The sequence below is a fragment of the Salvia splendens genome, chromosome 2 (genome assembly GCF_004379255.2).
Source record: "Salvia splendens isolate huo1 chromosome 2, SspV2, whole genome shotgun sequence".
NCBI lineage: Eukaryota > Viridiplantae > Streptophyta > Magnoliopsida > Lamiales > Lamiaceae > Salvia > Salvia splendens.
This window is the reverse complement of record NC_056033.1, coordinates 28,312,870-28,455,600: the sequence shown is the minus strand read 5'-3', so window position 1 is coordinate 28,455,600 and position 142,731 is coordinate 28,312,870. Positions and strand designations below refer to the sequence as shown.

The following is a 142,731-nucleotide window of genomic DNA, read 5'->3' as shown; positions in this document are numbered from 1 at the left end:
TTTGTAGAGAGATCAGTAGTAAAACTTTTGTAAATGGGATGAGTTTTAAAGTACCGCTGGATAGATAGAAGAATTGAAACGTAAGAGGGAAAAAAAAGTAGTGGGAGTAGTATTAGTAGATTCCACATAGTAAAATAGAAAGATTCAAGAATTTCTATTTTTAAAGGACAGCTTAAAATGAAAATAGTTTCTATTTTTAAGGGACGGTTGTAGTATCTAACTTTTCCTACTAACTTTCTATTACTTCCTATGTCCTACAATAGGAGTCATATTTGGTGTGGGCATGAATTTTAAGAAATGCAAAGAATAGTTGGTTGGAAAAGCTAGTAGAATATGGTGTCCACTTTTTTATATTCCCTTCGTTTCATCATAGTTGAGGCGAAACTTTTCGGCACGGAGTTTAAGAAAGGGATGTTGAGTGTGTTGAATAAATAGATAAAATAAGTAAGAGAGAAAAAGGTGGAGAGAATAAAGTAGAGAGAAAAAGGTAAGAGATAGTAAAGTAAGAAAGAGAAAATAATTACTATATATGGAAATGACTCAACTATGAAGAAACTTCCTGAAATGAAAAAACGACTCAACTATGAAGAAACGGAGGGAGTATTAGTTTTATACTCTCTTTGTCCCATAAAAATGTGTGTATTTTCCATTTTCGTCCGTCCCACAAAAATATGTGCATTCCATTTTTGGAAAGTTATATTATCAATTTAATAATGTAGCACTACTTTAACTACCATTCTCTATCTCTCTCTTACTTTACTATAGTTTTCTTCTCATCTCTCTTACTTTACTAAGTTTATCTTAATTCACCTGTCATATTCATTGCCTATATTTCTATGGGACAGAGGGAGTAATAACATATGAGTGAAGTGAGTTTGCGAAATATAAGACCTATTTAACATTTATGGTAAAAATGAAACGTGACTTTTATTGCGGGACGAACAGAAATGTCAAAATGTGACTCTTATTGGATATAGAGAAAATACATCTTAAAAACTCATATTAAGGTGTGATGTTAATAGCGGATGGAGAGAGTACTCGCTCCGATTCTTGGCTTGTATTCTTTTATGAGCTTATTGTACCTCATTTTTTCTATAACAAAATTTTGAACACGTGTATTTAAGTTGGTCTAATAGGAAGTGGTATTCCTTTCGTTCGTAAAATATTGTCCATATTTGACCCGGTACAGGTTTTAAGAAAATGAGCAGAAGAGTGAGTGAAAAAAGTTAGTGGATTGTATATATATTGGTTTTATAATAGAATGTAAGTGTAGTAAGTTAGTGGAAAGTGATGACCATTTACCAAAAATAGAAAAAGAAAAAGCAAAGTGGACAATATTTTGTGGACGGATCAAAATAGAAAAATTGAACAATATTTTACGGACGGAGGAAATAATATTTAAGCTAAAGATCTCATGTTCGAACCAACCGTGACAATAAACTTAAGAGCACCCACAACCGTGCTCTTGCCAACGAGCACGGTTGTGGGTCCGGTGCCACTATTTCTGCCTGCTCTTAGGCAAGAGCACAACACCCACAGTTGTGCTCTTCCGCAAGGACGAGCACAAGGGTCCCACCATTCTATTATTCAATTTAAATAAAAACATTTCCATAATATTAAAATTTATTAAAAAAATGAAATAATATTACGAATTACAAATAAAATAAAAAAACATAATTAAAATCCTAAAAAATAAAAATTACATAATTAAAATCCTAAAAATTAAAAATTACATAATTAAAGCTAAAAATATCCCCGTGGAAGACTATTCATCCAGCGGCACTACCCCCAATTGTTTTTGGAGGCCCAATGTCATGGCCTCGTGCAATCGAAGTTGCGAGGGGGTCATAGTTGACCTATCGGCCATATTGAGTTGGGCCAAAATCGCCCACAACGAGTTGGTGGGGGGTGGAGGTGGCGCATAGGGCACGGGAACGGGAACGGGAACGGGAGCGGGTTCGGGAGCATCGCCGGATGCAGTCGCGGCGCGACGGCGGTTGGCCGCCGCCTTCTTCCTTCCTTGCGGTCGGCGTTGGGAACCGCTCGGGCCGGCGTCGAGGCTACCCAAGTTAGCTCCGGCGAGTTGGCTAACCACGTCTTCGGAGCCGGCGTCGGATAGGGATACCGACCTTGACCGTTTGGAGGAGCTGCTAGAGGAGGATGTTACGCCTCCCCTATACTTCGGATGCGACCGCGTCTCCTGCCAAATGTTGAGGTACTTGAATGCCTTGTAGTTCATGGATTGGTAGGTCGACATGGCGGAACTGATGATGTCGACCTCGCTCCGGCCGCTCCCCGCCGACCGCTCTTCCTGGAGGTAATACCCCTGGAACTTTTGGATTTCTTCGTTGGCTCTGTAGATGGCGTTGCGCACCATACTCTCGTTGCGATCGATTGTTCCCTCCGGCCGATTTTCATTGTACCGACAACAAATGCACCACCAAAAGTGATATTCGGATTGGTTCGTGCCAACCTCCGGATCTTCGGAGATTGACAAGAACGCCTTGAACAATTGCTCCATCTCTGCCGGAGTGTACGGTGTGCGGACACCGCGAGTAGGAGGAGTCAGAGTTTGGGAGGGGGCGGTCGACCTCGCTCTAGGTTCGGGTGTCCACCCATATAGCCCTTCGGGGGCATCTTGGTCGTTGATCGGGTAAGGCCGGTAGCCACCTGGAACACCCGAACTTTGGGTTTGAGGAGGGGCCGAATATTCCGTTTCCGGACTAGGAAACGGTTGTGAACCGAACCAATTGGGGTTCCAACCGTGGGAGCCCGGAGGGTGATCGCCTTGGCCGGACATTATGTTGTATGAGTGGAAGAAAGATTGAGAATGGTGATAAAAGAATGTAGATGAGAATGGAAATGAGAGAATGTAGATGAGAATTGTGTAGTGTGGTGTGAATTTTTGGTGTGAAATTGGAGGTATTTATAGATGAAAATGTGTATTTTTGGTGGAAAAAAATTAAAACAAATTAAAAGTGGGTAGAAAACGGTAGAAAACGGATATATTTTTTTAGGGAAGTGGAAAATATTTTTTAATTTTTAATCGATTTTTTTAATTAAAAGCCGATTTTTTTATAAAAAAAATCAAATGCAACGGCTATGTCGTTGCCCAATCACGTCTGGCCACGTCACCTGCTCGCTGGCACGGACGTGCTCGATGCATTGAGCAGCGCCGTGCCAGCGGCGGACGACGTCTTCTGTACCGCTGGCACGGACAGACGGACGCCGTCCGTCCACTATTACATATGCTCAAAATAGTTTTGCATGTGGATATGTGACAATAATATTATTATTAATTTAATACATATGTAAAGGAGACATATCATATACATGGTGGATAAAGTATTAAATTATGATTCTCATAAAAAAGCAGTGATAATCATGATGATGGTCTCAAAGTAAAAGTTGAGGATAATGAAACTATGGCATAATAATTTGCAAACCGACATATGCTATTATTGCTCAGTCAACGTAGAGTCAAAGCTATGCATAAACTTCATCAGTTGATATCATTGCATGCAACTAGAAGATTTCCTACTCATAGAAACGAAATAAAACATACTACACACTTTCACTAGTTATAATGATGAAACAAAGGAGGAAAAATGCACTTATTACATTGAATTTGTGTCAATCTTAGACCGAAACATAGACAATTTCAAACATATGAACAAAGCATAATGATTGATAATACAACATTTTGGTTTGGTGTTATTATATTTCGGCTTCAAAAAAAAGGCTAATTAAAGAAGGACAATTATGCTATTTGCGGGAATCAAGAAAAAGAGATGCCTATGTCTTAAAAGCATTTGATTAGTGGGTTCACGGCTTCACGCTGTCTCTTTGTTTTATTTTTTCTTAAAATAATTTACTAAGATAGACTAGAGTATCATAAATTCATAATCATATGCGATTTAGAATATTATCTTTTGAATTATTTCGTCCACTACAATTGAAAATGGATCATATTTAGTCATTTTTAGACGGTGCAGTTTAAAATTAACCGTCAATAATTGTTCAGTCAATTTTGACTAAATTATAGATTTAGATTAGAATTTTTTATTTTTTTATAAAATAATTAAAAGCTATTATACTGAAAAATCAAATTAAATTAAATACAACATATTGTCTGTTGATTCGACGATTCTTCTTCTTTCTTGGTTCATCTTTTTTTTGAAGAACTCAAGTAGATCTGGGAGAAACCGGCTCCGGGAAGAGGACGCAGATACTGCAAATTTAGATACAAGCAGCGAGGAATGGTCGGATACACGCAGCCACGGCGAGTGGCGTCCATGAGCATCGCCGCTCGAGAAGCTAGGGCACGAAGTCGGCTACTCGATTCGATTTGAAGACCCAGCACATCGAAGAATAGGGCCTGAAATACATGAGGATGGATGGTTACTCCACCAATTCCGTCAACAGCTCTCGCCGGCTACAGTGTAATAATGGTGGATGATACGTCAATACAAACATTATTTTCAGTTTGCTCAAGGATGTTGCTCGACTTCATTATGTCTCCAATTTTTAGTTGATTGTGCAAAATCAAAATTAGGAATAATTAGTAGCAATTACCTCTAAAATTAATGCATTTACTATTAAGAATAATTCTAGCAATCAACGAAAAGTGAGAAAATGTTGAAATACAACGATAGAGAGAGAGGCAGATGTGGAAGAGACGCCATCGTCACTTTGCTTCAACAGCGCTAGTTCCAGGCGAAGAATAGAAAGTCGGGTCATTGAAGTACTAATCAGCGTCAGGTGTTGAGGTGCACTGATTTTCTAAGAATGGAGAAATTGCAGCAATATTAGAAATAATTTATGCGAGGCTTTTGGGAGAGAGGAAGGGAAGAAGGTGGTGTTGCAGCTGCCGGTCACGGCCATCTCTCTAACCTTTTTATTTTGCTTTTTTCTTAAAAAATCAAAAAATTTAATCTAAATCCCTAATCTGGTCAAAATTGACTAAACATCAGTTCACTGTTAATTTTTAACGTGCCGTCCAAAAAGGACTAAATCCGACCCATTTTTAATTGTGGTGAACGAAATAATTCAAAAAATATTGTTCTGGACCAAAATCGTAAAATTATCATATGTTTAGGACCATTTTTTACATTTACTCTATAGACTACTAATATAGATATTTTAAAATTAAATCAATAAAATGGAATCTTAACCCTAATAATCATCTCTAAAAACTGAGTAACATGTTTTTAAAATACAAACACCTTTCAAATATTTATAAAAATAAATTAAAATTATTAAAGTGTAGGTATGGACAACAATATATAGTAACACTAATAATCATCTCTTTAACTGTAGTTTTTGTTTTCAATTTTTTATTGTTTTTTATGAATCATTAATATTTTTATTTGCTCGATAGTAGTAGTATATATTAACAGTCAGTATAATATATTAATAACTCACAATTACAGTTAGTATAGATTAATGTATTTACAAAATTTATAGATACAATAGTACTAATACTTAGTAGTGGTATATTAATTGGTCTAATTGTTAGTAGATTTTATGATTAGTACATTTAAATATTTAATATGACAATATATTTATGTATAATCCTACATAGAATCATGTTGTCGTAGGACTTTCAAGTATAATTTTTTTTTAAATCTACTATTTGTTTTATAAAAGCTACAAACATTGCACTTAAACATATCGGTTAATTTCATTGTTCATAGTCTCGTAACTTGTTATAAACTGCGGTCCCTACAAATTTACGAAAATGTAATTACTCTATAAATTTATGAGCAATTGATTTGTAAATTTATGAGCAATTAATAGAAGTTTTGATTTGATCATCGTTATGTATGTACATGTATCAACGATGAGTAAGTGTCATCATGATAGTTTTATGCTACTTTGTAGAAATAATAAAATAGTGTGATAACAACATTTAAATATATTGAGTGCATTTAGCGGGAAAAAAGAGAAAATTAGATTTTTTATTTTCTCAAAGTAAATTATAAGCTTTATTAACGGTGTACTATAATGGTAATGGATAACTTTGTGCCCCTTGTGAGCCCAACTAATAAGCCCAATTATCTTGAGAATTAGAAAATAAGCCCATAATTTATGTGCTTGTTTTATGGAGTACTGCTTTGTTATCTGAAGTTGCATTAGTGGAAATATATAAAAATATAAATTTTTATAATGGACTTTTATAGAAGTTGCTATTTTGAAGTGGCGAAAGTATTTCAGCTATAATACTCCCTCCTTCGTGAATTGGACTCCCGTTTTTCTATTTTAGTCCGTCCGTGAATAGAGTCTCGGTTCACTTTTACCATAAATGGTAATAGGGTCTTATATTCCACTAACTCATTTCACTCACATTTCATTTAAAACTAACATATATAAGTGGAATTCATATTTCACTAGCTTTTTTCTACTCACTTTTTTACTATATCTTAAAACACGTACTGCCGAAAAATGAGACTCCTACTTATAGATGGAGAGAGTATATTGCAATCAAATGGGAGTTTAGGTATTCATATTGGGCACACCTATGAGGCCAGCCCGACTTCTTTGACATAAAGCCTATCTCTGTGGTTTTATTTTATACTAGTGTCACCCCGTGCGATGCACGGCTCAATATATTTCTTTCAAATTGTCGTATATAATATCAAATTATTATGCATCATAAATATGAAATGAAAATTCATATATTATTAATAATCTATAAATATTAATTTAAATCTTTTAAATATAAAGACAAAACCGACAAACATACATAAACAGCAGTATAATTAAGAAAAGAGTAAAGACCAAAATTGGTTTTAACGGTCAACGTTTTTTTATCCTGATTTTGACCAAATTAAACCGTTAAGTATGATTACTAACGCCCTAATTATATCAAGAGGTGGTTGGATTCCACATTTTGACGAAGATAAATTTCCTAACATATGCAAATGGGGCGATGAATTAAGGAGTTAATTAATCATAATTAACGGTGTAATTTGATCAAAATCAGGATTAAAAACGTTGACCATTAAAATTTGCCTAAAAAATTAGTTTTGTAAATATTGTGATCCGAGTTAAAATGTTTGGGATGCGAAAATTCAAAAGACAATGTTTAGGACCAAAATCGTAAAATGAACAATTTAATTGAGAAACATTATGACCAAGAAATTAAACCATTTTAGTTGACCAACCTCATCTAAATAATGATCTCCAAGGTAAGTTATCCTATCTTGCTTCACATATTCACCTCATACAATTAGTTACCTATACAAACTTGGAAAAAAATATCTGATGCTTATATTATGCAATCATTATCGATTTTTAATAATCAAACATACCAAACTTCTCAAGTCTGTATAAATTCTTGGATTCAAATAATGTTTAGGAATATAACATTGATCTTCCCCTTAACATCGAAAATAAAGACTTAGTCCTCACTTGTTCATATTTATGCATTTACTGAAATTTCTGTAAAAGTAAAACTAATTTTTCTTAAGTCATACGGATTAATAGCCTCAAATCTCCAAACTCTCACCATATGATTAATGTTTACTTTTCCAAACCAAGAGGTTGTGGATTCCTATTGATGTGTGGAATTATTACTTTATGAAGCTTCCTCAAGGCAAAAAATTTTTACATACGCATATATGCAATTTTGTTTAAAACAATTATTAAAGATAGTACTAGTGAGACACTTCCTAGTCGAGCTTCATTTCATTGCAATATAGTGACCCTATACTATAAAAACCTAAACCCTGAAACCTAAATTCTAAACCCTTAACTTTAAAATATACTCATCATGACCAACAAATGAACCCAATATCAATAAAAATCTCCATCCGTCCCAGTTCAATTTTACTTTGTTGATCACTTATTCTATTTTGGGGGTTTTAGATCTGTATTCAATACCTTAGACTGAGTAGGCCTACTTGATAATCCTTACTGGTAGTAGAGGTTTTTTTTACCGGAAGCTTGACTGTAAATTGTAACTGAAGAATTGTCTTAAATAAATTGACCATCATTAATTTTAATGTTTAAAATCCCCAACTTTGTAGCATATGAAATGTAAAATAATTAAGATATTGTTTATCAAAAACTATAATTTAAGATTGCACTGGTGAGACACTTCCTAGTCGAGCTTCATTTCATTGCAATATAGTGACCCTATACTATAAAAACCTAAACCCTGAAACCTAAATTCTAAACCTATATTGTCCAGAGCCTTTGTCCTAGCGGCAAAGAGCTTAGACATTATTGTATGAGGTGCCAAGTTCGAGCCCTCTTGACATCAGTTGTAATTTCCTCCTTTCTATAGTATAGGAGTTTATTTGTAATTTCCTCCTTCGTATAGGAGTTAATTTTTTTAAAAAAAAACTTTAATATATTCTCGTCCAGAGCCTTTGTCCTAGCGGCAAGGAGCTTAGACATTATTGCATGAGGTACCAAGTTCGAACCCTCTTGACATCAGTTGTAACTTCCTCCTACCTATAGTATAAAAATTTATTTGTAATTTCCTTCTTTATGTAGGAGTTAATTTAAAAAAAAAACTTTAATATATACTCATCATGACCAATAAATGAACCAAATATCAATAAAAATCTCCTTCCGGCACAGTTCAAATTTACCTTGTTGATCACTTATTCTATTTTGGGGGTTTTAGATCTATATTCAATACCTTAGACTGAGTCGGCCTACTTGATAATCCTTACTGGTAGTAGAGTTTTTTACCTGAAGCTTGGATGTAAATTTGTAAATGAAGAATTGTCTTAAATAAATTGACCATCATCAATTTTAATGTTTAAGATTTGATATGCCAATAGCATCTATGTTATTTTCCTTTAAAACCTTTTTATTTTTTTCCAATTTTTATTAAAGAATTCATAATGTTAAAAAGTAAGCATCATGCAGATTATATTTTTCTAATGTCCATTTATTAAAGAAATACACTTTTAACTTAGTCGATTCAATTATGGACAAAAGTTATAAAAATGCAATGTTTTGACTTGGATTTTTTTTTCTTTTCTTTTTTTCATATCTTGATTATAGTGTATAGTATTTATTAAAAAAATAGAAGTATTTTAATACTTACAAAAAAGGAAAATTAGAAATAGAAAATATAAAAATTGGAGAATGAAATAATGCTATTTTGAAGAAAACAGTTATCCATCACAAGCCAATACTAACAAAAATAATTTAATTTTAATTAATTCATAAAAAAATAAAAATACAAAAACTATATACTGTGTTGTTAAAACCTCAACCAATACTTTTAATAAGTGTTCCAAAATTATTGCTCTTTATAACTAAAATTTATCAGTACCCGTTAGTTTATTTTTAGTTGAGTGAAATATTATTTCAAAAATTGCTTATTTAATACACATTGTATAACATTTTATTATTTTTAGCTTTTTGTCAATCATTCTTGAACTTGCAAACAATTCAAGTTTATAAATAATTTTTAATTATATAGTAATAGATTTTTATATTATTTAAAATACACAATTATATAGTAATAGATTCTTATAAGGATAGATAAAAGAAAAAGTATGATAAATTAAAAACAACTATTATATTCCATTTGAGTTAAAATAAGGATAATTTAATTAAAAACAATAGATTTGGGTTAATTATGATTTCATATTACGATTTACAACTATTATATTCCATGTAGGTATTTTGTCAATGTAATTAATAAATTGTACAGTATTAGTATATTAAAATTAAAAATTCTCCATCTTACATGTGTTAAATACCGAATATTTTCTTTAATACTGGAATATTTGCACTTAAAAATTTATGGATTATATGGATTGTGGAATGCAGCAGCTCTAGAATTCACCATAATATATATAAAAAAATGCATTTCGTTTTCTTTTTCTCTAATGGGTTTACTTCATTTATTATTAAATCATAGTATTTATTTGACGCCATAAATAACCATGAAAATTCTAAAAGAAATTGAACAATAAATTGCCAATCAATCAACAATTACCCATTAAATAGACTAATTTATCTAAATTTCAAACTACAAATTAAATGATAGTTAATCTCATCAATCTCATAAATTAATTAAGATTAATCTCATTAATTGTCAATCAATCAAATATTAACAGCCACCAAATCTGAATCATTTATTTATTCAATGGCTCGAAATATAGTACATAGAGATATATGTAAACGACATTGAAAAATCGCTACCAAATCTGAATCGTTTAATATGTACTTTTTAAATAAATACATAAAAATTTAAATATTAAAAAGGAAGAAAAATATGGTAAAAAAGTGTATCGTAAATCGTAATTATCAAGGTGGCTCATATTAAAGGCCCACTTTAATCTAGTAAAGTTTAAATAAACATAGTGTTACTAATATTTACTGTAATGCGCTGATTATTATTCTTCATTCCCCTTTTACACCGCCCTCTTCACTCATTCATGGAAGATGAGCGTTGCTTCTCACCATACAATCGTGTGCTTTTTTCGTTGTTGATTTTCAATGGAGATTTTTCGGTTAGTAAGTAGTTATTTGGATGTTGTCAGGGGCGCCTCCATCCTCTTCATGCTTCATCTTCTGGTAAGCACTCCATCTTCTTCAGAGTAGCGTTGATATTCATTGTTCTCCAACGACGCTTTATAGAATATATACTGTCAACTCGTCAGGAATTTTGGGGAGATAGCGGAGGTGGCTCGGAGAATGAAAAATAAGTATATACATGCCCGTTTATATATGATTGGGTGGTGTTATGAATGAATTTAATTAAAAGACTCCTTGTTTCAAATTCTCAACTCTTTATTTTCATATTTATTGTTATAATTGAAAACGGCTGAATTGAATAAATGACTTTAAATTAATAGACAAGTATAATTGCTCTCATTTTTTATTTCATATTATTACATTCAATGACTTTGAACATTTTATAATCATGTACACTAAATTCTTCAATATTCATCACATTCAATTAAAATTGTGAAATCGTCGATTGAAATGTATAAATAATCATATTGAACACTCAATTTTAAAATATTCATCACATTCAATTAAAGATGTTAAACTCGCAGTTGAAATGTATAAATCCATAAACAATAATCAGTTTAATTAAATAAATTTTTTAATAGTGTAACTGCCAAGGCTAAAATTATTTTAAAGCTTCATGGCCTGCAGCTACAAAATTTGGAAGGCAACGTCTATATTATAGTAGGTTTTATTCTTAAATGGCAAGATTATGACATCAGAAATTATAGCTTTAAGCTTAAATGCTTATTCCATAAATACCCCTAAAACTCTAATTGTTATTCCATAAATACCCCAAAACTCCCCCTTTATATATGTATAGATTGTTATTGAAATAGCTTCATAAATTTATTGAGAATTGCTGATTTTTTTATAGAACTGTAAATTTAGTCCTATATTTTGCCATTTGCATATTTTATGTTTTCATACTTTAAAAATACCCTCACATGTATTTGAATTTCGATGTAATATAATTGGGATTATTTTTGCAATTTTTAGACTTTTTTGGGTCTAAAATGTTCTTCAACTCCGAAAGATATTTTTGTTAAAATTCCTCTAGTTTTTATCTTCTCGTGTTGCCAGATGACACATAGCATGCAAAATTATAAACGTTACAATACAATATACATAAGTAGGCGTTGTAGATGATTTTTGCATATTGCATTTTAAATATATGCGGATTGCATAATAGATTTTTTAGTTTATCATTGTAGTCATATATTGTGTAATTTGCATTATAGATACAGACAATTTGCATTTATAGACAGTTTATTTTGCATTGTAGACAAAATTATCTATAATGCAAAAACAGAATAGACTTTAAACATTTTATTAAATAATTAAGAAAATTTAAGATAAAATAATTGTATTAAAAAAATGAATTAGAAATAGAAAATATAAAAAGTTAAAAATTAACCTTAAGATGAAATAAAATAAATAGTACTTTATTCGTCCCAACTTAGTTGTGACAAAACTTTTCTGCTCAATACAACTATACCCCAATAAAAATTATTCTCTTTGAGCATCTCCAATGGCGGCGTCAGCGTAGGCACGCCTATTTTTCGCGGACGCCGGTGCTGACGCCGAACCATTGCAGTCGGCGTCAGCGAAAGCGTCAAAATCGGCGTGCCTACGCCGATTCTTAGTATGATGCCGATTCTCACGGCGCCATTGTAGGCACCGAATCGGCGTCAGAATTTTATTTTTTTAAAATTTTTTTTCGAAACACTATATATACGCGCTTTGGACGTCATTTTCATTCGCACCACTTGTATTAACGAGTACTCTCTCTATCTTAATTTCTGTACAAGATCAACAACGAGAAATGAATAATGCCGGTGGTGGTGGTAGTGGTGGGGATGCTGATGAGTACGAGCGTATGATGAACGAAGAGCTAGATGCCTATACGAACGGTGAGGTTGATCGATGGTTGGAGAGTTATATGCAGTTGGCGGTACCTCGCCCACGACCAGTTGTCCACCGTCGACAAGTGGTTGATCGCGATCATGTAGCTGCACATCAGCGCATGTTCACAGATTACTTCGCAGAGGAGCCGCGTTTTAACGCCAACCATTTCAGGCGTCGTTTTAGGATGAGGCGGGACGTGTTTATGCGTATTGTTAACGCTTTGGAGCATCGATATCTGTATTTCCGCTTCAGACACGATGCGGTTGGCAGACCCGGTCACACCCCTATTCAAAAGTGCGCTGCGGCAATCAGACAGTTGGCCTACGGGACTTCGGCAGACATGTGGGACGAATACCTCCACATCGGTGAGACGACTGCCATTGAATGTATGAAGTATTTCTGTCAGGGCGTGATTGAAGTATTCGGTGATCAGTATCTCCGAAAGCCTACCCCTGAAGATTGCCGGGATCTGCTGCGGATGGACGGGGATCAGCATGGGTTCCCGGGAATGTTAGGCAGCATAGATTGTATGCATTGGGAGTGGAAGAACTGTCCCGCTGCCTGGAAGAGGTTCTACACGACCGGCTACAAGGGAAAGAATCCCACGATGATCCTCGAGGCCGTAGCTGATTACCGGCTGTGGATTTGGCATGCGTACTTTGGTTTAGCCGGTTCGAACAACGACCTAAACGTCCTCAACTCGTCGCCCCTTTTCAACGAGCAGTGCCAGGGCGTCGGTCCGGCCATCAGTTTTGTCGCCAACGACAACCAGCATGATATGGGCTACTACTTGGCGGATGGGATATACCCTAGGTGGCCAGTCTTTGTGAAGACGATCCGCTGCGCATCAGATGCGAAGAAGGCCTACTTTGCGACGAGGCAGGAGTCGGCGCGAAAGGACGTGGAACGCTCATTTGGTGTGCTTCAGGCTCGATGGGCTGCAGTTAAAGGACCAACGCGTTTGTGGCATGTCGATTGCATTGCTGATATAATGTACGCCTGTATTATCATGCACAACATGATTGTCGAAGATGAAGGTGTACAACTGACTAATTGGGCCAACGACGATAATGAAGCAGGTCCAAGCCACGGCGTCGCCGCCGCCAACGTACGAGGTGGGGTACCTCACGATGAAGAAGCCCTCCTCCAAGCACATGCCGACATGCGTCAAACGGATGCTCATATTCGACACCAAAAGGATTTAATTGAAGAGTTGTGGGCGCGGAGGATTGCAAGGCGTTAGTTTTATTTTAAATTATGTAATTTTTTAAAATGTACTTTTAAATTTTTATACTTTTTTTTAAAAATTAATGTACTTTTTTTTATATTATTGTACTTTTTAAAATTTTAATAGTATTATTCAATTTTTCCGTATTTGTCTCATAAATTAAATTCTGTATGTTGCTATGTCTGTAAATTAAATTATATAATTGTTATTAGTGATGTGGATAGGCTATGGGAGAGCTATTGCATGTCCAGTTGCATGTCCAGATGATGTGGCAGGAGGATTTTAGTGCAGATGATGTGGCAGTGGGAAGGCTATGAGAGGGCTATTGCATGTCCAGAACCATTGGAGATGCTATTATACTCACTCATTCTTTCTCTTTCGTACTTTATTATCTATTATACTTTATTCTCTCGTCACTTTAACTTAACATCAATTTTTCAGATCTCGTATTAAAAAGAAATGCATCAACAAATTTAAAATGAAAGAGGATCAAAATTTAGAGTTGTTCGCTTCTATATTTAAAATTTTAAAACTAGATGTACAAATAGCAAAATATGAGGATAAAATAATAATTATTTCTATATATTATAATCAGGAAAAAAGAATTTGTCTATTTTAAGTGACAAATTTAGTTTTTTAGATATTTCGATATATTTTCTAAAATAAACTATTACTAGTATCATCTTATTTTATTTTTTTTCACCTAATTTATAAAATAAAAATACATAAAAATTTAATGTCAAGAAATGTCAAGTATGCCAAAAACGCGGATTGCATCATAGGTGTGTGAAATGGGACCCACATTTCAAACGCCCGAGTCATGCAGCGCGACACGTGGCTTGACTGTGTGACAACTGCACGAGGCATATGATATCATATGATAGAACCCGCGTATTGGATTTGCTGCCGAAACTATAGAAAAATAATTCTTTTCTTTCTTTATGAGCTTTACCTTCCCAAATCTCTATATTATTATAAAAATTATATTATGGTTGTGATCTAAAGTGAAAACAATCTTTTTCTACTTCCCCATCATTATCACTCGGTTTATGATAATGGAAATAATTAAGTGGCTAGGTTCTCGACCACCTTAAATTGGAACTTAAGCTGTCATTTACGTAATTTTTTATTGGCAATAAAAAAATTGCACTTGTTATAAGTATTTGGTTGCGAGTTAATTTTAGGAAATACAGGCAAGTACTATATTTGGATTCATTGCAGGAAAAAAGGCGATTCCGTCGCCTTGGCGGCCTCCACACTCCGGCCCGACATTATATGAGAAGGTTCAATCAGGATACGCAGTAGCCCGTTAAGGGGGAGGCCTTAACCCACTAACTGCCAGAAGCTCATCTTCCAAGGCCTCACACTTGTGCCTGAGAGATGGAAGCAACTACACGACAGCAGTGGGATTCGAACCCAGGCTCATTTTAGCAAGATCTGCCCCTCCGTTGCCAACTGCGCTACGCCCCTGCGGGCACAATATTTGGACTCATGGTATGTTTTTAGGTACCGACTACCTTAGGTCATGTCTCCGATCCATATTTCATATTTCTTTTCTAGGATAACTGAAGCATTTCATTTAGGCGCGAAATTTAAAAAATTAGTAATATTTAAAAAGTTAAAATAGAGAGAGTAAAGTATGAGAGAGAAAAAAGTATAGAAGTAATAAAAGAATAAAATAGTGGAGAATAAATTAAGAAAGAGAAGTTTTTGCTAAAAAATGAAATGAATCACCTATATTGAGACACCTCAAAAAGAAATATAACTCGGTTATCTTGTGAAGGAGGGAGTAGTATTTAGTTGTTAAAGGAATATGGTGCTTAAAGAAAGAGAGAAAAAAGTAGAAAAAAATAAAAGAGAAATAGAGTATTATTTTTTAATTATAAAAAGAAATATCTCATTTATAATAAGACAGTCTAAAAAGTCAAAACTATATAGATTTTTTTTATAATAGTATGATTTGAGGTTTAGCTATGCACTTAGGTTTAGGCTTTTATCTATTATAAATTTTAAGATGTCGAGGTTCTAAAAACGTATAATAATTTGAATGTGAAACGAAATAAATAATTATATACGTGTTTGTAATGGAAGAATAACGGTCGGGATTTAAGCACAAAACTATTTAATTAATTGTTATTTTAATACTATCTGATATTTGTAGGTGTGAAGGTTGCTTAGAAAATCATAGGCCAAAACAGTCAACGAATAAGACAACGAAATGCACCCAAGATATATGTTGTTCGAAGGATGCCTATATCCACAAGAGAAGAAAAGAACTTTATTGAGTTATTCGATGTACAAGATTTACACACAAGCTACCCTAACATCACTCTAGGATAATCAATCGGGGTAAAAATGTAACACTATCATTTTGTGCACATAATCAACTTTGGAATTTGTTATACATATCCTTAAGAGTTAACATCTCTAGCTCTTATGTACCTCCGATCATCCTCTATCCCATAGAAATAGGCTATTCAAAGATGACACGAGTTTTAAAGCATTATTAGTAAAATAAGAGAAAATAAGAATAAGTAGTAAAAATAATGTAATAGATGGTGAAACCCATAAATGATAAAAGTAATAGAGAAGGAAATTCAGTCTATTTCTATGGACGGATACAGGTGATCTGCTCATACCACTTCTTTTGTAACTGATTTTAACCGCTTCCAACGACTCTTGAAGGAACAATAACGACATCGAGCTTCAATGTAGCAAATCTGGCTTGGCTGAAGCATATATTAAGGTCGATGTATGTACTTCATTTATGGAAAGTGTGATGCTTTGTAAGATATATATCACTATTACTCTCACATTTTTTTTGACAAACGCCTTCCTGGCGGAGGGTTAGGCGAACCCCTGAACCTGTTCATTGATGTGAAAAAGTCGCCTTACAAGATATCAACCCGAAAGTGGCAACAAGGAAACAAGGTACAATACAACGCCCGAAAGTGGCGTGAAAGCAAAAACAGTGCTTTGAGAGTGGCTCGGTGGCCAACCTTCACCAGAGGGTCACCCATCCACTCTCAAATGGGTCTTACCAGAAATCTTTACTAAGGAATGAGGGGTATTCAAGGTCAGCTATTCCATGATGTTTGGAAACGGAAGTTGGGCATTCTCCGGGCGTCCAATTCGACGAGGGCCTTCAGCCGAGATGGGGTTGATCGGTGATCAAATTTGTGCATATCAGTAGCATCTACACCCCTGGCTGCCAAGAAGTCTGCAGCTTTATTACCCTCTCGGGCGATATAGGAAACTTTCACGTTGAGTTGTTTGATTTTGTTCCTAACTACTCCCATGTTGTGTCGGATCGAGGCTGGACCAAATTCCTCTACCGCGAGCATTCAAACAATTGCTTCTGCATCCGTTTCAACCCAGATGCGCTCCCCGATCTTTGCTGCCTCGGAGATGCCTAAATTAATCGGCAGCAACTCGGTTTCCAGACTTGAAGATGCTTGTAAAGGGGTATAAAAGCCAGCCACCAGTCTGCTTTCTGGATCACGGATAAGGCCACCTCCTCTAGCTTTGTTGTTGGATGGGTTAAAGGCGCCATCAGTGTTTACCTTGATCCATCCTCTCTGAGGAGGAGTCCATTCGACTTTAGTGATGATTGTCCTCTTTTTCCTGGTCCAGGGCCTAGTCATCAGCGGGTTCTAGGGCCGAGTTCCTTTCCAATGTTCTGCGGTGATCGTTCTTAAGTTAACAAGTTTATCAAGGTGAAGGTTGATTCGGTAGATCACAGTCCTTGCCTTGAAAGGTGTCTCTCGGAAAACTGCGCTATTCCTTTCCAGCCAGATGAACCACATGATAAGGCATGGGATGATGGATCTGATGTGCAGGTTTGAGTGGCTATGGTTTTCTCTCTGCCATCGGCGAAGCCATCGTGAGATGGATATCTCTTCGTTTGGGACCTCGGTAACTTCCTCAAACCAAGGATCATAATATTTCCAGACTTCTTTTGCAATCTCACTTTGAATGAAAAGGTGCTTCACCGATTCAGTATCCGGAGACTTGCAGCAGCGGCACTTAGATGCCATATGGATCATTCTCCATTGGAGTTTTGTGTCCACCGGAATTCGGTTCACTATCAGTCTCCAGAGGAAGACCGCCATAGAAGGCGTTATGGCCTTGCACCAGAAGTGATCATATATACGGTCAACTGGCTGGTGTATTCGAGTCAGCTGCTAAGCCGAGCCCGTCGAGAAGTTCCCGTTACCTGTGAGTTCCCATCTGCAGGTATCTGCCATGGAGCTGTGAAAAGGCACTTTGACAATCTTATCTACTAGGTTAGAGGGGCTTCTCCATTGTTTCAGGTAGGATCTGAGTTTGGGTTCATCCCATTTGTTTTCCAAGATGAATTGTCGAACTAACATGTTGTTTTGTGGGGGACTTAGGCTACAGAGATTTCTGATCGGGAGATTGTCGAGCCATATGTCGTCCCAGAAGCTAATTTTCCCTTCTCCAAGTGACCATTTCATGAATTGATGTATGTTCTATCCCGCCTTGTAGATGCGTCGCCAAATGGGGCTATGTCGACGGTTGGGGGAGACCTCTATAGGGGAGGAGCGTGAGCAGTACTTACTATACATGTATTGTGCCCACAAGGATTTTCCTTCTCAAAATCTCCACCAAAGTTTGGAGCTAAAGGCTTGGACTGTATCTTGGAATCTTCGAATGCCGAGGCCTCCTTCCGAATATGGTCGACAACAGACAATCCATTTTATCCAATGGGATTTCCTTGAGTCATTTGAAGACCCCAGAAGAACCGGGCTAGGAGTTGTTCCATGCAGTGTAGGGCTGCTTTAGTAGGCTTTAGTACCTGGAAGATATGAAGGGGAATAGTTTCCAGCATGCTTTTGATGAGCAAAAGTCTCCCCCTGAAGGACAGATATTTATGAGATCACGAGAGGATACAGTTCGCGATCTTATCCCGGATGAACCAGAATAATTCGTTCTTCTTGACTCCTTTGTATAGAGGAACTCCTAGGTAGAGGAAAGGTATGGATCCGCGTACGAATCCCCTAACTCGTTGTATGGAGGCCTCCCATTCGGAGTGTTTTTCATGGATGAAGAAGTTGCTCTTGTTGGCGTTAATTTTCTATCCCGAGGCCTCTTCATAGTGGCCGAGAGTTTGAAGTAGCCTCAATTGTGCAGCCTCGTTTGCTTGTGTGAAAATGAGGATGTCATCTGCGTACGAGAGATGTGAAATTTGAAGGCAATTACGGAGGGTGCTGTACCTCATCTCCTTATCGCCGGGTATCTGCTTATCCAGTAAGCGGGACAGATAGTCAGCTGCTAGCGCAAACAGACTTGGTGACAGGGGTCCCCTTGCCGGAGTCCTCGAGATGATTGAAAGACACCTCTCGGGCTACCGTTTATTAGAATAGAGAACCAGCAACAACTGATGCTACGTTCAATGAGGCTTACCCATCTATTCGAGAAGCCCATTTGTCTTAGAGTTTTGAGCAAGAACGACCATTGTACCCGGTCATATGCTTTTGCCATGTCCAATTTGAGAACGACGTTTGGCGAGGGCTTGTTTCTATGTAGCTCGTTGACTAATTCTTGTGCGAGGAGGACGTTATCACTGATGAGCCGCACTTTCACAAAACCGCTCTGGCTTGGGGAGATGACCTCCGGGAGCAGGGGTGCAATTCTGGACGCCAAGATTTTGGATATTATTGTATTTGTCACGTTGCACAGGCTGATCGGTCTAAAGTCTGTCCACCTTTCTGGATTTTCCTTCTTCGGGATGAGTATGATCATAGTGGCAGTGAAGCTCCTTGGCATGTATGCCCCATGGAAGAAATCACTCACAGCCTCGTGTACATCCGCTCCGACAATGTTCCAGCAGTGTTGGAAGAAGAGAGAGGTGAATCCATCTGGCCCCGGTGTGCTATAAGCATCAATGCCCCAAATTTGGTTTCATTGATATATGGGCAAGAGCAAAGTTTGTTCATGTCTGTTTTAGGGGGAAGCCTTCCAAGAATGTTGAGATCTGGTTCCTGTGGCAGAGGTCCCTCCGAGGATAGCAGGTTTTGGAAGAAGGAGGTAGCCGAGTCTCTAATGGCTCCCTCGTCACTGATTTCATGAGAGCCATCTTTGATAGCATAGATGCGATTTTTGGCTCGTTTTTGTTTAACCCAGCCGTGGAAGAACTTAGTGTTTCATTCACCTTCCGACGCCCATGTAATTGTTGCATTTTGCCTCCAAAAATCTTCCTCCATTTTCACTTGAAGTATGTACTCTGCCGAACTTTTATTTTTTAGAGCTCGGTTGGAAGGTGAGGGGTCTGCATCGAAGGCCGTTTGATCCCTAACTGCATTTTGTTCTGTTCTCCGAAGATTATTATGAATGTTTCCAAACACCTCTTTATTCCACTTTTTCAGCATTCCTTTTAGCCTCGTGAGTTTAAGTTGGAGATTCCGCATCCCTCGGAAGCCGGTGTCTGAATCCCATGCCTTCGCAACTTCCACCCCGAACATCGGGTGTCGGCACCACATATTTTGAAACCTGAAAGGAGGACGGGTGGGCTGCGCCCAAACATTGCATCTAATTAAGAGAGGGCCATGATCAGAAGATACCCGAGGAAGATGCGTGACTCGAGTGATCTCATAAGCGGTAGACCAGCCTTCCCCAATGAGGACCCTATCCAGTCTCTCCCTGAGGTCTCCTCTGGCCCCTGAGAATTCTGGACTGTCAAAACCCGGGTCCAACAGTTGGCAGTCTTCAATGACCTCCACAAAGTCCAGCATTTCTCTGTATCGGTTGTTTGAGCTTCCGTTTCTCTCTGTTTCTAATCTCAGGGTGTTGAAATCTCCCCCTATTAGCCATGGTTTCCCGTCCATTTCCCCGGCGATTTCTCTGAGTTTGTTCCAGAGAGGATATCTGCCTCTTCGAGAGCATTTGCCGTAAACCACCGATACAAAGATAGGAGATTTAGTGACCTGGGAAGTGATGCGGACATGAAGAAGCTGCTCCAAATCATCCACCATGTCTACCCGGTGATCTGGGTACGAGAAAATCCAAATTTGTCCATTGATGTTTGATCCTCTGTATACCAGTCCCAACCTATTAGAGAAAAATTCAGGTTGGGGAGAGATTAAAGGTTCAATAATTGCCACAAAATGAAGATTGTAAGTCGTGATCAGATGATTGAGGACACTTTGGGTGCCTGCATTTCCTAGGCCCCTAGCATTCCAAATCATGAGGGAGCTTGACATCAGAATTGTTGTTGTGCTTCTGAGGCTATGAGCTTCAGTTTTTTCTGTTGGTTGGCCTCATTTTCTTCCCGGGGGTTATTCCCCGCAAGGCTTTTGTCTCTCTCCGGTTGGTCGTTTGAACAACCTATGTATATATCCCCGGGATCCATTTCCTCTGACATTATTTCTGCATCCATGACCTCCTCAAAGGATTCAGTATCGAAGCTGCCATCCGGGAGTTGCCGATAGTACTTTGGTTTCACCGGTATCTGTTTTGGCATCCTCAACTAATTCTCGGAGCAGGGGCTTTGGTCTTTGGGATCTTCGATCATCGGGTTGTCTATCCGCCTGGGGGAGAGGGAGCGCGGTCTCTCTTGGTTGTTTGCCTTGCCAACATCCTGGGGAGGTGATTGAGATTTTCTTCTCCAATTGCGGTTCCCTCTATTCCTTGTTACTAGTTGGAAGCCTTCATCATCTTCACCATGTAAGAACTCTGTCCTCCCTTTCGTTCTGGAACTTCCCACAAAGAATGGACCGATATTGGGGTCTTCGTTGCATGGGACTGTTATGGTTTCTAGGATGTTAAAGGCATTGGTTATGGTGATCGGGTGTGGGTTCCCTCCTCATCGGTTTGCATCATTTTGTGGTCGCTGAGGTTGCATTTTCTTTTGTTGCTGGTTCCCCTCCTCTACGCGTGGGATTGGGATCTCCGAGTAGTTCTTCTTGGTCGGCTTGCTTCCCTTTCCATTCCCTTGATTTTTTGTCGCACTTCTCTCCCCGCTGTGTTGATAATGATCTCCTCTGTAGGCTTATTGGATATGTCGATCTCAACGCACATCCGAGCAAAGGAGAATCGTGACTGATTAAGGGTTGGATGATCTACTTGGAGCAGCTCCCCCATCAGTTTCCCTATCGCAAACAGAGTAGATTGCTCATAAAGGTGGATGGGGAGGCTGATGAGGTTACACCATACGGCTGTGATGGGGCATTCAAAGAACGAGTCAAAATCCGGAGTCCATTTAAACACCCGCATAGGGTGCTGGTCAATATACCATACCAGCGAGCCATTTGGCCCGTTGAGCATCCTGCTATAATCAGCTAGACTTCCAAACTGAATGATAATGTGCTTCGCATTGAGGTGTTTCCACGTGAACTGACTTGTGAATTTGATGTTGCCCAGCGCTCGTTGAATGTGGAAAGAGGAGGGAAATGGGTGAGAGAACTTGCTGACTACCGCATAGCCCAGTTTCTCCGTGAGGTAGTCCATGTCTGCCTCCGTGAAGGAGATGGTTGGGATGCCTTCCTGCGCTCCTGCAGTGCCCATACTCTTGATGGTTTCTGGGTCAAAGGAAACTGGCTCCAGATGGGTAATGAGGCTCTTCCTTGGTGCGTTAGTCTGTCCTCCCCCTACTTTGAACTTATGGTTTCCTGTCCAGACGTTTCCTTGTCTCGGTTTTCCACTTCCCGCCGCATTCAGTGCAGTTTCACCTTCGCCCTTACTGCTCATCTCTCTGTCTACGGGAGAGTTGTTACCCTGGATAGTCGGGGGAGGATTCGGCTCCAGTCGCACTATCGTCTTGGTGTTGGTACCTCTTTCGAAGTTGGAACGGATGGCCGAGATGTGATTTTGTCCCAGCGGAGGAAAGTTGGTGTCAAACTCTCTTTGGGCCGCATTTTGTATCACTGGACATGGGCCGGTGTCGTTTTGATCCATCCTTCTTACCGGCTGCAGGGGTTGGGATCCATTTAGCTCCAGAAGGGAGTCCGTACCAGAGTCGCAAAAGGCAGGGACAACTAGCTGTAGGCTTCTTGCTGTAGTTTCCTTATTTTGGAAACTGTCAAATTGGCCTTCCAAAGGGTGGTTTGTATTCTTTCCTTGTTCCATCTGTATCCTCCTGTCCCCAGGGATGCTGTCAGCTAACATCAGAGTATCTCCTTTTGGGGATATGTCTTCTGTCATGGAGTGTACAGGATCAACGGTCATTGACTCCTCGGTTGACTTGTTTGACGCTTCTCCTTGCTTTGTTTCTGCCGCTGGGCCGACAGTTTTTGGGACTTCCGGGAGTTTTACCGCTGAGGGGGAGCGACAGAAACCTGGAGCTGGGTTGGAGCTCCCATCCATCATGGTTGCAGCCTCTCCAACTTCTTTTGTTGGGGGATCTTCATTCCCTTTGGTGGTCCTGTCCTTATCTTCGTCGGAATTCATCTCCATTGTCTCCTTTTGTGTTTTCGGTGAAGAAGAATGCGGTTCTCGCTTTGGCTGACGGGTGGCAGCTTGTTTACGACGGCCTTCCTTCTTTGAGGAGCTTATGTCTCCCAAGTTTGGGTCTGCCGAGAGCATCCCATATGTCAAGCGTTCCCGTATGCCTCTAGCTTCGGGGATTGGGGATAGTAGTTGCCGACCCTTTCCTTCAAGTCTTCTTGTACCTCTTGTTAGGAACTTTGGGGAGATGGACATGCCCCTTTTCATTCTTGCTGCCTGCTTGCGGAGGAGACATTTCCTGGAGGCGTTTCGAGGAGAGGGAGAGTGTTGGATGGGTTGTGGGAGGGAGGCTTGGAGTTGAGGGGGAGGGGGGGATGTCCCCGAGTCCTCCATGGTGGAGGCGAGGCCAACACTTGGTATAGTGAGTCTCGGTGACCAGGGCAACCGGAGAGTAAGCTGCCAGCGTGGTTGGCCGCAGGAGGGAGGCGGCAGAGAGGGGCGGTGGGAGGGTAAAGGCAAGGTTGAGGGTGGGTTGCGGGGAGGAGGTGATCGCCGAGGAGATTCAGCAGCAGGGCGGCGGTGAGTAAGGGTTAGAGAGAGGCGAGAGCATCATCTCAAGAGAGAGAAAGTTACGAGTATTTGAAATGGTTTTACTCTCACATTTTGTTATGATGGTCTTCTGCTCAATTTTAAAATCTCGCAGTATTTCCTTAAGAGAAAATTTTTAACAATTTTGGTTAATGTTATATACTCTACATTTGTAGTGGATAAAGTAACCACCGACTGGAGATTCGACTTCCAACTAACTGCAAAACCATATAGGTTGAAAATGTATCTCGAGTGTGACTTCGTATTATTGCAATTTGCAGCATAATCAGAATCACAAAATCTTAACAAAACCTTATTATGCAAATTTTTATCCCTCTTAAATAAAACCTATGACTCCAACTAACTGTGAAACCATATAGGCGCACATTGTTTCGTTTTGAAGTTTAATGACACTCTCAGGCTACTCCGTGTATATTGTCTCTTCAAGGTCACCATGCAGGAATATTGTTTCCACATCAAGTTGTTGTAGCTCCTAATAATATTGAGTAACCACATCAAATCTCATGGTGGTCTTGTGAAGCATTCACACATACGACACCAATTTGATAATGAGAGCCGACTGAGGACAGATTAACGAACAAGACAACGAAATACACACAAAATATACGTGGTACGGTGCCTACGTCCATGGGAAAAAGAGGTTTTGCTTTATACATAGTACAAACAAGGCTACAAGTTTCTATACACCAAGAACCACAACCCAACTATTCTAAAATCACTCCAGAAAACTTGATCGAAGTAAAATAACAGCTCTTGATCTGTGTACAAATATGAAGTCTCAGAATTTTGTTATGCATAGTCTTTGGACTTAAAATCTCGAGCTCTTATGCTCATGACCCTCCTTTTGTAACTGATTTTAACTATTTCCAACAGCTAGTGAAGTAGCAATAAAAACCACAAGCTTCTATGCAAAAATCTGGCTTGAGCCATATATACACACAAAGCAATGGAACAAAAATAATAAGTAAAAATAAAATACCATTATATAGTTATATTGCATCGATATGATACCAAATCGTACACTACAATACAACATGCTAATGCATAATTATAGAGAAATGGAACAAAAATAATAAATTAGGACAAAAGGTAATTAAAATTAAATTATTTCAGCAAAAAGGTAGATATAAATTAAGTTTCTCATACTCCACCAATACACTCTTCAGATTCTTACTTATTTTATAATGCAAGGAAAAATTAATAAAAAGTAAAATCAATTAATCGCTAGGAATAACTAATAATGATAATATTTCATAGATAGAAAAAAATCTCAGAAATAAAAGCCTTCTGACACAAGCGAATAAAGCAATCAAAGCCCCACAAAGAAACAAAAAAAATTAGGAAAGCCCCGTCAGCATGACGTCACCCCATACAGCAGTTTACAATATGAACAGATGTGGATGGCCCAATAATATATTGATTTTCCAGATATTAATTGTATCATATTCGTATATCATAGAAAAGGGAAATCATCAGTTTACGCGTAGAGAGATGAGATAGTAAGACCACTAGAAAAGAAAATCCAATCCAAATTTGCATTTCCCTCCTCATTCTTCAAATTCGTTTCACATTACCTCAACAGTTAATTAAAAAAATCATATTCTATTTAATTAATTATTTAAATATACAAAACAAATTAATCGTTATTAACGGTAGAAAAAGAATGATATATAAAGAGGAATCCGGATTTGTATTTTTGCATTCCTTTATTTATTTTCTCCTGACACGTAAGCAAATCTGAGAAGAAAATCATTCTTTTCTTGTAAGCTTTTTTCCTGATTTTCACACCATATTTTCACACCACCCTTTTCATTTAATATCAATCACCAAACCCTTTTTTCTTGAGATATTTTTTCCCTTTCCACCAAATCTTCCTCAATAATTTTCCATCTTTGCGTTTATTATATATGGATCACCACCATCAGCAGCTCCACCAGCTATACTCGGAATCCGTCGGAGGCAGCGACAGGTTTCCGCAATGGAGCATTCAGGAAACCCGCGATTTCTTGGTTATCCGGGCCGAGCTCGACCCGAATTTCATGGAGACGAAGCGTAATAAGATGCTTTGGGAGATGATTTCGACCCGGATGAAAGAAAAAGGCTATAGCAGAAGCGCGGAGCAGTGCAAGTGCAAATGGAAAAACCTCGTCACCAGATACAAGGTAGTGTAACACGCACGGTGTGTTTGTTTGTTCGTTTCTTTTTTTATTACCGATCATTGATATTTTATCAAGAATTTATACAAGTTAGTTTCTAGCGGATGCAAAATGGTTTTATTTTGATGGTGAAAACTATTAGCTTGTAGGGATTAGTGTAGCACACACGATGTGTTTGTCTGTTCGTTTCTTTTTTATTACCGATCATCGATTCATAATTAAATATATTGCGTAACGTTATCGTCAAGAATTTATACAAGTTAGTTTCTAGCAGATAAAATGGTTTTATTTTGATGGTGAAAACTATTAGTAGGATTATATCAGTGTAACACAGACGATGTGTTTTGTCTGTTCATTTCTTTTTTTATTACCGATGTTTATACAAGTTAGTTTCTAGCAAAATGATTATATTAGTACCAATTTATTATCAAAATGATATTTAGGGATGTGAGACGATGGAGACGGAGGCGATGAGGCAGCAGTTCCAGTTCTACAACGAGCTGCAGATGATATTCGCGACGAGGATGCAGAGAATGCTGTGGCTGGAGGCGGAGGGGAGCGGGACGGCCTCGAAGAAGAAGAAGGCGGCGCAGCTGTCGTCGGACGAGGAGGAGGAGGGGGAGGAGGAGGAGAGCGATGGGCAAAAGGGTCATAAAAAGAAGATGAAAAAATCGAAGAGCAATCCGAATTCGAGTAATTCGGTGGTGGCGGGAGTGAGGGAGATGATGGATGAATTCATGAAGCAGCAGATGCAGATGGAGGTGCAGTGGATGAAGGCGTACGAGGCGCGGGAGGAGGAGCGGAGGATCAAGGAGATGGAGTGGCGGCAGACGATGGAGGCGTTGGAGAATGAGAGGATGATGATGGAGAAGAGGTGGAGGGAGAGGGAGGAGCAAAGGAAGGTGAGGGAGGAGGCTAGAGCTGAGAAAAGGGATGCTCTTGTTACAGCTCTATTGAACAAGCTTAGAAGAGAAGATAGTAGTAACATGTAAGAATTTCATTGTTAACTTCTTTATAACTTAATTTAATTTTATAATATTTTTGATTAATTAGTGATTGTCATTGTTGAGAATATTGAGAGTTTCATGGCTAGGGATTGCACGAGTCTTGAAATTTCTTGGGAGAGAAGTCAGAAAATGATACTATCGTGTTAAGAGATGTGGGTCATATTTAATGAAGGATGATATTTTCTTCTTTATTGGTGAGAGAAGGTGAAATGAATCTCTACCTAGCTAGTTCTTGCAACTAAAGAATTATAATATTAGTACCACTTTTAAAATGACAATGTACTATCAATGTGAACCCTTAGATTTAGGAGTAGATTCAATTTTAGTTTGTCACGTGACAGGCTTGCTTGCCTATGTATTATAGATTGCTTGATTATCTTTAATTTCGTATTACATATTGTTTGGAACCATATGCCGAGTTGCATGCCTATGTATCACAGATTGCTTGCCTAAGTTGTCATTTTAACTATGGTGTCACAATAGTGCTCTTATTTCGTATCACATATTGCTTAGAATCATATGCTAAATTGTTTGCTTATGTATCACATATTGCTTGCATATATATTGCATATTGCATGTTACTTATTGTCACGTTGTCATTTTAAGAGTAATGTCACCCTAACGCACCCCTATACTAGTATACATATTATTGTGTGCATTTTTACTGCATCATTAGTGATTTAGTGATAAAGTAAATATGGATGTTATGTTCAGGTTGAAAAATCACAGTACTCACTAATTAATTATCAAGTATTATGAGGATTATGTGATGCAATCATGCAAATACTTGCTCATCATTTTATGAATTAAAGTATTGTAAATATTGAAGAAAAAAGATAGTACTACTAGATTTATTTAGTTGATTAATTTATTTGTGGATGTTTGGGAATACAAATGGATTAAGCAACAACATTAATGATTAGCTTATAACTAAGGTGGTGTGGCCATTCACATTATATATAGGGTCACCATTCAGTAGAGTAATCACTACGCAAATACAGTTGTATTGTCATGAAATATCTGTAAATTTGCATAGTTTACTAGCTTACCCTACACACTATATTTTCATGAAATTAGATCATGATATTCAAGCGTAGCATAAAGTAAAGGCATTTGATTTGTAAAAGAATATTAAATCTGGGGTAGTTTCCATTATTCTTATGCTACTACGTATATTTAATCGTTTTCTCGTTTGAGCTTGTTCTTATGAAGTTTCTCTGTGGAGAGACAGGTAATTACATGAAGAGAAAATACATTAATACCGGGGTACTGTTTTTTTTGTTTATTTTAGGGTAACAACTGTAAATTTACATTTGTGTTTATTTATTTATTTTGTTTTTTTGTTTTTTTTATAAATTACATTTGTGTTAAGAAATGAATGCTGCATTTTGTCATTTCACATATGAATCATTTTACATTGTCTTGAATGTGAAATACGGAGTACTATGTATCAGAAGTACAACTGTACAACATATCTACGGACGTGATCAATGTTTTATCCTAAGATTTTCATTCCTGAGAGATTATTCCTTCATTTAAATAAGTGTCAAATATTTTTGATATGAGATTCAATAAAGTTCATTGTTTCTTAAAATCACAAATTTTGGCTTAATTTAATATTTTTATTCATGAATTTAAAAATTGATCACAAAAGTTACAAACTTATCCTTCGTAGCAAATTTCCCATGAGTTAAGGAAAAAGCTGATATTGTAGGAAATCCATTTCAAGATCTAAGTTCATAATTTTACAATCAAATTTATAATTTGAAAAAATAATTGAATTTCAGCCAAAATTTATAACTTTTTAGAATAATACCCCTTCAATTAATTTTTTTTAAAATTTTCTCTTAACAAAAAGTTAATCCTAGTATGCAAGAATTGTGTTGTAATGGGTAGTAGTGTAGTGTGGATGGGAAATTCTCTGATGTGCAATATTGCACAGTAGCGGGTACAAATATACCAATAAAACAATATTAATTTAATTTAATTTAATTTAATTTAATTTATTCAATTATTTTTTATACAATGAGTGTAACAACAGGGGCTGCTTTGCAATATTGCACAGCAGAGTATCCCCACCCAGTGTAGTGTAATGGCTCCACATCATGAATAGTGTAGTGTAATGGTGTAAACTGTACTTCCTTTGTCGTTTATAATTTGTCACCATTTGATCCGGCACGAGTTTTAAGAAATGTAATAGAAAGTGAGTTGAAAAAGTTAGTGATATATGGGTCCTACCTTTATATATTAGTTTTTATAATAAAATGTGAGTGAAAATAAGTTAATGGAATGTAGGGTCCACTATAAAATATGGGTAAAAGTTAAATGTGGCAAATTTTAGGGACAGAAAAAAATAAAAATAAGTGACAAATTTTCAAGGACCGAAGGAGTAAATAAAATGATGTGTAAGAGTATTATGTTGTTTGATTATTTAAAATATTTAAAAGTTTATACTTTTCAGGGACGGACTAATAATGAAATATTTCATACCTTTTAAGGGCGGAGAGAGCACTAAGCTAGCCATCAAACTTAATAAATTAATAGAGACCGAATATCTTAAATATGATGATTTGAAGTTGAAATTCATTAGTGGAGTGACGGGAGTAGCAGTCTTCAAGAAGAATATTTGCAATAAGGTATGTTTTGATACCTAAGAGCATGCTTATGAATCTATTTATTTCAGACATGTTGCATGTCTTGTTACATTTTAAAATAAAGTTAATTTCGTTAACCAGCTTATAAATTATCGAAAATCATCTTAGAGCACCCGCCACGCGTCTCGCGGGTGTCTCTTAGCTCATCCCTCCGAGACGAGACGGACGCGGGACGCGTTGCAGCGTCCCGTCTCGTCACCATCCCGCCGAGACGCCGGTCCCACCGAGACGGATGGCGAGCCGTCTCGCGACGTGGCGCGCGCTGGCGCCACGCGTGACGCTGATACTAGCATTATTAGTTAGATAAATTAGGATTTTCATATCTTTTCCATATCTTTGTTTTTTTGTTCATTAAGTTATTATTAGCATTATAAATAGGAGTTATTGTAATCATTTGAAAAATCAATCAAGAATATCAACATTATCGTTCATTCTCTTCTCCAAGTGAGAAAACCGTCGTGCTCGACGGGCACTCGCCCGCGACAAACATTTATCGATCGCCGATCTACGGACGCCGATCAGCCCGAAAGGAGGTTTATCCTATCAAATTGGTGCTTTCATCACGATCTCACCCTCCAAAACACCGATCGAATCACAGCTATGTCGCTGTCCAACGGGAATCCACCGCGCACAGCAACTAGCCATACCGATCGAACCATAGCTACGGCGCTGCCCGACGGGAATCCACCCGCGCACAGCAACTAGTTATGCATTCCACCATCTCGAACCAAAGTTGTGCCGCTGCCCGATGGAAGACGTTCCGCGCACAACACCAGATTTGGTTGCCGAGTTCCCACCTTGAGGACAATGTGGATTTCAACCGTGTGGGAGTTGATACGAGCATTATTAGTTAGATAAATTAGGATTTTCATATCTTTTCCATATCTTTGTTTTCTTGTTCATTAAGTTATTATTAGCATTATAAATAGGAGCTATTGTAATCATTTGAGAAATCAATCAAGAATATCAACATTATCGTTCATTCTCTTCTCCAAGTGAGAAAACCGTCGTGCTCGACGGGCACTCGCCCGCGACAAACATTTATCGATCGCCGATCTACGGACGCCGATCAGCCCGATAGGAGGTTTATCCTATCAGACGCACACTCACCGACCCGCAAGTGGGCTTCGTCACGCTGACGCAATAAATCATTTTTTTTTTAAAAAAATCGAATTTAATAAAAATAAAATAAAAATAAAAATCAAACGGTAATATTATCGTTTTTTACCGTTTTTTCTTTTTTATTTTTTTACTCTATAAATACTCTTATTTCATCCTCATTACAAACACAAACACACATCTATTCTTCTCAAATCATCTCCATTTCCTCTCCAATTTTCATCACAAAATGTCCGGCGACGGAAACTCTGGCGGTGGCGGCTCCGGCGGGTTTGACATCAACGCGTTTGGCGACTGGGGGGCATGTACAATGTATTGGGTGGTTCGGGTTCCAGTTCGTCGACGCCGGGCACCCAAGGCTCGTCGACGCCGGTGGGGTACCAACCACCCCATTTTGATGTGGATGCATACGCTCGTCCCTCCGCCCCGAGGTATTCGCAGGGATTATCCCAAATTAGGGAGGATTATCCGGATGAACCCACTCCGGAAGGAGGACGAGGCGGTGGAAGCTCCAGGGCATTCGACTCCGTGGAGGAAGAGACGGAGGTGGCTGAGGAGGAGGAGGAGGATGTAGGCCGGCATCCGTACAGCCGCAAGGACACGATGGCTGTGTACAACGCCTGGATCAGCGTCTCGTACGATCCCATCGTCGGGAATCAACAAAACCGGAAGTGCTTCGGTGGGCCGGCGGTGTCCAGTCCAGCACGGGGTCGACCTCGAAGCGCACGAAGCACACGGCGGGTGGCCAATACTCATCTAGTGGGGGCGGTTCAGCTAGCGCCGCACAAGAGGTTGCCTCGCAGGAGGTTGAGGGCACGGCGGACGATGCAGGGGGGTCCTCCCGTGGGCGCCGTCGGCCGCAAGGGACCAAGGCGGCGAAGGCGGCTAGAGGGAGGAGGGGCCGAGGCGAATCAAGCTAGGCGGGCTCCCAAGGGCCGCCCTCCTCCTTAATGTCCATGTACTTCACCGCACACTTACCGCATGACGCCTGCCCAATTTCAAGCCCATCATGCCGGCATTGTATATCTGGCGGGACAACTTGGTATTCCGCCTCCACCGCCTCCGGGGGATGATTCGCCGGCGGAGTAGTTTTTATAATTTCTATAAAATTGTATTTTAAATTATGTCTTTTTTATTTATTTTGCCACGAATTTAATTATGTATTTTTTTAGGATTTTAAGTTGTAATTTTTATTTTATTTAATGAAGTGTGTTTTTATTAATTGAATTTGTTGAAAATAAAAATAAAAAATAAAATTGAATGAATAGTTAAGGGATGAGATGGTTAAGAGATGGATAAGAGATGGAGGGATGCAGGTTCTGTCTTTTAGTTAAGAGATGGAGTGAAAAGTACAGTGAGACCCATGAATAGTTAAGAGATGAGACGGATAAGAGATAGCGTTGCGGATACACTAGATTGGGGATAGTGTGGCCTTATGAGATCATCAGAAATTGGGGATCTTCGATATATCCCTAGCAATCACAATAACATAAAATGGAACATAAATGAATTTGCAGAGATAGAGATAAAAGTCGTAGCTTGCTTGTTCGAGGATTGGAGAGAGATAGGGAGTTGTTCGCCTTTTACAATTTTACTTAGGTTTTTGTTTCATCAGTTCCAGTGCAGTTTTAGTCTTCAAATTCGAAAACATAATGGGGCGAAACTACCGCACGCATGGTCTCTTGTAGATCAAAGATTGAATTTTAATAGAAATTTTTGTATTCATAAGCTAGTCTGACCCAGCAGACCCCACCCCATTCGTCACTGATTTATGTTACTCTCTTCGTCTCCGAGGCACGAATTTTAATATAAAATTAGTAAAGTAAGAAAAAAAAAGATGAAATTAATATAGTGGATAGTAAAGTCATATTATTAGTAGGGTTTATATTTCCTAAATAAGAAAGCAAATAGTTTTCATGGACTAACTAAAAAATGAATACTAGTAGTTCATATTTATGATAGAAGGAGTATTATAGTTAAACACGATTCCTAACTAATTGCTTAATTATCCTAATATAGTTCATTCATATTGATACTGACAACAACAACACTATTTGAAATTTTAATATTGATAATTACCCTAATACAGTTCATTCATATTGCTTAAACACTATTTGAGTGACACTTAATTCATATTGATAATTCTCTCTCCTTCTATCTTGATTTAAAATCTCAATTCGACGTAAATTTTAAGATATTATGAAGGAAAGTGGTAAAAAAAAGTAAGTGGAATGTAAGTCTCACTTTTAAATTGTCACGACCCTATTTTGCTAAGGATAGCGAAAACGGGTAATCCGCGACTAATAAGAGGGATTAACGAAGCGGAGAAGGAAAAGAGGGTAGAGCTCAAGAAACTTGCCGAAAAGGCCAAATCGATTAATACCATAAGATAGAAGCCAAGTATTCAATTACATGGTTTCAAAATAATCATTTCATCAACTAAATCAGAGTTCGATGGTGAGACTTGAAATTCTCACTTTAACAAAAGCACAGTGGAATAAGTCCTTACTAAACGACTTCGTGTATGAAGACACGAATCGTCGAGAGATCCACTTGAATAATTAATAACATCGACTCCGATCATTGCTCCTTTCTCTTGACGTTCAACCTGCACATTTATAAATACATGCAGGGCTGAGTACAAGAGTACTCAGTGGACACGTGCCAAAAACAAAACATACATTATATAGTTGTCATCCATCAACAGTATCACACGGGGTTTTTCTTAAAAGACCCGAGCATACTAGATTTTTTTTGTGATCTTAAAAGTCCGACTGCGGTCTAAGTTCTTTAAATTCATACCATATCTGAGAATCGTGTACCGTGAAGGTAGCCACCTTCAACGGACACCATGGCCGGCCAACCTCTCTAGGATGGCTCAGGGCTCTTGTGCACAATATTCCGAATAGGATTTGCGGTCCTATTGTGAACCGAATTCGTTACATAGCTTTGGTGTCGCCAAAACCCTCGGCATATAGCCCCAACAAATAGGCCTCAAAAACAAACATTTTATGACATGACAACAGCTTGAAAATAATCACAGCTTCATTTTGAGAAAAGATAATATTTCATAACTTCAAAAGTATTTGCTTTATATCCACACTAATGTGCTGGATATTAAAAGAAAGCCCACCTGATACACTTATCTCCAAATAACTACTCTCGTCTTGCCTCACTTGCCCTAGAATAATTTATCCTTTAAAAATAGTGTAGCACGTTCTTCTTGACGAACAGTACACGTAATCCACACACATTCTCATGGTCTCGTCTTTCTTCTTGACGAACAGTACAGGTGCTCCCCACGGCGAGACGCTGGGTCTGGTGAATCCTAGGTCCAGGAGTTCTTGCAGCTGTACTTTCAGTTCGTCTAGTTCCTTTGGGACCATTCGATATGGTGCCTTTGATACATGGGCGGATCCTGGTTCTAGATCTATGGTGAATTCTACTTGTCGGTCTGGCGGTAGACCAGGTAGTGTGTCAGGAAACACATCTGGAAAATCACGAGCGATTTCGACCTCTTCCAATTTTCTTTCTTCTTTCCCCTCTTTGTTCAGCTAGACAAGATATGTCGGGCATCCTTTTCTTCATCAGCTTACTGGCTTGCAGCATCGAGATTACCGATTTTCGTTTTCCCATGGAAATTCCGTGAAAGCGGGTAGTTTACCTTCGAGGGTTCTAAAAGAAATTTGTCTTTCCTTGCACAAGATCGTGGCATGGTTTTCAGCCAGCCAGTCCATTCCTAATATAATATCCACATCCCACATGATCATAACACTCATGTTGTTCGCTACAATCTTAAGTTCGCCCACAGTGATTTCTAAGTTCGAGCAAGTATGAGAGATCTCTATATGTCCTCCTATTGGGGAAGATACTTCCATTCTATGTTCAGGTTCTTTCGTAGCGAGTTTCAAGGTAGTCACACAATGAGCAGAAATAAAAGAATGTGAAGCACCAATATCAAACATAAGCATAACAAGTGTGTTGAAGAGCTTTTGGCTGCTTCTGCCTCATTGCATAAGCTTGAGCATGCGTTGAGAGTTTTGGCCTCGGGTGAGGGTTCTTAGGTGACTGTTGTGGATCTTCTCCAGGCTGGACATTCATCGCGCGCAGTTGTGGGAGCTGAGCTGACGGGCAAAGTTTTGCTCATGTCCATGTAGTCTTGTTTGGGTAGTGCTTAGTAAAGTACTCATTCTTTCTGTACTTGAATCAGGCGTCTGTCCCTGTCTTGCAGATGTCGCCATGCAGTTTGTTACATTTGGGGAATGGGTCGGACCTTGGTGGATTTCCCTTGAAATATCCAGGGGTAGCTTGGTATCTGTCACTATGTGGCTTACTTGGTCCATACCCTCCCCTCTTAGGCTCAGGCTGGGCTCGTGGTCCTTCCCACTTCCTCTTGTCCCTGGGTGCTTGGGACTGAGGCGGGGGCGGAGTAGGGTTCACAGCTGGTGCGGTTTTCTCTCCTGGAATAGCTGCCTTGATGTCTAGTGCTCGTCCTAGAGCTTCAGTATAAGACAGTCCTCCGTGGCTGGCCAGTGCCATACAAATTTTGTACCTCTACAGAATTTCTTGGCCATCTTTCATCAGTGTCCATATATTCCGGTGCGTACCGAGTCCTATTCCATCACTGTTATTTATCCTTGTCCCATACTGATAAGGCTCGTTTCATGCATTGGTTTTGGGTGATATTACATGTTTTTTTTTGGAGATAATGCGCAAATTTGAGATTAAGTGTGCAGATATTTGTTGGGTCAAGTAGATGCTGCAATTTGACCGAGCAGATGCAAAATGAGCAGAAAATGAGTAAAAAGTGTCAAAAATCCACGAGGTCAAAGAGAATTATCAGGAGAGCAGGTGCGTGAAAAATCTAGCGGGCCCAGAAAAAGTGAAGAAATGAGCATATTTAAAAGATCCTATTTTAAGGGTACAAACGTCAAATCATGAAGAGCATACCCTAGGGATTCGAGCTTGAAGCCTCCCTATATAAAAGGACCAACATGAATGAAGAAGGGCGCTTAACGCTACCATTCTCGTAGTTTAGGTAGGAAACTCTCATAGGCGCTTAACGCCACCGCTTTCTTAGCTTAGTTTAGTTGAGTTGCTGATTTTCTTAGCTTAGTTTAGATAGTTAACTTCTTTCTTAGCTCAGTTCGATGGTCTCGACGGGGGAATTGACGACTCCAACGTTAGATCCTTGCTTTCTTTACCGCTTCTGAGACGATGTAGTTGGATCTCGAGTTTCATCGGAGGAATTGACGACTCCGCCTTTGGATCTCGACTTATTTCCAGTTTTATGAACCTTCGGTGTTTATTTACATGTTGATGATGTGATTTACTCATGTTTCTTGGATGCTTTTCGCAATTGGTGGCTTAGATGTTTACATCCATGTTGTTTACATGATTTCCAGTAGTTTAGAGGTTGAGATCTAGTTGTTCACGTGCTCGATTTGTGAGATCTGTTAGTTTAGGTGATGCATGCAAGGTTAATCTGTGTTTATTCCGCTTTCTGCTTGACCCAGGAGAGTAGATCTGGGAGTTCTAGCTTGAATTTCGTGTTTACGTCTCGTTTTGAAGCATGCTCTATTTTATTTCGTCAATTGTGTTGAAGCTCTGTTCCATGCTCTGTTTTTACTTGGTTAAGTGAGAGGTTGTTAGAAATCAGATCTGCTTTTTGCTTTTACTTTTTTGTTTTTCACAGTTTTCTGCCTGCCCCAGCCAGTTTAGGAAAAATGGTCTCCACTTGCTTTTGCATCTTTGTCTGCCTATTTTGGGAAAGTTTCAGCATGTTCCTTCAGTTACAGGTGTTCTAGTTAGTTCAACCCCAGTTTACAAGTTGTCTTGAGTTTGATTGTCAAGCAAATGTCAGTACTTTTCCCATCCGCTAGGTCAGGTAGATAGATCCAGTTTAATTCCGCCAGGTCAAGTAGATTAGAGTCTTAACCCACTTAATGAATGTGTGGCATCAGCCGATTCGTTTTCCGATTGTGTCGTAGAAACAATCTCTGTGGTTCGACCCCGCTCTTTCCGCTTATACTTTGTAATATTTGTTGCATTAGTGAAAAAATTATAAATCTTGTTGAAAGGAGGAACACGTGAACACGACACACGTGCGAAAATCCTCTCTTCAAATGGCGTCGTTGCCGGGGACTATGGTGTTATCTACTTGATTTTGTTTCTCTGACACTGTAAATAGCTTTCAGCTTTCTTTAATTTTCTATTTTTGATCGTTTTCTTTTGTCCATGCAGACTTCTTATCTAAGGTGTTTTCCAAGGTTGAAAAAATCAAGGCTGAAGTGGAGAAGGAAAGCTCTCCGATTACATGTGGCTGAAAGAATGCCAATGGGGCCAGGGAGTTTTCTTGTTCTTTCAATTTTATGATTAATGGTTGCATATATGATCCTTGGATACTTTAGAAGCTCATTTTGTAAATACTTTTAGTCGACTTTTAATTTTTGTAAATAGTTTTCTAAGAAAAATTCAAAAATATTTTTAAAAAATTAAAAAAATTTAGAAAATTGCAAAAAGATTTTTAGTTTTTTTAAATCCCTTTTTCTAATTAAGTTTATTTTAAAAAAATTTATTTAAAAAAATAGGGATAATTCGGAGTTACGCGTAATGGAAGAAACTCCACTACGCATGCACCTTATTATTGCATAACCGGTCAGTTTGCTAAGTACTCTTCGGGAATCTGCTGGGTCAGGTAGATAGGAAGGAATTTGAAATTTTTTGGGCTGAACCGGTATACTCCCAAGAATACTTGAGCAAAAGTTGTACATAGTGTGAATATGTTTTTTCTGAAATTCCTTATTAAAATCTAAACAAAGAAAAAAATTTAATCCTAAAAATATTTTTGAAATTCTAAGTAAATCTGGGAAAGAAGTTTATAAATGAAAAAAAAATTCTTTTGGATCTTACATCCACTTGACCAGTTTGCTTAAGAATTTCAAGTTTTAGTTTCGTAGGTCAAGAAGAGAGTACAAGGGACCGACAAGGAATTCCAATGATGAAGCTCCCAATTCAGGAAATAAGGAAGACGACTACCTGACCCAGCAGAATGGCAAGTCAGAAACAGGGGAAACAGAGGATTCCTCCCAGCAGGGGGTGGCCAAACCGGCCCTACAAACTCCAGAACTGTCGATGTTGATGTACCAGCAACTGTGAATGCAAGCCCCATGACCAGTAAGAGAAGAAAGGGGGATGTGCCACCACCACACCCCAAGAAAGCCCGGAAGCCTGGTCCCCATGGGGACCAGGGTCAAAATTGATCCCCCCAGTAATTCAAGTAAACTTTACTTTCAGTTTTAGTTTTTACGTTTAGTTTTGTGTAGTAGTATGCATGCTAGGTTCTTGCTGTTCTTATGTCTTCTCCCACTTAGGCCATGGCTTGGCCTAAGTGTGAGGAGTTTGTGTGCTTAGCATGTATTGTTTTTTGTGCTTCTTGTGTAACTCTTCCCACTTAGTCCATGGCTTGGCCTAAGTGTGAGGAGACTGTTATGTATATATGTCTTGTTTGTTTTTACCTTCTTACACTTAGCCCAATTCTTGGTCTAAGTGTGAGAAGTTTGTGTTTTTTTTAATCCTTGTGATCTATGTTTGGTTGTAGCCACTAACTGCCCTATTTCCACCTATCGGGATTGCTTGGGGACAAATATGAATGAAATGGGAGGGGGAGAGCAGTTAGTGCAGTTAGTGTCAAGCATGTAAATAATCTATTAGGTCTAAGAGTCAGTAGAAGTTTTTCTTTAGGTTCTGTGTTTATGCATAACTGGTAAATAAATAGCAAAAGCCACTTAAGGAGAGTAATTGAAGAGTGAATGCATGTCAATTTGTGAATCATTTTCCCTTAATAAATCAAAGTCAGTTGGATGAAGTGAGAACGATAGAAAATGCCTTAATTTGAAACTAACTGTGAAGCCCTCTTAAAAGTGAGTTATAAGCATAGAGTAGAACATTTTCTACTAAACACATTGAAAATAATAGAGTGGCTGCCATTGATGCTAAGGGAAAAGTGACACAGATAGTAAGGACTAAAGGCAATAGGGACAACCATTTTGAGCTTAATTCTTTCGAACTTGCTGAACCTGCCTCATTGGAAGGGCACCCCTTAGTGAACTCTTTGGTCCTGTACTAAACTGAATCCATTTTTTTTGGAACCTTTAGCCTTCATGTCATGTGAACAAGGGGGCAGGGATGGAGTAGCTCGATGGTAGGGGTAAAAGATAGATTGAGAAACAAGGGAAAAATGAGAAAAAAAAGTTCGGAAAAAAATAAACGGGCAAGGAAAGTTGTAACTTGACCCGAGAAAAAGTGGTTAGAATATGGGCAGACAAAAAATATATATACATGTCATCAGGCCCAGGAAAAAAAAGAAGTTAGAAAAGAAAATGGGCAGGAACAGTTGTAACCTGACCCAAGAAAAAATACAGATAAAAAAAAGAGTGGCAGAAAAAATTATATGGCCCAGTGAAAATAAAGTAGGGAAAATAAGGCCAATTAGCCAGGGAACATCTCCAAAATGTTGGGAAAGAAGATATCATACACGGGAGGTTGTTACCAAGTTTTGCCCCTAAGTTCACATGTTCGTATCATGTTTTCCCTATACTTCTCGAACTTAGGACCCTAGGATTCTCACCGATATACACTGTAATCCCCTAGCCCCATTATAACCCAATGAAAGACCTTAAAGAACTATTCTGTGACATTCGATCTTAAGGCATCAGTGGCACGATAAAATAAAGAGTGAATGATCCTAACATCCTTGGTGAGGAATGAGTGATCGAGTGAATCCAACAGATGGTAAAAAAAATAAGGTTATCTTGACGAACTGAGAACTTGACTAGATAGAAGAAGGGAGGGGGAAGAATCTGAGGCTGTAGATGCTTGGATTGACCTTAAACTTGTGGGGATGGCTGCTAGGAAAAATACCAGTTTATACACTTATGTGTTTTTACGTTTTTTTTCTTTGTCTTTTGGTTTCTGTCTGTTTTCTTAGCCAAGTCTTTTTTCTATGTTTAGGTCTAGAATTCTTTTGTTTCCCGTTTTAGAGTCGGTCATTTGATAACCATGCATTGAAACTTGCCTTATGTATTTTATTTTGTCTTTCATACTTGAGGACAAGTATGGTTTAAGTGTGATCAGTTTGATAAGGCTCGTTTCATGCATTGGTTTTGGGTGATATTACATGTTTATTTTGGGGAGATAATGCACAAATTTGAGATTAAGTGTGCAGATATTTGCTTGGTCAAATAGATGCTGCAAATTGACCGAGCAGATGCAAAATGAGCAGAAAATGAGTAAAAGTGTCAAAAATCCGCTAGTTCAAAGAGAATTATCAGGAGAGCAGGTGCGTGAAAAATCTGGCGTACCTAGGAATGCACACAAATTACCCGGGGTGGGGAAAATGGAGCAGAAAAAGTGAAGAAAGGAACAGATTTAAAAGATCTTATTTTAAGGGTACAAACGTCAAATCATGAAGAGCATACCCTAGGGATTCGAGCTTGAAGCCTCCCTATATAAAGGGACCAACATGAATGAAGAAAGGGCGCTTAACGCTACCATTCTCGTAGTTTAGGTAGGAAACTCTCATAGGCGCTTAACGCCACCGCTTTCTTAGCTTAGTTTAGTTGAGTTGCTGATTTTCTTAGCTTATTTTAGATAGTTGAGTTTACGACTCCAACATTGGATCCTTGCTTTCTTTACCGCTTTTGAGACGATGTAGTTGGATCTCGAGTTTCATTGGAGGAATTGACGACTCTGCCTTTGGATCTCGACTTATTTCTGGTTTTATGAAGCTTTGGTGTTTGTTTTCATGTTGATGATGCTATTTACTCACGTTTCTTGGATGCTTTTCGCAATCGGTGGCTTAGATGTTTATATCCATGCTGTTTACATGATTTCCAGTAGTTTAGAGGTTGAGATCTAGTTGTTCACGTGCTTGATTTCTGAGATCTGTTAGTTTAGGTGATGCATGCAAGATTAATCTGTGTTTATTTCGCTTTCTGCTTGACCCAGGAAAGTAGATCTGGGAGTTCTAGCTTGAATTTCGTGTTTACGTCTCGTTTTGAAGCATGCTCTGTTTTATTTCGTCAATGGTGTTGAAGCTCTGTTCCATGCTCTGTTTTTACTTGGTTGTTTAGAGAAGATTAAGTGAGAGGTTGTTAGAAATCAGATCTGCTTTTTGCTTTTGCTTTTTTGCTTTTCACAGTTTTCTGCCAGTCCCATCCAGTTTAGGAAAAATGGTCTCCACTTGCTTTTGCATCTTTGTCTGCCTATTTTGGGAAAGTTTCAGCATGTTCCTTCAGTTACAGGTGTTCTAGTTAGTTCAACTCCTGTTTACAAGTTGTCTTGAGTTTGATTGTCAAGCAAGTGTCAGTACTTTTCCCATCCGCTAGGTCAGGTAGATAGATCCAGTTTAATTCCGCCAGGTCAAGTAGATTAGAGTCTTAACCCACTTAATGAATGTGTGGCAGCAGCCGATCCCTTTTTCGATTGTGTCGTAGAAACAATCTCGAGTAGGTCCCTAGTCTCTGTGGTTCGACCCCGCTCTTGCCGCTTATACTTTGTAATATTTGTTGCATTAGTGGGAAAATTATAAATCTTGTTCAAAGGAGGAACACGTGCACGCGACACACATGCAAAAATCCTCTCTTCACATACTGTGGGGCCTCCATTTCTCTGTTCTCAATTTCTCCCCATACTTGTTGCTTCTAATTTGCCAACTCTCGTGTCATCGACATTTATTTGCTATCACGTAATCTGCGAGACTACTTGTACTTCCTTTACAACTGATCTTGCATAACCATGGCGTGAATATCCATTTCTCGCAACTCACTTATTTTTATTCGTTATACGTGTATCCATCGATTGACTATTCTTATCTAATTCGTGCGGCATGAGGGGGTCGTTGGGTGTATCGTATCCACTCATGTCTGTCTATCAGGACTTATTTCTCATAGGTATTTGAAAAGGATCAAGACTTTACCTTCGTTGAGAGTCTTGCATTGGGAATTTAGTCAACCAACCTTAACTTGGATGATACTGATTTTAGATCGAAAAAGTACTAAAAAGAAGTCCTTGTCTTAGGATAGTACTCAAATTACTCAAGGTGGCAAGAATAACATCTCTGGTGTGACTCTGTGAATTAATTGCCAACTTGCAAGGATTGGTTTACAAAGATAGCTGGACTAAGTCCAGGTGAACTTGTCTCATTCTTTCAGAAGATTACATGGGTTAAGAGGTTTCAAGTAAACCCATAGAGCTTGAGGATTTCTCGAATGGAATGGAATATGTTTCGAAATAGGATGAAACGAATTAAATTTATATTTTCATAGTAGGCATCAAATAAGATGGTCTAATTGACCATTTAGTTTCGAAAAGATCTTTACACCAATGTATTATGGCTCAAACACGTTAAGGCTTGAAAGAGTCAGTCGCAGGAGTACGTACAAGTGTAGGCAATTGCCATGAAGTCGCGCTAACCTTTCTCCAATAATGTCAAAGCTTGTGAAAAGGGAATCATATTGAAGAATTCTCAAGTTTGTCAAAGGAAATTTCCAAGGAGATAAGCCTATGAGGTAATAGCCAAAGTAACTCGTTAAGAACGAAGTGGGTATGCTAGTCTTAACGAATATTGAAGACATGGTAAAAATTCCCCAGATGGAACAAACATGTAGTGGAATTGAACATGAGAAAATCTCATTCTTGCAAAAAAGAACTTGTCATATACATGTTTGCAAAATAACAAGAGTTGACGGGAGTTCCAAGAAGAATGCGTCACTCATTAAGGACAAGATCTGGGAAAATGAGCCTAGTTCAAAGGTTATGAAGGCAAACAACTTTAGAATAACGGTGCGATGGGACTTGCGAAGTCAAAATATTGCTCATACGAATGATGAGTAAGAAAAGTTGTTGTCAATCAACATATCTGAAGATATAGGAGCAAAGCTCGTGAATAGCGATGTGATGTACCAAGGGTAAGAAATAGCACACCGGTTTGCAAGGCGAGTCGCTCATGGTATCTGAAAATAAATATCTAACTATGATCTTTGAACTGAAAATGAGTCACAATTTTCATAGAGAGAGGGAAGTACTGACACCCTACTTGCAAAATGCAGGTCAATCAAGAGTGTAAGATAAGTGGGGGAGCATTTCCATTAAGGATATTTGAAGCAGCATATTTAACCAAAGATTCGTGTGTACTTTTATGCTGGGTCGAGCCCTCAGGTCCAGAGAATCCGCTAGATCACAAGAGGTCTAGAAACTCAGAGGATCCTGGAAGTCTCGGTGGTCGGACACACAAACCTCCCGCGCTTTCAAAAACCCTCAACCAGCTATACTATGGATTAGTATAGGGAAGCAGGGGTCGATCCCACGTAGATGGACGCATAAGAAAGCATTTAGGAGACTCTGGGCAAGTTGTTGGCTGCTGCCACGTAATTTTGGGTTGAGATTTAACTACTAATAGACTTAAGAACGAAAATCAGACACTGGACCTAAGAAACTGAAAGCATCATGCTGACGCTGAACATCCTTATAACCACGAGATCTCAAACTAATTTCCTAGACGCAGTAAAGAACTTCCTAATATAGCTAGACAGAAAGCGAGTAAACAGTGGAGACCATTTTCCAGAAACAGAAAGTACGGAAGAAAAGCTGCAACTAACAAACTAAGAATTTAACTAACAATGACGTGCATCTCATTACCTGAATCAAACGCGAACATGAAGAAAACAAAGCACATATCCAGATTCAAACAGAATGTAAAAGTTCGGACGTCGGAAACTTGTAATTAGCCGGAAATAGAACAGATCTACATATACTAGACGGAATGAAACGAAAACACGAAAACCAGGCATCGACCACGACCAATTCTGTTTCCGATCCAGACGTCGGATGCTTAATCCACTCCGGATCCAAGCATTCTGAACCAAACAACCAACAAAATCAACTCCATAACTTCCGATTCAACAGATCTACCCCGATCTACACAAGCTTCCAACAATTCTACTCAAACTCAATAAACCAACGCGAGAAACAAACATTCAGTTCAGCAACTACGTCAAACTCAAAACAATTTGCATCCATAATCGAAATCAACAGCAGTAAAGTAAATACGGAAACAGAAAATGCATAGATAACGAGAATTCAACAGAAAACAGGGCCGAGCTTCGAACAGCGAAGCTCGGTGAAATTCACGACGACAAAAAAAACGAAAGCAAATAATTGTATCTTCGCCCTACACAAGGACGGTGTTACCCAACATCAAACAGCAAATGAAATTACCCGAACCCCTATAAATTTCCGAACAGTCCCCCCAAGTGTGTGGAAGTTAGTGAGCTAAGAGAGTTAAGAGCAAAGTGCCCTAAAAAAGTCCTCCCCCTTCAGGGCGAACGGAATTGCACGTAGGCGGTAATCTTCCTCCGTCGCATCGTTGGGCCTTTTCTGAATACTGCACAGCTTGCTAAACTCATTTAGAAACTCGTATGGACACTCGTTCCTACGTCCAGAGAACGTCGGTAGAATTTCTAACACATTTGTCTTAATATCGATGGCCCTCTGACGTGGGTTCATAACTATAGCCTGGGCTGACTCGCCATCTAGATGGGAGTGAGCGAACCGATCTCCGGATCTGGATCGACTACGTGTGCCATGTCTCTGATCTCTGCTTCCTCTGTAGCTGTTTATGAAGTTGACTTTGGATCCTCCTTTCCTGTCGAACTCCAATCGTCGTCACTCTCCGAACCAACCGGAAATGGATCTCCCGGAGATAATCCCGATCTGGTGGTGACCGTAGATGCTGTGTCCGTGACCTTCCAAGTAAACTGATCGTTCCTCCACACAGATGAGTTACCCCAGTGTCCAAACCGTGAGTCTCTGCTCATAAACTGCAAATGAAGAGAAAGAAAAACAAATTAAAACTATATACGCCAAAATCTCTAAACACAATCATAAACTACGCCATCCATCCCCGGAAACGGCGCCATTTGAAGCAGCATATTTAACCGAAGATTCGTGTGTACTTTTACGCTGGGTCGAGCCCTCAGGTCCAGAGAATCCGCTAGATCACAAGGTCTAGGAACTCAGAGGATCCTGGAAGTCTCGGTCGTCGGACACACAAACCCCCCGCGCTTTCAAAAACCCTCAACCAGCTATACTATGGATTAGTATAGGGAAGCAGGGGTCGATCCCACGTAGATGGACGCATAAGAAAGCATTTAGGAGACTCTGGGCAAGTTGTTGGCTGCTGCCACGTAATTTTGGGTTGAGGTTTAACTACTACTAGACCTAAGAACGAAAATCAGTCACTGGACCTAGGAAACTTAAAGCATCATGCTGACGCCGAACATCCTTATAACCACGAGATCTCAAACTAATTTCCTAGACGCAGTAAAGAACTTCCTAATATAGCTAGACAGAAAGCGAGTAAACAGTGGAGACCATTTTCCAGAAACAGAAAGTACGGAAGAAAAGCTGCAACTAACAAACTAAGAATTTAACTAACAATGACGTGCATCTCATTACCTGAATCAAACGCGAACATGAAGAAAACAAAGCACATATCCAGATTCAAACAGAATGTAAAAGTTTGGACGTCGGAAACTTGTAATTAGCCGGAAATAGAACAGATCTACATATACTAGACGGAATTAAACGAAAACACGAAAACCAGGCATCGACCACGACCAATTCTGTTTCCGATCCAGACATCGGATGCTTAATCCACTCCGGATCCAAGCATTCCGAACCAAACAACCAACAAAATCAACTCCATTACTTCCGATTCAACAGACCTGCCCCGATCTACACAAGCTTCCAACAATTCTACTCAAACTCAATAAACCAACGCGAGAAACAAACATCCAGTTCAGCAACTACGTCAAACTCAAAACAATTTGCATCCATAATTGAAATCAACAGCAGTAAAGTAAATACGGAAACAAAAAATGCATAGATAACGAGAATTCAACAGAAAACAGGGTCGAGCTTCGAACAGCGAAGCTCGGTGAAATTGACGATGACAAAAAAAATGAAAGCAAATAATTGTATCTTCACCCTACACAAGGACGGTGTTACCTAATATCAAACAGCAAATGAAATGACCCAAACCCCTACAAATTCCCGAACAGTCCCCCCAAGTGTGTGGAAGTGAGTGAGCTAAGAGAGCCAAGAGCAAAGTGCCCAAAAAAAGTCCTTTTCTTAGATTGTATGCACTCTTCCTTATATAGGTGCGGGTTTGATCTTCTAGAAGTCTTCGCAGAAATCTCCATTCTGCCCTTCAACTCCGTGATCTCCTCCGTCTAGTCATTTTTCTCCACAATGCTCACTTATTCGCCAGATTCCTTGGGTCATGCAATTGTCCTCTCTTCTTCCTGGACCTGGCGAACTTTCTACACCCCTAGCTTAAAAAGATGTGTTTGACACCGTAAATGCACGAATTCAATCCCTTTAATCAATGCATTAAATTAGCCTTATCAATGTTCAAAGAAATTTTTGGGAATCCAAGTAAGCATTGCTGATTAAAATCATCTATTTCATCCTCGTGGTGGGAACATGTAGAGTCCATTGAAGGTACTCAAAAGAAAACGAATTGATGTATGAAAATCCATGTAGGGAAAGTCATCAACTAGAGCCACTTTACTGTGTGATCTAACGTCATCAAGCTAAGTTCACATCTCCAATCTAATGTTTCTCTAGGGTCTCGCAAAATGTGATGGGATCAATAATCTCTTTCGGATTTAAACGAGTGGCTTAGCCACAGTGAGGATCCATCTTGTGCTATTCCCTTATAGCATCGTTCCTTGTCTTCCTTTTCAATATTTGCCCCTCTCGTGCTCTCATGCACTGGGCGTAGGCTCTTCTTGTGCGAAAAGTTGTGTCACTGCGGATCACGCTTTCATTTTTTTAACCTTATCTAGTATCGTTGCAAAAATTTGTTTGCTCGAGAAAGCAATCTCGGGATTTATGGTTCATCCTTTGTAATCCCATCTTAAACTACATTCTTCTGGGAAATTCTTATTTCCTCTAAATTCTTTCATTTTCTTGACTAGGTAAAATATTCTTGTCACACTTTGTATCAACTATCTCAAAAATTTTCACTTCCTCAACTTTCATCTTGGTTGGTTAAACGTCTCTTATTGGAGCATTGATCGAGTCGATTACTTGGAATGATCTAGTGAACAAATTTAGATCTTGATTGAAGAAATGTATTGATCTCATAGCAGGAAAGAAACTGAGGCTCTGATACCACTTTGTCACGACCTTATTTTGCTAAGGATAGCGAAAACAGGTAATCCGCGACTAATAAGAGGGATTAATGAAGCGGGGAAGGAAAAGTGGGTAGAACTCAAGAAACTTGCCGAAAATGCCAAATCGATTAATACCATAAGATAGAAGCCAAGTATTCAATTACATGGTTTCAAAATAATCATTTCATCAACTAAATCAGAGTTCGATGGGGAGACTTGAAATTCTCACTTTAACAAAAGCACAGAGGAATAAGTCCTTACTAAACGACTTCGTGTATGAAGACACGAATCGTCGAGAGATCCACTTGAATAATTACTAACATCGACTCCGATCATTGCTCCTTTCTCTTGACGTTCAACCTGCACATTTATAAATACATACAGGGCTAAGTACAGGAGTACTCAGTGGACACGTGCCAAAAACAAAACATACATTATATAGTTGTCATCCATCAACAGTATCACACGGGGTTTTTCTTAAAAGGCCCGAGCATACTAGATTTTTTTTTGTGATCTTAAAAGTCCGACTGCAGTCTAAGTTCTTTAAATTCATACCATATCTGAGAATCGTGTACCGTGAAGGTGGCCACCTTCAACGGACACCATGGTCGGCCAACCTCTCTTGGATGGCTCGCGGCTCTTGTGCACAATATTTCGAATAGGATTTGCGGTCATATTGGGAACCAAATTCGTTACATAGCTTTGGCGGCGCCAAAACCCTCGGCATATAGCCCCAACAAATAGGCCTAAAAAACAAACATTTTATGGCATGACAACAGCTTGAAAATAATCACAACTTCATTTTGAGAAAAGATGATATTTCATTACTTCAAAAGTATTTGCTTTATATCCACACTAATGTGCTGAATATTAAAAGAAAGCCCACCTGTTACGCTTATCTCCAAATAACAACTGTCGTCTGACCTCACTTGCCCTTGAATAATTTATCCTTTAAAAATAGCGTAGCACGCTAATTAGTACTTGGACTATTTTTCCTGATAAAAGAATGCATGCATCTAACAGGATAGCACCTATATATTAGTCTTGGCTTATAGGATTTTTCTAAATCCTACCTCAGGCTTCACTGCTCTGCAGAGTTTAATTATTCACTTTACTACTTTGGAGAAATTCTATTCCCTCTAAAATAAATATTTGGGCACTTATTTAATAAAATATGGGTTCTTGGAAAATCCCTTCTTAAATCCTTTTCCTCCTGATTTTTCTTAAGGCCGCCCATGGCGACGCCGGTTTGCCCTTCGCGTCCTTAAATTCACCACTTTCCATTTTTAGAAACTTAATAAATTATTCGAGAATTAATTCATCAACTTTCGAGCTCCAAGCTCATCTCCATAATTAATTCTAATCCAAAGTAACTTACTTGGCCCAACTAAAATAAATTAATAGACCCAATCTTATTCCACCATTTGAATCCAATCCAAGCACAAATTAATCTGGCCCAACCGTAATACTTACTTTCAGCTCACATAATTAAATTAACAGTCCCAAAAATTGAAGAATTTGGCCCATTTCAAAATTCAATTAAATGGCCCAAATTAATCAATATTCTCACCCATCGGACTCCCTCTTCTTTCTTTCATTTTCAATCAAGACAAAATTCCCAATTTAGGGATACAGCTGCAGCGGCTTCTCCCCCAATTCACCGCAGCCGCTCCTCACTCCCTCCGGCGAGTCCTCCAAAAATGGCTTCTCATTTTTGAGCTTTCTTCCTCGGCCTACCTCCACCGTTTCTTCTTCTCAAATTTTCCAGATTTGTAATTCCTAGATCGGAGAATCGGGAGGCAGCGCCTCCGTCCGTCCTCGTCTCCAGCTGCTCGTCGAGCAAACCCGCCGCCGCCGCCGCCGCCGCTTCGAGCTTGGGAGGAGACGGCTGCTGCTCCGCGGCGGTCTCGGCTCCGTCGCCAGTCATCTCCGAGCAGCTTCTCATGCTTAAGCTAAGTTCTTATTCTTTATAAAGATCTAACTTTGAATTCTTTTCTAAGGCAGTAGCTATTTTTGGGGTTCAGTTATTTTTTTTAATGCTTGAGTTTGTTGTAATGTTTGGTGCCTTTGCTTATTGTTGTGGAGATCCTATTGAGTTTCTATGTTCTTGGGCTATCTATTTGTTCTAAACGTGATTTCTCTTGGCTTGTTGGCTGCCACCCCTTGCTCCTCTCCCTTCCCTTGCAGCACTCTTTGGTGTTATGTGAAGTTTGTGGTGTCGGAGTGGTGGGGAGAGAGGAGGGGGTAAGGGCAGCTTATATAGCCATCGCATTGGCGCCTTGCGGCAGCCCTCGGGGACTCCACTTCCTTGTTTGAGTTACAAGTTCTATTTCCTTGTGAGCTTGGTTTAATGTGATATTCCTTACTGGTGTAAGATAGGGGAGATATGATCCTTCACTGGTTTCATCATTTTTGTTTGCTTCCGATGGGGAAATACACCCCTTCCTCATTTGGTTACTTGGGTAAGCTCATGATGTTATTTTCACTTGTTCCCATCTCCAAACTTGGGGATACAGGCAGCAGGAAATCTCCCCTATGAAACCTTCTTTTGTTTTCACTTACTATTCCTATGTATAGCCTTTTTGTTGATTTTTGTGGAGGCAAAGAACCCACTAATTTGAGGAATTTCTTGGCAGGTGAAGGACTTCTTGGAAGGCGTTACTGCTGCTCCATGCTTGGAGTCTTAGAGCATCAACAATCGTGCTCTTGCCAGCGGCACGGTGGACTCATCACCGAAGGCTGAACGAACGCCATCGCAAAAAAATTTTAGACAAAGGATTCCAGTGGACTCACCGATATGCAAATACTCGTCGAAGAGGTCGGCCGTTTGCCCTGTAGCGAGTTGTCGGATGGCACACTTATACTTCTGCAATGGCGTGATACTTTGTCGGCCGGTTGCATCTGGACCTGTTTGGAAGAATTCAACACGTGCGGACAATGTGTTGACAATTCGCATAAACAAGCGCTTTGACATGCAAAAACGGCGCCTGAAGTAATCTGCCAGAAACCGCGACTGGTCGGCAAAATAGTCGGCAACGAGCCTTTTGTGGGCTCCCTCCCGGTCACGATGGATGTAGCGGTGAATTGATCTAGTTCGTTGAGGAGGAGGGGCGGGGGTATTCGCCGTGACATATGCGTCGTAAGCGGCACGATGTTGTTCGTAGTATTCTTGTTCTTCGCGCTCCGCTTCCGCCATAAGATGGGTGAAATCCATTTGAGGTTTTGAGTGAGAGATGAAGGTGTGGATAGTTTGTATGAGAATTATGAATGAGAGATGATTTGAAGTGATAAATGGATTATGAATGTGTGTATTTATAGATGAATTTGGGAAAAAAATAAAAAAATAAAAAAAATCAAAAAAATTTAGAAAAACGGGCAAAAAACGGCCATATTTTTGGGATTTGGAAAATATTTGTTTTTATTTTTTATCATTTTTAAAAATTAAATACTGAATTTTTAATAAAAAAATTCAAAGGCAACGGTCGTTGTCCAATCGCGTGTCGCCACGTCGCCTGCTCGCTGGCACGGACGTGCTCTTCGCAGCGAGCATCGCCGTGCCAGCGGCGGTGGAGCTTGTTTGTGCCAGCGGCACGGACGGACGGACGTCGTCCGTCCACCGTTGCGCATGCTCTTATGATGAGGAATTTTTCGAGAAAGATGGACAAGAGAAGAGAAGAGAAGATTCTTCTTGCTTTATTTTTGTTGCTAGAATTAGTCAGGGTCCAACATCAAGCTTTGAGCCCTTCTCTTGTAGGCTCATTGTAGTTCTTAAATTCATGTAAGGGAATGGGCCCCACAACTCGAAGCATGTATTGTATCTTGATACTCATGTACATTCCTCATTTTTTCTAATAAAAATATTTTCTCCACTTTTATCCTTCGAATTAATAATTTCTTTGCATTTTATCTTTCTCCCAATAACAATACTTAATTTATTCCAAAGTCGAAAATTATAACGGAAATTCTATGTCCACACGTCTTCTAAACGAAAATTAATTAAGCCAATAAATCTGATTTATCTCAAAAGAAAGGAACAAAATTTCGGGGCGTCACATTCCACATTCTTAATTTTATATTAGAATCTGAGTATAAAAATTTAGTAAAGTGTAGAGTTAACTACCTAAAATGATAAAAAAAAAAAGTAATAATTGAGATTTTAAATTATGGACGTTTTAAAATAGCAAATTGAGATATTAATTCGTGGATGAAGTTAATGACAACAAAAACACTATACTTAAAATTCAAATAGAGTGACTTCATATCTCTAATAAAAAGGCCAGGAAATCAAATTCATGTTCTTTAATTTTAAGTAAAATGTTTCGAAAAACTACCACCACATTCAAATTCACCTTTTTATCATTCTTCGATGAGAAAAAAAATGTTTCTTTATTGGCAATTATATTTGTGACTTAATTAATTATAGCTAGATTATGAATTAATTAAAGCATGCAACATGAAAAAATTCATTGGTCCTGGATCACATAAAGCAATAAGTAGAGTATATTTATTGTGTCGAATTGGTCAACATGCAATATTTATTGTGAATCCAGATGTGATCTTGTTTATAATTTTTCGTGTGTATTCATTAGATAATAACAATAATAGAAAAACAAGAAAATGATGATATAGTATTAGTAATTAAATATAACAATTCTTATCGAAATGGAAAGAAAAAGAACGATTCAAATTTAAGAATGAGAAGAATAAAAGTTGAATTTTGGCACTAAACCGTGTTACCAGGATGCAGACCTATCGAGTAGGTCGGGGCAGACTTAGGCCATCCACAATGATATCACTAAATCGTCTCTTAATGGTCCCTTAAATTACTATTCACGGGCTCCACTGTACTTTTTTACTCCATCCCTTAACTAAGGGACGGAACCTCCGTCCCTTAACTGTCTCTTAACCATCCCATAAATTACTATTCATTCAATTTCATTTTTTATTTTTATTTCCAACCAAATTCAATTAAAAAAAACACACTTCATTAAAAATAAAATAAAATTACAACATAAAATAAAAATACAACTTAAAATTCAAAAAAAATAAAAAAAAAACATAATTAAAATCCTAAAAAAAATAAAAATGACATAATTTAAAATACAATTTTATAGAAAATAAAAAAAACCACTGCGCCGGCGAATCATCCCCCGAAGGCAGTGGAGATGCACTGAAGCCGTGAGGAGGCGGAATGCCAAGTTGTGCTGCCATAAACGTAATTCCGATAAACCAGACTTGGTATTGGGCGGGCGTTATGCGGGAAGTGTCCGCCATTGTGGCGGTCATGTACATGGCCATAAGGGAGTTGGGGGGTCCCCCCGAGCCCGCTTGGCTTGATTCGGCTCGGCCCCTCCTCCCTCTAGCCGCCTTCGCCGCATTTCTCCCTTGCGGCCGACGGCGCCCACGGGAGGACCCCCCGGCATCGTCTGTCGGGGTCTCAACCTCCTGCGAGGCAAACTCTTGTGGCCCGCTGCCCGAATCGCCCTCACCATACGAGTATTGGCCACTCGTCGTGTGCTTCGTGCGCTTCGAGGTCGAGCCCGTGCTGGACCGCACACCGCCGGCCCACATTTCCTCGTCCTTGACGACCTCCCAAATATCGACATATTTGAATTGTTTGCTGGTGTCGTTGAAGTAGACCCGCAAAGCCGACCTCAGAATGTCGGCTCCCGTGGCTCCGCTTTGGTAATGAGTCGCTTCATTCTTGTGGATGGCGCAGAATCGTTTGACCTCTCTGTCGACTCGGTCAAACTGAGCGCGGAGCATCTTATATGTGCAGCGGTGGGACCCCTTCGGCTTAATCTGGTGGTAGGCCTCGGTGACCTTTTCCCAGAAGCACTTTCGGGGTTATTGATTCCCGACGATGGGATCGTACGAGATGCTGATCCAGGCGTTGTACACCGCCAACGTTTCTTTGGCGCCATACGGATGCCGGCCTAGATCCTTCTCCTCCTCGTCCGCCTCCGCCTCCGCCCTGGAGCTTCCACCGCTTCGGCCTTCTTCCGGAGTGGGTTCAACGGAATGATCCTCCTGAATCTGGGATAATCCCTGCGAATACCTCGGGGCGGAGGGACGGGCGAATGCGTTGAGATCCTACCCGCCGGAGCCGCCACAGCAGGAGTTTCCGTCGCCGGACATTTTGTGATGAGATGTTAGATGAAAATTGGAGAGGAAATGGAGATGATTTGGGAAGAATAGATGTGTAGTTGTGTGTGGAATGAGGATGAATTAGGAGTATTTATAGAGTAAAAAAATAAAATAAAATAAAATAATGGAAAACGGCTATAAATGGTAATATTACCTTTTTTAATTTTTAATTTTTTTTATTTAATTCAATTTTTTTTAAAAAATGAATTATTGCGTCAGCGCGACGATGCCCACTTGCGGGCCGGCGAGTGGGCGTCACGCATGGCGAGACGTCTCGCCAACCGTCACGGCGTGATGGAACGCGGAACGGGCTGAGGACGAAATGGGGATCCGCAACGCGTCACGCCGCCGTCTCGTTCCTTCGTGGCGGAATACGGGCCACCCGCGTGACGCGTTGCGGGTGGCCTTAGACCTGCCCATTATAGAAATGGAACGAGCTTGAGTTAGGCTTTTCTACTGTAACTAGTTTTAGTTACTCCCCCCGTCCCAAGGAAGATGGCTTCTTCCTTATATAACACGGGATTTATACAACTGTCTTTTGTGTATTGAGTGAAAAAAATAAAATAAGAGAGAGAATAAAATAGAGATAAATGTGATTCTATTTTTAGTAATGGGTCATTTTAGTTGTGACAAACCACAAAAAGAAAGTGAGTCATCCTCAATGGGACGGAAGGAGTAGATTTTTTTTTAAACCCAAGATCGACCCAAGCCCAAACTTGTTAAAAGCTCAGTCCAGACTCTGCACTAGCCGTAAAACAGGGGTGGCTCAAATATGTACTCCCTCTGAGCCCCATTAAATATTTCATATGTGTCTGATACGAGTTTAAAAAAATGTTTGACCTTGTAAAGAAAAGTGACTGATAATAGTTAAAGGAATGTAGAACCACTTTTATATATTAATTTTATAATAATTAATGTAGAATGAGTTAGTAGAATGCAAAATCTATTTTAAAATATTAAAAGTGAAATGAGATATTTATTAATTACTGTCCAAATAGGAAAATACGAGGGACTAATGAAGTACTTAATAAAATAACCTAGTTTAACTTGGCCCATTTTAGATATCTTACTGGGCCTGGATCGACTGGATTGTATATCATACATTTGACATACAATTTGGTTAGAGTTAAATTTTTTACGGGAAATTGTTTCAGTACAAAAATTACATTTACCATTGAGTTCAAACTCAAATATCTGTATTCGCCTAGTGTTTAGCTCTTGCTCGGAAAAATCGGGAGCTCGCAAAACTGGATCGGGCACAGCTTCTATTGGTAGGTCTGCCCCTTTTCCTCTTCTGCTCCGACATCTTCAGCCTCTTTTCTCCAGCGCCGTCGAAGCCCGCCGCTCCCCACCACCGCCACCCCGATTCGCAGCCACTGATCCAGCCCCGCCACGTACCCCTGGAATTTCCTACTCTGGTCCCCGATGTCATCAACAATTTGAGCATATGAATTGGAATTAATTGTATTCTGCGGTAGATAGAATTTTAATTTTACTGAAGTCGAATTATTAATGTATTTGTTTATATTGCCTTCGTTGATGGTATTAGGTTTTGTGTCTCCCCTAATTTGGATTGAGATGGTGTGGATTTATCTATGAATCATGAGTAACTATTCACTTATGACTTAACACACTTTGTTTCTTTTCCTTTTTGGTTCAGAAAGCAAGCGGGGTTGGTTATGGAAACACTGTTAGCATTGATTTTTGTTCATCCTGTTCTTACAGGTATTTATAGACACACACATATATACCCAATTCTAATCGAAATTTAGTAGTTATGGTTGAGCTTACTTGTTAAAAATTACAGTTGAGGTTTGGTTATCTTTGTAGTTGTTTACAGATTCTATATTCTTACTATGTTTTGTATTGAAGAGAAAAATGGAATGATTTAATGTGCAATGCGCGTGACTTGTGTGAGAATACATGTATAGAGATTCAATATCTTTTAGGAATGTTAAAATTGGATAATCAGTAGGTATTTGTTATCTTTCTACAAAAGTTTGTTTTTCCTCTAGATATATGCTTGAGAACGTTAGACGAGTAACCGTGAAGGCAACAGAGTGGTCAAGAGTGGAAAGTCACTGAAATTGAGTGTAAAAATAAAATTTGTCCTATGTAGTAGCAGTTCATTTATTTGCCTCCGCTTTGGCAGAGGGACTGCGGTCACAATGAAGAATATGTTAGAAAGTCAGTTTCCTGGGATCAATGTTGTTCTTGCAAATTATCCTCCTCTGCCTAAGCACTTGTTGAGCAAGGTTGTGCCGGTTGTACAATTTGCCGTGATTGGCGTCATAATGGGTGGTGAGCATATTTTCCCGAGACTAGGATTAGCTGCACCACCCCAATGGTACTATTCCATGCGTGCAAATAGATTTGGGAGCATGGCAAGCACTTGGCTACTTGGAAACTTCGTTCAGTCCTTCTTGCAAAATTCTGGTGCTTTTGAAGTTTACTGTAATGGTGAACTGGTAATGTTTCTCCTATCTTTCATCACTAATTCTTATTTATATATGTTATGGACTGATAGTTTGTGGTGATAAATTTCCGCTATCAACTAGTTTTATAGCTTTGCAGCCTGTCGGAAGATATGATGTTTTATATATGTCTAGATTCTGAAACTATAAGATTTATGGGGATGCAACCTTTTGTAGTATTATTATATTAAAAAATTTAGTGAGATTAGGAATAAGTTAGGGCTTGTAATCTCCTACAAGGTAGTTGAATCTGTACATACTGTGGAAGAAGATGGGTCTATTCCATTCTACATTGCCCCTTAAAAGGTGTAATGTTGCCCCATAGTTAGCGATTGCAGAAGGTGTCGATTAGTATGTTAAGAGAGTCAAACAGGTGGTAGTTGAATGGTCGCATACATTATTGTTTTCTAGCAAAGTGATTCCTGAATTCGTTGTTTCTCTTATCCAGAAATTCTCCAAACTTAAGGAGAATAGGTTCCCCGGAGAGATAGAGTTGAAAGAACTGGTTGCTCGTAGGATTGCTAATTCAAGAGTAATCATTTGATTTTAATGGCTGATGGAGGGCACTCGATGCAAGAGTTTTAAAGAAAATCGGTAAACATTAGTCCTAGTTTACTGTATGGAACTTTATGGTTTCCTCATATAGAATGGCATGTGTACGATTTCGAATGATTAGTTTTTGTCATTTATAAAGTCATGCTGCTCGTATTTCGCAGCAGTTTTCCAATTTGAATTTTATAGCAACAATATATACTACTGTGCATGGATGAAAAGCAAGTCGCAACAATGGTATAAACAATGGCAGTGACTGCAAAAATGGAGGCTAAATGCTTATCTATATGTGATACAATTTCATGTGTGTTCCATTGCTTTGCCTTGACAAGTTCATAGCCAGCAGATTTATACACAAAACATATTGTGTAGTCTCTATTATAAATGTAACGCCTGTATCAACAGCCTACATAATGAATTCAACAGACAAAAAATGTTTTGAAGTTCCAAAAGTGAATGATTATGTTAGAATGCTAGGTTAAGTAGATTTCTTTAAAAGGAAAACTAGATAATACTAGTACTCCTATAAGACTATACGCTATAGAAGTTGGTTCATTAGATTGCTGAACAGTGAACACATACCCTTTATTCTTCCGGATAAATTTCCATTAAGATATAGAAAAAAAAAACACTAAATGAGTCATATTTTAATACTTATGGTACTAATTAATTAACCTAAAATAACTGATTTATAAGATGTGCAATGACTGTATATCAACAGGGGATGTAGCTCAGATGGTAGAGCGCTCGCTTAGCATGCGAGAGGTACGGGGATTGATATCCTGCATCTCCATATTTCGTTTTTTTTTTATTTTTAGAAAAAGTAACACATTATTTCTTTCTTCATTTACTCTCTGTTACTTTATTCTCTTTTCATGTTTCTACCTTTTTCACTTTCTATTTTATTCTTCATTTACTTATCTCCACTGACACGGAGTGGAGAGAGTATCAATTTTCTTCCAACTGCCACATTGATTGTCAGCTTACGCACAAAATGTAATGTCATGTTGAATTTTAGCGTAACCGAACCGAACCCTTAAATGCGATGAAAATTAAAATATGGGACAAATTCCAAAATACTGAATGTTTCTCCATTTTTTGCCAAAATTTAATTTGATTGAAAATCAAATTTTGTGCATTTATATGCACATAGGTTTCATATTATACATTCATTTCTTACCTTTTTATTACAAATTGGAAAAATATGAGTAAAAAAAAGGAAAAGATTATTAAATATGTTTAGTAGTGAATGGAACCTTTATCTTACTATTAGAAAATATAAATTTATTGAAAATAGAAGGTGATTAATTTTTATGCATAACTCAAAAATAAAAATATAATTATTAGTTGTGGACTAAAGTACTTGTTATTGTTTAAATTTTACTACATCTTTAAGATAAGATTCACAATATATATTATCATTAGTCACATTATTTTATTTTAAAAGAGAGAAAATAGAATGGATTTATAGTAAGAATTGCAAGCAATTAGTCTCGAAAAAAACTCTGGAGGGGGGAAGATATTATCAAGCCAGCTCTCCACGCACCCCCACACGTGGTGAGATGGCATTGGGCGGTGACGCCCACTCGCCGGCCTGCGAATGGACGCGGATTTTAATGATTTTAATTTATTTTTTAAAAAAATCAGAAAAATATAAAACAATACCAAAATTAATAAAATTTTTCAAATCCTCAAATGTTAAAGTTTTATGATCGTTTTTTAAAATATTAATTTTTTTATTTTCTAATTGTCCTAAACTCTTCTATATATACCTTACTCATTACATAATTCTTTTTATACCAAAGAAACACTATCTCACTATATATATGAATTATGTAATTTTCATATTTTTCTATAAATTATATGAATATTATTTTTAAAATAATATTTCATCTTAATTTAAATTAAATTTGTTTGGTAAAAAATAAAATAAAAATGAAATAGTGGGACCCCTGAATAGTTATGAGATAAGATGAATTGGAGATGGGGGGTTGTAGGTGCTATCACTTTAGGAAGAGATGAAATAAAAAATGGTGTGAAGCTCATTAATAGAGATGAAGTGAATTAAAGATGGAATGGAGATAGAGTTCTGGATGCTCAAAATCAACATTGAGACACTATACATGTTTAAGATTAGACATTCAATCTTACGATAATCTCCAAGCATATATCATTGAAAATCACAAACTACTTTTAAGAAATCGGATTTTCATTTTCACATATGATAGTTTCTTTTCACCACCAAAGTATTAGCTAGATGCTAATAGTTTGGATCCCTTGTGCATTTAGCCACAGAGAATGTTGTTACGTAAAAATTAATATTATATTAATAAATAATCATATTAAAATATTCATATTTGTTTATATAAAAAAATATATTGTGTACATATAGCATTTTCTACTGTGGCTAAACGCACAACATGGATCCAAATCCCAAAAAATATTACTCTTCAGAATCATTTTTCTTAGCGCTCGGTTCAGTTTCAAGCATTAAGAATAATGTCACAATAGAAAATTTTCGAAGAGCTGCAGAAGAATTTCTCTTGTTTTTACATCAATGTTGCGATTTGAAAGAATTTGAAGAAATGGAGAAGAAGAAGGAAAAAAGGAAGGAAGAAACAAAGAAAAAAAAGAAGTGAGATCAGTGGCGGAGCCAGAGATTTCATAATGGGGGGTCCAAAATTAAACTTCAAAAAAAGTTACATAAATTAAATTATAAGATTCAAAATGTAAAAGTCAAATGCAATCACATCATAACATTTGTCTTCTATTCTTCATCTTCTGAAACCGCTGCATAATAGTTTCATTGGTAACTTTAACAAACACATCATTTTCGATGTAAGGAACTAAGCAATCATTCAATAGTTGGTCTCCCATGCTATTACGTAGAGAAGTCTTGATGATCTTCATTGCTGAAAAGACTCTTTCTACTAATGCAGTGGCAACTGGTAAGATCAATGACAACTTAACTAATGAATAAACCATTGGAAAAACTTCATGTTTCCTTGTAGAAACCACTGATTCCTGATATTTGTGAAAACTTTGTAACACTATATTCTAACCAATCCTTAAATTCATCAAACCAATGTGAGACAAATTTACGTTTTCGATTTCCATCTACTGTAGGACGAAAATCATGATTACGTGGTTGACACGGACCTTTAAGTAAGTAAGCTCTGCGAACTTGTTCTATTAAATTTGGTGGATAACTCATTATATCAGGTCGTTCTCCTGGATCACTTGGAAGATTCTCTAAATCAACCTTACTTTTATCTTCATTTGATAATTCTTGAGGTTGAAGAAGTGAAGGTTCAACTGATGAAGAATCAACGGAAGAAGGTTTCTTGAAATAACAATCCATATACCTACAAAAATAGTCAACACTGATTAAGTTCAAAATATTTGATATTTTCTGTATGCAAAACTATTAACACACACATCAAATAAAGAATTGGAGTTATAAAATTCCAACTACAGAACCACCGTAGTCCGTAGCCATTGAATTACATAAGCTATCTTCTTTCTCCCCCTTTGAATTATTATTGCAGCCAAACAAAAAAACAACCTATGTAGAAAAATTAATTGAATTATATTTGAGTTTTGAATATACCTAGTTCTAGTTTACCAGATTTCAGACTTGGAACGGCAGAATGAATACGCTAAATTCAGACTTGGATTGGAACGGCAGAATGAATACGCTAAATTAAGAGGCACGATTCATATATATTTTGCTGAAACCTATCTCTAATATTATATTTATTATAAATTATAATTATTGTGAAATTACTAAAATACCCCTAAGTTTTTTAAGAATTAGTGGGGGGACCATGGGCCCCCCTGGCCCCACCCTCCCTCCGCCCCTGATTATATTTGAGTTTTGAATATACCTAGTTCTAGTTTACCAGATTTCAGACTTGGAACGGCAGAATGAATACGCTAAATTCAGACTTGGATTGGAAGGCAAAATGAATACGCTAAATTAAGAGGCACGATTCATATATATTTTGCTGAAACCTATCTCTAATATTATATTTATTATAAATTATAATTATTGTGAAATTACTAAAATATCCTTAAGTTTTTTAAGAATTAGTGGGGGGACCATGGGCCCCCTGACCCCACCCTCCCTCCGCCCCTGAGTGAGATATAGTACTAACTATTTTAAATGAAAAGTGAGAAAAAGAACAAATAAAATAAAATGTCCAGTATAGTTTAGACTAAAAATTGTCCAAAAAACATGTAAATAGCGATATTAAATCAGAATTTATGAGCCGTTATATTTTAAATGAAAAGAAAGAAAAAGAATAAATAAAATAAAATGTCCAGGATAATTTAGACTAAAAATTGTCCAAAAAACATGAAAATAGCTATATTAAATCAGAATTTATGGGCCGTTATTTTTAAACTTTAGACTTTCATACCCATCCAAATTTAATTAACCAATAAACTTTAGACTTTCATACCCATCCAAATTTAATTAACCAAAAAAGTTCTCTCATTAGGCCATCCGCAATGGGCGGACGATGGCACGCCCGATGGCGCGCATCGTCCGCGCCATTCATCGTCTGCCCCCACTGTGGGTGTGTGGCATAGGCCGCGGACGATAGTCGCGGCCTATGCTTCGGGCGCGACTTAAACCGCGGACGATGGTCGCGGAAGATGACCATCGTCCGCGACATCGTCCGCCCCATTGTGAAGGCCGCGGACGATGGCACGCGGTTTCGTTTTTTTATAAATAGCGTTCATTTGTAACATTTCATTTCACACGATTTCATCTTCGAAACTTACATTTACATAATTACTACGAAATGGATTCAAGCCCCAATAGCCCTACGTTTAGCGGAGAGGCGCATTGGCCGGGTACAGAACCCGGCGATTATCGTTCGTTCGGCGACAACACCCATTACGATCCCGATTTCAGTACGGAATCGTATGGGTTGTCTGATATAGAGCCGTTGCCGCACCGCCCAACCGCATCGGCCGATCCCGCCCCCGCAGCGACCTGTGCCGCCAAGGGGAAGGCGAAGTGGAACCGACAGCGGGCGCAGAAGTTGCCTCCTCACGGTGACTGCGATGAGTACGCCCCCGGCCGTACGAACTACACCGACGACGAAACCCTCACTTTGGCCCGGTGTTGGGTAGATATATCGGAAGATCCGATATTCGCCAACAACCAGAGACAGACCGCCTACTGGGAGCGCATCGCGGACCTCTACAATTCGGTCAAGCCGCCGACCGCGTACAAGCGCAAGAGTGAGCAACTCCACAAGCACTGGGATCAAATCAAGAAGCAAGTGAACTTGTACTCGGCGGAGTTCGAGAAGTGCGCGCGGTCACAGGGGAGCGGCGAGAGCGTGCACGACTTGCGCTCTAAAGCGATGTTGTCGTACCGGTCGATGTTCGGCGAGTTCAAGCACGAGGCCATCTGGGCGCTCTTGAGGGAGAAGCAGAAGTTCCAAGGTGGAATTCTGCACACTGGTGCGCCGAAGAGGACGAAGGTCACCGAAGCTGGTGACTACACGAGCAGCGGCAGCGGCACTAACCCGGTTGACCTCAATCGGACGTACGTGGATGAAGGGAGTTCCGGCACACCGGTGTCCTCCCGGCATCAAGGCTGCGAAGGACAAGGGGAAGTCGACCGCGACGTCATCGTCGACCGCTGCAACCCCTGTTCCGGACCCGGATGAGCTCCCGACGCAGACGGCCACCGCGTTTGCGTCGTTAGCTACAGCGTCGATGGCAAGGACGATGTTGCAGACGCACAAGGCCCTCAAGAAGTGCACCGACCCCGAACAAGCCGAGTATCTCCGTGCATTACTCGATGAGTTGCGTAGGAAGTTGGGAATTGGCCCGACTTAGTTTTTTTCTTTTTTTAGTTGAATGGTGTAATTTTTTTATTATTAAAACTTCGCCGTTTCTTATTTAGTCGTTTTTTTTACTCGTTATGTGTTATTTGAAAACAGTTAAATTAATTAAACAAAACAACAAAATGATGATGTGGCGCGTCATAGGGCGCGCCTTAGGGCGCCCCACTGCAGGTGGAGAATGAGGAGGATAAAAATGCTGACGTGGCGCGCCATAGGGCGCGCCTTAGGGCGCCCCACTGCTAATGGTCTTAGTATTAATACGGATTTTAATTTTATATATTATTTTTATAATAAAATGTGAAAGTGAATGAGACATTTATTAAATGATAAATAAAAAAAGAAAAATGAGGGATTTAATGAAGGAAGTAATAAATTAGGAAAATGTGCGTGTCGTAATAGTAGGAGGCCACTTGACAAGGCCTAAAGTGTCGTGCCAGTTTGATTTATCTTCGCTACAGTATCTACTATTTATATCGATTCCTTTTCATTTCGCTTGCTTATCCAATTTCTCTACAGTCATCTGCAATTGCGAGAAATCCGTCGCCATGAAAGTTCCAGCTTCCAGAGCTCAAGGTTTTTCACTCACACATACACGCGCATTTATTATTTTAGTTTTTTTTTCTGCTTTCCTTTGCTATTTATGTTAGGTTACTGTATCATCGTGATCCGATTTATTGCTATTCAATTTATTTACTAAGGTAATTGATTTAGATGTAACATAGAAAAACGGTTGAATTGGTGGTGCAGAAGATACGAATAAAGAGGCGAAGAGCGCTTATTTTGATTTGCCAGCGTTGGATGTTTCCGTCGCATTTCCTCAAGCAACTCCGGCTTTGGTCTTTCCCCCCAGCGGTAAGTTGAACGATTGCTGCTATTTTATTGGAGGATTAAAGCGATCTGCGTGGATTTCAGTTGCGAAACACTATTGTATATTGGAATTTGAACTCGTGTGCTTCTGATATTTTTGCACATTTGATTCCTTTTGAGCTTCACTTTTTTTTTTCCTTTTTTTGTGTGAAAAGCATGCTTTGTACTGGTGCTAATTTTGCTATTTCTGAATTGTTGAGTTTACAGTTTCGGATTATTATCAGTTTGATGATCTATTGACTGCTGAGGAGCAAGCTGTGAGGAAGAGAGTGCGAGAGTGCATGGAGAAAGAAGTTGCTCCGATAATGGCAAAGGTGTTCTTATTTTGTAACCAAATTGTTTGTGCACTTTCTGATTATTCGTATATATATGTTTGTTATTAGCCAGATGTGTCAAATTAGTGCGAGAGAGAGGCTCTAGCTTATTGCATACGGTTGCGAAGACATTCATATATTTGCATACTCTTCTGTTCAGTGTATAAGGTTTTAAATGCTAAGTAAATTTGTCTTTTAGTATTGGGAGAAGGCAGAATTTCCATTTGAAGTGGTTCCGAAGCTTGGTGCGCTGCGTGTAGCCGGTGGCAGTATCAAGGTATTTCATTTGGAAGTTGGAACTTTAGTGTGCTTTACATTAAAAAAGATGGCTATGGAGATGGAGCCAGTTTGGCATCTAACTGCATACTGTATAGGGCTATGGTTGTCCCAACCTCTCCATAACTGCGAATGCCATTGCTACAGCAGAACTGGCAAGAGTTGATGCCAGCTGTTCGACGTTCATATTGGTGCATTCCTCCTTGGCAATGCTGACAATTGGTAACATTGCTACTGCTTGTTGATTTTGGTCTTGTTTCCTTGATGGTGGTCAGACTTATTTTTGTTATTTGTTTTCCTTGTAATAATGATAGGACTTTGTGGATCGGAAGCACAAAAGCAGAAATATCTACCTTCCCTTGCAGAACTGAAGACAATAGCGTGCTGGGTGTGAAGCATTTGCAATGCATATTCTCTTTTCTTGATATGTCTGCAAATTGGTAGCTAACTTTGTTGTTGATTGGTGCTAGGGGTTAACTGAACCTGATTATGGTAGTGATGCAAGTGCTCTGAGAACAACTGCAAGAAAGGTTTGGAGTATAAATTTTTACTCTTTATTCCTTTCTCATTACTTTATACTCTGTTTATATATAAATGATCTTGTAGGTACAGAATTTCAGAAAATGAGGTTTTAATTAAGAAAACCATGACTCCTCAAACGTTGACATCACATATTATGCCTATATTAGTTTGCATCAATGTGTTTGCTTGTGTTGACCACTATTGTAGATACTTACTTTGGATTCAACTAATCAGGTCGAGGGTGGTTGGATACTTGATGGCCAAAAGCGGTGGATAGGGAATAGTACTTTTGCAGATATTTTAGTTATTTTTGCTAGAAACACTGCTACGAATCAGATTAATGGGTAAGTCAAAAAACAGAATGTCATCTCTTTCTGCATAAGCAAGTTTTACTATGTTACTAACACATCCAGTCTCTTTAAATCTCTCTCTGTCTCCCTCATTCATTGGTGATTTATTAAGGAGATTTACATTTTCATGGTCTGTATTGATCACTTTTTTTCTCAGTCTTGTGATGGATGACATTGTTTCTATGATGCTGATCATGATCCAAATTCTAGCACATGTATCAACATTATTTACCTGATCTGAATTTTCTATAGATTCATCGTGAAGAAGGATGCTCCAGGTTTAAAAGCGACCAAAATAGAAAACAAAATTGGCCTAAGAATTGTACAAAACGGTGATATTTTAATGAACAAAGTTTTTGTACCTGATGAAGACAGGCTTTCCGGAGTTAATTCATTTCAAGATACAAGCAAGGTACAATATCCTGGAACATATCTTGGCTAGTTTCTTATGTTGCCTGAATCAATAGCATGTGATATTCATAATGATATCTTGAAGAAATTTTCTGGCTCTGTATCCTTTTCATCTACCTTCTGCTTCGAGAGTGTAACATAACCTTGTTCTAATAATTTGATTTCTTTACATTGCTAATGATTGAACATTACCTGGAAGTAGGTGCTTGCTGTTTCTCGTGTCATGGTTGCTTGGCAGCCAATTGGCATATCGATGGGTGTGTATGACATTTGTCACAGGTAAATAACTAAATTATTTTTTATTTTATGCTACTACCTCACCTGTGCTGCAGTGCACGACCCATGTATTTCCTTAATCCCTTTCTTGAGCTTTATGAGCTTGATTATATGAAAGGTACCTGAAGGAGAGGAAGCAATTTGGTACTCCATTGGCAGCTTTCCAGATCAACCAACAGAAATTAGTTCGCATGTTAAGTAACATTCAAGCAATGTTTCTCGTTGGTTGGCGGCTGTGCAAGCTGTACGAGAGTGGTAAAATGACTCCCGGTCAAGCTAGCATGGGCAAGGTAAAATATTGCTATTGCACTTGGTTAATCAAGAAACATGGAGAATAGCACATTTCGGTTCTAACTGAAACTTTCCATTCAGTCATGGATTTCCTTGAAGGCAAGAGAAACTGTTTCTCTTGGGCGGGAATTACTTGGTGGCAATGGGATTTTAACCGATTTTCTTGTTGCAAAGGTACGGTATCAAGTAACCTTTAGTTCTATATCCAAAGAGCGAATTTTCATCTTAGTATATTTGTTAGGGTAACGATCTTGCATTGTTTAAGAGATGCAACGACTCTTTCCCTTGTTACCATGTGATTTTTTTGTCAGGCGTTCTGCGATTTGGAGCCCATATACACTTATGAAGGCACTTACGACATCAACACCCTTGTAACGGGCAGAGAGATCACAGGAATCGCCAGTTTCAGGCCCGCAGCATCGAGCAACCGGAGTCGTCTGTGATACTGCGACTTCACGAGTTGACTGGGTTTCGTTAAGTTGCTTGGCTTCTGCGTTCCAAGATGTGTGGTTGGAATTAGCAAATGTGCGCCAATTAAAAGAGAAATTCGACTAGCTACAAATTTGTTACAGTTGAACCTTTTATATTATGAGTATTATTGATTAGTACTCCAATAAAAGTGGCATCGACATCTCTGTAATTTCAAGCAATTTCATGTATGGGATGTGAATTTTCCAATCTCTAGTGGTTTCCATTAATTTTATTTTTGCAAATTCAGGTATATGGTGAAACCAAACTTTAGATCATGCAATCAATGTTACATGATGTGAAGCTCAAGTGCTTTATAAAACTATGCTCAGCAATCACAAAGTGATGTAAATTTATACATTGCGAAATTATTGAGTTTCACAGTTCATCACACCCTCTTCTATTCTTACTTTTATTCGACAAATTTCGATAAATTTGTCTTGGCTAGTGTACAAGTGTCGCCTAAAACAGACCACACAAGCGAGGCCTCGAACATATTTGCCTGCCATTGGCCTTAACAACAGCCATCAATCCAGCGGTTAGCCCAGCGCAGACCACAGAAGATAGATACTGCTGTGCATTTCGACCTGCTGCAGTGAAGTAAATAAACACCAGGCGATGTTAGTGTCCGTTATCACTTGGTTGAGATAAATGTAACGATACCTTGATTTAATGTGATTGATGTCACAGTCAAGCCTCCAATTACTAAAGCAGATGCAACCGGAAGGTACTGAAAATATACAGTTCCCGAGTTAGAAAGTGAGCTAGTTTATTGTTAACACACAGTGAGTGAATGGATATTTGAGTTTCCAATCGTGAAACCTGAAAATGAATGTGACAATTATGCAAAAGATTATATCTTACTGAGAGGGTATCAATTCCTTTAGGCTGGAGCGGAGAGGGTCTAATTCTACTCACAGTATAGTGACCACAGATAAGATCGATAGCATCCTGCGAGCGAGGTATGGATATCAGGACTGATAGGATTATTACTAAAAATATAGCCACAACTTAGGCCATCTCCAACCATTTACACCAAACTCAAACTCATTTACATACAAATCTAGGGTTATTCATAAATATGTAACTGTCATTGTTATTTATTTATATTTTTTCTTCCAACTCAGCTTTTTTCGGCGATACATGCCAACCACACAGTTTGCCAATGTTTTAGTTCGTCCGCGCAACAGACTTAAGTTTATGCTTTATTTGTAATTATTGTAAATTAAGGCTAGAAAGTCACCATAGGTTCAAAGATCATGCTATATTTTAAATAACTCAAGAAAATATAATGTAAAATTGCGAAAAGAAGAAACATGGGGAAGATGAAAGACAAATGATTATGAACAATAGTAGTACTAGATGATTTACCTGCCGAACCCCATCTTGAAAATTATTTAAGTAATATCTTGACAGGGCACTTATCCCATCTTTAATAACACCAGAGAATGTCTGTTTTCCATACCTGTGACAAAATGCAACCAAAACATCTAGACTTTGTCAATTTCTATTCATCATATGACACTAATCCAGAGATTTAGTAACTTCCCCAAGTTCTGTGGTTACCTTACAAGATCCCGCTTCAAAGCATGAGTTCCAGAGTACTCTAGGCTTATCTCATCCCCGTGCTCTACCCATACTGCCACAGTGCCATGAATAGCATGGTAAAAAGATTAGTACTTTATAGTCTATCAAAAGGAACATTCTAAAAGAATTAATCATATTTGATACATACAGGTCTTAAAAACTTCAAAATCTTCACTGAACATCGAAATGGTTTCAGTTGAAGAAATGGCACCAATTCCCTGTAGCTGAGAATTCAAAGATTTTTGTGCAAGGTAGCTCTGCACTTGAAACATAAATTTATTAATATCAAGAATTCATGATTTAAAAAAAATAGTAAAACAATAATTAATATTTTTTACTATTGATAAGGAAAAGGTTCTATGGAGGGATTGCTAGTAATCGAATGGGAGAAAATGAATATGTAGGCCGCCAACCTGTGTTACATTTGTCCTATCAAGGCAATCAATGCAGTTTGATCTAACCACTCCCTCCTGTTCTGCTAGAATCTTTCCTTCAGAATCTAAAAGGAAGTATCTGTTCAGCTAGAATAGTAAATATTAAAAGGGCATTACCAAGATCCACCATAGTATCATTCACAAAAACATTTCAGAAATAAGAAACTTGAAATGCAAAGTCCAAATATTACCCTTGCTCCTCAAAGTCTTCAGAAATTTCGTCGTACAAAAGTTGGATATTATCAAAGTTTCCATGGCCACATGATTGGTGGAAGTCAAATGAGACATACCTGGAGCAACAACATATACACAAGTTATATTTTCCTTTGCCACATTAAAAACATGGAGGAAAACAGAAGGGGGAAGTACAAAGAATTCAAACAGATCACTGTACTGTTAATACATAGTTGGAAAGAAAACATAGTTCAACACAATAGATTTTAATTTATGAGTCATCTATAATCTAGGCACAGAAATTTTGGAGCAGTCAGTGGATCAATTATACTCTTTCAGTAAAAAATGATAAAAGGACATGCATTTCATTTCCTTAAGTTATATAAGAATTTAGAATTTTCAAAAACTATAAAGTGGAATTATGATAAGGATCATCCCCTATACCTTGCAAGAGTCTTTAGATTTTTATTATTATTATTTGTTAGTTACTTAGTTGTTTATTGTCCCAAGGAGTCTAGTGGTTATGTATTAGAGTTAGAGCTGGTTTAGGGTCAGGAGTTTTATTTAAGTATGAGTCCTCAGTACTTATTATAAATAGTTCCTCAATGGATTTTTGTAGGTCATTATTTGTATGTTGTTTATTGTGAGTGTAGTGGTTTATGTTACACAAGTTATATTTAAAGTAGTAGTCTTTAGTATAAATAGCTACTCAATGGAAGAGCTATGTGTTCCCGAAAAAAGTAGTACAGGGCAGTAGTTTCCGTAGGGCCTCGTAAGCGGATTTATCTCTGTTCTCTTTTATTCAGCTTTATTTTATTTCGTTCCTTTTGTTCCCTGTTTTTGTTCTTTAGTTTCCTCCTCCAGGAGGCTGTTTCGTTCATTCTCTGCTCATATTTCATTCATCCATCGCCTTAACTCTCAGATTATGCTCTGACTGGGACTTCATGTTGCTATCTTAGGCAATTTTATTCCTAATATGCGAAACAGAGGTTTATATCATAGTTTTACAGAACCAATATAAATAACGCACCTCACATTTGGATGTTTTTGCATTTCTTCTTCATAAGCTGTACTTAACATGCCTTCATCTCCATGCTAAAGACAGAAAGAAACAGAGTACCCAGTCAAATTTGTACGAGACTATTAATCAGGCATTAGAAAAACACATTACATAGTGGAATTTAAGATAATTGAACAGGTGCAAATCTTAGAAAATCAGTAGATGTGTCATTCTTTTGTAATGTACTAGTGTTTTGAGGAGCAGAGTTAAAATCATATATACAAAAGAAAAGATGAATTAAGAAACAGAGCAAGTTTTGACTACCATGAATGCAAAATTGACCAAGAAGAGAATGACCGAATTTTCACCACCTTTGGACAAAATATTAGAGAATACAGCATAAACAACTAAAACCGTACTCATTCAACAGCATATTGCTTGGAAACTATAGGGGTATTGACCAAGAATATCTAACCTTATCTGTCAAGTCAACCACAATACACCCTCCATAACATTTCAATAGATCATTGAAATGCCGTTCGGCAACCATAGACTGGTACAAGCAGATATAATAGTGTTAGCAATGAATAAAAGAGTAGATACAGAAAAACACATTACTCTGAAACAGGAAGTAAATTAGAAGGATATATACGTACTGTATGTTCATGATCAATTAGTTGAAGATGCGGTTTGTAGCTCAAATCAACAATTTGCTCCCATAGAAGTGGAATTGAGCCCCTAACCTAAAAAAACAGGGTGTTTTTATGAGTTTGCCTCCCTGTGGTTAGAGCATCCAAAAGAAAAGGGTATATAAATTGTGGGCTAATAATTATGAACTCCTCCTCCGTAAAGAATAGCATAGTTAACAACGATTATTCGCACTAGAAGTAATGTTTATTAGCTCACGGTGTAGATGAAAAGAATTTTTAGTGTCTTTGATTGGAGTGCATTGTTTCACTTAATTACTGGACAATTCTTCGATGACGTGGATACTTTAGAGGCAAAGTCAACTTTTACTCTAGTATATATTGAGAATTATTCAAATCATAAAAGGTAGTAATTGTTTCGACTCCAGATCTTCAATATACAGTCATTCTAATATATAAATATATACTAATGGACTTGAAAAAACCGTGATAAGTAAGCTGAAAATCCACAGTTTCGATTAAAGTGAAAAGGATATATAAATAAAAGTTCACAAAGTTCAACTTCTTATATGGCTTCCCTACTTAACAGAAACTTATTATTAAGCATAAAGATGCTTTTAAAACAGGTATTTATTCCAGTTTAGATATATCAAAAGTCCAAAATATTTAGATATATCAAAAGTCCAAACTCAAGGCGCTTAAGCAGGAGAATTTCAAGAAAAAGAAAAAAGAAGCAAGATGTGAAGGTAGAAAACTGCTTTCATCCCTACTGTTGCATGCGATTGATATCTATTATTCTATACTATCTGCTTTAATTAAGAAAGGGATCAATTGGATCAAATAAGGCGAGGTTCCAGTTATTCACAACAATCTATCTCCTACAGGAGGATGAAGATAACTGAAGTAAACCTGCAGAAAAGAAGATATGCGATCTTTAAATTCCAGCAGCTGCTCGGTTTCTATAAAATTAGCAGCATCCCCTTCTAAATTGGCTCCTCGTCTCCACATTCTTGTTCCTAAATCAAGATGTGAAATAAGTTGAATTTTAAAGGATCCAAAATTTATTTTATGTATAGGAGTAAAAGACAACCCATATTTTGTTACCTAAGCGCCTCGTACACCTCCGTGAAACTATTTTAATAATAGCAGGAGAATCTTTTAGCTTCAGTTCTCCAGTCTGAAAGCTTTATCCTTAGTCAAGCAAAACATAATCCTTTTTTCCCTATCCTTGTTTTTATTATTAGATGCTTGATACAAAAAACAGAACATAAAACTACATTTATGTGTGTGCATGTGTGTGCGGGGGGGGGGGGGGGGGGGGAGGCAGAGACTGAGGTAAGGATATTTCCTTGTAATAAAGGGATGATGAATTCATCAAGCTGCATGATTAAAGCACACCATTAGAAAAAAAATATATTACAACAGACTCATGAGCAATGACCACCACAGAACCCTCAATCTATATATAACCAAACTTCATTCCTACAGACTTTCTATCTAAAAAAATTCCATCAGTGAGGAAAGAATAAGAAACAAATGAGGAGGTTTAAATTTATTAAAAAAAACGAAACCATCAACATAGAACTTGTAGCATGTTCTTTATCCAGCATCAGTGGAAGGCAATATATATATCTAACCTTATTCTCAATAAGCTCCTCTAATAAATTCCGGTTCCAAACAAATCGTGGGTCACCCTGCAATCCACCAGAATTCAGTTTCACGAAAAATGCATTTTAAAAACCTCAAGGAAAAGAAAAAAGGTTGATTAAAATTCCATCTATGAGGCACAATCAATGTAGTGGAAGAGCTAAAAATATTTATCAACTTAGCATCTAGATTTGTATAAGAAGAGAAACAATATTTTCCAAGTAAATGACGTACAATTGATATGTAAATCTATTCTGTGCAACGTACCAAATATGAATCATAAACATGCCAATTAAAAACTTGGAGTTAAATCAAAATACCTGCTTCCAAATTGGCTTACTCTCCCATCCTTTTGCCAACTTGCATCTCCTCTGCAAGCTGGTAAATGTATCAGCTATTTTTAAGACGAATCAATAAAAGCTGGTTTTCATGTAAACACAAGCATAAGAGAAAGTTATACAGAAAACGTACTTCAGTGTTATATCAGTTCCATAAGAATAATACAAGCCAGGAGTTGATTCAATTGTCCTCAATAGAGTCATAAAGTAATCTTCATCCCTTTTCTGTAAATAGATGCACTTGTTACTTATCTAGTCAAACTGTCAGGAACTTTGAAACATTAACTAAATGAGGAATGCAAAAGTATACTTCTTGACTAGTTAAGTTTCTTGAAGCTTCATTGCAGGATATAAACTTCATTGATGTAACCAGGAAAACAGGAAAACCAAGATAATTTCCAACTTCCTTCCTAGAAGTTATAACCATAACATATGTACCTACAAAAAGATAGTCTGTCAGTTTGGCCGTTATGGTAGACAGAACAGCAACATGTTTGATAAGCATATGATCAGCTGAATTAAATCTAAGCACTAATTGGCCCTTTCAATGCATATTCCAATGTGATTGTATATCATGTTTCCATTGGAGTCAATCTAGTAAGTGTAATGAAGGAGCTTAACCCAGATAGTATATGGTGCAACTTTTTTTTAAGGATCAAGTACTTTATAGAATTGTCAACTTACATGTATATAGTTCAAGTCTCATCTATCTTTCACATCCTTTCTATAACATTAAACATATGAACTGCAACTTGCAGTGTCTGGTTCTGAATTATTTCTGTTTTTCATTAGATAAACATCTAGATGAGAAGCTGGACATTCTTGCTCTGGAAAATTGATGAACATTTTCACAAATGCAACACTAGTGATCACACAAAACAGTTCTAATAACATATTGCCAGACATATTCTTCGCTGTTAAGAGCTGATGCTTATTCATAATAATGATGGTAGAACAAAGTTCTATGACTGGTTAAAAATAGCACCTGCAAGCAACCTAATTGTTCCAGCGACGCCATATACAGTCGAGACTTTAGGACTTGAGACTGTAGGACTTCCAGAAGGACCATCACCTATATTTGAAAAATAACACCACGTCAACAATAGATTGAGAATCAGAAATTTCAGCAGTGATGTTGCTTTACGCAAAGAGAAAAAGGAAAATAATCGAGAAAATGGATAAGAATATCATCAAATACTCCCAGAACCACACCTGTAACCCAAGTCAATTCGCGAGGTTTTTTAAATCCACCGGTGAGATACACACGAAAAACATGTAGAATCATCATTAGGACCATCATACTTCCAAAATAATTTTTTTTTGTAAATTGCATAACAAATTCCTATTCCTACACAATTTGCTCCTCCTCCACATGAACACTATTAACATTCAGTAGTAAATTAATTTAAAATATCAATAGAATAACTACTTTTTGTGCTACAAAGACATTATAATTGAAACTTCAAAACAAAATTGGCATAGTCGCTAATTGGCAGCTGATACAGAAGTTCCTTGAAATCAAAATCTCCAATCTGCCCCTTTCGTAGTAAAAACCACGAATACATTAACTATTTCCAAAGAAATTCTTCTCAAGAAATAAACATCACGATCTCAGACAATTGACAATCAAACGAAAAATTAGCACCATAAGAAAACTCATTAGATGATAAAATTTTACTGACCGTCGTCAAGCTTGTCGATATTTCCATCAAATCGGTTTATACAGAAGCCTTGATCCGGCGATTCCACAGATTTAAACACTAATTTATCGGCGAACTCCTCTAATTCCAATTCGCTCCACAGCTTGAAACAACCATATGAATTCGATTCAATTTCCGCCTCCATTACCTCCTTTTCTGAAATTTCTAATTTTTTTTCGTGAGAAAAGTTTGGATTCGGAAATGTTTAGAAGAGAAACAAAATCGAGTCAACGATCCAATTGGTGCGAGGAATTTTGAAAGAAAGTTAGTTAAAACTGACGAATTAATCAATTTTAAGATGATTAAGCATTCTTTTTTATAGCTACGAATGAGTAATAAATTACTTGCCGTAAATAAGGATGATTTTTTCTGGATAAGATAAGAAGCGTGGATAATGGAAATTAGGAATGTTAGTTGTATTATTAATTGATTTCAAAATATTATTAGACTCAATTATTCATCAAACACATCCTTTTAGTTACACCTCATTTTCTAAATTTATTTTTGTTGGTCGAGAATCTGGAACCCTTCCCATGTTAGGTTGTTTCTGAATTTGGTGACCAGACATTCCTATAGAAGAAAAATGGTACACGTTTCCATATGATCACTTTCCAAAATTGATGACTACAACTATTTTTGGGTTAAATGATATTTTGGGATTAAATTGAGCATAATTTACATGTTATGATATTTTCGAAAGCATTCACTTGAGTTGACCACAGTATCAAACTTCTAGTAGTTCTGCAAATTATGTGCCCACCAAAGGAGCATGTCTGCGGCAGTTACAAGAACCGCATGTTCCAAACCGGAACAATTGGAATCGACAATTATAGGTAAGAGAAGTGAAATCGCAACGGGTACAACGATATATTGACAATTCTAGTTTTAAACGGTTCCAAACCGGAATAATTGAAACAGCCGATTCTAGTTTCAAGAGAAGTGGAATCGTAATTGTTCCAACAACGTATCTGACAATTACAATTTTAAGTTGGTAATAGATAGTTTTAATTTCAACACAAACTTTGCAGTTTATAGCCCATTTTTATTGGGTTTTTAAAAAAATCAATTTGCCATGATATCTTTCTGATTTTCTATGATTTTTCCAGAAGTTTTCAATTTTTGGCCAAAACTAGCTTGTTCTAATTTAAAATCTACAATTCTTAGCAAGTTTTTATTGGGTCTTTTAAGTTTCGTAATTAATTTTTTTTGAAAAAACTAGCAATTAATCATCACTTCTCGATTATATCCAATTTAGGGTTAATCACTTCTCGATTATATCCAATTTAGGGTTATTCAGTCCTTCGTCGTCAATCATCCATCATGTTGTGCAATATAGCACATGTCTACATGATATCAACAAGCATTTCCGAAATCACAAATGCCTTGGACCTTCGATGATCGTGAAAAGAGCTCTTTTGGGCATGGGCTGGACATGGAAAGAACTCCACTAATGTTAGTCACATTGGACAAACGTCATCGGAGAGATAGTAGCACATGTTGTAGTTGCATTGCATCCATTGACAGTGAATTGTGTCGTCGAAGCTCTACCATTCAAAACATCGTTGAAGATGTTGGAGTGGTCAAGGATGTTTATGTAGGTGGGTCCAGGGACACCAAAAATTGCATGCCAAATCAAGAGGTAGTAGTGTTGACTACTTATGGCACGCCTATTCAGATGAGAGCAGGCTTTGTGGTTGCTGGTGTATGTCTCATTTATGTTGTTTGACCATTTATGTGTGTATATAATCGATGCTACCAAACATGCTCAGAAGTCATGGTGTGCTTAATGAAGCTAGAACAATTATTGACAGACGTGGGCTAGCGGCACTCTCGATATTTTGCGTTAAATGCATTGTGAATGCCTTTGCAGAATTGTTTTAAGCATTGTTGCTCAGTGCTATCCATGACGTGCAAGTACTCGTCAAACGTGTCGAAACATTAGATGTACACTTTTGTAGCACGTCAGAGCTCATGTGGCCACTGCTAAAAGTATTTTTCATGCGTCACCGATATACTTTGCTACACAAGAATAAATTCAATCACATGCGGAATCAACACGAAATACGTTTCCCACATCACGGTTTATCATATACATTTGTGCCACTACTATTTATTCACACTATAAAAACATTATACTAGTACATTCGTACACCAACCCAACATCATAAAATTGCTACGGGACAATTGAATATGTTGAAAGAATAACATACTCCTCCATCCCATGCATATTCCTTTCTGAGTTGTTCAATTTTCTTTTATGACAAAAAAACCAACATTCTATCTCTCTCCTACTTTTTCCTCTATACTTATTTCTCACTCATATTTTATTCTCTTTTAATTTAAGAAATATCTGCCTAAAGAAATACATCACATAACAGAAAGAGTACAAAATTTAACCAAACTTGTGATTTACATATACCAAACTTTGTGATTTTAAATGCAATTAACACTGAGAAAATCCAAAATAATTAACAATATTTCATCTTTGTTCCTTCATTTGGTTATACCAGCTCAATATTGAAAATTTAATAAACTAATATGGAGCCATGTTCTTACCCAATAAAATGAGTAGTAATAAAAACTAACTTGGACAATAGTTTATACACGATTCAGTTACTAAGCCTACCTGCATGTCTTTCATATCATGAAAACTGTTTTTTAATGATACATGAAAACAATGGACCAATCAATCCATAATCTAGATTAATACAACTAGCTTTGCCTCTTTCTCCTCTTGGATTCAAAATAAACTCTGAAAAACAAAAGCTATAAAATTACATTCTATTTGAACATATCAGCAAGCTCACCTTTCTCATACATGGAGGTCAGTATATCACAGCCCCCAACCAATTCGCCATTAACAAAAATCTGAGGGAATGTAGGCCAGTTACTGTAATTCTTCAACGTCTCCCTCAAACCGAAGTTATACTCTTCATCAAGCACATCAACGGTCTCGTAATCTACCCCTTGGTTTTCAAGAATCGCCACGACCCTCTGTGAGAACCCACACAATGGGGCGCTTCTTGAGCCCTTGATGAATGCGACCACTTTGTTCTCTTTCACTAGCCTGTCAACGAGATCCTCCAGAGGCACTGTCAGCTGAACGTGGCGGCCTGGTGTTAACCTCAGATCAGACTTCTTTCTCGGAGCCCTTTTCACCCACGTTGAATTCCCGGGTTCATTTCCTGGTGGAACCTTCCCAGTAGCTGCTATGTGTTCTTGCAACCATGCTTTCCATGCTTCGGTTAAAGCAGTTTTATCTGGGTCCTCTACCACTGCAACCTACACAATGGCAATCCAATGATTTTGAAATGACAAATGATAAACACAAAAACTACACATAATGGAACAAAAACCGATTCAGAACAATGAAATGATGCATATGTGCCTATTGTAATCAGAATCTTGTTCAAACATTTTGAGCCTACAGTTCGAACTTTAGCTGACTGGAACGATAAACTACATGTAAGAAAGTGTATTTGTAAGCAATCTCTGCGTGGGACACTAAAGATAAGCCATAGCTATTCTTTTTTTTTACAATTTAAAGATTTACTATTATGTTTTCAAGCAAATAAATAAATAAAAATAAAACGCAGTTCAATCTTCTCAATTTATGACCCCACTCTTGAGTTCCAATTCAATTTCACTTTGTGATTGAGTTCAAATGATAAGCTTTCAAGCTTAAACTCATTCAGTCAAGGGGCTTCAAATAAAGCATGATCGAATTTGGAAAAAGCAAAATAGCCAATCAAACAGTGTTTCTACTTTTTAGTGCTACATTTCCATCCAAGTTGAGTAAATTAACGAATTTGAGCGAGTAACTATGAGATGAAATTCCTTTTCGCACATAGAGTTCCAGTGAAAACCTAATTTAAAAATTGAGGGCGGGTGGATTCAGATAAGGAATGGGGATTTCATCCGAGTAATTGCACTATAACAACTATAAATCGGTAATTGATCAAATTAAAATGCTACTAATTCATAGCTGAAGATTAATTCAAACTCGATGAAGCAATATCCTTCAAAATTAAAAGCTTTCTACAAAGGTACAGATTATTCACATCCGTTTCCGCAAAATAGCAATTTAACTAAGCACAAAACTCGATACCTTCACGGCGGAACAAAGCTCGGGCAAGGACTTCCTGTGAGCGAGAACGCTGGCGGCGAGATTCCGCGTTATCCCGACGAATTGAAGGTCGGCGCCACTGTCGTAAATGGCGTAAACACCGGAATTGGACGGTAGGTTTCCATCAGAATCGGAGGAAACGGTGACCGATTCAGTCTCCGACAACTTCTGCAGCGCGGAGACGACGAGGCCGCGGCGGTGGTGCTTCGCCGGTGATTTGTGCGTGAAGGATGCGGAGAGGAAGAGAGCGGTGTGGTTAGGAAGGGAATTGAAAGAAAGGGAAGGGACATATCTGGAATTGGATAAAATGGAGAGAGTCTGAAGAGAGTAAGGGAAGTGTGTTGGAGATGACAAGTTTAAAGCACCCATTTTCTGCGAGCCTCCGGATTTACAGATCTCGTCTCCGATATATCAGACGACCCTCGCTTTTCTCCAGTGTTTAATTATCCGGTTGTATGCAGTGATTTTCATATTGGGCTGAATCGTGGGCCTTTCTTACCTAGTTACACCATGTTATAAAGGCCCATACAGAGCTGGCTAATTAACACATTTTTTAAAATAAAAAATATTAGTAGTATTATTTCTATTTTATTTTTAGTGTCTCCACACATAATTTAAATTGCATAAACTTCATGTCAAATAGGAAATGTTTTACTTAAAGTGAGACATAAGGAGTATCTATGTATTGAGAATTGATGTGTTGTGTTGTCGCACCATTACGTAGGATTTGGTAGACGACTGGTGCGGCAATTATGTAATTAGTTTTCTCTATCTTTTTTCAAGTTTTATCTTTTAATATTCTTTGTCCTCTTATTTTTATTTCTGATCTTAAGTTCTAAAATTTTTATTTCGTTTGACCTGCTTGTATCTCTCATGCAAAATCTCTTCATCATCTTCCCTATTCTTCTCAACCATTTTATGTCTCTTATCTTAAAATTCACCCTTATCTCGACACTTCTCGAAATAATTTATCCTTTAAACTATTAGTTTAGATTAAACGAGGGACTGCTTATTATATGAATTTGATTGCAAAATTTGATATTGGTAACTAAAAGAAATAAAGGAATTTAAAACAAGTTCAAATGCCAATACAGCAATACCCAATGAACTAATTTTAGCATTAAAATCCCTCTTGCATAAATGGAAAATATCCGTACAAGTTATTTGTTCCACGAAATGTTAGATTGAATCTACATCTTTCATTATACAAAGGGAGAGTTTTTTGCCATTTTTTATAAATACCAATTCTGCCCTTTTTGGCGGAAAAATGAGATGAAGTGTGTGTTCTTTTATCACGCCTATTTATCACTTTTTCTCTCTATAGCCAACGCTGTAGCACATTTTGCATATTACCAAGAAAAACAATAGAAAAGAGAAAATTTACATATTATCAAGAAAAAGCACGCTGCACATTTTGCATATTACCCAAAAAAACATCAGAGAAGGAGAGAATAAATCCTCTATTGAACGCTGCACCCACTTAGTAGCTGACACGTACTATATGATTTCATTCCTTCTCTGTTCTGTTACTTCACGAGAAATAAGTAGTGCTCTGCACACATTGGGTATTACAGCTTGAAATCATTTTTTAAAAATTGTTTTTATAGAGTACTTGGCTTCTATACAAAGCTTGAACTACTCCATTATAAATACTCAGTTACTAATTGCCTTATATCCTGTGAAATATGTTCAGTCCACTATCTTACTCTCCCAATTTTTTTAGCTTTGCTATCTTCATCGTTTTCAATTTTCATTATGTTTTTTAATTTTGTCAAGTATAATTTATTAGTTTTGTTACGATAATTTTTCTTAGTTCAACCAAATCACCCATACTGTAAAGACGTAAAGAATGTGAGTTAGTGAGTATGAATAGCTATTTTTTTGGCAAGCTGATGAAATCATGTGGTTCAACTTCTCGGATTGTAGCAGTCTAGCAGAGGCCGACAGGTAGTATAAAAAATACAATAATGTACCAGCCACCAAGTTGTGATAGCTTCGGAGAGATGGGCAGCGAAGAAATCAGCAGTGGAGATGTAATGGCGAGAGCAGATTTACAAGTCAGTCAAGCAGGATAGTAGACGTCCTGCCGGGGACAGGGTAGGTGCCGCCCTAGCGAGTGAGAACGAGAAGGACGAGGATGTATCGATGGGAAAGTAGGTCTGAATTTGGCTACTTGAACTGAGGAAATCATGTGGCTCAACTTGAAAGCGATGTCTTCGGCGTGGATGCGGTGGCTACGGACGACTTTGTTGTGGAAGATGGAGAATAAGACGACGATGGCAAATAAGATACTTATTAATTTAGTTATTACTCCCTATATGGGTTTCTATAATTATTTATGCGTCTATCAAATTTTATTTGGGCAATGATTCATATTTCATTGTGTTTATTTTTTTTAATTATATACTCTCGGCCAATCACAGTAATATTTTTTTGGTTTGAGTTTAATATAAATAGTTAGATTAGAATTATTTCATAATATTTTCTAAAAATATTTAGAAATTGGAAATTGGAGTATAATGAGAAGCACTGGAACTATGCAAATTTATAATTGCAGCTAATTTATCTAAAAGATCTACTTTTGACGGTAAAAAGTATTTTATATACATAAAATATCTAATATGCATTAAGTGTTTGACCATGGATCCTTAGTTGTGTTTACTGTAACATAAATTTAGTTTGAGTATCTCCTATCATTCTTTTAATTTACATGCTAATACACTTTATCCTTCTAACTCCCTTTAAACAGGGAATCTGTCAATTTATTACTATAATTGAAAATATCAAATATTTTTAATATATTGATAATTTAACATAAATTAATATACTAATATTATCTCATCAAAATAAGGACTATGAGAACTACACGCGTTTTAATGCAGGTTTAGAAAAGTAGAAGAGATGTAGAAAGAAAAGGTGAGAAAATATTGTTAATGAATAATGAGACTCATTCTATAAAAGATAACGGACTTGCCAAAAGTAGAAATGACTATTTTTGTAGGACGCACAAAAATGGACAAAGAAGACCTTTTTTATGGGGCAGAGGGATTGGTATATCTAATAACGTGTTACTATATACACCATCTTTCCCACTCTAAGCGACATATTTTCTTTTTTTTGAATGTCTCAATCTAATTAACACATTTACTAAAATGGAAACATCATTATCACCATTCACCGCTTTATCCCCTCTTTTATCTACTCAACTCACAAAATACAAAATAAATATGTATTTAATCTCATGCCAAATAGAAAATGCTCCAGTTATAGTGAGACTGAGAAAATATATTACTATTTATTTTTACGTAAAGTGTACATAATAATAATAATAATAATAATAATAAAATTATTATTATTATTATTATTATTATTATTTCTATTGAATTGTTTAAAATTTGTATCCATTAACTAAAAATCATATGACTCGTGCATAGCACGGGTGATAATACTAGTTCATATAAAGGGAGACTTGTTTAGAAAATTTACAGAAGTGCCACTAGATCCACATTTGGGCGGGAAACATCATAAAATATCTTACTGTAAAAGTCAGTTTGTTTAATGTGGATCTTATGTATGATTAGTTTTATATGGACCGATAATACTCTATAGGTTTGCAGCCTATTTCTGTTAGATTTGCATAGGCTTCATACAAAACATTACTATTCTATTACTATATATATATATATATATATATAGAGGTGTGATCAAATACAAACTCCATAATATACAAACTATGCAAACTCTAATCCTACACATTTACAAGCATTGATCCACGGTTCATGATAAAATACTTATGTCAATGTCACCGATTAACACAATTCAAGTCACTGGGGGTGTTTATGGAATGTGAAGCATTCGGTTGTTACAGAAAACCCACATTTCTCTCCAAATATTTCATAACATTGTCAGCATAATTATGTAAATCCTAACCGACGTGAATGGTCAACAATGTTTCCCTAATTAATCTCCATTCATCCAAAACTACCATTATCTCCAAGTTTGACCGAGATTTAATGCATACGAAGCTTCTTTCTCATTCAGCCATAAAATTTATCCCACTGTAATTGATCTAACAAAGCTTCTTCCGCGATATTATACGAAGTATATTTGTCCGGCGTCAGCTCGAAGTCCACGTGTTTTTTGAAATGGAGATGTTTGACGAAGCTCAAGGTAATTTTCATGATAATTTGAACTAGAGGCGTATCATGACGTTGAAACCAATTACGATTATGTTTGATGTTTTTGTGTTGTTTGATGAATTAGGTTGAGTAGTAGGAGGCTCGATGTTTTTATGTTCGTTGATCGACGAGGTTGAGTAGTAGGTTATATTTCGAAAAGGTTGATGTCCATGTGATGCGTTTGTTGTCGTGTTTTACTTGCTAATTTGAATATAGGTGTATTATAATGTTGATACCACTAACGATTATGCTCGACATTTTTACGTTCGTTGATGGATGAGATTGAGTAGTAGGGCATATTTCGAAATGGTTGATTTCCATTTGATGAGTTTGTTGTCGGTGTTTTGCTGAAAAAATTGTTGAATATCTAGTGTAGAACCTCTTGTGCTTGACCGGAGAAGACAAAACAGGTAGAGTAGAAGACATGAGCGTATGAATCTGTTGTTGCAATGTAGAATTTGTTCAATACTCGCTCCCTAGTTGAATCTGTGATGTATCTGTTACGTTTTTTTTGGTGAAAAATTAGTTCATTTTTGTCTACTTGTTTATGCTTATTATGATGCTCTATACATAAACTACCAGCAATGTGTTTATCTGATATAGTTTGCGATGACAATCTGCCAATTCGGTCACTGACATTCTGTGATGACATTTGGCCACTTATTTCTTTTGTTTATAGATGCACTTATCCCAAATTGCAGACTCGACATGCAGCCTTACATTGGCCATGTGTTTGAAACTTTGGACGAAGGAATTTCTTTTTATGAAGCATACGCCAACGAATGCCGTTTTGATACTCGTAGATTCGGACACAAATACTCGAACGACATCAAAACCTGGCAGACTATTGTATGCAGCCGGCAAGGTGAAAAGTGGGATGTCAACGAAGAGGCGAGTTCTACCAAACGTAGACGCCGTTCTAGCAGGTGTAATTGCAATGCCAAACTTACTTTGAAGTATTCGACCGATCCTGGCAGTCCTTGTTATGTTGTCAGCAACTTTGTAGACCTACACAATCACGAGATGGTTGATAAAAAGCACGCCCGATACATGAAATCTAACCGCAACCTTGGGGATATCCATTATAAATTCATGCAGGACTGCTCAAAGGCCAACATTGGACCCACAAAGACTTTCAATTTATTGAAGGAGTTCTTGGGTGGGTACGATGCGGTGGGTTGCACCGTTACTGACATACGGAATTGCAAGCGCGACATATTGCAAGAGATGAAAGGGGCTGACGTCCAAATGATTTTGAATCAAATGGAGGTGAAGAAGAACACATGTGATGGTTTCCATTACAAATTCCAACAAGGTACTGATGGAAAGTTAAATAGCCTTTTTTGGTGTGACGCTGTGTCGAGAAAGAACTACAAGATGTTCGGTGACATTGTGTCATTTGACACTACCTACTCAACAAACAAGTAATAACCCGTGTCTAGCATTCTCTTTAATCCGTTTATTAGGCTCATACTCAAGGCTTCATAAATTGTTCTTCTTCACAGTTTGGTAATGATCGTTTCTTGATATGCTTGTTGAATAGGTATTGCATGGTGTTTGGGCCATTCACTGGAAAAGACAACCACGGATGCCCTGTTACGTTTGGTGCCGGATTCGTGTCAAATGAGGGAGCTGACTCATTTTCTTGGTTGCTGAGGGAGTTTGTCGATTGTATGGGTTTCGCACCTAAGTTGATAATTACCGACCAAGATTGGGGCATGAAACTTGCTATAGAACGGGTTCTAACTAGTACCAGGCATCGTTGGTGCATGTGGCACATAATGATGAAGCTTCCTGAAAAGGTTCCCAAAAGAATACTTGCCAACGAAGAGTTGAAGAAGGATTTGGACTCTTGCATATGGTCTGAATTGTTGGAGCCAGAGGAATTTGAAGAAACCTGGCTGACTATTGTCAACCAATATGGTTTACAAAATGAAGCTTGGTTCACTACCATGTTCGCACATCGAGAGTATTGGATTCCAGCATATTTTAGGGATTTCCCAATGGGGTCGTTGTTGAAGACAACTTCATTCTCTGAGTCCGAGAACAGTTTTTTCAAAAGGTACACAAACTCGCATTTTAATCTCGCTGACTTTGTGATGCACTACAATAGCGCGTTGGATGCTCAGCGTAACATAACTGAGAGGCTCGATTTCTCTGATGCTTCAAAAGTCCCCATCCTGTCAACAGAGCTTTTATTCGAGAAACACGCAGCTGCTATGTATACAGATCGCATCTTTCAGCAAGTTCAAGATGAGATCGCCGAGGCTCATCGTCGTTGCAGAATGTCTCACTTTGAGTTGGAGGACAACACTGAGATTTACACGATAATGGACAGCCGTCGAAACAAAGGTGTCGTCCGTCATGAAGTTAGCACCGAATCATACCAATGCGATTGCAAGTTGTTTCTGCGTCGTGGAATATTATGTTCACACATTTTTTGGTTGTTCAAGAACCATGACGTGAAAGAAATACCATCAACATATATTGGTACAAGGTGGTTGAAGACGTCTTTGTTGAAATCAGTGCACAATGATCCGAGTGAGGAGTCATCGACATCTGCAGGTTCGTTTTCAATGCCATTTGTTTTGTTTCCAATTGCTTCATTCATACGTAATGTCACCATGGTGCTATCCTACTGATGTTGGCTTTACGCAGATTCACAGATCGATGCAAAACGTGCTGTAGCAACGAAACTACATTCGTTATACTTTCATTTATTTCAACGAGCGCAGAGCAATGCAGACGACATGTTTGCATTATTCGACGGAATGGAGGAATTAAGTCACAAACTCTTTGGTGATACAGTACCTTCCGTGTCTTCAATGGGTAAAGCACAGAGTATTGAGAACCTGTATGGGCTAGCTCGACCGAGTGTTGTTACCGTGCACCCTCCTAATGTAGTGAGTACAAAGGGATCCGGCAGCACATCTGGAAAAAGAATTCAATCATCCTTAGAGAAGGCTATCATATTACAGAACAAACCTAAGAGGCGATGTGCAAAGTGTCGAGAAATGGGTCATCACGATGCAAGGAATTGTGGCAGGGAGAAAGGAAAGTCAACTATGTAGCAAAATGTGGATTTGCTGTTCATTTGTAACTTGGTTTTATTTTTAATCCTAATCTTTGATAACAATAGTACAATTAAATGTAAGCCATTTTTTCCAGCATTGAAAGTCAGTACAAGAGATCGTATGTTGTTTGGTTTTAGTTCTAATTATTCAGTCTCAAGGTTTAAGTATCACATTGTCAGTTTGCTTTTGTTTTCTAATGAATTCATTTTCAAAAGTCAATGTCGTTACCAGCATTGAGTAATGTGTGAGTGTTTGTGTACTAATGATTTCATCTCTCAAAAGCCAATGTCTTTACCATCATTCAGTAATTCAAAACTAAATAGGTTGTATTGCTTTCCAATTGAGAGGGATCTAGTTGAATGAGCTAAGTTTATCAGTTTTCTTTTGGTATCTAAAACCTGGATGTTGTACGATCTATTACGATGTATTTTCAGTTTTTGTTGATTTATTTCAACCTGGATGGTTTACTTTCTGATGTACAATATTTTGACAAGTGTGTTATGAGGTTCATATATCCTAATGACACCATTCATTCCAGATGTCAACACCCCATATTTAATTCGGCTTCAATTTACACACTTTTACACTGACAAAATTCATTCCAAATACAACATTCCTTAATAAATTGGCTTCATATAAGCTGTAACACGATGCGGCATGAAACCTGCTGAAAAAGATACGAAACAACAAGACACAAAAAAAGATGCAATACCAATAACACCCCAAAACCGTTGGTGTACATGTTTCCTTATCTGAAAGCTATTCTTAATGTTGATGCTAAACTAAACAAAAAAAACATCCACAGGCCAAAACAGCAAGTATCATTTAAACAGCAACAAGGGAATTCAAAATCTACTCAAGTAGCCTTGCTTTTCTTCCTTGCCGGCTGGTTGGGTTGCTCGTTGAGGGGCGCCATGTTCAACATTCCATTAACTTGCCTCGCATAATCTGTCCGGAAGTTGGGAGTCACGCTGATGTAATGTCTAATGTAAGACGAGAAGCTGTCTCTGCACTCGTTGAACGGTGCAAGGAGCATGTCCTTGCAATATCTCCCCCTCAAAACCTGCAGAAGCCTCACACTAACTCCTTGAAGACCCATTGTCATTAAATTGGCCGGGTTTCCCAAGTAAGTCTCCATGTGGCGCATCAGGAATATCCCCGAATCATTAGTGGCTTGAGTCGTTTTCCATGGCAATTCCAGCAAGCGCATGCTACGCTCCTTGATTATGAGATCAGTCAGTTTGTTGAATCCCTTTGACTTGAGATAAAAAGCAAGACAATCCCTCTGCAAAACAGTGCAGAGGCTAAGTTAGATAATTTGTGTCAGCTTTGGCACATTGAAGAATTGTGTAAACTTTTAAATGTCAATGCAATCCAAATGTTAATAGCCAATGACAAAACAAAGATACAAACGTAAACAGATGTAAGCAAATGTGTAAACAGATGTAAACATATTGCAGCAGACGATGAATTCATATCAATGTCAACCCATACCACCAATGTCGACACCTACCACCACATACCACCACAGTGCACATATTTCTCCAATGTCAACATATGTAAGCAAATGTCTAAACAGATTTTAACAGATGCGATGAGAGATGTTAGCAGATGCAATGTCAACATATGTAAACGAATGTCTAAACAGATGCAACGTGTTTATCTGATATAGTTTGCGATGACAATCTGCCAATTCGGTGGTTGACATTCCGTGATGACATTTCAACAAAAAAGGTCATGATATGGATCCAAGAGTCGGTACTTCAATAGAGCTATGTAATTAAACGTCATAGTAAACTTACAAGTAGGTCCAGGTCAATCCCATATTTGGCCCGATCTGGAGTACCGTTCTCGGGCACAACATGGTCTAGAACATCGGCAACCCCAGTCTTCAATGAGAAGCACACCAAATAGTAATGTCTCTGTGAATATATAGGGAAAAAAATCTGCATACGACAATACAATTTATGAGCTTTTCATATTTCACTGAGTTTGCTTTTGGTTAATCAAGAGAACAAGTACCAAATCATAACGTGTGATGTCAAACGTTCCAGCACCGTTGAATTGCCCATCTATTTCATCGCAGAATGTTAATTCGACATCTGATTTTTCCCAACTAGTGCTCCGTTCAACCACATTGTATGTCTGCAATCGTTACATATTGTCAGTAGCCAAAATCAAAAAAGTACATCACATTAACAGTACACTCACTGTCGCAGCTGTTGTGACAAACAATCTTCTGGGCTTCTGTGTTGGTTTATGCACCCCCACGCCATTCAGATAAGAAGCCCAAACATCGATAACTTCAGGGTGTACAGCCTCATGTGGCTTCAACGAGCTAAACTTCTTTTTAGTAACTTCCATAACCACGTCAGCGTAAATAACATGATCCCTACATTTCAACCATAGGTTATTCACGTCGGTCACTTTGATTAAAACAACAAAAGTGCATAACAATTTTTTCTTACGTCCACATGTGGGGCGTCGCAAGAAGGAATTGGTAACAATCCCTCTCTTCCTGAGTCCATGTTGGGCTGATACGCTTTGATGCTGCACCCACTCTTCTCCCGGTAGGGAGTCTGAGTCTCCTTGCTGGAGCAGGTTGTATTTCAGCATACGTGCCCTGTGCACGATTCGTCTCTGCATCTCGACGTACAGATAATATACATGCATCAGCACCCACCGTATCTATTTGTGTTTCGAAGGCAGCATCACCTAACTCCAGGACTACTTCCACGGCAGAGCAAACGGCTACGTCTACGGCGTCGTTCTGGATCATTGAAAATATGGAAGTATACAACGTCACTAATTGTTGGCAAATGTAAATACCCCTCATTAGAGCCAACAAGTTTGATGATATTTAATTGCTTACCTCCGACACAACATCACGCGCAATAGCACTAGCCACGACGATTGCATTCTCCTCATTCACAACCGTTCCTACTTGCACATTAGCCACGGGCTCTTTGTCTGCAAACTCCCTTCCAATGTCACCGGCATCACCCAAATCCAGTCCGCAACCTCCCAAATCGCCAGTGTAATCTCTCTCCCCTTCCTAGGATACCATATCATCCCCACTGAAAAAAAGGTCAGCTGGTTCCCTAAGCTCGTACTCCGACGCATCTCCCTTCATGGAGAGTAAGATAGGATGATGTAGTAAGCAATCAAAATAAAAGACAAAAAATACAAAAAACGGTGTCCATCAAACCTCTTCATAACGTGCTGCACTGTCTGCCTCAGGTTGAGGTTCTGTTTCAGGTTGTCTAGCGTCATCATCCAACAATGTACACAACATCACACTTTGATTAAGTATACCAACATACATGTTATCTTGGAAGTGTTTGTATAACAGCCATCTATGTATGATATATAGTTAACCTGGCTGGTATCGAACCCAAGGCTGAAGCTGGGGTAATCGTCCTTGTTTTCTAGAATTTCCATTTTATCAGCCGCGTCCAACAGAGATTTCAAGGACTCTGACCAGTCTTCAGCTGTACTATAATTCGCGGTCTGTGATTGCGTCATTGACTCCACAGGGTCAAAGTCCTTATCGTCCAACCTAAACGCCCTCCGGAGAGTGTCACAAGTTATTCTAAAGCTGTCCTTCTTCCTGATTTCTGGCGGAGCTTTATTTAATTCCTTGGCAAGCATCTTCAGACCATCGCCGATGTGCTTGGTTGCCCCCCAAACACCCCTCATATACACCACTTCATCCGACGTATATATCTCTTCGACAACATCTTTAGTGGACCACGGTTCACCATGGTCAGTCGGTAGCGGTTCAACAAAGTCTCCAGAATCTTGCGCATCAGCAACATCTTCATCAGCTGGCCTTTGCATTTCTGTTGTCATTTCTGCACCACCCATGTCATTCTCATCCAGCTGTGGAGTCACTCGTCCAAGCCCAAAATCAGCTTCTTTCATTTCAACTTCCTCTCTCTCTTTCAATAGTTCGGCCGTCCACCCCTTTATTCTAGGAATGGCACGTGCCACACATCTCCTGCGATACACTACTCGATCGACGTAAAAGGACTACAGAAAATAACAAAATCATTTCATCAAAATTGTTATCACTAACCCCTAAAATCAGAAAAAAAAAACCAAAAAAATTGTGCTCAACCCCAAATCTCAACAACAAATAATTATTCACACACAAAACCATGTCAACATAACTTCAACAATTCAACGTCATGGATTGAATAGACGAACGTCATACCACTAGGAAAACTACTGGCCCGCTGAAAACCTTCGATTTGTTATTCTTCCATAGCTCGTGCGTCCTCAACAGATTGTCTAGCAAATACTTACACCAATTGTGCTTCTTTACCTTCTAAAAATCTCCGAGAATGCCAACAATCGGGGGTCTCACATAGCCACAAGGGGAGGTCTCAATGAGAGCCGTTTCCAGCAGTAACAGGAATATTTTCTTAAAAAGAGCGCCCCCCTCAGTTTCTTGTAGCAGCCTCGTTTCTAGGACCTTGGTCTGCATAGCATTCACATCAGCCTCATCACCAAGTGGAACGGTTTCCAGGTATTTCATGCCTGTGTTTCTGTCGCATCGATCAATCGTAATCCCACCATTTGGGAAACCAAACATAAGCTCATCGTCCTTCGTGCCAACAGCTACCTCAACACCGTTAGGAAGCATAAGACTACACCGTTGGTGGTCAAAATGCTCTAATAGCCAATACACTAATGTTCCCGGAACAAATGACACATCATAGTCGAGTAGTCCACCGAAGCCGAGCTGCCTAACAGCAGTCTTCTGCCTCTCGTTCAACGACTTCAGGATGCGCTGGAAAAAACGAGTGGTCCTCTTGATCCTCAGTTGAGGTCTCTTGACTGGTACAGGGACGCCGACAGCAGCTGTTGAAGGCTTTGCTGCCAGCCTTGTCCTCTTCCCATTCGACTCCCCATCGTCTACAGATTTCCCTTTTCGTAGACGTTTCGCTGATCAAATAACAACCGTCAGTCAGTGACGTAAATGAACATAAAGAAAAATGAAAACCTATGAAAACATAGCAAGAACGCACATCAACACCCAGAAATGCGTATTATGACCATGGGCATTAAATAAAAACCACTATAAAAGCAAGGTCATCTGACCATTCCACCAAACACATACAATATGTCACTCAAACTCTAAAACCTGTCCACCAGAACAAGCCTTGATAAACCTAAAAAGGATCCGCCAAACAATTACAAACTAGCTGGATAAACACAATGGCGGAGAACAATGTCAACGGCAAATACCCAAATCGACAAAACAGTCGACAATGTCAACAGCCGGAAACCTAACCTCCACCATCATCCCCAAAACCAAAGATTTAAACAGCAACAACAAATGCTCTTATACTATACAAAATGTCAGTAACACAATTTCTACCAAAAATTCCGACAAAAATGACACCACTTTCTGAGAGGTTCACTACATGCATCATGTTGAACCTCGCAATTCATGAAAAAATAAAGCGAAATCTAGTGCCTGACACAATCTAAGCAAAAAACCCAAAGGTTCATAATGTCACCGGCTAAAAACCCTAATACTCAGCCATAAACCTTACCTCCGGAAGACTCTCCTGCCGCTTGACCCGCTCTCCTCGTAAAACACATCTCACCGGAGATTTTGCCGCGACAACACTGACGAGGAATTCCAGTGGGCTGGGATACTTGAAGCTCGGCAATTGAGAATGGTCGATCGTCGATGCCTTCGAGTGGAGGAAAGGGGGAGAGATGAAAAGTCAATTGGGGATGAATGTTGAATTGGCGTAACCAACGGGATTATAATCACAACTACACGCATAATTATGTGACCAGCTTAGTTAGAACTCTAAATTACCCTTAGTGAGCAATTAAATAGGTAATGTTGACATTAGATTAACGATCTAATATAAACCGTAGATTATATTATATAAATGTGTAGGATTAGAGTTTGCATAGTTTGTATCTTAGGGGGTTTGTATTTTATCATGACCCTATATATATATATATATATATATATATATATATTCCATTCTTCAAAAACTGTCTGATTCACTCTTCAATTTTCAATGCATTGTATTGAAAAAGAAATATATTTCACATGTTAAATGCATATTTAAAACCTTTCATGATTATCAACTTAAAAATATCTATAAAATTCATGTTTTTTAAGAAAAATTAAATATAATAATGCAGTTTTGAAAAAATACTATTTGTGATCCATTATTTACATTCTTTGTCATTTGTCCCTGAAAAAAAACGGTATATAGTCAATATGTGTGAACATAATATTGAGATGCAGAAAATGACAGAAAGTGGGCATCATACTAAACCTTGAAATTCATTTCTCTAAAGAAAATGGAGAAAGAGGCAGTAATTAATTGAAATCTAGTTGTACATATAATTGCATAATCTGGTAAATCATTATAATTATGATATGCTATCCACCAAAGATTAACATCTGCTTTGATCTTCAAAGCAGTTCTAATTGTTTGTAATATACATTATGCTTACTTTGCTGAAATAGGTTATATAAAATAAATACATATATGATAGAAATGATAGTAGGTGTAGTAATTAATGTGCACCCATTACATAAAATTTGAAACCTTTGATAAAATGGCTAATTTTTAAAAGTTCATATACTAACTAATTAGCGCTGAATTGGTGTTTGAGCTGTTAATTTAGCAGTAGTGGAGGAAAATAACGCCGTAGACGACTTCGATTTCTCTGATTCTGGTCAAGCGCTGAGATTCAGAGGATTTAGGTTTCGTCGCAGATTTTGTGTTTGAGGGGCTGAAGTTCGCAGAAGTGGAGGAAAATAACTCCATAAACGGCTTCTGTTTCTTCGATTTTATCGGTTGAGGCGTAAAAGATGGAGATCGATTTAGGGTTTTGTCGATTTGGTAATGGTTATGGAATCTTCCATGATTTTTCTCTCGAACGGGGAGTAGATGTGTTCGTCGCCGATTTGCTGTGGGGTGGAGTTTTTTCGCCGTCGCCGGTGGCGTTTGTTGCGGTTAGCTGCAAAGTCGTAATGTCGGTGCTTAGAATGAAAATTGCTATTTATATTTTCGTTAAATTATGTTATTAAATCATAATGTTGATTAATTATATTGATTAATTGTAGTTTGTTATTGTTAATTGAGTAAGTTTAATGAATATCGTTTGGGCTCCTTCCTTCTTTTTCAAAATTGGGCCATTGAAAAAAAACAGTTTATGTATTGGACCCGTTTCAGATTAATGGAAATATTTGGGTTCTCATTTGTTTTTTATGTGGGCTTCCCTGAAGAATTTAATTAGGCTGTTTTTAATATGATGATATTTTTTGGCCTAGAAGTTCAACTTTTTTTGTGATCATTATTATTGTAACTCTCTACCATTATAATTATAAATTGTAGTTGATAGGATTTTCTATTGTTTTCGCATTTTTATAATAGTCGTGCAAATTTCTTAATTCTTCCTAAATCGCGAAAGTTTATAAAGAGTTTATTTCTTTTTGGCAAAAAATAAAATATCCAATCACTCTTACTTTATTTCATCATCCACTTTACTCTCTCTTTCTCTTTCCTGCTTTTTTCTTTTTCCTATTTTTTTTACTTTCATTTAACCTATTCAACACAATTTCTTAATCTTTGTGCCCAAAATTTCAGTACCACCTTAGTTGAGACGGAGGCAGTATAATTTTTGTTTGTGTAGTTGACGTTGGGGTATCTGTTCAGTGTCCTATAATTATAGTGATAGTGGTACTACTCATCAAGGTGTATTTTTTTTATTCACTGAGAATAAACACCATTGTTATTCTCTTTAGTTTCATCTTATTTTCTTTATTGTTCAACATCTGTTTCAAAATCGTTTGGCCCGTGCATAGCATCGGTGTTAACACTAGTTTGTTTAAGAGCATCCGCAATGGCGCCCGTCCCGGCGGACGTCCGACCGGCGTGCCAGACGTCCGCGCGGGACGTCCGCCATTGTGCAAAGGTGACCGGATACGGACGTCCCCAGCAGACACCGGAGTTTCGCGGCGTTCTCGCGACGTCCGCCATTGCGTTGACCCCACGGACGTCCGCGCGGACGTCCAGATTATTTTATATTTTTTTTCAAAAATTCTATAAATACGGCTCGTTGAATTTCATTTCATTCGCACCACTTGTATTAACGAGTATCTCTCTCTATGTTTCATATATATCCAGAAAGGCTGGTAGTGGTAGTGGTAGTGGTTTTGGTGCGGGTGGTAGTGGTGGGGTATGATGACATTATGAGGCGAATTCATGCACGTGTGCGGGAGGCAGCGGAGAGGGAGATACATGCGGCCTTGGCGCCGGTGGTACCTCGACCCATCCATCGTCGATCTATAGTACCCCGGGACCACCTCGCTGCACACCGTCAGTTGTACGAGGATTACTTCGCTCCTGAGCCACGATTTGGGGAGAACGTGTTCCAGAGACGTTTTAGGATGCATCGTCCGCTCTTTCTGCGTATCGTGGGCGCTTTAGAGCGTCGATACGGGTATTTCAGGGTGCGGGAGGATGCGGTTGGTAAACCCGGCCACACGCCAATTCAGAAGTGCACTGCAGCAATGAGGCAGCTGGCATACGGAGGCACGGCCGACATGTTCGATGAGTACCTCCACATCGGCGAGACGACTGCCTGCGATTGCCTTAAGTATTTTTGTCAAGGCGTTAGGGAGATATTCGGGGATAGGTATCTTCGGAAGCCTACCCTCGAAGATTGTCAGGCCCTGCTGGATATGCATAGGACTCGGCACGGGTTTCCGGGGATGCTAGGCAGCATAGATTGTATGCATTGGGAGTGGAAGAACTGCCCCGCTGCCTGGAAAGGGGTGTACATTACGGGTTTCAAGGGCAAGAATCTCACGATGATCCTTGAAGCGGTAGCTGACTACCGGCTATGGATTTGGCATGCCTATTTTGGAGTAACCGGGTCGAACAACAACATCAACGTCCTCCAGTCGTCGCCCCTTTTCAACGACCAGTGCATGGGCGTCGGTCCGGCCGTCAATTTCGTCGCCAACGACAACCAGCACAACATGAACTATTATTTGGCTGATGGGATATACCATATGTGGCCCGTCTTTGTGAAGACGATCAGATGCCCAACAGAAGAAAAGAAGGTATATTTTGCGGGTCGTCAGAAGGCAGCGCGCAAGGATGTGGAGCGGGCATTTGGTGTGCTCCACAGTCGATGGACGGCAGTGAAGGGTCCATCACGGCTGTGGTATGCTGAGAGCATCGCCGATATCATGTACACATGTATTATCATGCATAACATGATTATCGAAGATGAAGGTCCAGCACTGACGGATTTGGCCAATGATGATGCTGATGTTGCGGGTCCAAGCCACGGCGTTGCCACCGGCAATGTACGTATGTGTATACCCCATGACGAGGTCGAGCGAGTCCGTGCATTTGCCGACATGTGCCAAAAACAAGCTCATATTCGACTCCAAAACGATATAATTGAAGAAGTATGGCAGCGGAGGGGTCGTCGTTGATGAAATTTTTATTTGTTGAAATGTACTTTTTTTGGTTTTTTTTGAAATGTACCTTTCTTTTTTTATTTAATGAAATTTTTATTTCCGTAAATTATTAAATTCCGTAAATTATTTAATTTTAATTCCGTAAATTATTTAATTCCGTAAATTATTAAATTTGGTGAATTTGAGAATTTTTATTAATGTGGGAAGTCCGTCGGGATGTCCGCTACTGTGCAGTGAGAAGTCCTTATGACGTGACAGTGCAGTGGGAAGTCCTTATGACGTGACAGAATATGTTTTTAGGATGTCCCGGGGATATCCGTCGGGACACCTGTACCATTGTGGATGCCCTAAAGTTGAATGAAACCCATATGAATAAAGAGGTTTTCTCATTAATTAATCTACTGTTTAGCTGGCCTTGCCGGAAATAGTCGAATAGCCTACTTGGGCTAGAATTTCATAGTAGAGCCCAAACGGACTCTTATCCAATCAGAACAACGATAAAGTAGCTATAGTTTTATCATCGGAAGTTCGGAACACTAAGCTCTCCCGTTTTCTCTGCAATGGCTTCTCTACTCAACTCAGCCTCTTCACTGCAATTATCTTCCAACTACGGTGCATTCAATTCGCAGCGAAATCGACGGCTGGCGGTCAATCCGTGCTCTACTTCCGTACATAGTAAGCTTATTTTTCCAAATAAATATACTTGATTGCTGTTTTGAGCGATTGCGTTGTGCGCATCTTCTCTGAGTCTTTTATGTACTAATTTGGTGCGCATTGAGTTTGCTAGTGCGGAGACTTGTAGTTAGAGCTACTGAGACCGATACAGACAAAGGTATGGTTAATTTACTTTTTTCGTTATTTTTATGTGTTTTTGAATGGTTTAAATTGGTTGCATATGGATTTAGGTTTAAATGTTTTGTTGAGATTTTTTGGTTGATGTGTGGTAGTTGGAGCCAAGGTACCAGATAAGGCACCGGCTGATAAGGGTTCAAGCTTTAATCAGATTCTCGGTATTAAAGGAGCTAAGCAGGAAACTGTAAGTCTATTTATGAACTGTGGATTTATTGATTTTGATACTGAGATTGGAGGCAATGAGTGTTGTATAGAGTACGGGAGTTTTCTCTTGATTTTTTGGTCTTTTGCTGATACACTTTAGTGATAATTTTTAGGATAAATGGAAGATTCGAGTTCAGCTGATGAAACCTGTTACATGGCCTCCTCTTGTTTGGGGTGTAGTCTGTGGAGCTGCTGCATCGGGTAATTTCTATCACTGGCAGGGTTTTATAATGCGAGTTTGGCATTGGGACCAATTCATATTAACTATTACTCCTGCTACAGTTTGTAGATTTATTGCACTGTGTATTCTCCTCACGTATTGTCATGTATATATAATCATTTACTGGTGCAGGCAGTTAATAGTAGTCATTGTGTTGTGTCATAAGCTTATTTCAAAAGCCTGACATATAGTGTGCATAAACTGAAATTTAATGAATAATTATGTTCCTTAATCCTCAAATAATGAGTTAACCATCCATTTTCACGATGATATAACATATTTAGTGCTGTCTGCATCTTATGCAATTACCCTGACTTTCTCACAGGCAATTTCCATTGGACTCCGGAAGATGTAGCTAAATCAGTAGTTTGCATGCTTATGTCTGGACCTTGCCTGACTGGTTATACACAGGTATTACCGATATTAATTAGATGTTGCTAATTATGGAATTTCTATATCTGCTCTAGTATCCACATTGTCTATGTATTTATTGTATTTCAACTTGTAGACAATAAATGATTGGTATGATAGAGAGATCGATGCTATCAACGAGCCCTATCGTCCAATACCATCAGGAGCAGTATCTGAGAATGAGGTACTTTACATATGAAGTTGTTCTGTGGTATGAAATGATCTTGTTCTCCAATACTAAATACATATCATCAGGTGATTACACAAATATGGGTGCTGCTCCTGGCAGGCCTTGGGTTGGCTGGTCTGTTAGATGTGTGGGTAGGTCTTCAAAAGGATAGTTCTTTACTTTCAAATGATGTAGAATCTTTCCTAATTGCTTTTTCTATACAGGCAGGGCATAATTTCCCAGTGATATTTTACCTTGCCCTTGGCGGATCCTTGTTATCCTATATATATTCAGCTCCACCCTTAAAGGTGTTCACCTCATCTTCGACCTTAATTTATACACTGAAGTTTGAAATTTTGGAGAGGGATGAATAAGTAGAATTCCTGTTTTGCAGCTAAAACAAAATGGATGGATCGGCAATTTCGCCCTAGGAGCAAGCTACATTAGTTTGCCTTGGTATTTTCTCAACTTTGAGTTTTGTATAATGTGTGTTGGAAGTATTAAAGTTCTCTGGATAGATACAAGTATTTCAAAAGTGAAATTAAGTGTGGAGTTTAAATATACAATGAAGACTAGTCGCCACTTTGGAATGAACAGTTAATTAGTCAGTGGTTTATTTTTTTGTGGATAATAATTGCCTACATTTGAAATTAATGTGTAATTCATCATTTGTGTAAGATGTGAGTGCAATTTTTCCGGACATAATAGTCATAATTTATGTCAAACTCATTTGTATGTCGTATAATGTTCAAAATTCTCGGACATATGCTACTTAACACTTTGAATATATCAATCTTAGGTGGGCTGGTCAAGCGTTGTTTGGAACCCTTACACCAGACATTATTGTTCTAACACTGCTCTACAGTATAGCCGGTGTACGCGATACCTCTTTTTTCTATCTCTGCATTTATGTGCTTCTTAATTGAGATGAACTCTTACATAAATTCTGCTTTTCTGAACCTTAGCTGGGCATAGCAATTGTAAATGATTTCAAGAGTGTTGAAGGAGACCGAAAAATGGGACTGCAGGTAACTTTTACAGATTGGTTTGATAAATTTGCATGGAATCCTGATGAACATACATACTTGGATTCAGGGAAGCAAATACTTGTAGTCTTACTAATTCAATATATACAGTCGCTCCCAGTGGCTTTTGGCTCCGAGACTGCAAAATGGATCTGTGTTGGTGCTATCGACATAACTCAGATATCTGTGGCTGGTAAATGCTTACTATCAACTCAAAAGATAACTTTTGGTGAAGGTATCTCATGACAAGCTTCTGTTTTTTCCATTGCAGGATATCTTCTAGGTTCTGGTAAACCATTGTATGCTTTAGCACTTCTAGGGTTAATCGCCCCTCAAGTATTTTTTCAGGTAGTGATGGTTGAGACCGATCTTTATTCTGGATTCATTCCTTGAATAATTCCTTAAGTTAGAGTGGGAAATAATGTTTATAATTCGATAATGATCAATATATTTGCATATTTTCTCTGTTAGACTGTCATATGCTGCTCTAACTAGTGAATTTGACTTCCATCTAACACAGTTCAAGTACTTCCTCAAAGACCCAGTGAAATATGATGTCAAGTATCAGGTAGATATTATTTCTTCGTATAGTATGATTCATGAATATAACAAGCATGAAAAGCAGTTGAACCTCCGAACGTTTGTGTATTTAGTACATGTATTTGATTAGCTACATATTCTATTTCAGGCTAGTGCACAGCCATTTCTTATACTTGGTCTATTAGTCACTGCATTAGCAACTAGCTCGTCTTAGAGCGATGAATCCAGGTAACAGTCTCGGCCTGAATTTTATAGACTATCTAGTAGGTTATTTTCGTTCTCGTAGAAGAAAGGTCTTGTTTATGCAGCAGGATCTACTTCTCCTGTTGTAGAGTGAACTTCATGTCAGTCTTGTTATAGGGCCCTTTATCAAATTTGATAACAATATTATTCGAAAACTATCAACAATATTATTCGAAAACTATCATGTGGATCCTTTGTAAGTTGCGCTACATTTTCGTGATTGAAAATTTGATGCAAGTCAACAATATCCAGATCCATCCAAGCGACTCGTTTTTTTGGTTATTGTTTGATAGAAGGTTCCTGTAAATAAGCAGCATTTTTACCTGTCCATGCTATCTGTGTGTAGTTATATACACCACAGCACGGGCTTTCGATGCTGCCAGCTTGAAGTTCCTCTTTGTATAGAAGTCGTCGATGAGTTCTGAACTCATCCTTTTTAAGTAACTGGAATTATATTACGTACTGTGTGATCTTCTTGTTACTAAATTAGTGATTACTTTTAAACACAAATCAATAATCTAACACGATCCACCATTTTTCTTTAAATAAACTGAAATACTAGTCTTACAATAAGGACAGAGTTGGTGGCTGGAATTTTAACTCATTATTTTCTTTAACAATGAGATGTATCACCTTCAAAGGAATTGCAGTTCTATATAAGAAAGTCCAAAATTCGAATATAAACTTTTTGAACATCATTAAAATTATAAAAATGGTATGATACAAAGTCCCCAAAAATCCATTTATTTTTGTCCTGATCTATTTTGATTCATAACTAAACTCTAATTATGGAAGATATTTTCTTGATCCTCATTATTATTGATTCTTGTCTTTATTAACAATTATACTACTCCTTTCTCCCATATAAGATGATATGTTTCTTTTTTTGCATTTGTTTTAAGAAAATAATATCCTAATAATAATAAAAGTGGAGAAAAAGTAAAGTATGAGAGAATAATGTAGAGCGTTTCATCCTAGATGGAACGGAGTGAGTAGTGCAATTTACAAATGCTACTAGCTAGTAAAGACTTTCTTTTCGGAGGAAGATAGTTTAGGAGGCGGCACATTAATTAAATAGAATTTGGTAAAGTAACAGACAGTTGTAGACTTAATTTTGTCCTTGAACCAGATGAAATGACAACTTCGTACTCAATTAATTTGGTTGGTGATGGATTAATGAATGCAGTTATAAAATATGGCCTGAAGGTAGCCACTTCTAACTACAAGGTCCAACCTCATAGCTAAGAATAATATGCTATCCAATTCCCATTAAAGAGAACTACGTACTACTATCTCGATCTAATTGGATTTTAGGGTGTGTTTGAGACCATGGAATTGGAGGTGTGGAATTGGAATTGGAATTGGAATTGGAATTGGAATTGGAATTGGAATTGGAACCTTCAATTCCAAATCCAATGTTTAGTATCACAAAAATGTTTGGATTTGGAATTGAATTGCAATTCCAAATCTTCCAATTCCACAATTTGATTTCCATATCAAAAGTAGAAAATTTTGAATTCCAAATAGTCATAAAATTAGATAAATTCACTATATATCCACAACACACACTTCACACACTATACATATTTTACACACTACACATAGTTCACACACTACACATTTCACACACCACACACATTTCACACACTTCACACATTTCACATACTACACACATTACATACACTTCACACACTTCACACACTACACACATTTCACACACTTCAAACACTACACGCACTACACACATTTCACACACTACACATATTTCACACTACACACATATCATACATTTCACATACTACACACATTTCACACACTACACACACCACACACATTTCACTCACTTCACACACTACACACACTACACACATTGCACACACTGCACACACTACATGCATTTCAAGCATTCGATTTTTGGATTTTTTTTTGTTTTTAGACTTTTCGATCCAAACCGAACCAACTCAAAAAATTAAAATTTTCAAAAAGTTTAAACTGAACTAACCAAAAACCTAAAAAACTGAACCAAATTTGAAATTTCAGTTTGTGAATAGTGTGTGTGTATAGTGTGTTATTTTATGTATAGTGTGTGTATTTTGTGTAAAATGTGTGTATTGTGTGTTTTGTGTGTAATGTGTGTAGTATGTATACTTTGTGTATAGTGCATGTAGTATGTTTATTTTATGCGTAGCATGCGTGTAGAGTGTGCAATGTGTGAAGTGTTTTTTTATAAAGGTAAAAAAGAAAAAAATATGGAACGTCTGTCATTTAATATACTAGTAACTAGTAGTTTTATACAATATGAGCAAAATGTGAAATCTATTTTATCTAAACTAATACTCTCTCCGTCCACAAAAAATAGAGCACATTTGCCATTTTTAGTTGTCCACGAAAAATAGAGCACATTTATAAAATGAAAGTTTTGAATAACTTCTCTCTTACTTTTTTCCCTTCTCTCTTACTAATAATATGAACCACACATTCAACTAACACTACTTCTCTCTTACTAATAATATGGACCTCACATTCCACTAACATTACTCATCTCTTACTTTTTTTCCTTCTCTCTTACTTCACCAATTCAACATTAAAACTCGTGTCATTGACAATGTGTCCTATTTTTCATGGACGGAGGGAGTAAAAGATAGTAAATAAATATGTATTTGGATAGTCCAAAAATAAAATATGAGATGAATAATAGTACAAAATATTAATCAATAATGTTATTATACAAATAAAAATAATGAAATTACTAAATATATATTAGTAATAAATAAATTAATTGATACAATATATTACTCCTAAAAATAATAAAATAATACTAGTAAAATGTTGAATAGTACGGTAATTGATTTTGAAACATTTTTCAAGAATAACAAATATTAGTAATATATTCCTAAACTAATAATCACACAAAATAAGAAATGGGATTTAAATGTTATCTTTGTTACCACGGTCATAATTATATTTCCTATTCAACACCGTCATTTCTCTTCCCTCACTCTGTCTCCTCTATTTCTCCTGCAGCATCTTCTTTCTCAAGCTTTCTGTCTCTGTAAAAAAAATAAAGCACAAAATCACTATTGGCGATTCTAAAGAGGGCGGCACCGGCCAAGCCCCCGCTGGAGCGGCGGCTTGGCCTATGCTATCTCCGTACCTGCGTGGCATCATCATACTTTTGTGTTCTATTTACCTTAAATCTCCATTTTACTTCCATTTTTTATTTCTTAATGATGCCAGTAGAGTTATATTTTTAACAAACCTCGTCTAATCATGATTTATAAAAATGAGTAATTTCATTCTTTCATATAACACGAAAACCAAGCATAATTATTATAGGGATACGTTCAATATAATTTGGTCATCTAATTTGTTTGCCAAATAAATAATTGTACTTTTATTTGGGAAGTTTAATATGACCGCTTTTAATTTCCAAGTAATATAAGATTATTAAAATTGCGTAATTAAAAATTATAAAATGAACTTGAATACCAAATAACATATTTTTTTGGGATATAATTAAATGAAAACTACTTTATGTGTCGGCTAATAAAAGTCTCATTTTTATATTTAAATTTATAGTTTAAAGGTTTGAACAAATGGCTAAAGTAAATAGATCGAGAAAGTACATTCGAGGCTAACACAATAAAGGGGAATAACTATCTTAGTTCGGGTTACTTTTTCACATGACTTCTATCTCCTAATTATTTTTTCAATGCTTTCACTGACCGAGGAATTGCTCACTAACCTATCATCCATACAAGACGCATATTTAGTAGGCTATAGATTAGCTTCTAACACGGTTCAACGCAAAGGATCCATCCTTGATTTATCTCATAATCGGTTTTAGTCCGAATGTTGTGGAAGATTTATTTGATTTTACGGCTGATATTGACCGGTTTAGTCGGCTTATGACAATTGTCGAATTTAGAGAATGACGACATGTAAATCATTACAAGGAAGATATCTGATGTTAGTGTTGTTAGCAAATTTTTGCAAGCATGATGTAGATAGTGCAGAGATTTCTCAATGTTCTTATTGTTGGCCAATTCGAACCAATTTTTCGTTGTATTTTTTGTTAGGTTTTGAAGGATATGTTGAATATGTAATGGTACCCAACTAATAATTACGTGTTCAGGTTAACTTGTTTTGGAATATTGGGCATTAGAGCATCCACAAAGGGGCGCCCGAAGGCGCGCCCAATGCGTGCCATCGTCCTCGGGCGCGCCATCGGGCACCATTGTGGGTGCCCGGACGATGCGACGCCCTAAGCCCATGCCGTATGCTTCGTCCGCGGTAGAAGCGCGCCCGATAGGCCATCGGGCGCGCCATCGTCCGCGCCATTGTAGGCGACGCGGACGATAGTGCGCCCGATGGCACGCTTTTTTTATTTTTTTTAATGCTAAATTCGAAAAATTTGTTTAAATACCTTCTACCCCACATTCATTTGTAACATTTCATTTCACGATTCCACTCTCGAAACTCACATTTACTACGAAATGGATTCAAGTCCCAATAGTCCGATGTTTGAGGGTGATGCCCGTTGGCCGGGTACAGAACCCGACGAATATCGGTCGTTCGACGCCAACGCGCAGTACGATCCCGCATTCAATACGGATTCGTACGGTTTGTCTAACATAGAGCCATCTCCAACCCGACCCGTCGCCCCCTCCCGCCGCGCCACCGCCACCCAATCCGCCGTTGCCGGCCCCCTCCAGAAAAAAGCGGATCCGGCACCGGGCGTACAAGGTGCCACCTCCGAAAACGAATGAAGAGTACGCCCCCGGGGAGGACGAACTACCAACCGGATGAAACCCTCGTCTTGGCGAGGTGTTAGGTGGATATTTCAGAGGACCCGGTATTCGTGAACAACCAGAAGCAGCTTGCGTACTGGGAGCGCATGGCCGAGCGCTACAATAAGGCGAAGCCGTCGAGCGCGTACAAGCGTCATAGGGAGCAGCTCCGCAAGCACTGGGACCAGGTGAAGAAGCAAGTCAACCTGTTCGCGGCGAAGTACGAGAAGTGCTCGAGGGAGCAGGGAAGCGGCGAGAGCTTGAGCGATGTGCGCGATAGAGCGCTGTTGTCGTACCAGTCCATGTACGGCGACTTCAAGCATTTCAACATCTGGGCTCTCTTGAGGGACAAAGTTGGATTCTGCACACTGGTGCGACAAAGAGGACGAAGACCACTGAAGCTGGTGGTTACACGAGCAGCAAAAGCGGAACTCGTCCGGTGAACCTCAACCAGACGTACGCGGAGGATGAGAGTTCCGGCACACCGATGTCCTCCCGGCGTCAAGGCTGCGAAGAACAAGGGGAAGGTGACAGCGATGGCGACATCATCCTCGACCGTCGCCGCCCCATTGCCGATCCCGGTCCCGACGGCCGCAGCGTATGTGGAGTTGGCAACAACCTCGATGGCGCGGACGTTGTTGCAGACGCACAAGGCCCTCGAGAAGTGTACGGACCCCGCCAAAGCCGAATACCTCCGGGGGTTGATCGATGAGCTGCGCCGGAAGTTGGGAATTTCGTAGATTTTAGCCAACTTGAATCGTGTAACTTTTGTTTAATCAATGCAGTCTTCGCCGGTTTTTATTTAATCGTTGCCTTTTTTAATTAGTTTGCATTATATATTTTGAAAACATTTAAATTAATTAACTAAACAATAGTAAAACCTATAGGGCGCCCTTTAGGGCGCGCGCCTTAGGGCGCCCCATTGCTAATGCTCTTAAGTCTCGATTCCAAAAATGTCTTTAATACTCTTTAATCCAAGGTTGTCATTAGAATTTCTACGGAATATGCAATTACCATTAACAAAAGTAAAAATTGATCGAATACTTATGTTGGATTATTTTTATCCACGGACAATTAAATGTTTATGGATAAGAATCAATAGTCATAAAAATTTGAAGATTTTAGTTTATAATAATAATATTGATAGCACTTATCATTTTAGTGTTATTGCTTATAAGAAAATTTTTCAAAACTTATGAGTATTTTATCTTGTGAAGTTATATTCTTATTTATGTGTATTTTTTTTTCTTTTGTTTTTCACTTATGAACTTTGTTTAATTAAGTGTTATAAGTTGTGCACTAATTAATTTGTATTAATTGTGTTTTAGTATGCCATGATTGTCCTGTTTGTATTAGATATTTTAAAGTGTTTCAATTAATATTTTTTATGTTTTTTTAATTTCATTAAATTAGCTGAAATATTTTTTTATTTATCTAATAGTAAAATATTATTGTACAAATTTTTAAAACTTAATGTAATAATATCAGTTCTTATTTTCATTAACTTATTATAATATGTAATTAATACGTAAAAGTTATATTATGACCCCTGCATAACATGAATGATGATACTAGTTGCGTATTATGCAGTATTAGGCCATCCACAATAGGAATAGCCCAGCAATAGCCCAGCCATAGCCTAGCCACTACCACATCATCAGCACTAAAAATCCTCCTGTCACATCATAAATAGCCCAGCCATAGCCTAGCCACATCATAAATAGCCCAGCCACATCAATAGCCACATCACTAATAACAATTATATAAAATGACATAATTAACAATCACACAATATACGGAATTTAATTTACGAGACATATACGGGAAAAGTTTAATAATACTATTAAAATTTTAAAAAGTACAATAATTTAAAAAAATACATTAATTTTAAAAAAAATACATTAATAAAAAAGAGTGACAATTCACTCCTCGTCTCCGTCGTCGCCGCCTCCGTCGCTGTCGCCTCCGTCGCCCCCATCGCCGCCGCCACCATCGCCGTCGCCTCCGCCGCCTACGCCGCTGCCGCCGCCACCGGTCTCCCTCCGTATAGCCTCCAACTCGTCCTGCAGGCTCATGAGCAAGGTTTGAAGCACGCTCTTCTACACGGGATCCGTCGCCACCCGCCATTCGGCCATCGTCTTGATCAACTGAGCGCGCGTTTGGGCGCGAGCGAAGAATTTGAGCTCCTGGGTGGATTGGCCAAGGGGGGATGCCGACTGGACCTCCTGGGAAGCCCCGGTGTTCCCTCTCGCCGCCTGCTGAGCGCGCTTGCGCCCAATCGGGCGAGGTCGGCCACCGACCGAACGCGGCGTGGGGAACTCCTGCGTCGTCTCGGGGAGGTCGTGGGAACCTCCGCTGCTGCCGCTGTAATCGCCGGTGTAGTTCAGTCGTTGCTTCTTCGGCCAGCCAGAGTCGACACCTACTCGGAACTTCTCGGACTCGCTCAGTACAAGATAGCAGTTCCAGTAGGTGAAGTCCTTGTATAAACCCTTCAGTGGGAAGGCTTTCTCCGCTATTCTCCTGCAGTCATCCTCCGTTTGGCCACTGCTCATCATGCGGAGTGCGTTGGTGTACAAACCCGAAAATCAGAAGACCGCCGCCCTGATTCGGTTCCAGCCCTTCCGGCAATCCTCTCCGTTGCGGGGCCTCCCCTCCGGGCAAAATCTCTGGTAGGCTGCTGCTATCTTGCCCCACATGTTGACGATCCTTTGCTCGTTCGAAACGAGAGGATCGTCGCAAACACTCACCCACGCCTTGCTGAGCGCGGCGTTCTCGTCGTCCGTCCACCTCCTCCGTACCTCCTCCTCACCCGGCTGCGACGACTCGCCGACCTTCTTCTTGCCCTTCTTCTTTGGGGCGCCACGCCCCGGCACTGCCCCCCCCACCTTGAACTAGAGTCTCCGGAGCTCCGAGAGTATCAAACCCCAACTCATCTAAGGAGAAACTATCAAACCCCAAGGGTGTTTGGGTCGATGTGTGCGAAGACCCAGTCGAAAAATCAAAACTGGGGCGATAGACATCCCCCGCCGTCGCCGGGGACCCCCCAGGAGTCCCCTGTGTAGCCGGTACGACCCCCGGAGTCCCCTGTGTAGCCGGTACGACCCCCGGAGTCCACTGTGTCGCCGGTACGACCCCCGGAGTACACTGTGTCGCCGGTGCTCCCCCGGGCATCATCTGCATCCCGGGTACCCACCCCGATATCGGCGGAAACCCCCCCGGCGGACTCCCCCCCATTGGGGCCCCGGGCATCATCTGCTGCCACGGGTACATGTTGTAGTACCCAGGCACCTGACCCCATCCACTTCCCACAGAGATCGTCGGAGTTTGTGACCCGCTACTCCCGGAACTAGGCTCGTTGTTGAGATCCATTTCCCGTTGTTGATCTTGAACAGAAATTAAGATAGAGAGAGTACTCGTTAAAACAAGTGGTGCGAATGAAAATGACGAGCAAAGCGCGTATATATAGTGTTTCGGAAAAAAAAAATAATTTTCGCGCTAGGCGGTGCGCTGGGCGATCCGGACGCTGCAATAGCGCCGAACGGACCGCCCAGCCGACCGCCCAGCGCCACGCGACCGCCCAGCGCTGCGCGATTTCTCTCTCCAATCGCCCGCTGGGCGGCTGCAATAGATCGCCCAGCGAACCGCCCAGCGCCGGCGCTCGGCTGGGCGGTCGCTGGGCGGTTATTGTGGATGGCCTTATGCATGAGTTAAAGGAGAAGCAAAAGAAATATAAATTTAAAATAGTGGAATAAGAAAAAAATACAGAACAGAAAGGAGAGAGATGATTGCATATAAAAGAAATGGACTAAAATAGTCTTAAAAGTTAAATAATATTTCGAATTAATAAATTTTAAAAAATATTATATCAAAATTAAAAGATGTGTGACAATAATTTTCAAAAACAGCGGCCATATAAAAGATTATGGCAAAATTTAAGAATAAAACTCTTTTATTAATTCTTATATACATTTCGCTTACTATGTCTGGTATGTAAATAATGATAATTAATTACTCTCTCAGTCCCGGATAATTGGTCCCATTTTTCCATTTCGATCCGTCTCACATAATTTGTCCCATTTCACTTTTACCATTTTTGGTAGTGGACCTCATATTCCACTAACTAATTCTTACTCTCATTTTATTATAAAACTAATATATAAAAGTAGGACCCACATTGCACTAACTTTTTCAACTCACTTTTCATTACTTTTTTTAAAATCTATGCCCGGTCAAAATGAGACGAATTATCCGAGACGGAGGGAGTATATAGCTACTGAAAAATGAAAAGAAAAGAAAAGGGAAGGCAATGATGTTTCACCTTCACACAGAAAAATGAATAAAACAAAAAGTTGTACAGTTCAGTTGTAACGCCAAAATCGATTTCATATAAATTAGATAATTTCACAAACCTCAGTGCCGCCTTCAAACCCTACCCCTCTCCCACTCACTAATTAAACCCTAATTCTTAGCTCCCGAGAAATCTCAATTGGTAAACTTTCTATTTCAAATTTTGTCAAATTGCTCGACGATTATATCTTTTTCATCGCGTTGTGTTGTTGTTGCATGTCGTCTTTGAAGCGGAAGTGCGAAACAATGTCGGATGAAGAAAGAGAGGAGCAGGAGTTGGATCTCACCAATTCCGAAGTAGTCACAAAATACAAAGGCGCTGCTGAAATTGTTAACAGTAATTCATCTCTCTAATTTCACTCTTGTGATGATTAATTTAATTTAATTTAGTTTAGTTTCCCGATGAATGAATGAAATGTCGATTGAATAAACGCAGAGGCGCTGCAGCTTGTGTTGGCTGAATGCAAGCCGAATGCTAAGATTGTTGACCTTTGTGAAAAAGCAGACTCGTTCATCAGAGAGTGAGTAATTTATGGTTTTTTTCTTCGATTAGAATTGAAGGATTTCGGCTGTGCTGTGAATTTCGTCTAAAATTGTGTGGTGGGATAGGCAAACGGGGAACATGTACAAGAAAGTGAAGAAGAAGATTGAAAGGGGGGTTGCATTCCCAACGTGCATTTCAGTGAATAATACAGTTTGTCATTTTTCTCCATTGAATGGTGACGAGACTGTATTGGAAGATGGGGATATTGTGAAAATGTGAGCCTTTTTCTAGCTTTATGAAATGGATTTTATTGACATCATCTTGGATATATTAGTAATGCGTTTTTGTTTATCTACAGTGATATGGGGTGTCACATTGATGGCTTTATTGCTGTAGTTGCACACACCCATGTACTTCAGCAGGGGCCAGTCACTGGGAGGGCAGCTGATGTTATTGCTGCTGCGAATACGGCTGCTGAGGTTGCGCTAAGGCTTGTTAGGCCTGGTAAAAAGGTAGTAATTCTTCTCCTAGGATTCGTTTGTGCTTTTTTATGTACTCTCTGTGTTAACTTTGGTTGTTGGGTGACCGGATTAGGGGAACAGATCCTCTGCTTTGATTAAAACACAGTGGAGGCTACAGCGTCGTTTACTCTCCAAATTTTCCTTTAATAAATTTTCTATCTTTTGACAAATATTTCTTTTCCCTCCTACTTCTCTTCACGTACATAATGGAAACTTCATAATCTCTTCGTCTAAATATGGTTTTTGATTATAGCAGCAAATTTTCAATTTTCTAACTCAATCCCAAATAAATGTCTTCTCTCTTATTCTTTTCATCGAGCAATTGGTAGGTGTTCTTTGCCGGGAATTCTTGAAGTAAATTTTGTGATTAAGTCTATCCTTGTATTATGAAGAAACATAGATAGGGAATGCAATAATATATGCATACAGTTTCTATGTCCATAAGGAGAAAGACAAAGGAAAGATAGGGAATGTGAAAAAAGTATCTGCGGTTTTTATTTGGCAGAAAGATTTGGAGAGTGATCAAAATGGCTGTCGTATCCACCACATCAGCCTATGCTGGGTTTTAATTACAGCAGAGGATCTGATCCCCCGGATTAGTATCTGTGAATGCTATATTTCTTGAATGTATTTAAAGGGTTTTAATTGCAGTCAAAGTCCTTATATTACTCCAACTACTAGCTTCCACTTGCTCATCTAATTGAGATATGATAATAAATGCTTCTTTCCCTGTCATCCATATTGAAAATTGGTGCTTACTTCCCGCCCATTCTAATAAGTTAGCGATGCACTTGGTACTTGGTAACATGATAGCTAGAGTTCCCCAATAACCATCTCTTTTGTTGTGCATTTAGTTTGGTTAACCCAATTAAGTTGTGTGGCTTTTGTTACTGACCTCCCTGCTCCCCCAAAATTAAACAACAAAAGAGGTTCCTATAGCTTTAGTATTAGTTATTGTCTAAGGGTAAACATGATTCTCTACATGATGATCAAAAACCATGAGTGATGGATCTTTGCATCCCGTGAATTTCTATATAGTCATAGTTACACTGATAGAGACGTCATTTTTCCCTTTCTCTACGGAGTAAAATAGCATGTGGTAATCAGGATTATCAATAATTTCAAAAGTTTTAGGCCACCATTTGTATAGCTGTGATGGGTAAAGGTTCTGAGATTAACTCTTCACTTCATTCTATTTGTAGAATAAAGATGTCAGCGAGGCCATTCAAAAAGTTGCTGCTGCTTATGACTGCAAGATTGTTGAAGGAGTACTAAGTCATCAAATGAAACAATTCGTGATTGATGGCAATAAGGTTGTATTAAGTGCCACTGGCCCTGATACCAGAGTTGATGATGCTGAATTCGAGGAAAATGAGGTGTATGCCATTGACATTGTTACAAGTACTGGTGAAGGCAAGGTATACATGTTGCTACTTGTTTCTTTCACATATCATTTCACCTTTATTCTTTTTGTTTCCTAATTGACGCTTATCGTACCATCTTGTTTTAAACTTATAGCCGAAATTGCTGGATGAGAAACAAACAACTATATATAAAAGGGCTGTTGACAAGAACTATCTCCTAAAGATGAAAGCATCTAGGTTCATATTCAGTGAAATCAGCCAGAAGTTCCCGATCATGCCATTCTCTGCAAGGTTTGTTGTTCAGTATAAATTGTTAGAGTCTTGAGGTTCCTAAGTGAAGATGATGAGTGGGATGAATTGTCACACAGGGCCTTGGAAGAGAAGCGTGTTCGATTGGGTATAGTAGAATGTGTCAACCATGATTTGTTACAGCCATATCCTGTACTTCACGAGAAGCCTGGTACGAACTATTTTACTCTAAAAAATGTTTCCATAATTTATCTTATGTGCTCATGTCGTAATGCGTATTCCAGGTGACCTGGTTGCACACATCAAGTTCACTGTTTTGCTTCTGCCAAATGGGTCAGATCGAGTCACCTCACATGCTCTACAGGAGCTGCAACCAACAAAAACAGTCGATGATCCTGAGATCAAAGCCTGGTTAGCATTGGGCACAAAATCGAAAAAGAAAGGTGGAGGGAAAAAGAAGAAAGGTTGGTTTGCATTCACTTAGCTTCTGTAGATTCAAATTCTTCACTGAAAATTCATTTCTTCATACAAACAATATTTTTGCAGGTAAGAAAGGTGATACAGCAGAGAACACCGAAGCTGAGCCAATGGACGAGGCTCCAAGTAGCGCAACCAGTCAAGAATGAGGAGAATTCCCGCTTGTGCTCTGTACTTTGTCAATGAAATTTTGGCCCTTCCGTTGTAATGGTTTTTTTTTTGATGAAATGTTACTCGTAACTGAGACTTGCGATAGTCCATTTTTCTATTTTTGGACTAGTTGATACTGCAATAATTTATTTAAAAAGAAAAACCTTGTTCAATTCCTTACCGTTGTATAGTCTAATTGGCTCGTGTCATATTTTATTGTTCACAAGGGGGGTGGGTGTGTTTTGGTTTTGGTTTTGGTTTTGGTTTTGGTTTTGGTTTTGGTTTTGGATATTTCTAGTACTTTAGTTATACTAATTAAAAAATGGCAAATTATACTACTGCGATTTAGGTTTCCGTTTAATTGTTGTCCTCCTTTTCATAAAAATAAGCACATTTTAAGCTGACATGAGTTTGTAGTGCACAACTAGTAAAGTAGGAAAATTTGTACTTGTATAATTTGTTTTGTTAGGCCTTTGTATAAATTTTTAGTTTATTAGATCCTTGTGACAGTTTATGTTATTTCATTAGATTATTTTATAATTTTTTTTATTTCATTAGATCCTTATACTAACATATTTTGATTTAATATGTTTTAATGGCCTTCAAAATTTAATTAACTTTAATAAAAAAAAATTCTTTTTTTTCTCATATTTATTTTAGAAATAATTCAATTGCAATATTGACTCCAAAATCATTGGCAAATAAAAAAATTATTAATATTATCTGTTATTAATCTATAAATTTATCATTTTTCAATAATTTTTGAATTGATATTGCAACTGAATTAGTTTCACTATAAATAAAAGAAAAAAAATAAATCTAATTAACCTAAGAAAAGTTGATTAAATTGTGAAATCTATAAATAAATATTTATTCAACCAAAAGGGCCTCTTAAATATTAAAATGTATTAGTATAATGACCTAATAAACAAAAAACTATACAATGACCTAATGAAAGGAAATGTATTAATATAAGAAACTAATGAAGCTAAAAAATTGTACCCCTCCGTTCCATAATAATAGATGCGTTTCTTTTCGGCACAAAGATTAAGAAAATTGTGTTAGGTGAGTTAAGTAAAGGGAAAATAAAGTGGAATATGAAAAAGGTAGAAAGATGAAGAGAGAATAAAGTAAGAAAGAGTAAAGTGAGTGGGGAAAAATGTGTTGACTTTTATTAAAAAAAGGAAATGACTCTATTACTATGGAACATATCAAAATGGTAAAATGACTCTATTACTATGAAACGGGAGGGAGTAAGACTTAATAAAATAATGTATAAAGCCTTCTAGACTTTTTTGCCTAGATAAAAGATAGAAATAAAAAGTGATTGAAATATTATTAGTTGAGAATGAATATCTCAACTAATACTGAAAACAATTCCATAAATATGGCATCGGATGATGAGACGCAGCGTTGAGTAGAATTACACAAGCCAAGCCTCACAAAATTTCATATATTGTCACAAATATGTTACGCCACCAACCCAACCCTGGAAATGGGGACAGTTTGGAGTAAAAATTGCACACAAATTGCTCAGTTTCGGAAGCATGGAAGAAACCTGACTGCATAATGACCTCAAACTCTCACCCTTATGTCCCCAAAAACCATGACATGAAGGGATATCACACTATTTACAGTGTGCTTGTATATGATAAACCGCGATTCACTTCCAACTTGCAGAGATGAAACAAATTGGAACGAGATCAAGACCGATACCGAAACCAGAAGAATTCGTCACCACCCCTTCACAAACCCAAAGAATATTCAATTTCACCTGTCAAAAGAGATACTAATTTCAGTAATCGAGTGAGATTTGTATATATGAATGGTGATTTCCGATGCAAGTTTATCTTATGGTTGACAGGATGTATGTTAACCTTTCAAAGATTCCCAGGAATATAATGGAACCATAAAGATCACAAAATTGCATCTCCACTGCTTCTTGGAAAGCCACACCTAGTTTATGGCATATTTAATGCGCGTTTCAGTTGAGCGAATGAGGAAGGATGGATTTTAGACATAGCTGCATTAAACAATTCTCCATGGAGGGCTGAGCATGTCTGGAGATTGTCCTTGAGTGAATTCTCCAGCAGAATTTGGTTAATGGGGTTCGAGAACTTGATCTGGAAATGGGAAGATTAGGTCATTTATATGGCATGATTGCGAAGCTTCCATTAAAATTCTAAAAAGTACCTGTCTCCTCCGTAATTCTTTGCTAGGGACCTCCATCTTGCTAGAATGCATATTGTCACTACTATTATCACACAATGATATCATTGCCAAAATAACAAAGTCATTAAATGAGGACATTTCAGCAAATCAACCAAGGAGAACGAGTAGATTACCCACCTTGATTCCTCTTCTGTAAACTCCTCAGTACCACCCAATATAACACTCGTGCATACACTATTACAAAGAAAAAATATACAGGAAAATGGGATGAAAACAGATATTGGGAGAGATAAATCAAACATCGAGTGGTGAAAATTACCTAAGGATCTGCTCAAGTTTATCAAGAACTTGAGACATTCTCAACGTTAGAATTATAGAAAGGGCTAGGGCAAATGTCTTTCTTTGCGTGGAAATGACATTGTCGACCTATGACACCAGACAATGAACAAGCTTTAATTAAGACAAAAGGTTGAGCCATGTCCGACACAAACTTCGATTAGTCAGAGTAGCATGATTGAGAGACCATGCTACCCAGGCTTGACAAGAGACCGACAAGGAGAGACAGAAAATACACTTGTAACTTTAGTGAAAACATTGATAGTTTTCTCAGGTTAAGAAAGAAAAGATCAAACTTATTATATAAACCTCTTGCTGACCTTGTCAAGCCATACATCAACCAGGCAAAGAAGTATGCTTTCTTCATTTGAGAACCCTGCTTTTTGAAGATGTGCTAACAATGACGGATCTGATGTGAGTTGCGCAAGATAATTAGTATTCATGACCAAAATCATTGCAAGTATGGCAGCTGATGACGTTTTCACTGCTGTCTTTGAAGGATCATGATCATCTCCCCCACTCAGGCATATGACAATTAGTTTCTAGAAAATACAGCAGTAGATCATATAAAAACTCATAAATAAACCTTAAATGAAACTGTACAGTGCTGTAACGATAGAGAGAAATACCTGCACACTGGTGCTGAGTAATTGAGGCACTTCAGCAGGAAAACACTGCATTAAAAGTAGTCAAGTGAACATTATATTTCTTTCTCAAATGAAGCTCTGCTGTTGCAGCATCAAAGCTGGAGACATACCTGAACTAAAACATCCACGAGGGGAAGAATTGAAAGCAGCCCTCTATCATTGACATTGCCAATAACCAGATCCAGCAATTTTGCTAGTGTCTGTGCATGCATATTGAGGAACTCTAGACCGCCAAGAACTATGTAGCCTTCAATAATGCTGGCAGACACCTATAAGTAAAGTTTGAAATAAAACCACTGTATTTTGGCAATGCAAGAGAATACACAGCCACCAAAAAGAGATTTTATCTGTACCTTTAAATAGTCAAAACTCCTATCCAAGATTTCCACCAAACATGGGAAGAAGCTCAAAAGATGAGGCACCATTGTGGTGGCATGGGTAAGAGTAGACTCCCATAACTGTATGACAAGGATACACAAGAAATAATGATTTTGAATTCTAGAGGGTTATTGGGAAACTTGATTCGTGCTTATTGAACTACTGACCAGCATGCTGTCTTCCAGAAGTTCATCTGGGCTATTAGCATTAAGCACACTCTGTAATATGGGCATCAACACGTTGTAACAGATGGATGACTGAGAACCTAGTGAAGCTACAAAGTTCTTTAGGGCTGTGAGAAGCTGAATCTGCAGAAGGCTTACACCAGAAGATTCTTCCCAAGCCTAAGAAGATAAGAAGACAATCAATCTAAAGAATATAACTTGTTAGGCAAATCAGGAATATGTACAGAGCTATCTTCTAATGTCTAACATCATATATTTCAAGTTAATGATTTATATAATACACTAACTTTAGAACCTTTATTTACTGATTATGCCTACAGGAAAAAATAAACAAGTAATGTACCTTCTGGAAAAACTGCACCAACTTGTGTGCGTAAGGACTAATTTCAGTGATGCGTCCAATGAGAGAAGAAATTGTATTTAATACTTGAACCTGGACATAAGATTTAAATAAGAATTTAATAAACAACTATTGCAGTCAACCTACAATGAGCAAATTCTTTTTATATATATTAAAAAAGAAATAAAAGTGCTGATGTTTGGAAGTGTGATAACAGAAGAGTTGAAACTTAACAGGGTGATATAGTCATACTTAAAAAGGAAAGCAATTGAAAGACAATCAGATGATAATAACTGCAAATAAAGAACAGAAAGGATAGGACTTAATGAAGAAATTAGTGGTTGCTTGGTTTTCATAGTTTGACAAGTATGAGAAGAGGAAGCCCAATCAAGGATTTCATTCATCACGGGGTAGAAAATTGGTAAATAAGAGCCCATCACTTACTTTTGAGTCAAACTCGTGGACATCTTCCACCAGTTTAAAACATGAATCCCAACATACTGGAAGAAGATCTGAGAAGTCCTGCTCTGAGAAATTTGCATCTTCAATATGGAAATACAGAGATCGTGATGCAGACAGCTGATACAACAGGTCAAATGTTAAAAAAACAAGGGTAGCTCACTCACAAGCCAGTTACAGATATACGCATCATACCCTGACACACAAGTCTTCCTCCTGGAGCAATTTTATTAAAGCACAATATACTGGTCGTCTGGTATCATCCTTAATCTGTACAGGAAAAGAAACAAGGGACAAATGTCAAGAACTAGCTACACTAAAAGGAGTGCATCACAAAATGAAACAAACAACACTTCACTCCATAAGATACAAAAATACTCCTGCCCAACCAAAGCCTCAACACTTCAGTCAGTTAGCTCACCAATCACGAAACCAATCATAAAAGTTCCAGCCTAAGAAGACTCCTGCCAGCAGTGCCTTATCATGGGAGCTTTATCACATATCCCTCTTCCCACCAATCTAAATTAAACATTGTTCAATCTAACTTCTTTAACAAACAACAACACTTAAGGAGTTGCATTTCAATATCCATTCTTTATATAGCATCACATGAACTCATAACTAGATATGATTTGAACTTTGACAGTTTGACCTGAGATCACAGTCACTCTTAGAAGGCACTAACTCTCAATGCCACCATATACCAAATTTGACATATGTTACAGTAGTGCTCAACATTAGCTATATTCATAAGGAACCAAGACAGCAAGCTGAAAATAAATTGATAAAACAGAATATCAGATCTGCAATCATTTGTCTTCTGATATCACTACTTTGTACCTATGAATACTTAGGATCGAGCATGTTGTGGTTAGATGAACAATAAGAGATCAATAAAATACAGTAATACAGATACGAATTGTAAGAGTATAAAATAATGTAACAATGGTTATGCAACGCAGCTTGGGAGTAAGTAATTTACCTCGGAGACCCACTGCCCCAGGATCAATGCAACTTTCCTATGGGTGATCCGCATGTTTGGATTATCATTTGTGAGTTCAAAAGATAGCGCGCCATTGAACCTGCATAAGAGCGTCAGAGAATATCCAAGATAAACTCGCCACAAAGTAAAACAGAGGTCTAGGAATAAAGATTATGATACAGATCCCACATCGATTCGACATGTGTGAAATAACATATAAGAGGGAGTAAAGCCTTTACCGCTGACTATGGCTTTGATTAGGCTCGCTAGCTTATATGCTTATCATATGAATCCCACATCGGTTACAGGTGAAAGTGTGGAATGACATACAAGTGGGAGTCAACCTTTACCTTTGACCATGGTTTTGGTAAATTAGGGCTATCAAGCTTATATACTTATCAATTTGGTGCAGTGAGCATGCACCCGGAGTTACAGACAGCCTATGGAAAGGGGCTAGCTAGATTATACGCTTATCAATTTGCTTTGCTTTGCCGATCCAGGGTGGTCTTGCAGCTCTCCGACAGACATAGATATACCAGTAGGGTGCCACTGAAGATCTGGGCCCAATAGGCAGCAAATGGGTGGTGGGCCTTGTATTTGGGTTTTTCACCCAGCGTGTGCCGTCCGTAGACGTCCGGTTTGAAGGGTGGTGGATTGATACCGATCACACATCGGTTCCACATAAAAGTGTAGAATGGCATATAAGTGGGAGTCAACCCTTTACCTCTGACCATGGTTTTGGGTTAAGTTAGGCTCCCTAGCTTATATGCTTATTAGATTATGTTCCGAATATCCAAGACACTAAGCAAAGAAACAAAGATGAAATAAAGAGGTAATAGCAGGCCCTGCATCATACAGGTAGGCAACTAGAACAACATGTTTTGTCAACTAGGTCTAGGCACATTAGCAAATTATACACATGAATAAGACAGGCTGTGTCAAAAACCAAAGTAGACCGTATTCCACTTATATCAAATGATTCAAATCAATATTGAGAAATAGGTAAAACAGAAACCAATTTCAACTGAGTTCAGCTAGCACACTGTAACTGTCATCTCTTAATAGCAATTAAAACTGGCAAAAGTCTCCGTTAAGAGCTTTCCTGGACCCACACCTTATTATTTGCAACTGGGATCACATCAAATAATCACTGAGGTTTCCAGTGTCAAGGAATAACAGAACAACGAACAGGAAGACTAGTCTTTTAATTTTATTTTTTGTGATTGGGATCATATCAAATCACCAGGTTTCAATTGGATTATAATTATCATTTTAAATGACAAAGGGCTCACATTCTTGCTGACAAAGAGAGTTAGGGCTTACCAGTCTTTAAAGCTCAGATAATTTGAGAGTTCATAATAGACATATGCTGCTGCACCATAAGCAGCATCCTTGAGAAGCAACTGTGGATTTATTTCACCGACAGAAGGACATCCATTCATTGCCTCCTGAAGAATTGAAACCACAACTGGACCTAGCAACTTCAACAACAGATATCAACCAGACACAGTCAATTACAGACAATGCTATCAGAGATGAGTCAAGATTTACATCCAAAAGACCTACTTGGCTGTTATTCTCAAACAAGACTATGTACAATGCTTCAGCACATGGCCTTAATCTCTCTGACCACAAAATAGAGTCCTGCTCATGATAAAATGACTCGGGATTATGGTACCATTCTTCCACATCTGAAGCTGTTAAAACAAAATACCTGCTTAAAAGAAATAGCAGTGATCAGAGGAATACAAAAAAGGATCAGTAGGTAAAGGTGGAAAAAGTAGGAGACAAGGGACAGAGAAATATGTTCCCTATTCTCGTACTAAAACATAGCAATGCCATAAGGCCTATGACAACCAGTTATTTTGTGAAAATATTAAAATTGAAAACGTAGATTTCAATTTTAATATTTAAGAATGCAATTTTTATGTACCTCATTGCTGCCTTTCTATTTTTGGAGACACTCTTATACTCATCTACATCAATATAGTCAGGATAAACTAAACAGAGTCCAGATAATCAAGACTTACCTCCGTATCAATATGTTACAAAGTAGCACCACTCGCTCACTAGGCAGCAGAGAAGCTAAGAAGCCAGCAACTACACTTGATACATTTTTCTTCACATCCTGAAGTGAGACCCGGTTGTCATCCTTAACACGACCAGTCAAGAATGGCTTGTATTCTTTACATTCTAGGACAGACTTCATCATCACCATACACTGGATCAAGAATTTTTCAAATGACAGTACATCTGGCTCAGGATTTGTTATCTTATTCAAGCAGAAATCAACAACAGGCCCAATGACATTTTGGTCACCAAATGAGTAAGGATGCCGTTGCTGAAATGCTATTAAAATCTTCATCAATTTGGTACATGATTTCTTCAGGAAATCCAAAAATTTTGGATGTTTCTCTTGAAAGGAAGAATCTGCAAAAATTTCATAGCAAAAGTAAGTTCACAAACCAGATAACTTTGTAGCAATAACAAGTTAGGTCAAAGCCCACAATGAATTCCCTTCAAGGTAAAATAGACAAAACATGTGTGACCACACTCCACAGTCGAAGATAACAATGATGATAACAATGATCAGTTCATATGAAAAAGGTACAGCACATAAGGGGAAAAAAGATGTTAGGGTAAACTACAGAACCAAAAACTGAAGGAAATGAGAGAAATCTTACAGTATGGCAAGAATGACTGGATGGCATTCAGCATAATTGGGCAGACCTTCTTGACAGGTTGTACCTCCTAAAGGCAATACAATTAAGTCTATACCCCCAAATTCATGACAAACATCAGAGTGAAAAGGAAAGGGATGCAGAAATGCAGATGATCAAGGAGTGAAATGCAGCAATATATGCTCAAGGAAAAGACAACCTAAAAGAAAGAAGGACAGGAGAGGGGATTAAATAAAAAGAAGCAGCAGCTTCACCTGTAAAGACTTTGCATCACTTTGGAAACCAGAAACTATAAGTTGACGTATGATCTTTGAACATAGAAACCATCTTTCACAGATCAAGTACATATCATCCTGATGCGACTCAGGATTATTTTGAGCTAGCACCAAAAAACCAGGTAATATTTTCTGCAGGTCAGTCTGCCAAAGGTTCCAGCTGTAATCAAAGAATTGAGATGCTATCTGCCAAATGAGCAAGCATAAAAAGTCAAGTAAAAAAATAATAATTCTATTATAGTATTATAAAAGATGGAGCCAACAGCACAACAGGGACATGAAATCAACTAAATGCAAGAGAAGCTCAGTAAAGCTACTAAGTAAAACTTTAACATTCTTGTCCGCAATGATGACAAAGAATAAATGATACAATCTAATTCTAGAAAAACGAAGCCGTTACCAAAATAGTGGTTTTGATTTGAATCACAAATTTTAGCTAAATACCCAGACCATCCATACAACCATAGCAATAATGATCATGTACTTGACCGGGATACAGGTAAGGGATTAATTAGCCAATCGTAAGTCGTAGACTCAATAGAACTAACAGCAACATCCGAGCAACTCCAAATCTTGATGCCAAAACCATAATACTCAAAAATCAGAATGACAAATTAGACAAACATAAATAAATTTAACAGCTCATTTCTGTCACATGGAATAAATAAATAAATAAATAAATGACTCGCAACATTCTTAAATCACGAACTGGAAAGACCATTTTGCTGGCATGTTATGTTTATGTTTTCAACATGAGACTTCAACCCGAGATTGGACATTAAAGGCATAGTGAAACGGATCACCGACTACGAACATATAGGGGGAAATTTCAAAGAAAAATAAACAAAAATGATAACATGCACCTCAGAGAAGGTCCTCTGGTCGGAAGTAAGACGTTTGGTTGACAACTCCTTCAAAATCCGGAAAAGAATCAAGAATATTCTATGTGAAGTTAATGTATCATCTGACCGAAGCTGTTGTGCTAACACAGAAAGCAAGTCTGGCCTGTAAGTAAAAAAAAAGGAAAAAAAGTAAACCACTGACAAATGGAAATGTATAGGATGCCACAGATAATCTTTGACTAGATTTTTCAGTAGCTTCTTCCACATAGATGAAGCAGAGAAGCACACCATTCTTTTGGGTAGTCTATGCGAGCAATTTTTGAGATCAATACTGCCAAAGTATGAGCTATCTGCAAAACAATCACATTTTATAGCCATGATAATCAAGATAAAACTAAAAAAATAAAAGAAAACGTATAGATGGCAATGGATATAGACACAACACAAGTAAAATGCAGCAGCACTCAGCTCAGCAGGGATGAATTATAGATAGTTGACGTGGACTATAAGGCAACAGGGAGACTACTAATAGATGTACATGCAAGCATTACCTGGTGATTTTCTTCTCTCAAGTGTGACAATAACTTTTGCCGTAAATGCAATTTCTCTTCATTGCCCAGTCCCCTGCAAAGGCATTTCTACAATCAGATTCTAGAAGAGAACACCGGTACCAAACAACCAGCTTAAAGGTAACTACTAAGCTATATTATTCATATGAATGTGAAGATAAATGCTCTCAAAATCTATCTATACTTAAAGAATGTTAAACACACATTCTAGTTACACAACACATCTATCTCCACTTAAAGAATGACTCGATTTGAAGCTCAGGGTCGCGAGGCATATTTCACATCGAAAAATCCTGGCCAAACTTATGATGCTGAAAATTAAATGCTGACAATCACACTTAATTATTGACAAATTACAGTGAAATGAATGGCAGTTCCTAATGTACGAGAACGAAACAAAAAAACAGCATGAAATCACTCACGTTGAGTCCCGCCTGTTCCTCCAATACCGATTGACGCTGTTCTTAAAATAAACTGACGCCATCAATCTCACGTCGGTCTGTGACGCTAAATCCGTCGCGGTTATCACCTCCTGCGCATGATAAAAACCCTTGTCGAACAAATCCAACAGCTTCACACTCACAAATAAACACAAGCAAACACAAACACAACCACAATCACTTCACATACCATTAAACAAGAGCAGAAGCCAGGCCTACTCTCCAATTGCGCGAGAGCATCTTCCGCCGGCTTCAGCACATTTACGTCGCTGCTCACTGAATTCGCGAGCAGTCCGTATATCATCGGCAAGTCCGAAACGGTTAGCGCCATTTCCGTTCCTAGTAGAATCTAGAGCAGACGTATTCGGAAACGGAGCTCTTCTCGCGTCAGGCGTATAATTGGATCGAGCGGTTGACTGGAGAATGTGAAAGCAGCGAAACAGGAGAATCGAGCGCGCAATAATTTGAAATTCGGAGGTAGCGGATGACGACGGAGGAGAAATTTCCGGCGGTGGTGGGGGCGGAGGAAGGGCTAAATAAAACTGGTGCTGAAGTTTACGAGCTGGAAGGAGGTGAGCTGTAATCATTGTCAGCGCTTTCTCTTCGCCCATTTTATACATACCGTCACGTTTTGAAATATCTTTAGTGATTTTTAATTAGCTTGCAACGCTGACACTTATCCGTCCCTTAAATTGGATTCACTGTACTTTTTTACTCCATTTTTTAACTAAGGGATGTAACCTGTAACCCTCAATCTCTTATCCGTCCCTTAAATCAGTATTCATTCAATTTCATTTTTTATTTTTATTTCCAACAAATTCAATTAATAAAAACACATTTCATTAAATAAAATAAAATTACAACATTACATTCTTAAAATAATAAAACAAAACATAATTAAAAATCCTAAAAAAATAAAAAATACATAATTTAATTTCCTCCGCCAAATTTTGCCCAAATGTGATCTATTAGATCATCTTGGAGTTCAGCGTGGGCGGTAGAGTCACATGTCCTTGTCCGAATAGACAACCGTTCTTTTATAGACGGATGCACTCCACTGCAAGGCGGACTACTTGCGGTAGAGCTTCTGGGGGTTTCAGGGTCGAACCAATTTCCCGCCTCAGGTCCTTCGTCGGCAACAATCATGTTGTGCAAGATTATGCACGTACATGATGTCGACCATACTCTCCATGAACCACGTACGAGACGGGGCTTTGATAATATTGAAGCGCGCTTGGAGAACCCCGAACGCCCGCTCCACATCCTTCCGAGCAGCCTCCTGCTTCTGCGCAAAAAGAGTCTGCTTTGCGTTCACAGGCTTGGTGCACGTCTTCACGAAGGTTGGCCACTTCGGGTAGATGTCGTCGGCAAGATAGTATCCCATTTTATAGCGCCGGTTGTTAGCGGTGAAGTTGATGGCCGACGCTTTACCATCCAAAACTTCGACGAAGAGGTCGGATTGGTGGAGCACGTTTATGTCGTTGTTCGAGCCGGGGACCCCGAAGTACGCATGCCAGATCCATAGCCGGTAGTCGGTGACGGCCTCGAGTATAACGGTGGGGTGGGTGCCTTTGTGGCCGCTCGTGTACTACCCTCTCCACGCCACCGGGCAATTCTTCCATTGCCAGTGCATGCAATCGACGCTGCCAAGCATCCCGGGGAATCCGTGCACTTCTTCGTGAAGGCGGAGCAGGAATTGGCAATCTGTCGTGCTTGGCTTCAGGAAAAATTCGTCGGTGAAGGCTGCCCGGACGCCTTTGCAGAATTGGATCAAGCACATTCTCCAAGTGCTTCCTCCAATGTGGAGGTATTCGTGGAACACATCCGCCGTTTGTCCAGTCGCAAGCTGACAGATTGCTGTAGTACATTTCTACAGCGTCGTGTGGCTGGGACGGCCGACGGCGTCGAACCTTTCTTGAAAGAACTCTTCCCGGGCTGCCAATGTATTTGCGATGTGGAGAAATAGCGGTCGCCGCATGCGGAAACGGCGACGGAAGTAGCTATCTCCCCACACCGGGTTATCGGAGAAGTAGTCGCGGACTAACCTTGTTGCGGCTTCCTCCCAGTTATGATGAATGTAAGTCCGGGAGCGTCTTTGGGGCGGCGCGGCTTCCTCCGCCTCCCGGCGTCGATCTTCTTCAAGTGATTCTTCCATTATTCGACGCATTTGCTCATATGGATCCATTAGATCGATTAAATTTGGGGAAAGAATAAAAGAGATTATTTGAGATGAAAATTGGAGTGGAAAGAGAGATGATTTGAGAGGAGTAGATGTGTGTTTGTGTGTGAAATGAGGATGAAATATGAGTATTTATAGAGTAAAAAATAAAATAAAAAAAGGAAAACGGTCGAAAACGGTAATATTACCGTTTTTGAATTTTTTTTTAATTTTATTCAATTTTTTTTAAAAAAATTGATTTATTGCTTCAGCGTGACGAAACCCACTCGCGGGCCGGCTAGTGGGCGTCACGCATCGCCCAGGAGTGCGCCACGTCGCACAAGCGCGTGGCGAGACAGCTCGCGGGCTGTCTCGGCGTGACGGGGGTTCCGGCGCAATGGTGACGGGATGGGATGCTGCAACGCGTCCCGCCCCGTCTCGTCACGGAGGGACGGGACAGGAGCCACCCGCGTAATGCGTTGCGGGTGGCCTTATAAATTGCCCCCAAAAAACCTTGATATTTTATATTGCCCCCAACTGTCCATGGGCTTTGATTTGAGTAAAATATCAAAATACACCATGCTTATAAGGGCACTCACTATGAGGCAAACACTTCCAATAGCCCCGCCCCTTTTTTGTCCACAACCCCAGTTTATTTGTCCGCGTCCATAAAAAAAGTGTCCGCAGCTATAAGGTGGACACTTCTAATAGCCCCAAAATTTTTAGTCACTTTTCATTTTATTTTTTTTCATTTATTTTAAATAAATTATAATTAAAATTATCGGAATGTAAATAATTAGAAAACGAGGTAATTGAGACCGAATATTCGTTGTATTGGAAACGGTAAAATTATACAACGAACATTTAAAAACAATACAAATAAACACGCCTCCACGGTCTACTCGGTGGCGGAGTCGGATTCCTCTTCCTCTTCTCCGCCGCCTCCCCCGCTGCCGCCGGCCGCCCCTGCCAAATCCTCATCAGACAAGCCTAGTCGGCACTGGATCCGACTTATGAGTTTCCAGTATATACCCTTGATGACCGGGTCGGTTGCGGTCTCGTAGAAACGACGGTTTTCCTGCAGTTGTTTCATCAACTGCACATCTAGGTTCTCCCTCAAGACCTCGTGGGGACCAGGGGCCATGGTTGCGGTATAGGGGCGGACTGCGGGAAGCGCGATCTAGACGCGGCCGACGATATGCGGGAGGAACTTCCAGCCACTCTAGCGCTTCGGATAGAGGCATGTTGTCTCGGAGGGCGTGGGCGCCTAGAGTGTGTAGCGGAGGGCTCTTCGGTTTGCTCGTCGTTGAGGTCGAATGATTGCGAGCCGTTGCCGCTGCTGTAGTCCCCGGCTATGTTGTGCCTAGTACGCTTCGCCCCAGGAGCTCCTGCCCGCTCTTGTGCACAGATGGCCTTGAATTTCGGACAGTGCTCGAGAACAAGATACTCCTCCCACATGGTGAACTTCGGTCAGCCTTCCGTGTTGAATTGGGCCATAGACAACGCCTTCACGTCAGCTTCGCTTCGGCCACTCTCAGCACTGAGCAGGTTGTTCTCGTATATGCCCGCGAACCGCTTGGTGGCATACAGAATCCTAGACCACTTTTTGCGGAGCTGTTCCCCATCACGAGCTTTGGCGCCTCGAGGTTTGAACTCGTTGTATGCCAACAGGACGCGCTTCCAAAAGCTCCCATCGTTCTGATCGGTGCCCACTATGGGGTCCAATGTGACGGCATCCCACGCCCGCGCCACAGCAATGGACTCCGCTTTGGTGTAGTGCGTGTCCCGTCCACCGCCGGCTGCCGGCGCCGCTGCCCTCACCGCCACTGCCGCTGCCGACGCCGCTACCCGCGCCGCTGCCTGAGCCGCCACCGCCACTGCCGGCGCCGCTACACCTCGGCCGCCGCCCCCGCCGCCACTACTTCCACTCGCCCCACCGGACCCGCAGACTCTCGTCGGAACGGGTGTATCCACGTTTACTGCCGGCGTATCCGGTACGCCCGGACTGAGCAGACCCATCATCGTCTCCAGTGCGTCTCAATCTGCATCGGTGAAAGGAGATTGGCTGGAATGGAAAGGGGTCTCTGGCCGTGGATGGTTAAGCGCGTCTAGGTTGGGTCTGTAATCTTCAAACGCCGAGCGACTCAAATTCATCTGAAAAGGTTGGGGCGTGGGACTCGACCTCCACGACTGAGATAGAGGAGGAGTTGGACTCGATCCCCACTGAGGGGGAGTTTGACTCCAACCCCACGGCTGGGAAGGATAGCCGCCATATCCCGATTCATCAGTGTCGGGTGATTCGTCGTCTCCACCGTGCATTTTTTGAGAGTGAAAGTGTAGAGAGTGAATTAATAGAGAGTGTTTGAAAAGGGTGTAAAATGGGTGGTGGAGGAGTGGTATTTATAATACAATTTTTGAAAATAATTAAAATTTTTTTTCCGAGGGCGGCCGCGCGTCCTCGCACCCTTATCGCTGGAGGGCCTTCCGCCCCAAAAATGGTGTCCGCCTCGGGGCGGACGCTCCATGCACTATAGATCGGCGGGGCGGCGGCGGATTGGGGGCGGCCGGCACGCCGCCCCTATAGTGGATGCCCTAAGTGCACGAATTTTTTATATATAAAATTAATAAAGTAAGAAGGAAATAGAAAGAAAAAAAGTGTTAGTGGAAAATGTTCGCACCTCATAGAGAGGAGAAAGTTTCTTAAAATAAAGAGTTTTTATTCTTAAGAAATAGACCAAAACAGAGAGAGTTTCTATTTTTTGAAAATAGAAAGATTATGATATTATAACAATCAAAATTTAGACATATATCTAGGGTAGAAAATATTGAAATATTGATATACTCCATTCGCCCATGCTCAAGTGACTGAAATTTGTTATAATAACAATTTACAGAGTATGTCAAAATATAGATATATCACGATACCCGTGTAGGGCCATGTTAAATGCATTTAGTATCCAATTCACAACTATTACCAATCATACACCATCAGATCTTAAAATGAGTGGATAAGAGTAAAGATCACGTATTTCAATAAATAGAAGATAAAATATCAACAAAATGGTAAAATAGTCAATCTATTTTAACATACTCCCTCCGTCCCACAATAATTATCATTCTTATTGTGGGCACGCGATTTAAGAAATGTAAAGAAAAATCGGTTGAAAAAGTTAGTAGAATGTGGGACCCACTTTTTTATATTAGTTTTATAATAAAATGTGAGTGAAGTGAGTTAGTGGAATGTGAGACCTACTTACCATTTATGGTAAAAATGAAGTGTGACAATTATTGTGGGACAGACCGAAATGGAAAAAAAAGTGACAATTATTGTGGGACGGATGGAGTAATAGTTTTCATGAGTTTTTTATATCAACATATTGTATGACAAATATCAACAACATGAGAATCTCAACACAAGTACCAGAAAATATCAACATAGTTTAATTGATATTGTACATGCATTGAGATTGCTTGATGCATTTATTGATATAAATCTGCTTATGTTGATATACGAACATTGAAATAAAACGACTAAAGTCCTAATTTGGTCCTTAACATATTGCGTTTTTCTGATTTTGGTCCAAAACATTATCTTTTGAATTATTCGATCCCTCACATTTGAAATCGGATCACATTTGGTCAATTTTGGACGGTTCCGTCATATTTTTGACAGTTTTAATTACCGGGTCACAAATCCGTTACTAACTGGGAGAAACTGATACGTCACTAATCCGTCTCAAATTCGTCACTAATCCGTCACTACGTACACATGCATAAAATTAGTATTTGTAAAGTATATAAATATAGGTATTTACTTTATAAGACTTTATAATTAAATGAAAGTGTATGTAATTGTGTACTTATAGAAAAAGAGCCAAATTTTATTAGGCTACATATAGAAACATGTAAATACATGTCCGTCGATTTTCAACAATAAAATGTAGAAGTACTACTTTTTGGTACCACTTAATATTCTATATTTTAGTTAGTTAATATATTACTATTTAATTATCATTATTCTAATAATAGTACTTCCATGCCTCAATTTCCTCCTAATTTATGTAACTTACACAAAATCGACTAAAATGATAATTAGTGACAGATTTGTGACGGATCAGTTTCTCCCAGTTAGTGACGGATTTGTGACTCGGTAATTAAAACCGTCAAAAATTTGATGGAACCGTCCAAAATGGACCAAATGTGATCCGATTTCAAATGTGAGGGACCGAATAATTCAAAAGATAATGTTTTGGACCAAAATAAAAAAAACGCAATATGTTAAGGACCAAATTGAGACTTTAGTCAAATAAAAATTATAAAATTTCATCATCCGATCATCGTCAGAACATATGCAATTGAGATCTCGTTAGAATACATATGAAAATACCTTTAATTTGATATATTTTTATGAAAAAATAATTTAAATCGAGAGAGTTACGTAATTTAAAATTTTAAGATGATTTTAAGCAGAGAGAAAGTGGTTAATTTTAACTAATTAGTTAGCAATTGATCATAATCCGTACACAATAATATATAAATATATCCATACATAGCGTAGTGTTAAAATGGAAACTCTAAATATTGTACAAACTCCAAATTATGATCTAGATCGTTGAAAAATATCAACAGATGATAAAGTAATAGCAACAAAAAATGTCAACACAGTTTCAACACAATGTTAACACAACATCAATCGTTGACATTGTGTTGACATTTTTGTTGCTATTATTTTGTCATCTATTGACATTTTCTAACGGTTCAGATCATAGTTTGAAGTTTATATAATATTTAGAGTTTGCATTTGATTACATCCCTTTATAATAAAGTATACTCCATATATTTTTAAGTTATTAAATTTAATGTGAAATATAAATCTAATTAAATATAAAATAGTATTTAGTACTATACTTTTTAGGATACAAGTTAATATACGTATAGAAACTTTAGCTCCTAGATCATTAAATGAGAGATTTCGAAAAAAGGGACTCAATTCGCAAGTCTTTCAAAATATGAAATCGTGGCATGCGAATTTTTTAGAATAAGGGATTTCTGAATTTTAATCTATTCTCTCTTCTTTTTTCTAACTATTTCTCACACAATTTTTATGAATTAACTAAACTAGCCCTACTATTTTCACCACAATTTTAATATTTTTACCGTCGCCTCCACCTTCTCCCCCGCCTTGCTCTGACAAGCTTTGCTTGTAATATCATAGCTAAAAATCTTTATGAACTCAAGCGTATTTATAGAGAGCACAACCCAAAGCCTGTCTGTGTCTCTCCACAAAACTCTCGATTAGCTGCTGAGATTCAAGAACAACAGAGCCTGCTGATGACACATAAGGTCATGGTGAATAAATTTCAATTAGAGTAGCAGATCTAGGATTCAATCAGAAACGAGGAAAACTTGAGAAGAATATGAAGCTCAGGGGCTTGTCAATGAAAGAATCATTAAAAGGAAAGCTGAAAACTCATATTTGTGAAGATGAAAACAGTGAAAACTATCACGAAGAAGACGCAGTGAATTGATAATATTTTTGAGTTGTGTTTACATCTGCTGTTACATGGCTTATATACTAGGCAATGGAATCATCTAGACTGAATGAGTTTTGACCTAGTTAGCTACACAACAAAGATCACTACAAACAACTGTTGTAACAGTAACTAGGCAACGACTCTCTGTCTTCTTAGGTGTTGTTCAACAACTGTGTTTGTGGTCCTTTATTTCACTCTAGTACCAACAAGGATGTCTTTCCAGCTAAGATTTGTGTGCACTGGAGGCATACCATTCTTGGATTCTAGGATCTTTACTTTATTCATTGCAGTATCATGTATCCCATTCACACCATCAGCTTGTGAATCAAGCTGTTTGATTGCAATGTTAACACTTCTCCTCAATTCAAGCGAGGAGAGGGGACACTCTCCAAGTTTGTTCCTGAGTCTCGTGAAGAATTGGTGACTAAGCGGTTTAGTCATGATATCCGCAACTTGATCCAAGGTGGGAACATGCCGCAAGTCCACTTCTTTCTTGACCACCTTATCACGGATGAAGTGCAAGTCGATTTCCACATGTTTCATCCTAGCATGAAGAACAGGGTTAGATGCATTCTTTACTTTATAGCTCTCAGATTATCTACCAAGATTGTGGGAGCATCCTTTCTTTTTATCTTCAGCTCCTCCATGAGTGAATTTATCCATGTGACTTCACACGCAACTTGAGCCAAGCTGCGATATTCTGCTTCCGTGCTTGATCTCAAAACCACGGACTGTTTCTTTGATTTCCAAGATACCAAGTTCTTCCCAAGGTAACAGCAATAACCACTCACTGATTTTCTGTCATCAAGATCGGCTGCCCAATCAGAATCTGAAAAGGCAGTAATAGTTGTATTTGAAACTTAGATATGCAAACCATAGTCCAAGGTCCCAGCAAGATATCTAAGAATTCGTTTTACAGCCTTCCAATGAGTCTCAAGAGGACAAGACATAAACTGACTAACTTTATTCACACTGAAACTGATTTCATGCCTTGTGATTGTCGCGTATTGCAACGCTCCAACTGTACTCCTGTACAACTTTCCATCGGCCATGGGATCTCCATCTGATTTACTGAGTTGAGAATTAGAGATCATTGGTGTAGCAACTACTTTGGCTTCTTGCATATTTAACTTATTCAGCAGCTCTTTGATGTAGGTGGCCTGATTTAGGTGAAGACCTTCTTGTGTTTTAGCAACCTCAACACCTAGAAAGTGCTTCACTTCCCCTAGATCTTTTAGTGAGAAATGATCACTTAATTAATCAATGACATGCCAAATATCCAATGAATTAGAACTAGTTATCAAAATATCATCCACATAGATGAGAAGATATGTTACCTCAGACTTGTGGATCTTATAGAACAATGATGCATTAGCCTTAGACTGAGAAAAACCCATGGAAAGAAGAACAGTGTGCACGGGAAGAACCAAGCCCTTGGTGCTTGTTTCAACCCATAAATGGCTTTGTTTAGTTTGCACACCAATTGAGGATTGCCTTGTTCATAACCAAGAGGCTGCCTCATATATATATATATTGATGTCTAGCGTTTATATTATTGCTGTGTAGCGTTTATAATATTACTGGATACATGGTGTCATAGTGTCACTTTAAGAGGTATTGTCATTTTAACACAAACATATATATATATATATATATATATATATATAAATCACCATGTAAGAGGGCATTGTTCACGTCAAGGTGGGTGACTTTCCATTGGAAAGACTAAGTATAATTCTGATGGTTGTAGGTTTAACAAGCGGGCTAAATGTTTCTGTAAAGCCAAATCACCTTGAGCTATAAGCCTTGCTTTGTGTCTTGCAATGGACCCATCCACATGTTTTTTTATCTTGAAAATCCAAGTGCAACCTATCAGCTTCTTGCCAGGAGGAATGACAGTAATAGTCCATGTCTTGTTGCGGAGAAGGGCCAAAAACTCTGCTAGCATTGCTTCTTTCCAAACTGGAATGAGAAGAACTGCCAAAATGGATCTGGGAAGGGTGTTTAGAGAGATAGTGTATGCTTTTGGTTTAAAAATCCCTAGTTTGGCACGAGTGATCATATGATGCTGATTTGTGACAAGAGAAATTGATTGACTAGAAGGTGGTGAAGCTTCGATGGGTGATATAGGAATAGGAGAATGATTTTGATCATTAGTGAAATTTACTGGAGCATGATCGGAATTGATGAAAGGTGTGTGGTTAGGAAGTAATGAAGGAGGATCAGAAGGGTGGCTATGTGAGTTTGGTGGAGTGCTAAAGATATGAGATTGTGGTAGGGAATGAGTTAGTGAAGGATGTATAGAATTTCAGGAATTGGAAATGACGGGGGAGTTTTGTGATATAGGGAGCTGTGGAATAGAAGATACAAGTATAAAATGAGTGAGAGAGGGGGATTGAGGATTAGTAGCAATGGAAGAATATGGAAAAGATGATTCATCAAATAAAATATCTCGAGTAACAATAACTTTTCCAGTGGGAAGGAGGGCTTTGAACCCTTTATGAGATGGGCTATAACCAATAAAAGTGGCAGCTTCGGATCTGTTTTGCAGTTTGTACTTGTTATAGGACCACAAGAACGGGTAACACAAGCAACCAAAGACCTTCAAGTGGGTGTAGTCAGGCTTGGATTTAAACAACAAATCAAAAGGAGAGCTATAGGAGATGGTTTTAGCTAGGATTCTATTGATAATAAATGAGGCTGTAGTGAATGCATCATCCCAAAATTTTGGAGGCAATCCTGCTTGAGACATCAGGGCCAATCCCATCTCGACCACATGTCTATGCTTCCTTTCCACAAGTCCATTTTGTTGAGGTGTGTAGGGATAAGACACCCTATGAGCAATACTAGATTCTTGCAAAAAAGAAGTTAGACCTTGGTATTCTTCTCCCCAGTCAGATTGCAATGTTTTGATCTTGCAAGAGAGGAGATTTTCCACCATAACTTTGAATGATTTAAAAACATAAAGAACTTCCCCTTGGATTTCAAAATGTATAACCATGTAAATCTGCTAAAGTGGTCAATCAATGTTACATAATAGGAAAAACCATTTCTAGAGTTCATGGAAGCTGGTCCCCAAAGATCACCTTGAATTAGAGACAAAGGAACAGTATGCTGAGAAACAGAAGGAGTATAAGGAAGCATATGTAACAAGGATGACACAACAAGCTTGATTTCATTGAGTTAAAAGTAATATTACAACTTCGGAGTGCTTTCTCAACTACATCAAATGCACAATGGCCAAGTCTCCTATGCCATAGTTCTATATTTCCTACCGAAACAAAATTACAAGACAAAGGAACTACACTAGAAACGGAAGGAAAGTTTCTTAGAGAAACTGAGCATACAGTAGGTGGAAGCTGAGTGCTCTTGATTGAATTTGAAAAATTGGAACTGGAAGACTTGATGTGTGTTTTAGGCAAGAGGGAATGATAGAGCCCTTGATCAAGTGTGCCATTGAGAATGATTGCTTTGGTTTGCAGGTCCTTCACAAGACAGAAATCAGGGTGAAATTCAAAAAAAGCATTATTATCTTTGGCAAACTTTGATACACTAAGGAGGTTCCTAGTAATATCAGGGACATGAAGGAGATTGTCAAGCAACAGATTTTTAGAAGCATCAGCTGAAGAAGTAACATGCAATTGACCAATATTAGCAATTTTTACACCAATACCATTTCCAAGTTGAAGGTGTGTACCTCCATGATATTCTGTGCTAGAGTTCAGGTTGGAGAGATCATTTGAGATGTGGTGAGTTGCATCCGAATCTGGATACCAAGAAGCACTTGAGTTCACATCAAAAACATATTCTGAAGCTGAGTGGTGAGAAGCAGATGGCTGAAAGTTCTGTTGTCCACGAGCTTGTGCAAAGTGAGCACTAGGGTTGGATGGATGAAAGGAACTTTGCTGATAAGAGTGTGGTTGTTGAGGCTGTCTGGACTGAGAATTGTTAGCTGGTTCATATCTATACCAACATCTTTCAGCTGAATGCCCAGGCTTTTGACAAAGTTGGCAGATTAGCTGATTGTTCGAGCTTCTACCTCCTCTACCACCTCTTCTTTTTAAATTAGTTCCTCCTCTATTTCCTTGCACTCTTCCAGAAAAGTTTCCTCTTGGTGGATATCTTCCTTCCTTTCTTGACTCAAGGTGTTAGCAATGTTGACAGTAGGCTGTGATCCTTCCAGATTCAAATGAGAGTGCTTTGTAGTTTCTAGTCTAGCTTCAAAGCTCAACAATAGAGCAGTTCATCTTGAACTGTGGAAGCTTCGACTTTAGAGGTAATGGTGACCATTAAGGGGTCATATTCCCTGCCAAGACCACTCAAAATATGCAGAATCTGGTCTTCTTCTTAGATCTTGCATCCTGTAGCTCTGAGCAGATCACAACAGCTCTTCATCTTGCTCAAGTATTCTGTCATGGTTAGTGACTCTTTCTTCATGGTCTAATCTGCAGTTTATATTGCATTATCTTTGCTTTTGATAAACCCATGGCCCTCGACATCGTTGTATTCTATGATCGTGAATACCCGGATTCACATCATCCTCTCCTTCTTTGTGAAAGGATTTGTCCTCAAATCCGATTCTTCGATTCTTCTTTAGGATACCAGAATTAACATCATTCCCTCCTTCTTTTGAAGGATTTGTCCTCAAATTCTGATCAAGTATACCTACAAAATCGAGCGAGTCCAAATCAAATATCATAGTACCATACAAGAGGTTGATATCACTTCGGAACCCGAAAGACATTTCACTAACAAGGAAATGATTATCACAATCACAATCAACAAACCAACTTCCACTACCATATTCAAAATCAAATTTAGTAATGAGAACAAAGTAGACCTCATTCTTAAGATCATTTTCTTGAAGCTTACAAGGAATCATACTAAGTAAAGAATCAAGGTTTTCAACATGATGCTCACTTAATTGCTCCAACACTTTGAAGAAGTGATCATATTATGAGAAGAATGTGACAAAAAACTATCATGCATAGCATGTAGGATATGCTCAACACAAGACATGTGAACCTTGTAAAACACCACGTGAATTTTGTAAAACATAACATCAATAAACATAAGAAACTTATCAAAATAAGCCCCTCGCGATTGCTCTACAATTTCAAGACATGGGCACACACATGAGAACAATGAATTATTATGAATTTAATCACAACATAACCCACAAAAGACATGTGAGTGGAAAAGTCCTTCACAAAACGATCATAGAATATTCCAATCCCATTGAAGGGTTTTACCAATTTCTAATAAAAGCATGTAGTAAACCAAGGAATAAAATCAACAATGTATGTACTCATCTTGGGTTTACTATTTCCATTGACACACTTAAGAAACTTAAAATTTTCAACAAAAGAAAGTTTAGTTATCTTAGTATGTAAGGAGCTCATTCCAACATTAAAGCTAAAATCCATAAGAGAAATGACATGCCTATTAATGTATGGATTTATCAAGAAATGGTCAACATATGATGCAAAGATAGACTTGACACCCAAAAATTCAAGTTTATGCGACCACATATCACACCAAGCATCAATGCCAAAACTTTCAAAGTACATGGAATTTTAAATACTAATCACCTTCATATGCTTCATTGAATATTTAGCACAAGTCAAGGTTAGAATACTTGAACCTTGGGCAAGGAGTGGTTCAACTTGTCCTTGCTCACATGAGCTCATTACCGGTAAGAAGTTACTCGGTTCCTCCTCAACTTGGGGTTCACATTCAAAACCTTCCAATTTCTGCATTACAAGGTCACCAAAGGTGAAAGACAAGCCGAAAGAGTTAGTGAAATAAGTGTCGCTCTTCTCACCAAGGGAAAAAAGGATAGGGTGATTTAGATACCTCCCATGGGTGATCTTGGAATCTAACAAGCAACCTTTTTTTTCTCACATGTTTGTGGTTTTTCTCTCTTGAAAGTTTTGATTCACACTCACCAGCACCACTCTCTCTTGGCTTTTGCGTTTCACATTTTCGCCTTTTCTCACACTCTATTGGCCTTTGAAGCATGCTCTCCCTCTAAAGCTTTTCCTCTTTCTCTCGGTTCTCTCTCATTTGCTTATTTCCATTAGAAACCTCATGTAGCTTTGGTTCGGTTTTCAAGATTTGAAGAACATTCAATGGACCACATTCGTTCTCGGCTTTCCCTATGCTAGACATGCCATCATTGAAAGTTGGGCGTGCGTCTTCTTCATGTATGCATGTTGACTCTTTTTCATCCTCACATTGCTCTTTGATGAGGCTCGTTTCATGCATGTGTTCCATGGCAAAATTGCGCTCAAATCCATGAACTAACGTCTATCTTTGTGCCAGGTGTGTGTGAAATCCGCCATGTTCAGAAGAAAGAACAAATCAGTTGGGCAGAAACACGAAACAAGAAAAGAAGCAAAAACTGCGGCATTGAGTGGATCAAGTAAAAAATCAAACGGAGCCAGCAGGAGTTCCACATGAAGATAGAGCGAGAGACCTCACTACAAAATATGAAGGGCAGTTATGACATTTCAGAGAGGATGGTACCCTAGGGATCAGAGCCCTATGCCTCTCCATATAAGGAAAGCCCAACACAAGAGGAAAGGAGAGTCCGGAGCGAGTAGTGAAGGTGGGTCTCACAAGCACTCTTAGTTAGAATATCGTTAGGATTTCAGCTCCCTTCTGGGGTTGAAATCGGAGCTCTTCATTTCTTGTTCTTGATTCCATCGCACACACATACTTGGTCCTAGCTTAGTTTAGTTAGCTGGTAGTTGGAGCCGGTTTTCTGCGTTTTTGTCAGCTTTCGGTTCTATATTCCTCTCCGAGAAGGGGCGATGAAACAATTTCCTACTTTCGTAGTTTGTTTTCAGCTTACTTTTGATGACACTGACCTTTGATGCTTTTGATTTAGTAGATTTGAAGTTATGATTTCATTTCCAGCCGATGTGTTCTGTTTTCATGCATGGTATTTCAGATCTGCTTTTTTTATTTACTTTTTGTGATGCTTATCTTAGTTTAAAATGTTTGGTTATGTTTTGATTTGGTTAGATCTGATGTTTCATGTCTGAGTTGTCTTAGGATGTTTAGATCTGGGTGTTTATGTTTCATTTCTGCATGATCATGGGTTAGTTTGTGTTACGTAGCCGCAGCTTAGATTCTAGGAGTAGATTTAATTTCATGGATTGTTATGATGTTTCGTCTTCCTTAACCTTTCAGATCTGTTGTTTGCTCTGTTTTCCATGTTATTTTGTTAAAGAAGATGAAGTTGTTAGAAAGTTTTTACTTTATCATACACTTTGCAGGGGACTGGCAGCCCCGTTTATTCTGTTTGTCCATTTATGGAATGTTCAATCGAGTTGATCAAGTAGACCAGTTAAGCTTTTAGGAGTTGATCAGTTTAATAGTTTAATCACTCCAGTCCAGTAGTTAACTTAACCCACACCTAGAAGCGTGGCAGCAGCCACTCCCATTTCGTGTCCAACATGCAAATCTCAAACGCCTCTTCTCTGTGGGATCGATTCTTACTTCCCTATACTAATTAATAGAATTAGTTGGTTAAGGTTTTGAAAGAACGCTCTCTTGTTATCTTATTCATCTCACTCAAGTCAAAGCAGTGTCGAGTTGATCAACCCGAGCTTTTACTGGATCTATTCGTCTGCAGTTTGCAGGTAGCAGCTTGATCAGTTCGACGATCCAGCTTGAGCAGTCCACAACGACACATACAAATACAAGAGAAGAGCAAGCAAAAGAGAGCACTTTCACTCTTCATCATCATTGGCAACAAATTCCACCCTATGCTTGACACGCTCTTTAACAATGTGGTTAACATTGTCACACTCACTTCGAATCAACCTCTTTGATGGAGGGAAATTGGATGACAACCACGACGAAACCTTTGTGTAATAGCTGGGATGAGATAGGTCCACCTTCTTTGGTGGGATGCTTCTTCGGCTCGTGTCTCCACCACCATGTCGATGGCTTGAACTCTTCCTTGCTTTACTTGAGACTTCCTCCCCCATTAACCACTCATGCACCTTATGACGATCATGATCCCTCATCCACCTAGAGTGAGACTCTCCATGGAACTTTGGAGCTCTTTCCCTTCTACTTACTCCCTATATCAAGTCCATCATCATGGTACCTTGACTTGTAGCCACTCCTACCATGTCTCTCTCGGTCACTAGGTGCTATGGAATGGTTATGCGTAACTCTATCTCTAAGATGGCTTATATCCTCATGAAGCGCCGTAAATCCTCCTTGCATAGCATTCACATTGCCTCGCACCTCATGCATCTCCTTCATAACTGAGGAGAACATCTCTTCGATAGTAACATCGGATGGTGAGGAAACTTCCTTTATAGGAGAGTCATGCCTAGAGTTCACCATTTCAAGTACCTACAAAACAAAATGTACAAAACTAGGGACTAGTCCCCTTTGTTAGTAATACAAATAATGCACACACCCAAGAATGGAGAATTTGTGAGGAGCTCACTTCCCATAATATAAAACCCCAATTCCCCAAAACTCACACCCAATGTCACTCGGAAGGCTTAGAAATTTTGGTGGCTAGGATACTCACCCTCACTTGCTCTCAACGATGATAATCCATGGGTAGCAAAATTTACAAACAAGATATGCAACTAGGCAAGTAATTACTAATTCTAGAAGCCAAAAGATAAGTGAAAGTAAGGTGCTAGGTCAATGGGACAAATCAACAAACACTTTGTGTGCACAATTTCACCCTACAATAATAGACTCAACAATTGATGTAATTTCGGCCTACAACTTTGTAACAATCAATATGACATACCCAACAATACATATACCAATTTACTTATTTCGGCCCATGAATATATTTTGAAGTATCTCTTTTTTGATAATTTTCTAACAATTACAAGAACAAGAACCAATGGCTCTTGATACCAAATAGTGTGAATCTTAAGGATTCAAGACATATATGTTTGCCCCGGACTTGCTCTTGTAAATATTTCAACAACCTAACAAACCCAACAAGAAATTAAACAATAAAAATGGTGGAAAAGGAAGAAGATGAAGCTGTTATGATTTAGATAGATGTTTGGAACCTATGGACATTCTACAAAACAATGAAGACAACCCAATGCAACTTTCACCAAAACAAGAATCTAATGGCTCCACAAAATAAGCAACACGAGAACTAGAATTGCATACCTTAACATTTAAGCTAAGCCCGACAATAGATTAAGTGCAACCACAACGGATTTTGATAAAATCTTCAAAGATGAAGAAGGATGCGCAATGTTGAGACTTCGTTTGTTTACAAATGAGTTCAAAGCTGTCATGATAAAACCCTAACATGTCTATTTATACTAAGAGTGAAAAAGGAGCAAAATAAAACAATTATTGGTCAAAAAGTCACAATCCGGACAAAAAACCCGACCGGGTGTTTCCCACAACTCATTTCACCCGCCCGCGTGAAGTTTCTGGACAAAAATTAACCTCTCGGCAAAAACACCCGACCGGGTATATTTGGGTTGGCAAAACACCCGTCCGCGTGTTTCTTCCTGCATTGCACGACTTTCGTAAAATGATCATAAGTTCCTCATCCGGGCTCCGCTTGAGGCGTGCAAGGTACTCACACGAAGCTCTTTCGACGATGAAGACAATGGTGATCTCAAGAGAGCATTTGAATTTTTCCTTCATAGGAAAATTCCAGTTTGAATCAGACCTCCAAATTTCGCTTGGTTCCTTGTCATGTCCCCACCTTCTTCTTGGACCCTAATCAACCCATGGCCCTCGACATCGTTGTATTCTATGATTATGAATACCCGGATTCACATCACTAGCAAAGTTAGTTTCAAGATCATTCCATATGTCCTTCATGGATCTTAACCCAACAACGAGAACAATGGCACTTTCACTCAAGGATGCTTGTATCCAGGCTGAAAGACGTTGATCTTGGCGATGCCAAAGGAGAAATTTTGGATTTGGACGCATTTGAACAGCTTGTCCAAATTCGACCATTTTCGGTGGATGGTCACCAATGAGAAATGATTTCCGCCCGTAGCCCTCTATGGTGGCTAGGATCTATTGTTTCCACATGAGATAGTTGGTGTCACTCAACTTGATAGAAATAGGATGATTGTTTGGGAGAGTGGGAACTAGAGAAGAAGAAAAGTCATTTGTGACTTAGTTTATGCCACTGGAATCTGCTTCCTCGGCCATGATTTAGAGATAACAAAGAAATGGAGTAGAGGGGTAGGAGAGACAGGTCAAGGACCTGCTCTGATACCATAAAAGGAAAGTTGAAAACTCATATTTGTGAAAATGAAAACAGTGAAAACTATCACGAAGAAGACGCAATGAATTGATAATATTTTTGAATTGAGTTTACAGCTGCTGCTACATGGCTTATATACTAGGCAATGGAATCATCTAGACTAAATGAGTTTTGACCTAGTTAGCTACACAACAAAGATCACTACAAACTAACTGTTGTAACAGTAACCAGGCAACGATTCTCTGTAGGTGTTGTTCAACAGTTATGTTTGTAATCCCTTATTTCACTCTAGTACCAACAAGGGGAAGTCTTTCCAACTAGGATTTGTGTTGTGCAATGGAGGCATACCATTCTTGCATTCTAGGATCTTTACTTTAATCATTGCAGTATCATGTATCCTATTCACACTATCAGCTTGTGAATCAAGCTGTTTGATTGCAATGTTAACAATCATAAGGGAGTAGCGGCAAAATGGGTCAGTTTTCAGTGTATTTATCTCCTGAACTTTCAGGTCAGCTGTAAAAGCTGCTTCCACGGCCATCCATGACCTCTCCAAGCCATTAATCAACATAATAAAAGCAGTTGGGTGGGCTGCAGCAAATTCCATTGAACCAAACATTGTTTATGCGAAAAGGACTCACAAGAAATATGCTTTTGAATCTCATATCTGCCAGAGAATGATTATTGGGTTTCAAGGGATTAGGGTGGAGACGGCGGTGATTTACATATGGGTGAAAATTAGATTGAAGTAAATAAAATCAAAATTATGGTGAAATATTAGATGGTAATTTGGTCTATTCTTAAATATCGTGAGATAAATTATAAGAAAAAAGAAGAGAAAATAGATTAAATTTCCAAAATCTCTTATTCCGAAAAATTCAAATGCCACGATCCCATATTTCGAAAGGTCGGTGAATTTAATCCTAAATTTTGAAAGGGTTGCGTAATGAGTCCCTTTTTCCGAAATCTCTCGTATTTTGGACAATCTTTCGTATTTTGGACAATCTCTCATATTTATTTTTCTGCACTCATTTTGTAAATGATAATAAATAGTAGAAATAGTAAAGTAAGAGAGAATAACGTAATGGAGACTCTTCTCTACCTTATTATCTCTCTTATTTTTACAAAACGAGTGCAGAAAAGTAAATGTAACCGTTAATGCAGAATGAAGGTAGTACTATTTAATAAATATCAGAAAAAACTTAATCTACGTACAAATCGTACTAAAATCACACATAAAATACGAGTAAGTATATCCAACTAGACTTTATTATAATTTTGAAAACTCAAGAGTAATAATTCGATTTTAATTTTTAATTATAAGAACTCATGGTTAATCGAACTTAATCCAATTAAACTCATTGTGATAATATGGGTTTCAATTGTTCGAGGCCGATTGTCTTCCGCCATACTAACAAATCAAAACACAAAATAAGTCCTTAACACAGATGAGACTGAATAGTAAGAATTTACCGTGCGGTTCGGGATCGCGTTAAAGGTGGGAAACCATATGGTGCAGTCTAACCTTAGCATTGGTTGCATTGCGGGGCTTGAAACCGTGACAGAAAGATTATTTTTTAATTATACACCATTTTTAATAAAAAACAAATGCCAACGGGCTAGAGAAATTTCGAAGAAGAAAGAGATACTTATGAACACCATTATTGGGGTAAAGTTGTTTGATATAAGAGTATTTGATATGGTCATATTATTATTATTATTATTATTAGTATTATATCTCTATTATTTATTCTACTAATAATTTACCATATCTTCTATTTAGGTAATTGATTTTCCATATCTTTATATTTTCTTGTTCCTTAGGTTAGGGTATGAAGTAGCTAGATTATTGTGTGCTGCACTATTGATATATCACAAACCCCTAGGTCTAGAGGATTCGTTAGATCACAGAGTCTAGGAGATCGTGGAACCTTCAGAATTCGGTCGTTGGACACACACTTCTCCGCTTCAAAACCTCAACCCACTACACTATTGGCTAGTATAGAGAAGCCAAGGATCGATCCCACGAGGACGGATGAGTTAGCATGTATTTGGAGGCTTTTGGGAGTGTTTGGTCGCTGCCACGCAACAAGTGGGTCGAGAATTATAACTACTGAACTTAGGAAATGAAAGCTAACTACTCTATCTACTGGGTCCAGGAAACGGGTACGTACGGCACATGCATGACTCGCAATGTAAAATCAACTTGGGAGACAACACCAACAAACTGGAGAGTAAACTGACTTTCTTAAAGTAGCCAAACAAACTCGCACAGAAAGTGGGGAGCAAATTTCCCTAACTAGCCAGGTGCTGAAAAGCTGCAGAAAAGCAGAAGGACAAGCAGAGAGAACAGACAGATTGCAGATTTGATCGTAACTACTAACAAACTTCATCTTCTTCAGGAATCCAGCGGGAAAATAGAATAAAATAGAGTAATAAACATCATGAAAACAGAGCAAGTCCCAGATCTGATTAAACAAGGAATTAAAGGCTAAACTCAACAGATCTAAACTACTGGACCTAGTGGATATAAGAACGAATAGTAAACAACCATAATTATGTAGAATTTAAACAACAAGCTCTAGATCCATTACGATTCACAAAATCCCAATGTCTCCACAATCAGATCTCCAGCCTCCGACAATAATCCAACAGAACCCAACTCCAAACATCCAACAATCAACAAAAACGAGGTACTAAAACAATAAACAAACATCAACTCAGCAAAATCCAGTAAAATACCAATAGAAACTTCCATAATATTAACAACTAAGTTCAAATCCTTCAGATCCAAGTTAGAAACAACAATTACGAAGCTAAAAACAAACAAGTACTTAAGAAAACTAGAACTAAACAAAGCACGGTAAAATATTGTTTCTTCGCCTACGCAGGGCGGTGTTACACAACAGCAAACGAACTAAAAACCACCACGGTAGCCGGAAGACACCCCATATGTGCCAAGTGCGTGTGAAGTGAGCTAAGACTAGAGAATGAAACTAAGGAGACTAAGAGTAAAAGATCGAAAGTGCTCCCAAAAGAAGGCCTCCCCTTCAAAAAGGGGTCGTCCCTTTATATAGGCAGCAATCCCTAGGGCACTCCTTCATAATTTGTCTTTTTTGCCCTTTATCCTTATACTTACTCCTTGCTCCATTTTTGTATTCTGCCAGCGTTCATTTTCATCTCTTCGGTCTGGTAAATTGCTGGCGTTTTTCACTTCATTTTCCTCTTTTCCTCTGCCCCTGGTAATTTATATACGCTTCCTTGGTCCGGTTGATTTTACACGCACCTGAACTTAGAAACATACATTATTGCACCGAAAACACAAAGTTTAGATCTAAAACCAATGCATGAAATGAGCCTTATCAGGGTATTTACTCTTCAGTATTATAAATATGACCATTGTTATTCTCTTCAATCAAGCAATGAAATCATAATTATTTGTCTTTTATTTTTATTTAGTTTTCCGTTTAGAATTTCTGATTGACGACAGAGCACAGTTTCTCTGCTACTTTCTTTATCTTTTTCACTTGATAAGGGTTTTTCCCTTATCAACTGGTGCTTTCATTTGAACTCGTGGCAAATCCTAACGCCGGAGTTGGACGTATCGAATCTTTGATTGCCCCTATCTCTTCGGCGACAATGCAACTTGTGATTGCTCCAATGATCTCCGCGGCCCCACCAATTAATTCGACAGTAGTAACCTTGGAGCATATAATGGCATGGATGGCACACTTAAAAGTCTAGATTGGAAGAGTTGGAGCAGCGTGTTGTGATGCCGATTCCTCGGTCGAGCCCCGAGCCTGACCCACCGGACGGTCCCCATTGTACGCCGTTGTACAGCTGCCTTACCAGCCCTACCGGCAACCATCGCCTCCATACCATTTTGGAGTGGGCAAAGAGATGCATGTGTCGGCGTAAGAATGCTACGTATTTGCAAAGTAAACGCTTAAGTCCAGAGGATTCACTACAGCACAGGGTCTAGGAGATCATGAACTTTCAGAATTCAGTCGTTGTCACCACAATCCCGCTTCAAAACCTCAACCCTCTATACTATTGGCTAGTATAGGGAAGTCGGGATTGAATCCACGAGGACGGAAGGGTTAGAATGCATTAAGAGAACTTTAGGAGGGTTTGGTTGCTGCCACGCAACGAGAGAGTTGAGTTTTAACTACTAGACCTGGGAAATTAAATCTAATCTATTCTATCTGTCCAGAGAATGGAAAATGCGTGAAATATAAATGCATGCATGATTCGAAACTGAATTTAACTTTAGATCATTCTCCAAATTTCCTCGGTCAAACAAATAAGTTTCCTAAAATAGCCAGACAACAGAGCGTAAGAAAAGCAATAGAACAGATTTCCCTAGCTGGCTACTGACAGAAAGCTGCAACTAACGAACTAAAGTAATTCGACTATAACTATTGATCGACTTCA

The 142,731-nt window shown here is 38.6% G+C and overlaps 11 protein-coding genes across 16 annotated transcripts in view; 6 read left to right on the top strand and 5 right to left on the bottom strand.

Annotated features, from left to right (window-relative positions):
- The window catches only part of LOC121792098 (calcium-dependent protein kinase 13-like), a 4,768-nt gene extending 4,732 nt beyond the window's left edge, over window positions 1–36 (bottom strand). The window contains exon 1 of the mRNA XM_042189903.1: window positions 1–36. This exon is cut by the window's left edge and continues 801 nt beyond it. The gene's annotated coding sequence lies outside the window, so the exon portion shown is untranslated.
- Window positions 37–19,788: 19,752 nt separating this feature from the next.
- On the bottom strand, window positions 19,789–20,616 carry LOC121777663. Its single transcript, XM_042174993.1, has one exon. The coding sequence runs from the start codon at window positions 20,614–20,616 to the stop codon at window positions 19,789–19,791; it is 828 nt and encodes a 275-aa protein (XP_042030927.1).
- A 4,746-nt stretch (window positions 20,617–25,362) lies between these two features.
- Window positions 25,363–29,333, top strand: LOC121768307 (trihelix transcription factor GT-3b-like). Of its 2 annotated transcripts, none has more exons than XM_042164775.1 (3): window positions 25,363–25,797; window positions 26,235–26,779; window positions 29,297–29,333. In XM_042164775.1, the coding sequence occupies exons 1-3, from the start codon at window positions 25,543–25,545 to the stop codon at window positions 29,316–29,318; spliced, it is 822 nt and encodes a 273-aa protein (XP_042020709.1). In that variant the 5' UTR covers window positions 25,363–25,542; the 3' UTR covers window positions 29,319–29,333. The 2 variants fall into 2 exon arrangements, with proteins under 2 accessions (XP_042020709.1, XP_042020699.1); XM_042164765.1 differs by lacking the exon at window positions 29,297–29,333 and adding an exon at window positions 26,885–27,278.
- Window positions 29,334–39,857: 10,524 nt separating this feature from the next.
- On the top strand, window positions 39,858–56,160 carry LOC121777657 (selT-like protein). Its single transcript, XM_042174979.1, has 6 exons — window positions 39,858–39,911; window positions 40,773–40,883; window positions 54,168–54,377; window positions 54,620–54,684; window positions 55,112–55,427; window positions 55,882–56,160. Exons 1-6 carry the CDS (start codon window positions 39,858–39,860, stop codon window positions 55,975–55,977), a joined length of 852 nt encoding a protein of 283 aa, XP_042030913.1. The 3' UTR covers window positions 55,978–56,160.
- A 6,106-nt stretch (window positions 56,161–62,266) lies between these two features.
- On the top strand, window positions 62,267–65,880 carry LOC121792097 (acyl-coenzyme A oxidase 4, peroxisomal-like). The gene is made up of 13 exons (XM_042189902.1): window positions 62,267–62,425; window positions 62,600–62,704; window positions 62,927–63,033; window positions 63,233–63,310; window positions 63,408–63,531; window positions 63,624–63,697; window positions 63,780–63,839; window positions 64,066–64,175; window positions 64,434–64,593; window positions 64,795–64,871; window positions 64,987–65,158; window positions 65,241–65,333; window positions 65,471–65,880. Exons 1-13 carry the CDS (start codon window positions 62,398–62,400, stop codon window positions 65,600–65,602), a joined length of 1,320 nt encoding a protein of 439 aa, XP_042045836.1. The 5' UTR covers window positions 62,267–62,397; the 3' UTR covers window positions 65,603–65,880.
- A 16-nt stretch (window positions 65,881–65,896) lies between these two features.
- LOC121792096 (phosphoinositide phosphatase SAC8-like) lies at window positions 65,897–73,511 on the bottom strand. Of its 3 annotated transcripts, none has more exons than XM_042189900.1 (20): window positions 73,137–73,511; window positions 72,440–72,526; window positions 71,765–71,892; window positions 71,588–71,679; window positions 71,437–71,494; window positions 71,107–71,163; window positions 70,815–70,848; window positions 70,574–70,654; window positions 70,379–70,485; window positions 69,479–69,565; window positions 69,298–69,375; window positions 68,853–68,917; window positions 67,840–67,938; window positions 67,628–67,727; window positions 67,363–67,471; window positions 67,194–67,266; window positions 66,999–67,092; window positions 66,492–66,578; window positions 66,291–66,357; window positions 65,897–66,214 (listed from the first exon to the last, which is right to left on the bottom strand). In XM_042189900.1, the coding sequence occupies exons 1-20, from the start codon at window positions 73,297–73,299 to the stop codon at window positions 66,090–66,092; spliced, it is 1,791 nt and encodes a 596-aa protein (XP_042045834.1). In that variant the 5' UTR covers window positions 73,300–73,511; the 3' UTR covers window positions 65,897–66,089. The 3 variants fall into 3 exon arrangements, with proteins under 3 accessions (XP_042045834.1, XP_042045833.1, XP_042045835.1); XM_042189899.1 differs by having other exon boundaries at window positions 65,897–66,217; window positions 73,137–73,507; XM_042189901.1 differs by lacking the exon at window positions 71,765–71,892 and having other exon boundaries at window positions 65,897–66,217; window positions 73,137–73,295.
- A 2,195-nt stretch (window positions 73,512–75,706) lies between these two features.
- LOC121763756 (bifunctional monothiol glutaredoxin-S16, chloroplastic-like) lies at window positions 75,707–77,700 on the bottom strand. Its single transcript, XM_042159836.1, has 2 exons — window positions 77,263–77,700; window positions 75,707–76,436 (listed from the first exon to the last, which is right to left on the bottom strand). Exons 1-2 carry the CDS (start codon window positions 77,647–77,649, stop codon window positions 75,936–75,938), a joined length of 888 nt encoding a protein of 295 aa, XP_042015770.1. The 5' UTR covers window positions 77,650–77,700; the 3' UTR covers window positions 75,707–75,935.
- A 4,466-nt stretch (window positions 77,701–82,166) lies between these two features.
- On the top strand, window positions 82,167–84,529 carry LOC121777646 (protein FAR1-RELATED SEQUENCE 5-like). The gene is made up of 3 exons (XM_042174968.1): window positions 82,167–82,882; window positions 83,002–84,023; window positions 84,117–84,529. Exons 1-3 carry the CDS (start codon window positions 82,167–82,169, stop codon window positions 84,527–84,529), a joined length of 2,151 nt encoding a protein of 716 aa, XP_042030902.1.
- Window positions 84,530–94,420: 9,891 nt separating this feature from the next.
- Window positions 94,421–97,932, top strand: LOC121763746 (chlorophyll synthase, chloroplastic-like). The gene is made up of 15 exons (XM_042159825.1): window positions 94,421–94,688; window positions 94,801–94,845; window positions 94,961–95,049; window positions 95,183–95,270; window positions 95,615–95,700; window positions 95,798–95,884; window positions 95,956–96,021; window positions 96,094–96,177; window positions 96,264–96,325; window positions 96,669–96,744; window positions 96,835–96,897; window positions 97,006–97,087; window positions 97,166–97,242; window positions 97,415–97,462; window positions 97,583–97,932. Exons 1-15 carry the CDS (start codon window positions 94,574–94,576, stop codon window positions 97,646–97,648), a joined length of 1,134 nt encoding a protein of 377 aa, XP_042015759.1. The 5' UTR covers window positions 94,421–94,573; the 3' UTR covers window positions 97,649–97,932.
- Window positions 97,933–106,800: 8,868 nt separating this feature from the next.
- On the top strand, window positions 106,801–110,232 carry LOC121763735 (ERBB-3 BINDING PROTEIN 1). Of its 2 annotated transcripts, XM_042159812.1 has the most exons (10): window positions 106,801–106,956; window positions 107,046–107,151; window positions 107,251–107,335; window positions 107,424–107,573; window positions 107,657–107,810; window positions 109,022–109,237; window positions 109,338–109,474; window positions 109,552–109,643; window positions 109,717–109,896; window positions 109,979–110,232. In XM_042159812.1, exons 2-10 carry the CDS (start codon window positions 107,061–107,063, stop codon window positions 110,056–110,058), a joined length of 1,185 nt encoding a protein of 394 aa, XP_042015746.1. In that variant the 5' UTR covers window positions 106,801–106,956; window positions 107,046–107,060; the 3' UTR covers window positions 110,059–110,232. The 2 variants fall into 2 exon arrangements, with proteins under 2 accessions (XP_042015746.1, XP_042015738.1); XM_042159804.1 differs by lacking the exon at window positions 106,801–106,956 and having other exon boundaries at window positions 106,964–107,151.
- Window positions 110,233–111,335: 1,103 nt separating this feature from the next.
- On the bottom strand, window positions 111,336–120,952 carry LOC121792095 (importin-11-like). Of its 2 annotated transcripts, none has more exons than XM_042189897.1 (24): window positions 120,556–120,952; window positions 120,348–120,457; window positions 119,908–119,980; window positions 119,645–119,706; window positions 119,378–119,519; window positions 118,494–118,700; window positions 118,243–118,309; window positions 117,589–117,988; window positions 117,125–117,272; window positions 116,882–117,039; window positions 115,559–115,658; window positions 114,772–114,846; window positions 114,562–114,696; window positions 114,121–114,210; window positions 113,760–113,936; window positions 113,568–113,672; window positions 113,325–113,483; window positions 113,197–113,241; window positions 112,888–113,109; window positions 112,551–112,657; window positions 112,409–112,465; window positions 112,253–112,310; window positions 111,937–112,182; window positions 111,336–111,833 (listed from the first exon to the last, which is right to left on the bottom strand). In XM_042189897.1, the coding sequence occupies exons 1-23, from the start codon at window positions 120,694–120,696 to the stop codon at window positions 112,021–112,023; spliced, it is 3,000 nt and encodes a 999-aa protein (XP_042045831.1). In that variant the 5' UTR covers window positions 120,697–120,952; the 3' UTR covers window positions 111,336–111,833; window positions 111,937–112,020. The 2 variants fall into 2 exon arrangements, with proteins under 2 accessions (XP_042045831.1, XP_042045830.1); XM_042189896.1 differs by having other exon boundaries at window positions 111,371–111,833; window positions 112,253–112,313.
- Between the last annotated feature and the right edge of the window lie 21,779 nt (window positions 120,953–142,731).

Bases quoted from the DNA above. Each gene is read 5' to 3' on its own strand.
- LOC121777663 (XM_042174993.1), bottom strand. From the start codon at position 20,616: ATGGTGGATGATTTGGAGCAGCTTCTTCATGTCCGCATCACTTCCCAG.
- LOC121768307 (XM_042164765.1), top strand. From the start codon at position 25,543: ATGGATCACCACCATCAGCAGCTCCACCAGCTATACTCGGAATCCGTC. The intron at 25,798-26,234 runs GTAGTGTAACAC...AATGATATTTAG, and splicing joins ACCTCGTCACCAGATACAAG to GGATGTGAGACGATGGAGAC. The intron at 26,780-26,884 runs GTAAGAATTTCA...TTTCATGGCTAG, and splicing joins AGAGAAGATAGTAGTAACAT to GGATTGCACGAGTCTTGAAA.
- LOC121777657 (XM_042174979.1), top strand. From the start codon at position 39,858: ATGAGTAAAAGTGTCAAAAATCCGCTAGTTCAAAGAGAATTATCAGGA. The intron at 39,912-40,772 runs GTGCGTGAAAAA...TGCTTTTCACAG, and splicing joins GAGAATTATCAGGAGAGCAG to TTTTCTGCCAGTCCCATCCA. The intron at 54,378-54,619 runs GTCCCCGATGTC...TTTTTGGTTCAG, and splicing joins CCCTGGAATTTCCTACTCTG to AAAGCAAGCGGGGTTGGTTA.
- LOC121792097 (XM_042189902.1), top strand. From the start codon at position 62,398: ATGAAAGTTCCAGCTTCCAGAGCTCAAG. The intron at 62,705-62,926 runs GTAAGTTGAACG...TTGAGTTTACAG, and splicing joins TTTGGTCTTTCCCCCCAGCG to TTTCGGATTATTATCAGTTT. The intron at 64,176-64,433 runs GTAAGTCAAAAA...AATTTTCTATAG, and splicing joins GCTACGAATCAGATTAATGG to ATTCATCGTGAAGAAGGATG.
- LOC121792096 (XM_042189899.1), bottom strand. From the start codon at position 73,299: ATGGAGGCGGAAATTGAATCGAATTCATATGGTTGTTTCAAGCTGTGG. The intron at 71,680-71,764 runs GTATACTTTTGC...ATCTATTTACAG, and splicing joins GAAACTTAACTAGTCAAGAA to AAAAGGGATGAAGATTACTT. The intron at 66,218-66,290 runs GTATCGTTACAT...ACTTCACTGCAG, and splicing joins ATCAATCACATTAAATCAAG to CAGGTCGAAATGCACAGCAG.
- LOC121763756 (XM_042159836.1), bottom strand. From the start codon at position 77,649: ATGGGTGCTTTAAACTTGTCATCTCCAACACACTTCCCTTACTCTCTT. The intron at 76,437-77,262 runs GTATCGAGTTTT...GCCATTGTGTAG, and splicing joins AGCTTTGTTCCGCCGTGAAG to GTTGCAGTGGTAGAGGACCC.
- LOC121777646 (XM_042174968.1), top strand. From the start codon at position 82,167: ATGCAGCCTTACATTGGCCATGTGTTTGAAACTTTGGACGAAGGAATT. The intron at 82,883-83,001 runs GTAATAACCCGT...CTTGTTGAATAG, and splicing joins ACTACCTACTCAACAAACAA to GTATTGCATGGTGTTTGGGC. The intron at 84,024-84,116 runs GTTCGTTTTCAA...GGCTTTACGCAG, and splicing joins GGAGTCATCGACATCTGCAG to ATTCACAGATCGATGCAAAA.
- LOC121763746 (XM_042159825.1), top strand. From the start codon at position 94,574: ATGGCTTCTCTACTCAACTCAGCCTCTTCACTGCAATTATCTTCCAAC. The intron at 95,050-95,182 runs GTAAGTCTATTT...GATAATTTTTAG, and splicing joins AAGGAGCTAAGCAGGAAACT to GATAAATGGAAGATTCGAGT. The intron at 97,463-97,582 runs GTAGATATTATT...ATTCTATTTCAG, and splicing joins AATATGATGTCAAGTATCAG to GCTAGTGCACAGCCATTTCT.
- LOC121763735 (XM_042159804.1), top strand. From the start codon at position 107,031: ATGTCGTCTTTGAAGCGGAAGTGCGAAACAATGTCGGATGAAGAAAGA. The intron at 107,811-109,021 runs GTAGTAATTCTT...TTCTATTTGTAG, and splicing joins TTGTTAGGCCTGGTAAAAAG to AATAAAGATGTCAGCGAGGC. The intron at 109,475-109,551 runs GTTTGTTGTTCA...ATTGTCACACAG, and splicing joins ATCATGCCATTCTCTGCAAG to GGCCTTGGAAGAGAAGCGTG.
- LOC121792095 (XM_042189896.1), bottom strand. From the start codon at position 120,696: ATGGCGCTAACCGTTTCGGACTTGCCGATGATATACGGACTGCTCGCG. The intron at 113,484-113,567 runs GTACAGATAAAA...CTTTACTTATAG, and splicing joins GGAGTTTTGACTATTTAAAG to GTGTCTGCCAGCATTATTGA. The intron at 112,658-112,887 runs GTCAGCAAGAGG...CTGGTGTCATAG, and splicing joins TTGATGTATGGCTTGACAAG to GTCGACAATGTCATTTCCAC.